This window comes from Hydra vulgaris, chromosome 03 (assembly GCF_038396675.1).
Source record: "Hydra vulgaris chromosome 03, alternate assembly HydraT2T_AEP".
Classification (NCBI taxonomy): domain Eukaryota; kingdom Metazoa; phylum Cnidaria; class Hydrozoa; order Anthoathecata; family Hydridae; genus Hydra; species Hydra vulgaris.
Genome location: NC_088922.1, coordinates 53959118 through 54103296, shown reverse-complemented (window position 1 = coordinate 54103296; position 144179 = coordinate 53959118). Strand labels below are relative to the sequence as shown.

General features: G+C 27.9%; 3 protein-coding genes and 3 long non-coding RNA genes across 13 annotated transcripts in view; 4 read left to right on the top strand and 2 right to left on the bottom strand.

Annotated features, from left to right (window-relative positions):
• The first annotated feature begins 2659 nt into the window (after positions 1-2659).
• LOC100200488 (probable small nuclear ribonucleoprotein G) lies at positions 2660-13336 on the top strand. Its single transcript, XM_065793693.1, has 4 exons — positions 2660-2799; positions 6208-6230; positions 12884-13008; positions 13170-13336. Exons 1-4 carry the CDS (start codon positions 2768-2770, stop codon positions 13218-13220), a joined length of 231 nt encoding a protein of 76 aa, XP_065649765.1. The 5' UTR covers positions 2660-2767; the 3' UTR covers positions 13221-13336.
• Positions 13337-14924: 1588 nt separating this feature from the next.
• On the top strand, positions 14925-16836 carry LOC136077777 (uncharacterized). Its single transcript, XR_010637270.1, has 3 exons — positions 14925-15081; positions 15165-15248; positions 15354-16836. It is a non-coding gene; the product is annotated as an uncharacterized LOC136077777 (long non-coding RNA).
• A 17172-nt stretch (positions 16837-34008) lies between these two features.
• Positions 34009-88999, bottom strand: LOC100208869 (DNA-directed RNA polymerase II subunit RPB2). Its single transcript, XM_065793692.1, has 21 exons — positions 88847-88999; positions 85185-85417; positions 77533-77645; positions 72741-73287; positions 72440-72636; positions 72058-72177; positions 71654-71984; positions 71393-71532; positions 71193-71304; positions 69704-69858; positions 64367-64565; positions 64121-64289; positions 53333-53429; positions 52231-52325; positions 50914-51164; positions 49799-49888; positions 49611-49718; positions 43631-43744; positions 43399-43559; positions 39179-39374; positions 34009-34292 (listed from the first exon to the last, which is right to left on the bottom strand). Exons 1-21 carry the CDS (start codon positions 88866-88868, stop codon positions 34188-34190), a joined length of 3555 nt encoding a protein of 1184 aa, XP_065649764.1. The 5' UTR covers positions 88869-88999; the 3' UTR covers positions 34009-34187.
• A 24997-nt stretch (positions 89000-113996) lies between these two features.
• On the bottom strand, positions 113997-119724 carry LOC136078267 (uncharacterized). Its single transcript, XR_010637666.1, has 3 exons — positions 119389-119724; positions 114494-114561; positions 113997-114176 (listed from the first exon to the last, which is right to left on the bottom strand). It is a non-coding gene; the product is annotated as an uncharacterized LOC136078267 (long non-coding RNA).
• Positions 119725-130637: 10913 nt separating this feature from the next.
• Positions 130638-133415, top strand: LOC136078266 (uncharacterized). Its single transcript, XR_010637665.1, has 5 exons — positions 130638-130850; positions 131766-131789; positions 131929-131952; positions 132042-132176; positions 132262-133415. It is a non-coding gene; the product is annotated as an uncharacterized LOC136078266 (long non-coding RNA).
• Positions 133416-142409: 8994 nt separating this feature from the next.
• Positions 142410-144179, top strand: part of LOC100197594 (uncharacterized) — a 137502-nt gene continuing 135732 nt past the window's right edge. For all 8 annotated transcript variants that reach the window (XR_010637664.1, XR_010637663.1, XM_065793685.1 and 5 more), the window contains exon 1: positions 142410-143438. Coding sequence is in view for 6 of the 8 variants with exons in the window: in XM_065793685.1 (XP_065649757.1) it covers positions 143221-143438 (218 nt within the window). In the remaining 2 variants the exon portion in view is untranslated. The remainder of the gene's footprint in view (positions 143439-144179) is intronic.

Genomic DNA, 144179 nt, shown 5'->3' with positions numbered 1-144179 from the left:
GTAAATGCTATCAAGTCAGGAGAACTTTTGGTTGAACTTAAAATTCTTACGACACTCCCAGTCAAAGTGGTGAATATTAACACACCATATATACAAACGGGGCTTGGTACATTCATAGTGAATGTGTTCACTATGGATGTACCAATAAATTCATTTGTTCAGATTTGGGTGATGGGGTTAGGGAGGGGGAGGGTGTTCCTAGGCTCTAATCATTAAGAAAGTTTAATCAGATTTTGACATAACAACTTTATTTGACATAAGTATGAATATAAAATGATTTAAAGTTTACATTTTTCTAAAAAAATTTAAAATGTTATAATTAATGATATTCTGCATATCTAAAAGTGTCAATTGTGCTACCAAAACGTTTTCGAATTAAAAAACACTAAAGAAAACTCAAATTAAAATTTAATTTTACTTAAGAATATGAGTACGCGCTTTGAAAAATAGTGGTTTTTATAAATTATGGTTTCAAGCGATGCACCCTAATCTATATATCTCGCTTCCTGCTACGAGTTTTGCTACCTTGTTGGTCTTGCTTTTCAAGACAATAGCAATGAAAGTTTAACTTAGACTTAATCAAGTTCTACACTCTACTTTAAAGCGCTTGTTTGAGTAAAGGATATAGTCGGTATAATAATAAAGATACTTACCTTGGACAGATATATATCCGCAGCGATGAATTAAGGTAAGGACTAGGGGTGGGCCACACAGTTTTGAGGGCCTCGATTCAAAAAAAAGGTAGAAGAAGGCGTAAACTTCCAAGTTCAATGCTCGGCGGTGCAATGTGATAAGGCCACGACAACTGTGTTATATACTTTAAAATTAGTTTGTACGTTAGTATGAGGTTTGCATTAATATGAGGTTCTTATGAGAGGGATATTTATAAATAGGTTGCTATGGTTACCTAGTTTTATGAATACCTAATTTACATAGCAGCAACCTATTTTGATCATTGCTGAGCCCTATATTTACTTACTTTGGCATGAGTACCAATACGAGGTCATACTTTATATAGAAGTCATAATTTTTTTAATTTAATTGCTATGGATATTTATATTGGTTAACAACCAAATACTTTCCTTAGTTACACACAGATAAATGGATTTTTAAATAAATTTTTATCGTACTATTAACCGTTCTATTTTAAATAACTATTAAATATTTAGGCAATTAATTTTAGGTAAAGTTTAGGTCATTAATAATAAAAACAAAAAATATTGCAGTAATACATTGACAATTTGAAACACATTAACAATTTATAAAACATACATACATTCATAAATTAAGAGATCATGCCAATAGACAAGACCATTCGCCTCACAACCTCATGTTCGTTTAATAATATCTTGTGCAAACTTTATGGCATGTGGTACCATGGGTAGCTCTGTACAAACAAATAAGCCATCTAAAAGAGGCAATCAATCATGTACTTACAAAAGCGAAGTTAGTCACAGCTCAGTATAGAAATAACATTAACAAATAAACTTACCTTAAGTCAGTACTTATGAAATGCATTTGCATTAATTGGCAGAACTGATGACAATGTGGCCAAGGTGACATGCAACTTTTTCAGTAGTAGTACATCCAACTTTAAAATTTCAGCCACAATACTTTTAATTTGGCACATTTAAATAATGAAATAAAACTTTTATGTTATGCCAATTCTAATATTCATTTATTACAGCATAAAATGACCTTAGCATCCAAAACTGTGACTAAGTATTCCCTGCTAAATGTCAAAATGTAATGAAATAGCAATCAATACTGTTGTTATGCAAAAATAATTAAAATAGTTAGGCATCCATAGTAACCAATAAAAATTATGACTTCCATAAGAATATAGTCTACATAGCACGAATAAATAACTGTTAAAATAACGTTAATGCAAAAATAAGTTGTTGCTATGTAAAATTTGGTACCATAACAACCGAATTGTACTCAATTTGTAGCTCGAATACGTCTGTCGACGTCCATAAAACTAAGTGTGTTGGCTTCCTTATATGTTAAAGAACATTTTATGACCATTCATTTGCTGCCCTAATTCGTCCCAAAAAAGATGCATTTAATTTGGCACATTTAAGTAATAAAATTAAACTTTTGTATTTTACCTATTTTAATATTCATTTATTACACCTTATAATGACATTAACATCCATAACTGTGGCTAAGTATTACCTTTCGAATGTTAAATTGTGATAAAACAGCAATCAATACTGCTGTTATGCAAAAATGATAAAATAAAACTGTGATACAACGTAAATAAAATTATAAAAAAATTGTCAGCTTTTCACCAAATTATAATAAAGCTGTTCCGGAAAAAGATTAAGAATTATTTAACAACAAATGTAATAAAATAACTCCAGAACTTTAATTAGATATATATAGAGCACTGCATATGATTTTCAGACAGATTGGATCATGTCAAAATTTTGACTTTAGTCCGTAGCTGACCCACTGTTGCACGCCGAAGTATGCCTTACGTTTATCAACATTTGACCTATCTTTTTTAATATTTTATCTTGTTTTTCGTTGATGTTTACCAATTTTAAAAAAACATATTTTCAAAAATGGAAAAAACCTGCGTTTTTTAATAAAAAAAAGACTTCTTTCGGTATACTCAAATAAAAATTTTTAGTAACATGATAAAAGCACCGATGAAATTGAATAATCGGACCAAATGAAAGCTTAATATATTCAAGCACGTTCTCTGCCGTTTCATTGTAGTAAAAGAGGACGTTTCTTGTTATTTTGGAATCTACTTAAAATGTCAAAAACCAACCCACCAGAGTTAAAAAAGTGAGTAATTTTTATTGGAGTTATATAGGAGATATATTAATTGTTAGTTTATATACTTTCGTATTAAGTTGCGTATTTAAATTTTAATATCTCATCTCAAAAAATCAATAAAACTCAAATAAAATGACTACGCAATATGATATAAAACCTATGAATATATTATTCTTTTATTATTGTTGTATGTGTAGCTTACTTCTCAGATATAAGTTTATTAATTGTACCTAACTGCTCCTTTTAAAAGCTGTACAATATCTCCAATCAATTGATATCTCCAAATGCTTTTAAATCTGCATTCTTTTAAAAGGGTAATGAAAGTCAGGCGAGGTAGACTTTCCTGGGCATACAGAACTCAAAGCTACTAAGTTCCATTAAATACATTATTTATTTTACTAATTTTATTTTTACTAAAAATTACTTCTAATTCAACAGGCCAATTACATCTAATCCAACAGGCCGATTCTCAAATTAGTAAAACCAGAAAGCTAATTTTTCAAACACATTTTTTTTATATTCTTTTTGCATAATTTTACAATAAGCTAACTAAATTTACATTTTAAAATACATTTAGAAGTTTTTGTATAGTGTGTGGAAAAACATTGATATTATTTCTTCTGTTAATAAAATTTGAAATTTTTTACTTTTAAATGCCAGTATATTATTTTCCATTTATTATAATAAATAAATATTTAATATTGTTATAATTACATAAAAACATTTTCATAACTATTTTTAATATAATTTAAACAAAAAAAAATCTAGCTTTTTAAAAAGTATATATATATATATATACATATATGTAAATTATGTTAGTGAATTATACAAATAGAGTGCTCAATGTTCTTAAAGAACAGAGCAATAATTAATTAGCAAAAAACACTTATCTAACTTTTATCTTCGACTTGAAGTTTCACCAATGCTGGATCATCAGGAAGAGTTCATATATATATATATATATATATATATATATATATATATATATATATATATATATATATATATATATATATATATATATATATATATATATATATATTGCAGTTCAGTAAATATTCTTTTTGTGATATCACAAAAAAAAAAGTTTTATTTGTGAGCAAACTAAAATGCTTTTTTTGAAAATATCTTTAGTTATTAGCAAAAATTTTTGGAGAAACAAAATAAAAAAGATTCTTTAATGACAGTAAAATACCTTGAAGAAAAGTTTTTAAAACTTTGTCACACGTTTTATATTTAATGATATATGTGTGACATTACACAGATAAGATCATTAAATTTTAAAATCAGAAAATTAATAATTGGTGTGTATTGGAATTAAATTATAAATACTATATATAAAAAATATTTTTGAATATAAATGCCTTTAACATGAATATAGTATTGATATAATTTACTTTTTTAAAATTAATCTCAATTTCTTTAATAAATTCAACAAGAAAACAACCACATAGTGGTATTTTGAAAGTTATTTCAGTTTGAATTTGCTTGAAAAGATGAATTAAATAATTCTATAAGTTATTGATTTTAAGGTCTTGGTAAATTTCAATAGTCTCCTGTTTTAAGTTTAAGTTAATATATGATAAAAATAAAAATGTCTTGAGCTGAGAGATTGAAAAACTTTAGAGGAAAATGAAAAGCTCAATAAAATTTATAAGGATTATTAAGATTAAGATAAGGATTAATAGTCTGTAAAAAATGAAAATTGCAAAATGAAAAGCACAGAAAAGGATTCATATTAACAAAAAAAACGAAAACAAATTTGCAGACAAAATTAAACAACAATTAAACGAATCAATAGAATGGAAAGAAAAAAAGCTCAGAAAATGTTTTTTGACTATGTCTTTGAGAGAGGCTTACTCTATTTTTCAATCAACCTATAGATAAATAATATCTTTACATTTTGTAAGCTAAGGCCAAAAAATATACTCTTTTTTAGAAGAAACACCCACAGACCAGTGTAAGTGAAAACTGCATGAGAACTTTTGCTTATTACTTAAAGCAATAGACATTAGCTATAATAGTTCATATTGAGTGTCTTCAATTACAATCCAAAAATAGGTGCATAGGAGAAGTAATAGAGGAATTACTATCTACCTTATCTAAATTTCAGGAACACAATTGTATAAAAAGAGTTCAAGCAGCTGAATTTGAAAAAAGGTGAATGCAGAAGAAAGAGTTCTTCAGGTAGGTTTTGCAATGGCATATATTTACAAATATCCAAATGAAGTACAAAGTGCACTGTGAAGTAGAAACACTGTTCAATTGTTTTCTGGTAATGTTTTCAACAACAATAGTTGCATAGCATATCTTATCTGTTTAGAGACAAGGGCAAAGATAGTGTTTACTGCTTTATTGGGTAATCATATGAGATACTTATGTCTGAAAACTGTAATAATACTGAAACTCTTTTCATCGATGGCCCATCATCAGGCATCTTCTACTATAATATTTGCAATATATATCTTGCATATCTGTTGTAAATTATTTTTTATGACTCCTTTTATTTGAAAATATTTGTTCCAGAGTCACACATGTGACATAAGAATTGCCCAACATCTTTAACAAAAAAATTGCACACTTTAGAAACTTAATGATAAATTTGCAGCTGTTGATAAACTGACAACTAGTGAAGTTTTACAATTTCATATTGGGAGTTTCTGATTCTATTTGATGGGTAATTTTTTGGAGGTCAGCATTTTGAAATCTTTTTTTTTTTTTTTCTTTGTTTAATTTTTCTTGTTTTTGCTTGTTTTAGAAAATTCTTTGATCTAACAATCATATGTCATTCTAAAAAATTTAGTTACACTGAAAAAAGATAAATATTTGAAATATATACAGTTTCAAAATATAGATAAATTAGATAAAGATTTTTTTTTTACCCCTCTATCCAGCCCAGATTAAAAAGAGTCAAACTTTTTATTTCACTTTTTCAGTTTTTTAAACATTTAAAAAAAAAATTTTTAATTCTTTGTCCGATAGTTTTTGTTTTTAAAATTTTTTGATTGCTTTGACAAAAACTAAAAAAAATTTTTTTTGATGAAACTTCACTTACATTTAAAAAAATGAATAAAAAATGATATACTTTTGACAAGTTTGTTTCAAAAGTATTTCATGTTGGGTCTCAGAAGAAGCAAAGTTTTGTTTTAAAAAATTTAAAAATAAATTAATAAAAACACAAATTAAATAAAATCTTTTAAAAAAACTATTAAAAAAACTTTTATTTTTTGTTAAAAACGGTAGTTTTTAAGCCATAGAATTTAACCAATAATACATATGTATGTATATTATATATATAATTATTATTTTTTCATTTTTTACAAAATTTTTACTTTTCTTGGGACTTAACATAATATATTTTTGAAAAAAATTGTTAATAATAAAAATTGTTTTATAACTGTTTGTTTCACTTTTTAGATATATGGATAAGCGTCTTCATTGTAAGTACTTTTTAATATTTAATATGAGTTATTGTTTGTTTTTATAAAAATATGTGGTTATTAAATGGTGTATATATAAAAATTGAGCTTTTATGTGATTTAATCGTTCTTGGCTATTAATCAAAGAAGACAGCTTAATTAAATAGATTTAGAAAGTTTAGACTACAGCACCATATTTATTTAAGTATCTAACTAACTCTGTTTTTTTTTTGTAAGATGTAATATGAAAATAAAACCAAATTAAAAATACTTAACTGTGTCACAAAATTATATAGATTTTAAATAGCTATCTGAGCTGGCTTAAATGTGAAGAAAATCAGTTTATTCAACATTGTTTTTTTTTTATATTTACTTTTATTTTACTTTTATTTTATTTTTCACTTGAATCATAAAATATCAATAGTTTTAAATTTTTAAAAAAATAATTTAAAAAAAGTATTTGAAAAGAAGTTTTTTAAAAGCAAACTCATGAAAATCTGAAAAACTAAAACTCATGAAAATCATAATATTTTCTTTTAAACCATTGTTTTATAAGCATTAAAATATAGTTTAATAATATCAAGTTTAATTGCTTATTGACTTCATACATGGTAGCTACTACTCCTGGAAACTCCTTAAACCTCTTAAAATTCATTATATTTTTAATTTTTTTTTGTACCTTTATATTTAGGTCCCCCTTGAAGTCTATACAGTCTTATTACAGGGCAACGTGGAATAGCATTTGAAAGGAAGTTTATGCCTCCCTTCATTTCCGATGTTATAAAACTTGCCCAGGGGTGGCATCAAACCTCAAATCTCTAGCTTCTAAGGCAAGTGCGCTAACCATTATGCTATGGCTACTCAAAATTAAACTAAAAACAGATACTTGAAGTTCAACTAAAAACAGATTATAGAAAAAAGCAACCATCTGAAATAAAGACTTTTTTCTTAAATAAATGTAAATCTAAAGATAATAGCCAACAGCTAAATCTGAAGAAGTAACAGCTGAAATCTTCAGCTGTTACTTCTTCAGATTTAGTGACACCTTGTGAGGTGCTGAAGAATTAACACCTTGTGAGGTGTTAATTCTTCAGCTAAATCTGAAGAAGTTACACCTTACAAAGAGCAAGTAAGTCTACTGAATTTTTGCCAGATTTAAGATTTAACTGATGAAAAGGCCACAAATAATTGTGAAAAATATGTTGAAACACTTAGGTAGTAGTAATGGTTTAACATTTTTGGGTTCTGTAGTCTTGTTTCAAGTAAAAAGAACTTCAGTCAATCATAGAACATTCCAAGCAATAAACTGTGCAGTTATCTCAATTCTGATAATTACCTCCCCCTCCAGAGTCATAAATTTGGACTCCTTTGCGGCCTGAACAATGCACACTTGATGCACTAACAGGGACTATCTATTTGCAACATGGCTTTTTTAATACTCTGATATTTTACAAATGTTAATGCAATCAGCCTCCCTGAGAGCTACCAAAAAGTTTTGGAAACCTGACTACAACCAGCAGGCCTGGTTATTAGATTTTATTGCGTAACAAAAATGCATAACACTAATAAATGTAACTTTAACTCAGTTTGATATTTACATTGTTAAAAGTTATTTTAATGCCGTGTTGTAATTAAATTTAATTTTAAATAGTATTAAAAATTATTATGACAAAAGTTACTGATGAAATCTTAATTCAGTATTTGAAAAAGATTTCCTTATAATTTATTTCTTAAAACAATCTTATACTTATTGTAATTTTTTATTTGTTTATCACAATTTATTTGTTTATTTAATTTTTTACATATATAATGTAATTTTTAAAACAAAAATTATAAACAATTTATAAATAGATAAATCAGTTACCAATAAGATATTCGTAAATGTAATTCTCATCTTGTGATCTTAATGTTGATGGTTATCTTCCTCTAATTCGTAAAGACTCCAATAGTCACATGCTTGGCCTGGGCATTTACATTCGTAAGAGTTCACCCATTTGTCAGGAAACAAGGTTTGAATCCCCATAATATTCTTTTATGTGCTTTCGTTTAGCACCACTTCACTCAATTGCCTTTCTCTTTTTTCTATATTGGTCTCTTTAATCTTAAGACTGCACTCTTTTCGATGTTATTTCTGATCAAATTGTTTTTTGATCAGAAATATCATCAAGATTTCATCACAAAAATTAGACTTTCGTGACTTCTGGAGAATCTTTAATAGTATCAATAATAAGGCCAAATCTGTAATTACACCTCTCTTGTATGGTTCAGACTTTGTCACCTCCCCTAAAGACAAAGCTGAATTGTTTGCTGAGAACTTTTCATCATTGTCATCTCTTGATTCCACTAGTTGCATTCTACCTGATATAGCCAACAAACAGGTTGATCCATTGCTTGACATTCATATCACTCCAGCTTCTGTATCTAAAGTGATTTCCTGCTTAGACTCTTCTACAGCTTGTGAACCACACAACATACCTGTTATTGTCTTGCAAAAGTGTTCTTCAGAGTTGTTGTCTATACTCTCAAAAACTATTTAACAAGTGCTTATCAGAGTCTTGTTTTCCAGACTGCTGGAAAGCAGCGTCCGTTATCCCTATTTTCAAAAATTCTGGAGAGCAATTCGATTCGTCTAACTACCGTCCCATTAGTCTTCTTCCTATCATAAGCAAGGTTTTTGAATCTTTAATTAACAAACACTTAATTTCTCATCTTGAATCTAATAACTTACTTTCTGACCATCGATATGGATTTCGATCTTTTCGTTCTGCAGCTGATTTGCTAACAGTAATAACTGATAGGTTTTATCATGCATTAGACAAAGGTGGAAATGTTAAGGTCATCGCTCTTGACATTTCTAAAGCTTTTGATAAAGTTTGGCATGCTGGTCTTCTCCATAAGCTTTCTTCTTATAGTGTATCTGGTAACATCTTTAAGATAATTGAATCCTTCCTTTTCAATCGTAGTATAAAAGTTGTCCTCGATGGACAGCACTCGTCTTCTTATTCTGTAACTTCAGGGGTTCCTCAAGGTTCAATTCTTGGCATTATACTCTTTTTAATTTACATTAACGATCTTCCAGATAATCTCACATCTGAGGTGACATCGTTATCGCAATAATTTAGATCTTCCTATATTTATGATTGGTAATGTACTCAATGAGTCATCTACCCTTCATCTTTTAGGATTAACTCTTACTTCTGATCATTCTTGGAAACCATATATGAAATCTGTTGCAAAGTTAGCATCTGCTAAAGTTGTGTCTCTTTATCGAGCTCAGCACTTTCTTACTCCGGATTCTATTCTCTATCTATAAATCTCAAATCCGGCCTTGTATAGAATACTGTTGCCATATCTGGGGCGGATCTTTTAATGATGCCCTTTCTCTTTTAGACAAGGTGCAAAAGCGCATTGTAAACATAGTTGGACCTGCTTTTGCAGCCAACCTTCAACCATTATCACATCGTCATAATGTTGCTTCTCTTTCTCTTTTCTACAAATACTATAATGGGCACTGCTCTAAAGAGCTACCATCTCTTGTGCCATCTACTAAAATTCATTATCGTGTTACTCGTCATTCAATTATTTCTCATCCTTTTTCTGGTACTGTTCCTAAGTGCTGCAAAATCTCTTATTCGTCTAATTTTTTTCCTCAAACATCAGTTCTTTGGAATTCGCTTCCTACATCTTGCTTTCCAGATTCATATAATTTGCAATCCTTTAAGTCGTCTTTAAATCGTTATTTTGCTCTACAATCTTCATTTTTTCTTTTCCAGTAACTTCCAACTCTAATTAGTGGTTGCTTGCAGCCTTGTTGCAAGCAAAGATGTTTAAATTTAAAAAAAATCCAAAAAAAATAATTTAAATTTAGTTTCCTTCGAAACTAAATTTAAATTTTTATAATGATATTCAATTATATATTTTATTTATATTTGAAAATAAAATTATATTTGAAAATAATATTTTATATTTTAAATAAAATAATATTTTATATAGTCTTATATTTGAAAATAAAATTTTATAAAATAATCTGTTTCATTTACAAAAACCACAGTTGTGGTTTAAAGCTTTTTTTATATCCTAATATATTTTTAATAAACACCACATAAACGCTATTGAAAGATAATTTAAATATTCCGTGATAAAAACGTTTTTGCCTAATGTAAAACTGCTGAACGCGTACACAAATCACGATTTCATGCATAAAATGCAAGCTTCGTAACAAGGCCTGAGCCAGCCTCGGAACCATTAAATTAAGTTTAAGTACCCTCACTAGATGATAACAGTAAGAGTTTCCTAGCCGCCATCAAGGAGGTATAAGCAAAAACCCATGAATAGAGTCAAGAAGATCCAATATTCATTATCCTAGGAACGAAAGAATTGTAAAACAGATTTATATCTATGCCAGCCTAATAGATGAAGAAAAGGGGGTGGGAGGCTGCCCAACAGATTTATTCTGCTTACCCCTAAACTTTGACTAGGAGGTCTTCTACAAGACATTAGCTAGGTGCAGTTAATATCTGTCTAAGATCGATATTTTATGGAAACATTTATGGAATCTTTGCCTAGGAAAGCAAATCCTATAGGCAGCAGGACATAGAGTACTGGAATACATGTTATCAGTAGCAAGGTGATCATGATGAGCAAGGGTATAAGCCAGCCCAATAGCACTGCATATAACGCCAAATTCCCAATGAGTTTCAAATTCCGTTGCCTTTTTTTTTTTTTAAAGTAAAAAGACAATATCAATACAACTTCCCGATATTTAGTATAACAATAAATATTCCCAATATCGCAAACACCCTGTGAACCTGTCTTGACATGGAGTAGTTAAAAGAAGTTCTGTGGACTTTTAAACAGAAGATTTAAGAAATGCATTTGGAAAACATTACACCTAAAGGAATAATGGAAATTATAGTGAATGTATGTTTTATATTCACTGGCCAAAGTTTTTGCGGGCGAGCGTGAAAAGGCTTGAGCGCAAAGGTGCTGGCTAAACAAAGAAGGCTGCTACAATATAACACATAAAATTAGATATCACTATAGACAGATATCAGATTATTATATAAGTATTGATAACAGAATGTTTGCTTCTTCTAGCCTTTGTTTAGAAAGCAAGTTGTACAAGGCAGCAGGAAATAAAACAGGTTGCACTGGATTACGTATTACCAGTAGCAGTATCGTATTGGTCATAGGCCTGATCTGAAATGGTGTTTCTAATTTAACCTATCTTGATACTTTAAAAATATTTATTTCATTATTTTTTATAATATTCTAATAACTAGGGCTCAAACCCTTCGACAAAGTTTAAAAGTTACAAAGCTTCTTCCCACAATATGTAATATGGTTTTTAATCTTCGAAGATAGTTATTGTTTATTAGACAAATGTGTAAACTAACAAATAGTTCTAAATAAGTAATGAGTGTTTGAAAACAATTAAATAAAATTTAAATTATAGCTTTTAGTTTTAAAATACAAGTACCGGTAAATATAAAATACAATACCGGTTCCAGTAAAATACAAGTACCGATTACAAGAAAAGATAATTTTAATTTTTTATTTTTGTAAAATATTTGGATTTTTTTAGTTTTTATGTACATAGGTTTAAGGTAATAATCTATTAATAATTTAAACATGCAAAAAATTATGGTTTTTTATTTTAATTTTGTCAGATCAAAAGCTTTGTCCACTTTCAATTTTGAAAATTTTTAGTTTGTATCAGGGCAAATTTAGACCATCTAGTAAGGGGAAGGGGCTATTTTTAGACTTTTTCAACAACCCCACAAATGATTAGACTTTTTAAATTTGTTTTGTTTGAATATCAATCTTATACTGTCTTAACTAGTGTAACTATAAAGTGGCATCATTTGTTGGTGTCCCAGTAGTCCAATTTAAAACTCTTGCCACTTAATTTTATTGAATTTGAACATTGAAAGTTTAAAAGCAAAAAGACGTTAAAGCAATTTTTTTTATGTTTCTTTTTTTATCATGCAACTATGGTTTTATCTTTGCTATTAAAACATTACAATACATTTTCTTTTTGTTATTTATTTAGTTTATTTATATTTTATATTTTATTTAGTTTTTTATTTGTAATGTAAGTTAATATTTTATTGTTAATTTGTTATTGTTAATTTCTGCTTCAAATATATTTAAAATGACATATATTAACTGACTTATAGGGATAGACGAAATGTAGAAATTTTGCCTAAATATGTTGTTAGTCAAAAAATAAAATTCTCTAGTCGTTTTCAAATAATTGTATTTCAGTGATTTTTAATTACTTCAATATTTAATTTACAACATATTTCTACATAAAAAAAAAATTTTATTGACATTACATGCTCTTTTATAAAAGGCTGCAAACACCAAGTATCAATTGAAAAAGAAAAATTTCAAATCATGTTCAGATTTTGCCTTCATTGCCCCTTTATGAATCTGTTCATATTATTTCTAATGTTTTATTCTAATATTTTTTACATTATAGTAAAAACACCTTTCTTTCACATTTTTTAAATATACGATGTCTAATTATTGCAAAGGTATTTTTTAATTTTTTTTTGAAAAAAGTCAAGCTTATTCGTCTCCTTTTTTAAAAAAGACTATTGTTCGACTTTTATAAGTTAACAAATACTTATTACAATTAAGAATTTTGAAAAGTTTTGCTTTGTTTTTAGTAAAGTTGAATTGTAACCGAAGCGTCACTGGTATTTTGCGTGGTTTTGACCCTTTTATGAATCTTGTAATTGATGATACTGTTGAAAATACAAGTACACAAGAAAGAAATAACATTGGAATGGTGGTATGTATATAATAGTAAAAATCGTTAACTTTAAAACAGTGTTTTTTGTTGTTGTTGTTGTTATTTTTTACTATTTAAATTGCTAAGTGTGGTTTAAACAATTATATCAGAAAAATCTTTTTTTATTGTCTTGAAAAAATTTAGTCTAAATTTTTTTAAAGGTTATTCGAGGAAATAGTGTTGTTCTAATGGAAGCCTTGGACAGAATATAAGGAAGACATGTAGCATCATATTTTCTTTCAATCGAAGTAAAAATAAAGTTTAAAAACTTTTCATGTATATTGTTATCGGATTTTGTATAGATGTAAGCAAGATAATATTTGGTAAACTTGAGGTTTTATGAAAGATGCTTTAAATATCCATAATTATGTAAGTGGCGCAGTTGTCATATAGTTTTTATTATTATTTAATAAAATTAAAAAAATTAAGCTAATAAAAATGACATTTTTTAAATTTGATTGAAGGTATTTGATTTTGAAACTGCTGTGTTAATTTCAGGTAGATCCACCTCTAAATCCAGACTCTTTGTGATCTACCTAGGCTGATTTAGATTTAAAATAAAAAGTATTGGAGTGAAAATTTTCTGTATTTAAATCTTTAAGATTTAAATTAAAATCTTGAAGATAATAAGAAAAGTAAATCGAAAGTTATTATATATATATTATTATTATTTTATGGCCTTAAGTAATTTTTTGAGCTTTTCGAAAATTTTGTTTTTTAAATTAAACTTATTAATCATTAAGTTAAATTATTTATAAGTATCATGTTTGATACACGGTGACCTATACTTACAGGCCTTGCCAACGCGCAAACGGCGTATCTTACTTGGGGCCTATTTTAAATTTCGCTTAAAAGGTCGTCCATAAAGTACGTATGTTCGTAGGAGGGAGGGGTTTTCAAAAAGTGTATGGGTCATTTTTTTTTTTAATTAGTGCGTAAAATATGTACGCACTAATTAAAAAAAATTCCTTAGTAATGTTCGTTTTTCTAATTTATCACAATTGAAGACATAAGTGGATGAAAGTGTCATGTCGCAAAAATACGAAATTCCACTTTTTTACACAAATAAAGGTGATAAGTAACGCTCTTTCACATGCACTTAATGACACCGCACAAAAATGTGCTAAAATACGATTTCCACAGTGGATGAAGGAGTTATGTTACATATTAATTCACCCATAACACGATTTAACGTGGATGTAAGTGTTAAGGGACTTAAATACATTCATCCATTAAAAACGCTATTTTTCAATATTTTGCGTTTTAAAACTAATTTTGAGTGTGTTAAAGTGACTTTTTCTTGTGAGAATTGAATATGAACAATCGAAGAGGTAAACGTTTGTAGAAATGGTGCTCAATCAAAAATCTGTGGATGGTAATCAAAAAGAGCATGTGACGAACACAGGTAAGATGATTTTAAACTGAAAAATTCGATTCAACACTAGAGCTGGCTGTTCCGATTTGTTATTTTGCCATCGCCTTTAATTTTATTAAAAAATTGTTTTTTACAGACAATCAATCTGCAAAATTTTGTCTGCCAGAATCTGATATGACTTCCATAACTATTTACGAATCGCCTATTGGTAATATATTTTTTTTATACTCAGCTGAATTATTTTAACCTTTCTACCATTATTTCTCAAAACATCTTGTTGCGGGAAAGATAATATAAATATTTGCTAACACAAAAATACCGCCAAATCTACAAATAAATGAATTCTATTGGTTCACAAAACACGCTGGCTATGAATTAAAGTTCCAGAATATTCCGAAGAAACTTTTTATAAAACTTCAATTACTTGCGTTCAGGTTATTGTTGTAATTTCTATAAAACTTTTATAATAGTACTTTGGCGATTGATTGATAAAACTACTAATAAAATAATTATATATATATCATATATATATATCCATTCGTAAGTGATTTTTGTGTTTTCCTATAATTGCAAATAATGTAAAACTTGATATATACCTACATAATATAATCATCTTTTCTTTGCAGTTAATCAATCTGAAAACCTGTATTTACCTGAAGCTGTAGCTGAGACTATTACCGTTGAAAATCTGCCTATTGGTGAGATATTTTATCATATTCCGTTAATCCAGATATATGTTATGATTATTACGGTAAAGCTCAATATTCATTTTACATTACAGCTGGCATGAATACACATCTTCAATCATCTGGTAATGATGTAGAGATACATTCATCAGCAATTGCTTCCAATGACTTGGTTACAGGTAATATATTTCAAAATGTATTGTTCATAAAAATATCACTATAATACAATGTAAATTTGATAGTAAAATAATGTTTTGTATAATAATATATTATATTATTTATAGGAAAGAGGAAGAAGAAGTCTTTTACCCCGAAAGGGAAAACTTCAAAAAAGCGAAAATGTGAACCTGAGTCATGGAAAAAAAAGGCAGCGGCATTAGCGAGAGAGAGGGCAGTCTTGTAAAAGTCAGGGTACGAACAAAGAAATGCCTTCTAAAATGGTTAATGAGGGCATTCTGTGCAAAGAAAATTGTCGTTGGAAATGCAGCTCAAAGATCAGTGAAGAAGATAGAGCAAGTTTTTTAGAGGCATTTCACAAATTGGATGTAAACGCAAAGAACGTCCTATTGTTTAAATGCATTACTAAAACAGCCATTAATAGAATGCGACAATTTGCAAAATCCCATAAAAGTGCTTCTTATTTCTATAAAGTATCTAAAAGTGGTGTGGAAATCCAGATATGTAAGAAAGCTCTCTGCAGCCTCTACCAAATTGGAATGAAGAAAGTGGATATTATAAAAAGTAGGATTGATGATGGCGTTTCTGCTCCACCAAAGGACTTAAGAGGGAGGCATTCAAATAGACCCCACAAAATGCAAGATGAGGTTCTTCAAAGAATCATTGCCCACATTAAAAAATTCCCAGGAGTCACACTACTCTAGAAATAAAAAATTTCATAAAAAGTATTTATCGCCTGTGCTCAATATTACTTTGTTGTACCAATCGTACATAGAAGAGTGTGAGAAAGTGGAATTAAGCAAAATGTATAAAATTAAAAAATGTACCTTCACAAATGTGTTTGTTACACAATTTAATTACTCGTTCGGTTATCCAAAAAGCGACACCTGTAGCACATGCGATAAAAACGGAGATAATGTGCCTCACAAAGATAATGTGTCTGCAGCAATAGCTGCTATGAAGACTGATCGAGAAAGGGCAAAAATCAGTACATCGACTGCATTTGCTACGATTGACTTGCAGCAAACGATGCCACTCCCTAAAATAACAACAAATAAAGTGTTCTACCTGCGCCACATGTGGTTTTACAGCTTTGGGATTCATGTAGTGTCTATGAAAGGAGAGAGGGCAGTGTTCTGCAATTGGACGGAGGACATGGCTAATAGGGGAAGCTCTGAAATAGCTAGCTGCGTATTACGGTTTGCAGAGACATGCGAGGAGAAATATGATCACCTTGTTATTTGGTCAGACTCTAGTGCTGGCCAAAATAAAAATTTCAATATAATCAGCAAGTCAAATTTAGGGATGGAGTAAAATGGATAAAGGGTGGAGGAATATGGCTCCTATCTTTATAAAGAGTCTTATGACGAGAGTGTCCCTTTCAAAAAAGTGGACATATAAAACATATAAAAAACAAAAGAGGGGGTGTACCCAATATTTCTCATATTGAAAGGCATAATGGAAAGTATGGAACAATATCTAAGGAGAAATTAAATGATTTATCCAAATTGGTAGAATTTATTAAACCGGAGTATAGATATTTTAATGAACAGTTGTTTTGACCATTATCTTTTATAATGATAAGCGATAATCCCACCACTAGACATCGATTTATACTTTTTATTTATATTATATTTTGTTTATCGATTGTAATATTATTGTTTTGATGTTCATAAAGAGAATAAATAAATAAAGAATGTGTCTTTTTGCTGAAATAAATACCTCCCAGTACATCATTGGCCTTAATAAAAAATGCTTACAACTTACATGCTTACTTTATGTTTACAACACAGATATAGGTAAGTTATAACAATATAATCATGTATTAGGTTATATGACTGATATTAGTAGAATGTCCTGAAAAAATGTAGACTGAGAACAAGCAATACACAGGTATTAACATTTTCATTAGAAAATAAAGTGGTTGGTAGTCCAGCGGTTACAGTCGGTGACTTCCAATCCGAAGGTCGTGGGTTCGAATCCCGTTGCCGACCATTTTCTTCTTTCACAACACAAGCATTTGCTTTCTGTGAAAGATGTCAAGAATGTATTTGTGTTAAATTCGGATGAGCACAGATTCATTTTTTTAAAAATAAAATAAGGGGTCTAATATAGTGAAATTATTGTGGTTATGTACGGTGTACATCAAAGTTTCACAGTAAAACAGAAAATTTATTTATTTAATATTACAACATACATATAGTCATGTGTATTTTGTATTATCTTATGTGAATATTGTAATATTATTAGTGAAAAATGAACATAACACCTTCATCCACTTAGTTGTATTGCAGTCAATGTGTTTTCTTATAGTGGATGAAGGCGTTATGTACAAATTTTCATGAAAAAAACATGTACAACACATTTTTTTCATGAAATTAAATATTACATACACAATCTTAAGTGTTTGGTTACTATATCCCTCCATAAATATTAACATATCTTTGCTTTATAAAAATATCTAGAACAGTATGTGTTCAAAACTTTAACTTCTGATATCTCAGTTCCATATTGGTGTAACATAACACCTTTATCCACTTATGTCTTCAATTAACAAATACTCGTTTATAACTAAATGTTTTAAAATAACTAACAACTTTAAAAAAAACCATACCGCATCATCTTTGTCCACAATTCACCAGCTAAACATACGCTGGCCCTGAGTAAGGCCGGCTTGTTTTTTAGGCAAACCCTTTCTTAAGCCTGCAAAAAACAGGATTTAGCATTGCCGTGGCTAATGTGTCAGAGTCTCCCTCCAAAAAAAAAACCTGTGATTGGTATTGCTATTAAAAATAAAAAAAGCTTTAATTTATTGCCCCCTTCTTCCTAATTGGGGATAAGGGGTAGCCCCGGCTCTGGGTTTCAGGCTTTGTTTTCAATATTACTCATCTTGCGTAAGACTCGTTTTTCACGAACTTACTAAATAGAGGGGCCTGAAAAAATCGTCCAGTTTATTTTTATTTGATTTGTCATTAAAACAAATTTTCAAAAATAAAAAGTAATTTATGACTTATAAAAATTAAAAAAAAAATTACGACTTGTCTGAGATGCGATCTCAGGCATTAACCTCTCGGTCATACACACATACAATTCATTTAGTAAATTAATTTTATTAAAATAAATATTTATGTGTCTTCAAAGTTGGGATCCGGTGCCGAAACCAAAGGCTTTGAGGTCAAGTTTCTGAATTTTTTGCATTCGTACTTTATGAACGACCCCTAACTATAATCGCATTGTTAGTGATATTAAAATATTCGTAAAAAATGTTGCATTTATTGCTGCACTACAAACTTTTTACCTGCAAAAAAGAAATCTGATAAATTAAAGCTTTCAGTATATCGGTTTCCTAAAAATGAAGAAGAAAAACAAATGTGGATTAAAGTAATTCCAAATGCAAATCTTAAAGTAACTAATAACACTGTAGTTAGTGAGTTGCATTGACCGATAAATTTTGAAAAATAATTAAAGAAAAGTATTGTCCTAAATTTCCACCATCTGTTTGGTCAGGCATACCTTACCTTGTTTTGTCAAATTCCCATCCATCTTCCTCCATTACGCTCAACAGCTCGTGCTTCTTCGTTTTTTCGAAATTTCGCTTTTAACTTTTTAAAAAAAAAAAGATTAATTTTTGCTGACGAAAACATTCTTTTAAATAATGAAAGAGATTTAGGTGTTCCATTAGTATGCTTTATGATTAATAACACTATCATAATCACAAGTTGATCAAATGGAGTTCCGTGTTTTTTAATCAAGATTAGTTAGGATTCGCATTTTGAAACTTATCATTATGTTGCCTAAATAAAAGTTCCTACAATTTCTAAAAACAGGATTTCAAAAATCAGCACATGCTTTATATTAGGAGAAATTTTACGTTATTTGAAGAATTTGATTCCTGGAAGAAAAGAAGTTGTAATTCAGGAACATTTAGCTACTATGGGTACACAGAGTGTTGGCTGTAAGATTTATTCTAAGGAGATTATTATTTGATCTTTTCAGTACTTTGCTACATCCAGAAGTTTGTAAAATCAATTGCGAACAGATCACCGATTTTTGACTAATATTTTTCAAATCTGTTGAAGATAAACAGAAACTTTCTTTTTTATTGCATGATGAAGTTTATGTTAAAAAAATGCTTTTATACCATGGTGGTACGTTATTCAGAAAAGCATTCGACGACACAACTTTCTTTTGCAAAAACTGGGTCTAATGGTCAGTTGCTTATTTGATGGACCATCGTTCATTTCCTAAATGACACCTATAAGTAAATTAAACTCTCAATTTCTTTTTTGAACAAATAGGCTCAAATAAAGAACCAGCTCAAAAATAATCGAAATTGTCATGAATTTATATATATATATATATATATATATATATATATATATATATATATATATATATATATATATATATATATATATATATATATATATATATATATATATATCAGGGCCGCAGGGGCCGACGACACAGGTTTCGAAGTTTAGGGGTAAAAATCTCAATATTTAAAAAAGTCTTCTGTATAAAGAAATTTCTGAAAATAAAAACAAGTCCTTAATAAAAAGGTAGGGCCCCCGGCTTCCCGGCCCCCTCCCCCGTGTTGTTGGCGCTGTATATATATATATATATATATATATATATATATATATATATATATATATATATATATATATATATATATATATATATATATATATATATATATATATATATATATATATATATATATATATAGTTATAAATTAAGAAGTAAATCTTTATGATAGAAAAAAGTTTGAGTTAATATAAAATTACTTAACAGATTTTTTTAGCTTTTTCTGTTTTTAAAATAGTCTCCCAGTCAAATGCGTCGTTTTCGCGTTGGCAAGGCCTACAGTATAGATCGCCGTAATTTGATAGTATTGAGCCCAGTTCAATCTAAGAGTGATGTGGTTTTTGGGGTGCAAATAGCTTAAAAGTCAATACCAAAACTTTAATAATGTTTACTTTAACTTAAAATTTTAAATTAAACATTTCATTTAAAATGAATGTTTTAAGCGAAAGTTTTTTATCGACCTCTTATTACTATCTGGATTGAATAACCTTCCATTAGCTTGTATAAACCTTTTGATAAAAATACTCATCTTTATGGATGTTACTGAACTTTTCGTAGTTGCAACACAAAAAAAGAGTAGGTTTTTTGCCTTTATCATAGAATGCTAACTTGTTGCATAGGAATTTCAAAATATCGTGGCATGTTGAACATTTTCCCAATTTTGTTACTCTGCAAGTATTTTCAGTACAGCAGTGTTTACCGCTCAGTTTTGCTGATTCTGAAAATTTTAAGCGATTTACAATTAAAATATTACCAAATACCACAATTTCCAAAAAAATAAACTCTCTTAAATAACCACTGACCACTGAACATTCGGGGCAAATGAGTCATACATGTACTTGATTACATTACATTATATCTCACCAGACTTAGCCTTAAAGAATTTCACATTGGAAGCAGGCCCGTAACTAGGGAAGAAGGTGGATGGTAGGGTGCTAGGGTGGCTGTCACCCTCCTTTTGAAAAAATGGGGCGGGTGCAAAAGTTTACTAACTTTATGATTTTGCTTTTCTTTTTTTTTTATTAAGAGTAGTGCTGCCTCAAGCTTTTTTAAAGTTCTTATTTCCATCAACTATAAAAATACAACAATTTGCAAAAAACGACAATTAAATTTTATTCAAAGCCTTCTTTATAGAAGACCTCGACACCATGAGCGAATTTTTTGACTGAAGGCCGATCTAAAAAAATTGGCGGAGTAGTAAAAGTAAAAGCTAATATACAAATAGTTAACAGTCTGTTTGAAAAAATATACAAATAGTTAACAGTCTGTTTGAAAAAATATACAAATAGTTAACAGTCTGTTTGAAAAAATTCTTGATATAATATTTCAAAATTGTTGAGGTACATTAACAACTTTTTAATATTTTTTATAATATTAAAAAGTTTTTAAAAAGTGCTTGCAAAGTTAAATAAAAACATTTCAACTGAGATTTTTCAATTTAAAAGAAATAATAAGGTGAAAAAAAAATTTAATTTCATTGAGTTTTGAAGTTATTCTGTTATTCGATAGAGGTTTAACAGTACATTTTAAACTATAATGAAATGCTTCAACATTAAGCTTTGATTAAAATAGTTGAAGAACGCTTGAAAATGATGTCAGGTTTTGAGATCGCTCTATTTTTTGACATTGGAAATGTCATTACGTCTAAGGGCTATTGCGCAAAATGTAGCATAGATGTCTCCTGAAATCAAAATTCAATACATCGCAAAACATATTATACCAACAGACTTTCTAAAAAAATTTCGATCTAATGAATGGGCAAATGTTGATTAAGCATGCTATTCTGATGTACAACAAGGTTTGTTTTGTGGCCATGTGCTTTGTTTTAAAAGAGATGATAAGGGATCTTTTGTTAATAAACCCTTCAATAATTGGAATAAGCTTAAAGAAATATTAGATTATCACAAAAATAGGGTTTATCATAAACGTTTTTTGGACGAATATTGTACTATTCAATCAACACTTGAAAATGTTTCTTTTAGAGTTGACAGTCAACTAAGTAAAGAACTTGCTGAACGAATCAAATACAATACACGAATTTTGAAACCTATAATAAAAGTTTTTATTGTGAAAAACAATGTATACCTCTGAAAATATAGATAAACTTTGAAATGTTGGTAACTTTCTTTCCTGCTTTATTTAATGGGAGATTCTGAATTGCAGCACCAATTATTAAGTCCAAAAATGAAAAATACTCGTTATATTTCAGCAAAGATTCAAAATGAAATTATCTCGGTTTAAGGAAAAGGTATGATACAAGCTTCTATAATAAAAGAAATAAAAGAAGTCAAGTATTTTTCTGATGCTGCAGATGCAATTAATTCTCACCTCACAGAGCAACTATCCCTTGTACTAAGATTTGTTGATAAGAAACATAAGATACGCGAGGAATTTGTGGCATTTATAAAGCTGGAGCGTGTAAGAGCCAAATATATTTTTATTAAAATTAAACAAACTTTATATGACCTTAATTTGAATATTGAAAATATGAGAGGCTTCGGGTACGATGGTGCAGCATTAATGGCTTCATTATCAAGTGTACAATCTCAATTTTTGAGTATTCGACCGTAAGCAATAACACACTCATTGTGTGTGTTATAGACTGATTTTGGTTATTAGTCATTCTTGCAAAATACCTGGAATAAGAAATGTGTTAGATATAATGAATGAGTTAACAAAATGGATGAAAAAATAGCGCAAAGTTACATTACAGCGAATTATGTGGTTTCTTCGTGAGCCAATGGTTAAGTTGCAGGAAAAATCTAGTGGCAATATAAATGCATTTAAGTGTGTTATGTGTGTTAAAACTGTCATCTCAGTAATAGAAATGATGAGAATAGACGTAAATATGTTTATCGAATGAATATATAAGCATGCATCAATTCTTGCCGAAAAATCAAATGTTTTGTACTATTCTTAACTGACTTCATCGATAAAATTTAAGTTTCATAGTATTATCTCTCAACGTTCAAAAATTTTGACCATATAAAATTTGTAAACCTTTTAGGAAGGTTGAAGCTTTATATAGTCATAACTTTTGAATGCTGAGAGATAATATTATGAAACTTAAAATTTATCGATGAATATAAGTCAGTTAAGAATAATGCAAAAAATATTTTATCAACTTGTTGCAATCAAGTTTTAGGAGAAGGAGGGGCTGGGGATTTGAAGGTTTTTTTGTTCTCAGCCTTCAATCATTGCAATTTTTAGCAAAATTATTATAAGTATAAACATACAAATATTTGGAGTTTGTAAACACCAAAAAATGCTGAATCTGTCACTGACAAGGGCAGATTTGAGATTTATTGAGATAAAAAATAGAATCTTGAGTAAGAAAGTGGCGAGCATGATAAAAAGATGCAACCTTAGCAGATGCTAATTTTGCGATGGATTTGATATATGGTTTCCAAGAAAGATCGAAATTAATAGTAAATGAAGGGTAGGTAACTCATCGAGTACCGTTCATAAATATACTAAGATCTAGATTATTACGATAACGATTAGCGGAAAAAAATTGAGTTATATCTGAGTTCAAGTTCATCAGCCACTAAGAACCAAATGCTGTAACAGAAGTGAGATCCTTTTCAACCTCAAATGCCCCCTCTAAGCGATCAGAGAGTGTTGGCTTCTTATCAAGACAAGAATAATTGGCAGTATCATCAGCAAACTATGCCACCTTAGATGTGAGATTTTCTGGGAGATCTTTAATATAAATTAAAAAAAGGTATAAGGCCAAGGGTAGAAACTTGAGGAACCTTTGAAGTTACAAGATATGAAGAAAAGTGCTATCCATTGAGGACAACATTTATACCACAATTTGAAATGAAGGATTCAATAATCTTAAAGTTGTTACCAGACATACCGTAGGAAGAAAGCTTATGAAGAAGATCAGCATGTCAAACCTTATCAAAAGCTTTAAAAATATTGAGAGCAATAGCCTTAGCCTCTCCACATCAACGCACATTAAAACTTATCAGTTATTACCGATCAGTAGAACGAGAAGGTAGATGGAAAACAAGACTCTGATAAGCACTTGTTAAATAATTTTGAAAGTATAAATGACAACTCCTGAGAACACTTCTGCAAGACTATAAAAGGTAAGTTGTCCGGACCACAAACTGTAAAAGAGTCTAAGCAAAAAATTACTTTAGATACAGAAGCTGGAGTGGTACAAAAGTCAGACAATGGACCAACCTGTCTGTCGGCTTTATCAGGTAAGAATGTGGCTAGTTGAATCAATAGCTGATATTGATAAAAAGTTCTTAACAAACAATTCAGCTTTGTTCTTTGGAGAGGTAACAAAATCTGAAGCATACAAAAGAGGTGGAATAACAGATTTATCCTTGTTATAGATACTGTTAAAGATTCTCCAGAATTCACGAGAGCGTAATTTTTGAGATAAAAGACAAAATTTTGTGACCTGATAATAGCGGGCTTTGGGGTTAGACAAAACCTTTTTACAATTGTCTCTAGCAATAGTAAACAGACGTCTGTTTTGTGGAGAATTGTTTTGATAATAGGTATAGGAGTAATGGTTTCGATTGGAAATTGTATCAGCACGATGCGAGGAAAACCATGGAGAAGAGTGAGGCTTGACTTGGAATTGTCAAGAGCAAATAAAAGATTCCATGCCAACCTGAATCCATGAAGTTACATTAAAAGCACATTTATCAGCAGTAAGACAAAAAATTTCTTCTTAAGGACCATCACAAAGAAAATCACGGAAAGAGTCCCAGTCAGCTTTAAGGAAGTTGTAAGAGGTACAATGATATCGGGATTCTAATGGTGATGAAGAATGAAATAATAGTTTTAGAGACATCAAATCTTGATCAAAAGCAAAGGTGAATGTGGAGAAACTGAGCACTGACTAGGATCAAAAACAAGATATAAGTTGAGTGGAGAAGTTAAATCGTTTGGATTGTTTTGGAAATGATTAAGAAAAACAAAAGTTGCCTTTACGCCTGCAGATCACTAACACTAGAGCCAAGCCATTTAGTGTGATGAGCATTAAAGTCACTAACAACAACGATATTGGCTAAAGGTTAAAGAAAAAAGGCTTGGTCAATTTGATCAGAAACAACACCGTAAAAAGTGCAGTCTTGAGATTAAAGGAAGCAATATAGAACAAAGAGAAAGGCAATAGAATAAAGTGGTGCTAAACAAAAGTACATAAAAGAATAGCCTGCAGATTCAAGTCTAGTTTCCCGACAAATGGGTGAATTCTTACGAATGTAGGTTCCAAGGCCAAGAATGTGACTATTGGAATCTTTACGAATTAAAAGAAAATAACCATCAACACTACGATCACAAGATAAGACAGCCGAACTCAAATTAGCCTCACAAAGAGCAAGTAGGTCTGGTGGTCTTTGCAGGAGATAAGATTCAACAGAAGAAAAGTTACTTTGAAAACCACGAATATTAGTTAATGATAAAGAACTTGGTGATGATGATGGTTTTTTGTGTTTTATAGTTTTTGGTACTTTATTCATTTTTAAATTTTTTAAAGAACTTGATTCAAAGCACATATAGTACTCAGTACACTATTTAATAGTCTAAGCAATTGCCTCATTACTATTGATAAACCCTAAGCCGTAAAAATAATGCACACCAAAAGCACAAACAGGGATGCCATCCATGCGCAACATGACATTGTTAGTACTCTGATAATTTACGTCTGTTGATGGAATCAGCCTTTCTGAAAGCTACCACAGAGTTCAGGAATCCTGACTGCCAATCCGCCTCAGAACCATAAAACTGACTTTTAGAGGTGTACCCTCATTAGGAGATAATAGAATGAGTTGCCTAGTCTAAAAACAGAGACACAAGCAAAACCTATACATTGAGTCAAGAAGATCCAGCATTCAACATCCTAAACTGGAAACAATTTATTATAAACACATCTACGCAAGCTTAATAGATGAAGAAGGGGTGCGAACAGTGTGTAACAGAAAGGGGTGTTACAGAAAGTAGTACCTCTTGTTTCTCTTATTTGTTTCTCACAAATTGTACTTTTAACATGAGTTTTTAATTAACTGCGCCATAAGTTACATATTTGCTTTCACGAAAAATGCAATAACCTAATTAACTGCTTGTATGCATAAAGAAACATAGCATAAGACTTAACCTTGTTACAAAGCTCCTTGAGAAAGAGGGTAGTTGCGGCGATTAACGGTTTGTTACTAATTATTAAAGGTGTACCGGAATAGAAATTTTAAATTCCGGCCGGAACAAGAATAATGTTATTTTTAACTTTAGGATTAAAGTGATAGCCTGCACATCAGCATCGTGACTAAATAATGTGTGTGTGTCTATATATATATATATATATATATATATATATATATATATATATATATATATATATATATATATATATATATATATATATATATATATATATATATATATATATATATATATATATATATATATATATATATACATAATCATTAATTTGATTCTTGTTTCATTTAAACAATTGTTGTTTTTGTTTTTATAATTTTATGTATTAAAAGTTTTAACCTGTATAATATTTATATTTAAAATTATTACTTTTTATTTTTCCACTTAGGTTAAATATTGATAATTTTACTGTAATAAGCATCCTATATTTTTAACTATTTAAAATTTAAGTAACATTTAAAATGAGACTATCCTTATAGGCAGGTAACATTTTTGATGAAAAAAGAGCTAGTTTGTTGCATAAAACTGAAGAGCAACTCTTTTTGTATCACAATATTCCTAAACTTCCTTAAATTCTTACATAATTGATTATTGAAAATAAAATTATGTAAGAATTTAAGGAAGTTTAAGGGGAGAACAGGGTGAGATCAGACAAAAAAATTTGCTTGCGTGCTGCGCTTTAAATTTTCCACAAAAACCATACAAATCGGTTTAAAACTATAGTCCAATGAATTGTCATGTTAAATTATTGCAAAACCCATTATTTAACCATCAAATTAAGTTCAAGGGCTTGGTTTTTTAAAGTGACACTGTTTGTCCCATGTCACCCCATGTTGGGGTGAAATGGGACAATGGTTGGGGTGAAATGGGACAAAAATAGAAACAAATAATTTTAAGCATTATTTTATTGTTTATTCTACTCCTTATAAAACATAACAATACACAAAATTTATTTATATTTAACAAAGATAAAATACCATTCTAAATGCATTTGTAACTTTGTTCAACAGGTTGCTTGATGTTTAAATTGAGTCAAAATTACGTTGATGTCTGAGGGGGTAACTTTTTTTCTTTTTCTTATCTTTGTCTTTTTTTTTCTTTTACATTCTGATAAACTTTCAACTAGCTTATTTCTTGTTGGTGTGTCAGTCAATACCAGAGACCTAGAACATTTTCTTTTTGCACTTTTTCTCTTTGCCACCCTTTCACCCGCTTTTGGAAATGGCCTTATATCTTCTGCTGTCCAATGGTAGGCAGAAGTGCTGATTTGCTGTTTCTTTTCATTAATTTCATTAATAACTTCAGATACAATACACAGTGATGTGGGGATCGTTTGTTTGTCGGAATTGTCATTTGCTGGAATTGGTCGATCAGATACATAAGAACATAAAGAGTCGACATCACTGAAAACATATGGATCGTACGGGAAAATGCCAGCTGCTTTAAAACCATTTTGAATGTTTTGGGAAGTAAAGGCTCTTGTATAAGCTATTCCTAAATTTTCAGAAATGTTATATATCGTCATAGGAGTATTTGGATGTGCCTTTAACCATTTCTGTATTTATCCATCCACTAGGATTAACATCACCTTTTGTACATGTTGGTGCACCTTTAAGCATATAGCTACGAAAGTGGACATGAGGAAATATCAAAAACGGTGGAATAAAATTTCCAAGGGCATTAATGCAACCTACCATTGTAACTAGGGTTCCCCTTTCAGCAGAAGTTACCTGTCCTACTTACTTTACTCCTTTACCAGCAACCACTTTCACTGGCTTATGAACAGTTGTCAGACCTGTTTCATCAATATTGTAAATGCAATCAGCAGAAAAGTTATAGCGCTTCTGCACACTGTCAAAGTTTTTGAAGAAAGTATCTACATTTGTGCGATTGAAACTAGTTGTTTAACTGAGGCTGGTAGCTTCTGGCGTACGAATAGATAATTTTGTATGATTTAAGAATAAATAAAACCATTCAGTTCCAGCTGTTTCACTCTTTTTCCAGTTTTCTGGTATTTTAATGTCATTTTTAATTGCATATTGATATGCAAGTTGCTTTGTTTCTCTAACATCAAGTCCATAATGCATATTAGATGCTTGACGAAAATATATTGAAAGTTCATCTTCTTGTGTCGTATTAAAAATATATTTATGTTGTTCATCAAAGTATATGTTACTGTAAGAAGTTTCTTTATTAACCTTTATTTTCCGCTGTAAACTTGATTTTGAAATTGTATACTCTTGTGCAGCTGCTCGTAGTGATAAACTGCCAGATTTGACAGCCATCACAGCAGCTTTTATTGTATGAGCATCAGGCTTTAACCAACTTGTCACTCGTTTGTACTTTCTTGGCATCTGAAAAATTATTACTCATATTACTCACTCCATTATTAAAAAAAACTATGCTCTTTTTAATTGCATTAACTAAAATCCATATTAGGCTATACATTTTAAATTTATTTTAATGAAATTAAAACAGTATCACAACCCTGAAAAACTTATAATGCGATTAAATTTAATAAGGCTAATAGTGAAGAACTTTATTCAAACTGAATTTAAAATACTAAAATGATTAGCATTAAAACAATACTTACTGTCTTCAAAATACAGGAAAATTGTTAGATTTTTACATATTCGCAAATAATTCAAAAAAAAATACTTCTGAAACTTAAAAAACACAATAATATGAAGAAGCTATTGCAAAGCTATTGCTTTATTAAATTTTTCACTGAGATATTGCCAAGTCCCATCTCACCCCATGTCCCATCTCACCCCGTTCTCCCCTACAATGTATTTGTTTAGAAACTTGTATTTTTTACCTATAGTTTTTCTTTGCCCTGTAGGACAATGATTTTTTGATTTAATTTACACAGCCTGTGTCACATGTCTTAAGAAAAAAGTTAAAAATAAATTACGCCAATTCGGCATGAAATATTGTAATTCCGGCCGGAATCGGAATGAACAAACTTTGTCCGGAACGAATTCCGGTATTTCCCAACTAATAATTAATCCCATCGAATTGTGTTGACATATTTCGTAAGGATTATGAAAATACAAGACCGTAAAGATCAATTTTTGATAAACATTTTCCACTCATTAGGCACTTGGTTGTTCGTTTACAACCACATTTTTCTGTTATTTTATCGGTAAGAGTTTCTTTTTTATATAACACATAACTATTGCTACCCATTAAAAAAATATATATATCTTGTTTTTTAAACATCATCGCTCCCAACAAGGCTGCAAGCAACCACTAATTAGAGTTGAAAGTTACTGGAAGAGAAAAGATGAATATTGTAGAGCAAGATAACGATTGACGGACGAATTAAAGGATTGCAAATTATATGAATCAGGAAAGCAACATGAAGGAAGCGAATTCCAAAGAACTGATGTTTGAGGAAAAAAACTAGACGAATAAGAGTTTTTGCAGCACTTAGGAACAGTCACGGAAAACGGATGAGACTTAATTGAATGACGAGTAACACGAGAATAAATTTTAGTAGGTGGCACAAGAGATGGTAGCTCTTTAGAGCAGTGCCCATTATAGTATTTGTAAAAAAGAGAAAGAGAAGCAACATTATGACGATATGATAATGGTTGGAGGTTGGCTGCAAGAGCAGTTCCAACTATGTTTACAATTCGTTTTTTCATCTTATCTAAAAGAGAAAGGGTATCATTAGAAGATCCGCCCCAGATAGAGCAACAGTTTTTCATACAAGGCTGGATTTGAGATTTACAGAGATAGAGAATAGAATCCGGAGTAATTAAATGCCGAGCTCGATAAAGAGATGCAACCTTAGCAGATGCTAATTTTGCAACAGATTTCAATATATGGTTTCCAAGAATGATTGAAAGTAAAAGTTAATCCTAGAAGATGAAGAGTGGATGACTCATTGAGTACATTACCGATCATAAATATAGGAAGATCTAAATTATTGCGATAACGATTGGCTGAAAAAAATTGGGTTTTATCTAAATTAAAAGTTCAACAGCCACTGTGAGCCCCATGCTGTAGCATAAGTGAAATCCCTTTCAAGCTAAAATGCCCCCTCCAAGCAATCAGAGAGTGTTGCCTTCTTAAAACGACAAGAATAAATGGTTGTAACACCAGCAAAAAATGTCATCTTAGACATGAGAATATCTGGAAGAGTCCTAATGTAAATTAAAAAGAGTATAGGGCCAAGGATAGAACCTTGAGGAACCCCGAAGTTACAGAAGAAGACGAAGAGTGCTGTCCGTCGAGGACAACTTTTATACTACGATTGAAAAGGAAATATTCAATTATCTTAAAAATGCTACCAGATACACCATAAGAAAAAAGCTTATGGAGAAGACCAGCATGCCAAACTTTATCAAAAGCTTTTGAAATGTCAAGAGCGATGGCTTTAACCTTTCGACCTTTATCTAATGCATGATAAAACCTATCGGTTATTACTGTCAGCAAATCAGCTGTAGAACGAGAGGATTGATATTGATGGTCAGAAAGTAAGTTATTAGATTCAAGATGAGAAATTAAGTGTTTGTTAATTAAAGATTCAAAAACCTTACTTATGATAGGAAGAACACTAATGGGACGGTAGTTAGATGAATTAGATCGATCTCCAGAATTTTTGAAGATAGGGATAACGGATACCGCTTTCTAGCAGGCTGGAAAACAAGACTCTGCTAAGCACTTGTTGAATAGTTTTGAGAGAATAGACGACAGCTCCGGAGTACATTTCGGCAAGACAATAACAGGTATGTTGTCCGGGTCACAAGCTGTGGAAGAGTCTAAGCAGAAAATTGCTTTAGATACAGAAGCTGGAGTGATACGAATGTCAAGCAATCGATCTACCTATTTGTTGGCAATATCAGGGAGAACGGAAGTAACGGTTTTGATTGGCAATCGCAGCAGCACAATGTGAAGAAAACCATGAAGGAGAGTGAGGCATGGCCTGGAATCGTCGAGAAGGAACAAAAGATTCCATGCCAGCCTGAATCCACGAACTTATGTAAGAAGCACATTTGTTGACAGGAAGACGAATAATGTCTACCCAAGGGCCATCGCAAAGAAAATCACGGAAAGAGTCCCAGTCAGCTTTAAGGAAGTTGTAATAGGGGGATTCAGGTGATGGAGAAGTTTGAGATATTAGTTTTAGAGAGATCAAATTGTGATCAGAAGCACCTAAGGGTGAATGTGGAGAAACTGAGCACTGACTATGATCAGAAACAAGATATAAGTCGAGCAGAGAAGGTAAATGATTCGGATTGTCTGGAAAGCGAGTTGGAAAGTTGACTATTTGAGTTAGGGATTGAGAAAGGCAAAAGTTGTGGGCTTTGATGCCTACAGAATCACTGACACTAGAGCCAAGCCATTTAGTGTGATGAGCATTAAAGTCACCGACAACAACAATATAGGCTGATAGATAAAGAGAGAGAGGTTGGTTAATATGATCAGAAATAACATCAAAAAGAGTGCAGTCTTGAAATGAAGGAGAACGATATAGAACAAAGAGAAAAGCGATAGAGTGAGGTGGTGCTAAACGAAAGCACATGAAAGAATAGTATGATGATTCAAACCTAGTTTCACGACAAATGGGTGAACTCTTACCAATGTAAATACCCAGGCCAAGCATGTGACTATTGGAGTCTTTACGAATTAAAGGAATATAACCATTAACACTACGATCACAATATGAGACAGCCGAACTCAAATTAGCCTCACAAAGAGCATATATATCTGACTTTACTCTGTTCAACAAAAAACAGAGTTCTAAAGTTCAACATTACGTTAACTTTGAAACATTATTATCAATTTTTGGCTTACATTTACGATATGCATGTCAAGTTTGGGGATAATCTAAAATTGCTTATCTCTTTAGAGTTGTTTCACTTCAAAATAGAGCGATACGGATTATTAATTTCTGTCCGAGAAATTTTCCTACTGACATCCTTTACCTTACATCCAAAATTTTTCGCTTCTATGATTTAATTCAGTTTCTTAGTTGTTCAACAACAACATGGTGTCCTTCCTACTATATTACTTATTATATTCCAAATAGAGGACGTATATTCTAGATGAGGGTGTACTAGCAAAATATATAACATTTTAAGCACATCAGCATTTAAAAATGAAAATGTGTGTCGGATAAGACCTAAAATTCTATTTGCTTCAGAAACACACCTAGATATATGATTACCATATTTCAGATCGCTATTAAACATGACACCAAGATCATTTACACAATCTACCGTACTCAATTGATAATTAGAAACGCAATATTTATTGATATCTTTATTTAATTTATTACTTTTATTGACATGCATTATTTTACATTTTTCTTTATTTAGTTCTATATTCTAATTTATATATTTCACAACTACTTTATAGTAGAACAACATGTGGGCATAACCTAAGATCAGTCCCTTACAACAACTTAACTATCCCACTAAAACAGACAAGTAAACATGTAGTTAATTCTATTATATACCAGTGTATCCTATCTTGGAACACCCTTCCGAACACCCTAAAATCAGATCCCATCCTAAGGTTCAAGAATCTATTCTTTAAGTCTTTCTACCTAAAATGTTACGCTTAACTAAACTCTTTACATTTTTATCACTTTAACTATTTCTTCATCTTTACATTTTATATGTTTTCAATTAAGTCTGTTTTATTGGTGTTACTAAATAAATATTTATGAAATTCTACTTAATTGTGGTTAACTTTTCAATTCTAACTTACTTTTATTACGTGGTTAACTTATTTCATATTTTTATTATTTTTTATTTACTTATTTTTTTCTTTTAGGGTTAAGTCGGACACTTAAGAAAAAAGCACACTTAAGGAAAAAGCCCTGGACACTTAAAGAAAAAATAGATTGTGCATATGTACCAAAAAAAACAAAGTGTCAAAAGGCTTTTTTAAAAGTACAAACATTTATATATTGAATTAGAAACAAAAAAAAAATAATTATCGTGTATCTTAATAAGATACAAAACATAAAAGAAAAAATGTTAGAAAAAAAAGCATGTTTCAAAATTGGAGGGTAGCCCCGGACACATAGGTTAACCATGATTTTACCCGTGTGACACAAATACGATATATAATTAATAAGATATAAACTACTCTCAATGCATTTAAAAATAAATTGCTATTAAAAATTGGCTTTGATATATAAGGAATGGGAATAAAAAAAAATCATCATTTAGAAATATAAACATTAGCATTTTACTGATGGAAATAAATACTTTAAAAACACTTTTTTTAAATCTGAGGTCTTTGTATTGGGAATAAATGAATTACTATTATGGTTTTGTGTATTATATAAAATGTATTATTATCTATATAAAAAAATTTACTCAATTTTAATATGTAAACGAATCAAGTTGCCCGGAACCACCCTCCAAACATGTGTCCGATTCCACCCGATTATACCTCATTCACAAATACTAGTTTTAAAACTAGTGAATTAAAGTATAAAACGATTTTTTTTTTTTAATATTGTAAATACAAATGCATCTTTAATCAATAAAAAGTTTTTAGTTTACATAAAAATTAGATATATTAATATGCAAATCAAATATTATACGTAGCACTTCCGGTGGTGTAAACAATATCTTGCACTTTCAGACAATCGCTTTTGCATATTATGATAGATATTTTGCATATGCTATATTTTCACTCAGATAATGTTTTTACAGTATTTAAAATCACATAGCTTCTTTAGTTTAAGCTGTACATGGGATGTGTCTGGGGCTACCGGACTTTCCCCTATCTTATTTAGGTATTTGCGTTTTATTAGTGAATCACTATTTGCAATGACCTGTGTTTTATTGTAACATCTTGTTAACACGAAATATTGTTATTTGTTATCTTATCTTATACTTTTATTGTATATTTGTTTACTACAAGTATCCAATAAAATTATAAAAATACAAAATTTATCTAAAAAGCCTATGTAAATAATCGAACAAATGAGAGCAGTAATAGTATAGTAATTGAATAAATTTTAAAAATTATTTGACTTTCTCTTATAATAAATATTTAAGACATTTTACACAAACATTCGTATTATACTCGTCTAACCATTCTGAGATTAAAGTTGTTAAAAAACAACTGAAATGACTTGCTTGACTGAAATGTCTTTGGTTAATGTGGTTACTTCAAAGTAATAGCCATATATAGTCTATATAGATTTGTTTCCATCTACCATCATTCTGGGAGCAATGCTCATAGACATAAGTTCTTGAAATAGAAGCTTGCACGCATAAGGTATACGTATCTGAGAAACCTAAGATTTATTTAAAAAAGCATAAATGAGTGTGTCCATTTATATATACTTATATATACTCACACACATATACTCCATACAAGTAAATAAAGAAGAGAAAACAGTAATAAAGAATACATTAATAATTAATTTGGACTTAACTGGTCCGAAACCTAACTATCTATGTATGTACATTTCGCTGCGACTATCCTAACTAGTCTTAGTATATAAATAATGCTATTAAAATTATTATTTTTTAAACAATTATTTATTTAAATAATATTAATATTTACAACATTTAAGTCCTATTTATGGTTAAAAAACGTTAATGAACAGTGTTTATAGGCATATGCATCTAAAATGTATACTGTATATAATACGGTCTACTACATAATTTTATGCAGTATTTTATTTCACAAACAAGGGTTTTATTAAACTTATCTAAAGTTAAAAGATTGAAAGTATCCATAGTATAAATATTTTCTAAAAATAATGTCAAAAAAGTTATTATCCATTAAACAGTTTAGATTAGCTCTTTTTTTTAAACAATATTGTAAAGTTCACACAACGCATATTCTGTTTATAGGGCTCAGACTTTAAAACTTTAAAACTTAGAAAACCTTATTTTTCCATTCGATGTTGTTAAATATGACACTTTGATAAAAATATTTTAAATTTACTAATTTTCCTGGGGATTATTTAACATCAAACACAGCTTCACAAAAATTTTAAAAAGTTATGCAAAGCTGAGAGCGCTTTTTTTATAGAGAGAAAAATTTTAATATAGTTGCGTTGCGTTGGTACATTTTTTAATCTTTAAAAATTCAACGCGTTCAATTATTGTCAGGCCAAATGTGATGTTTCTGCTGATAAAAAAAACCGAATTTTATGGGTGGTATTCAAGATATTAGTTGCAAAAGTATTAGGTAACTATTGATTTACATAGCTAATGTCTAATATATCACATAATTATTTAAATATATCACATAATTATTTAAAGTTATGTAGTAACTTTAAGAAAAAAATTTCTAAACTTCACGACCAAAGACTCATATCATATCGTTCAAAAAATAGATAAAGAACTTTTTGACATAATCACCCAAGTTTCTATTTTACTATTGATATATATACAGTGATATTATTGAGATTAAAAACCTTTTTATAAATTAACCTTGTTACAAAGTTCACTGTTTGAAAGTTTCTTGTATAAAGACACTTTCAAAATAAAAACTAAAAACTTTTAACGTATATTAGTTTGGAATATAAAAGGGCAAAGTTGCAGTTTTTTCAAACTCTAATAACGGAACTAATGTACATACAATGAACGCTCTATATAAGCAAATCATTTGAACCAATTTCAATAAAAAAAAAGTTTCTTATAGGGAAAAAAAGGGTATAAAAATATTTACTGTTATTTCTTTTACTAAACTTACAGTTTAGTTAGAAAAGAAATAAAATATTTCTACTTATTTCTTTTACTAACTAAACTGTGCAGAATAAATAAATTTAGTTTTATTTTGCAAAAGAAAATATTTTATTATAATTATTATTATTATCATATAAGCGTAGTTAATAATTTTATCAAAAAAAGGCTGTATATATTAATGTATATAAGTTTAAATTAAGTATTATTAATGATTATTCAAGAATTATTAATATAGTGAAAATTAAAAGCTATATGTATATTAACTTAAATTAGTTTAAATTAAGTTTTTTAATTTCTTTTCATCTTTATAGAAAGACTTTTATAATTTTTTGACCCTCAAAAAACTAATAATGAGATTTTTTTATAAAAATTTTGATTGATTATTTAATTAACGAACTGACTATTACACAGACAAATAATCAGTAAAATGAAAGAACTGTTACAAGCTGTGTAAACTGTTACATGTAATAAATATTAGTTACATACAACACTTCTGCTCAGACAAAAAAATCTCTAATGAGAATTATAAATAAAAAACATAAAAATTAACGGAACTATAAAAGTTCTGTTTATATATATATATATATATATATATATATATATATATATATATATATATATATATATATATATATATATATATATATATATATATATATATATACATACATTTAAACAACTTTAAAATGTATTCTACACAGTAGAGTGCTCAATGTTCTTAAAAGAACAGAGCAATTATATTTTAGTAGAAAATCACTTAACTAATTTTTTTTTTATTTTACACTGTTTCATCAACAAAGATTCATCAGAAACCTGATGAATCTTTTGATGAAACACAATGTAAAATGAAAAAAAATTTTGTAAAGTGATTTTCTACTTTTATATATATATATATATATATATATATATATATATATATATATATATATATATATATATATATATATATATATATATATATATATATATATATATATATATATATATATATATACATATTTATATATAAATTATAAATAATTATATATATTATAAATTACTAATTTATATTATTATTGAATGTACAAGCAAGGTTGTATATATGATTAAGTCGCAAAGTACAGTGAACGCTCTCTATAAGCAACATTCTTTATAAGCAACCTCTATACAAGCAACTGTTTTTAGTTCAACTGTTCTGTATAACTTATTTTTTAAAGCTAAATATTCGAGTTAAGTTTAGGCTAATTCAGAAGTAAAATCAGCTATTCACAACAACATCAAGTTATAAAAAATTTTGTTATTGGAATATGTTTGTGTTTTTTGCTGCCAGTATTGAAGTGAATTTCTGTTAAATAGAATAGTTACTTGAATTTTGTTTGTTTTTGTTGATTAATATATTAATCAACTCAACCTCAAAGTTGTAAAAATTAAAATTATGTTTGTGTTTTGTGCTGTCAGTATTGAAGTGAATTTCTCTTAAATAGAATAGTTACTTGAATTCTGTTAGTTTATGTTAGATAATAAATAAATTAATATTTTCGTGCTTTAAATTCAACCATAAAATTTGAATCAGAAGAAAAAAAGATGTTTAATATTGTTAAAAGACTATCCATTTTAAAGGACATTGAAAAAACTATCCATTTTAGAAAAAACTATCCATTTAAGAGGACATTGAAAATGGTGAGAAAACAAAGGGCATTGGTAACGAAGTTGCTAAATTTACAATAAGTAGAGTAAAAGAAAATAAAGAAAATTTAGAAGAATATAAAACCGAAGCGTATGTAAATCAGAGTAAGATGAAGACAATAAAATATAGTGAAATTGACAATTTAGTGTTTTCTTGGTTCTTGGAGCAGAGACAATTAAACAATTTAGTTCCAAATGAAATGATAAAATTAAAAGCACTCAAAGTAAATAGATAAAATGTAGACCTGAAACATTTTTTGCAAGTGATGGATGGTTAACAAAATTTTAAAAATGCCACGGTTTATAGATTTTGTCTGTTTGTGGATGAGTATCTCTTACAATGTGGAGCTAGCTTATTCATTTAAAAATAAATTTTAAAATTATATTGCTGAAATGACTTTTTGCCTAAACAAATATATAATTGCGACAAAACTGGTCTCGTCTATAAAGCTTGCCCAATAAATCTAATGTTACAAATTTTGAAAAATCCCCTGCTGGAAGAAACACAATGAAGGAAAGAGTAACAATTATGCCACACATAAACGCTACAGGTATGCATAAATTAGATTTGATGATGAGAGGGAAATCAAAATCTCCATATTGCTTCAAAAATATGAATTTGCCAGTATATTACAAATCATCCAAAAATGCTTGGCAAACAAACACTTTTTAACAATTGGTATAATAATATATTCATACCTTTAGTAACTCGACATTTGGAAACTAAAAACCTTCTCGTAAAAGCCCTTCTCTTAGTAGATAGTGCAACTTGCCATGGGTCTGAGAATAATTTTACAGATAACCCGAATTTTAAAGTAATGTTTTTTCCCCCTAATAACACATAATAATAACACACCATTGTTGCAACCACTAGATCAAAATGTGATAAAATCACTAAAACAACGCTATTGCAAACATCTACTCATATGTCTTGCAGATGTTATTTATTTAGTGGTGCAGGCATGATATGAAATTTCCATGCCGGTTATATCTTTATTCGTCAAGTGATTAATTCCGTTAATTTTTATGTTTTTTATTTATAATTCTCATTAGAGATTTTTTTGTCTGAGCAGAAATGTTGTATGTGACTAATATTTATTACATGTAACAGTTTACACAGCTTGTAACAGCTTGTAACAGTTCTTTCATTTTACTAATTATTTGTCTGTGTGATAGTCAGTTCGTTAATTAAATAATTAATCAAAATTTTTATAAAAAATCTCATTATTAGTTTTTTGAGGGTCAAAAAATTATAAAAGTCTTTAAGTTAATATACATATAGCTTTTAATTTTCACTATATTAATAATTCTTACTATATTAATCATTAATAATACTTAATTTAAACTTATATACATTAATATATACAGCCTTTAATTTTTACTATATTTATAATATAACAATTATTAAAAATATTAGGAACAACAAAATATAAACAATTTTTTTTTTGTTTTCCCTAATTATTTATATATAGATGTACTAAAGCATCATCAATAGCATCAATGACATGACATATTATATACATATTTTGTTGTTACTTTAGTCTTTAAAAAGTACACACTGCTTTTCGAAAAACAAACCCTCTGTTATTATATAATCACTGTTCTCTAACATTTAAAGAATCTAAGCATAAGTAACAAATAATTTCCAAAAGTAAATTTTTCTAAAATTTTTAATTGCGCCATGTTTTAAAATTGCTTTGCGTTCCTTTGTTTAAAAAAAAAACTGATCTAAAAGTCTGAATTTAATTTATATAAATTATTTTAGCTTTTTTTAAAATTTTTAAAAGAAAAAAGGAAAAAAAAAACTTAAGCTTGCCTGAGTTTTGTTTTTGCAACTGCGACATTCAAAAGTGTTATTCCTGAGGTTGGCAATAGCAATAAGCCCACAAAGATTGCATACATGAACACGATATGCGTCAGATGCTTCAAACAAACGCTCATTTAAAAATTGAGCAGCACCATGAGCTATTTGACAATCACGCTCCATTTCACCAAAACGAAGTCCACCATCCCTATATATTTAAAAGATAAATCATCATGACCATTATCTTATTTATTAGAAAAGAAATAAATTATCTGGTCAAATAAAATAAAAAAAACAACAAAAAGGTATTTTTGCTACAGTTAGGGATTGCAACCCTAGAGGTTTTTCTCAATCCCGGGATTGAAAAACATCAATTCTGGGATTGATCCCGAGATTGAAAAACAGTATAACATGTACATAGTACTAAATGGAATAAAAACAGTACATTTTTAACCGAAAATATATTTATTAAATGAAGGCAGTTAAGAAAAAAATATTTTAATTTAAAATTATTGCAAGAGAGAAAAACATTAATTTAACATGTGAATTAATGTTAAAAAATGATGCTAGAAATAAGGAAATATATTATGTTTTATGCGCTTCGAAATGTAAATTAAGGAAGTACAAAGTGTCCAAAGTTACATTGTCTAAACAGTTAAGATTTTTTGTATTAAATATCCCAGTGGAAGAAAATGCCCGGTCAGCCTCGACACTTGTCGGTTTCAATGCCATTAGATATGAATAAGCTCTTTCTAAATAATTGCCATGTGTACCACCATTTTCAAGTAGTATTTCTTTTTAAATTTTTGATAACAATTTCTCATGTCTAACTGGTTGCATTGGTGATTGTCCATCTATAACACAATCAGGATTAATTACAACAGGATTATTTACAGACTCAGGTACCATTTCAGGTTCCTTAATCAAATTCAGCATATCTGAATCAACAGACGCTCTTACTAGAGCCGGAATGGAAGCATTTAATCTTTCTAGAATTTTTACCAAAAGTTTCTGACATTTAAATGAAGAAGGCACTGTAACTATTTCATCATCGACTTCAACAGAGATTTGATCGTTACACAGGTATTGCAGAAGTCTACTCATGAGTTTGGCGTTCATGCATACGAACCATTAAAGCTGCACACATTTCTTTGCTTATTTTATTGCCAGCATCTTTTAATTTTGTAAGCATAAAGTTAATTGCTATGGCTGTAAATAGGTTAGCATCTCGGTGACAAAGTGTTTCAACCAATGCTTTAATGAGAACTTAAGCTGTAATAATCTCTGATAATATCATCACTTCATCATGTGACAGAGCTATAGAATTATCTAAGACTAAGTAAATATCAATTAATGATTTTTGTACCAGTTTTTTACTTTCTAAAATAGTTTAAGCATTAACAGAAGGCTGCTCCACCGTGTCTTGCAGTTATTTATTAAAGACAGTTATTTTTAAAACTCAGCCTTAATATATTTTAGTCATTTTTGGTAGGTGATTGGCTAAATATAAGTATCAATTTGCATATTTTTTTATGACTGTTCCATAATGAAATTCATTTAGTTTAATTTTAGGTACTATATTTTCATGATTCTAGACTAGTAAATCTCCCTCAATTTTGTTATTCTTGGATAAATCACTTTCAGAAATTTCATTTTCAAATTCTGGCTGATTTGCAAAGTCTTTCTTTTTATTAAGAACATCATTTACAGTTAATTTACATAATTTGTCAAAAGACAAAGAAACCTCTCTCCTACCCTGAATTCCTTTTTCTTGCGGATTTTAATTTGATGAACTAAATCTAATCTTATTTTTTTACTTCTAAATGCCATAGAAGTTAGAGTGGCACGTAAATCTGTTGAAGAACAAATCATATTAAATGAAAGTCTGTCAGATGTCGTTACGCAATCAAGTGTACCATGAAGTGTTTTATCTTCCTTTTCGTAAATAGAAAAGTACCTTCACATTATGCACAGACAACATATTTACTTTGTTGAACCACCTCTGATTTTTAAAATCTCCTTGCGATTTGCAAATTTAAACATCGCTATCTGGCTTTTCTCATCTTGTAGAAAATATTTCCAAACAGCTGAACTTTTAATTGTAAAATCCACAAATGTCATGCTTATTTAATTTTGAGTTTAACTTCAGTTAAACTTAGGAAACAGAAAAAAGTTTATTTTACAGAATTACAGAATAGAACAGAATAACTAACGAACATGATATATGCAAAGATTTTCACTTTTTTTTATATATGCGAAGATTTTCACTTTTTTTTTCTCTAAATCAAACCTTTTCGATAACTATTTTATTCTACAACTAAAAACATAAATACTACAACTATATACTATTTATAAATTATTTTTTTGAGACACATAAATTGTTGCTATTTTATACATATTTTTATTACGTTTTTGTATTGTTCAATCTTAGGGAATCCCGGGATTGATATTAGACAATCCTGGGATTTTAATTACTAGTTACAGTGTTTAAATAAAAAGCTTCATATAAACATAAAAATCTAAATGCTTGTAATATCGTGTTGATAATATCACTCAAAAAACTTTCATAAAAAACTTTAGCAAAAATAACTAGTTAAATAAATTTTTTTTAAATCAATCAATACAACAAAAGCCCCCATAAATACTTTTTATTGATGTTTTTCAGAAAGCTCCATATTAAATCATCTAGTCGGTTGAATCAAGTGTCATCTGTTTGGTTTCATATTTTAAAACTTGATTCCTTTTTTTGAGAAAAATCTTTATTCAAAATTTCAGGCAAAAAAAAGTTGACATAAATATTGACCTCTAAAAATCTGTAAATGACCTGGATTTCATAAAATTTGTAAGACATTCATACGATTTCACAATATTTTTAAAACTTTTTTACCTAATAGAGAAACATCAGTAAAAAAAATATTACACTATGTATCCAGAATTGAAAAAAATATTAAAGATATTCTCGAAATGCTGAAATGTTTAATTTTAGGGATTATTGTTTTCTGGATATATTCAGATTTCTGGATATTTCTTTCTACTTATAGTTTTTCCGGATTTCCAAAAAGTTTTCTGTAAATACAAATTTAAAAATATTTTTGCAATATATTTGTTTTTTAATTTTTTCAGTCATAACCCATACAAAAAATAAGAAAAGTTTCAAAAAAATTGATGAAGCCATTAGCTTAAATTTAAGACATAAGTGACATTGAACAAAAAATGTTGAGAAGAAAAAATTTATTTTTAAACGAAGTTGCATTAAGAACATCAAATATTTTACTATTTGACCTTCACTTTCTGAAAAACTTAAATATTAGTTATTCAAGTTATTTTAAAGTCGTAACAACACTAATTCATCTGCAATACTTTTACATATATATATATAAAATTTATAAATTACATATAGTTAGATTTTATACAAAGCAACATAGCAGGAAATCAACGATCTTTAAATTGTAATAGTTCTCCTCTAAAATTTTTTCTATTTGTTTTTAAAACAAATGGTTAAAAGAAAAGTGTTGCACACATTAATGAAATGGTAAAAGGAAAGTGTTGAAAACATTAATGAAAAGGTTAAAACAAAAGTGTTGCACACATTAATGAAATGGTAAAAGGAAAGTGTTGAAAACATTAATGAAAAGGTCAAAACAAAAGTGTTGCACACATTAATGAAATGGTAAAAGGAAAGTGTTGAAAACATTAATGAAAAGGTCAAAACAAAAGTGTTGCACACATTGAAATAGTAAAGAACAACTATAATAATTGAAAGTCATGTTGTTGTTTATTTTTGTCCTAGCGGTACATATTCTATTTGTTTGTTACTATGACTAAAATAGAAAACTGTTAGTGGATGCTTCAAGTATTAGCGAAACATATGGAATTATTTTCAAAAATTGTGTTAAATGTTTAGTTAAAAGAAAAGAATCCATTCTTGTACAGTGTCATAATGGTCTCATTAAAGAAATGCCTACCACAAGAAAGATATCATAATGTTACAAAATATTTAAATGAGATTATCAAAGAATATAAAAATGTTGATAAATTACAAACAATGACAAACTAAAGATTGTATCAAATACATCAGAAGATTTTAATTTGGTATTGAGGTAATTAAAGATATACAATTCATAAACAAAAGAAGTAATAAGATGTATTTAATCCTAATGCTAATCACTAAAAAGTTATTTAGGGGTAGTCTATGTCAGTAAATGTATAATAATAAAAAAAAAACTATTCACCTTGATCGACCTTCCATAGGCTGTCTTGTAAGAATTTGAACTGGTCCTCTGGCACGTGAGTGAATTTTATCGTCAACCATGTGTTTTAAGCGCTGATAGTAAGTTGGACCAAGAAAAACTTGAGCATTCAACTTGCGTCCTGTGAAGCCATTATATAAAACCTAATAAAAAAAATGTTCTAATTCCTTTTTTTTTTAAATTCTTTATATAGAATTAAAAAAAATAATAAAACCTCATTTCCACGCAAGTGATAACCATATTCTTGTAATAAGCTGGAAACAAGTTGTACATTGACAGCATCATTAAATGGTGTTGCATCACCTATTTCACCTTTGTTTGCAGAAACCTAGAAAAAATTGATTTTTTATACAATTAAAAAAAAAAAGTTTATATATATACAAAAAAAACAACTGACAATTGAATTATTGATTTTAATACCATGTTATAGCTACAGTATTTGATTGATTATTTTAGTATGGTTACTTAAATTTACTTTAGCATGTTAAAAAATTATTTTAATAAAACTAGTTATTTTAGTTTAGTGGCTAATTATTTGAGTTTTTTTATAAAGAATATTAGTATATTAACTGGTTTATATATATATATATATATATATATATATATATATATATATATATATATATATATATATATATATATATATATATATATATATATATATATATATTAGGGATGTGACTTTTTGGTACCTCCAGTTTCCAATATAAAAAAACAGATGAACTTTGGTTTGAAAGTAATTGAAAAGTCATTGGTTTTATTTAAATTTTGAAAAAGGTCATCCACCATGACTCTTGATTACAGACTGGCTCCCATATATCAGTGAATTTTTTTTTTTTCAAAAGTATATCAACCTGGATCTCAAAAGAACCAGAATTTCATAGAGATTTCAGAAATAATAATGGTTTCAAATAAATTACTTAGATTTTATATACAAAAAACAACAATTTTTAACTAAAAATTGAAAAGGTCGTTTTTTATGACATTTTGTTCGTGGTATTTTTAAAAAAAATGCTTCAGTAGAAAAGATTATGAATTTTGAAATCACTATAAAATTTTGGTTCTTTTGATTGATATATTTCAAAACCCAGATTGATATATTTCAAAAAATTTACTGATATATGGGAGCCAGTGTGTAATCAAGGGTCATGGTGGGTGATCTTTTTCAAAAATTAAATAAGACCAATGGCTTTTAAGTTACTTTCAAACCAAAGTTCATCTGTTTTTTATATTGGAAACTGGAGAAACCAAAAATTTACCAAAAAGTTGCATCCCTAATATATATATATATATATATATATATATATATATATATATATATATATATATATATATATATATATATATATATATATTATTATTATTATTTTCTAAACATCAATAAATAAGAATTTCTCTCGATACTAAATTTATTTTTAAAAATAAATTTTTGCTGGATTGTTGTGACCAGGGTCTTCAGCTTAAAAGTTTTTTATGAACTTGAAAATTCAGGTCCAATAGGTCTTTCGTTTATGGTAGTTTTTACTGAATCTTTTCTTCAACATCTTGACAAAAAAACACTTAATACAGGGCTGAAAAACAACTAACTTATTGATTTAAAGTCATTTTATAGATATGTAGATGACAGTCATGTTTGAGTCCCTAATATTGCCCAGGCTGATCAATTTAGGACAATACTTAATTAACAGCATCCAAAAATACAATATACTATCAAATTTGAAAATAACAAAAAAACACTAAATTTTCTAGACATACATAATAAATAATAAAAATGGTAAATATGAATTTAAAATACACAGAAAAAATGCATTCTAACATTCTAGTTAAGGCAACATCAAACCATGACCCACAAATTTTAAATGGAATATTCAAGGGTTTCGTACATAGAGCATTTAATGTATGCAGTCAGAAACATATAAAAAATGAACTGAAATTTCATATTCAAGTATTTGTTGAAAATGGCTACAAACAGTCCAATCTCATAAAAATCATAAAAGAAATAAAACGAAAGAACAAAAAATCACTACTAAAAACATTGAAAATATCACCAGTACGTATCAAACGATTTCATTACCTTGGGTACCATTATTGTCTCCCAAATTATGTAAGGTATTTAACTTTATTAAATGCCATTGTAGCAAAAATTATATAGGTGAAACCAAAAATGCAAATAAAAACAGGCATGCAACAACACAAAAACAGTACAATAGGAAATAAAACAGAACAATCTTCATTAGCCACACACATGAGACATTGTACACAACAAATTAACTTGGACAGTTGCAGAACTCTAAAAGTTGATGCAAAAAAGTTTGATAGGAATGTTTGTGAGGCACTTGAAATACAGTACCACCATAACAAAACGGTATCAATTTAGATGAGGATTCGAAATACATGTACCCCTCAACAAAACGGTATCAATTTAGATGAGGAACAATATGTGCCAACAAAATTTTGGACACCATTTATGGCACACTTACTTCAGAAAAAAATGAAACCATCCAATTAACATAAAATAGAACTGCCGTTTTAAAAATAAGATATAAACAAAAAAAAAAAAACTTTTAAGCTGAAGACGCATGTCACAACAATCCAGCGAAAATTTCTTTTAAAAAATAAATTTAGTATCAAGAAAAATTCGTATTTATTCATGTTTATAAAATAATAATTTACATACTCTCATACATGATGTCTACATTCAAAAATAAAAAAATAAAAAATAAAAATATATATATATATATATATATATATATATATATGCAGTACTGTGAATAAGTTTTAGACCACTTGTATAATTTGACAAATTTGTATTTACAACTTTTTTCCTATGTAATTTTTTCAAAGCGTACTTAAGTTTAATAATATATAAGAAAAGTTGAAAGAATTATTATTTTGAATAAATAAACAAAATTTATGAGGAAACATGAGGGATTTGTTTGGCAAAAGATGGCAAAAGATATTAACACAGCAACTGGGGAAAATGTCAGCTCTTCTTTTATTCATCGCCACTTACTTAAATCAGGATTAAGAGGGTGTGTTGCAATCCATTGTAACGGTGTGGCAATAAAGAAAAACGACTTAAATATGCAAAACAACACAAAGATTGGGCCCAGGAAATGTTTAATCGGGTTCTCTACATCAATGATTCCAAATTCGAAATTTTTGGAACAAAAGGACGCCAATATGTTTGAAAAAGAGTTGAAGAAGGCTATCAGCCAGAGTGTTTAAACCCTACTATTAAACACAGAGGAGGCTCTTTACAAGTTTGGGGCTGTTTATCTTTATCTGGAGTTGATGATTTGATCAAAATAGGGGGGCGACTCACCGGGGAACGTTATATCCTTAACGTTAATATAAGAACATCATGCCGTTATATAACTTGAACGTTATATAAGGCATCATGCTGTATCATCCGGAATGAGACTAATAGGTCAAAATTTTATTCTGCAGCAGGACAATGACCCAAAACATTGTTCCTGAGTGGTAAAAAATTATTTAAATGAAATGGCAGAGGAAGGAGTACTGGAATTGATAACCTGGCCTCCCCAGAGTCCAGTTTTGAATACAATTGAGCATATTTGGAATTACCTGGACAGAAAGAAGGTCGAACATGCTCCCTGAAATGCTGAAGAATGTTTTGAAGTACTTCAAAGAGAATGGCACAACATACCCCAGGATTTTATAACTAACTTGTATGAATCTATTCCCTGGCGAATATTGGCTGGGATTGAGGCAAAAGGAGGACGTAGTAAATATTAAGATTTTTTTATGAAGTTTGACATTAAAAAGTTTGTAATTGCTCCATACTTTGTGTGAGATACATGTGTTTTAATAAGTTTATAATTTAGAACTACAAACTTAAATATTAGAGAAGAATTCTCCGGGATTCTTTGAAAAAATGTAAGTGGTCTAAAACTTATTCACAGTACTGTGTATATATATATATATATATATATATATATATATATATATATATATATATATATATATATATATATATATATATATATATATATATATATATATATATATATATATATATATATATTTATACATATATATATATATATATATATATATATATATATATATATATATATATATATATATATATATAAACTAGTAGTAGATAGTTTAAAAATAGTGATTTTAAATTGAGTTAAAACCGTTATGCATAAAAAATTTTTAAGAAAAAATTTAAGAACTTCCTATTTAAAATAGAAAAATTTGAAAGTTCTACGAATGTTTTGAATAAACATTTCAAAATATATATAGACATAAGAATGCCATATATATACTTTTTACTAGTGTGGGTAACACCAATATGCAATGCTAAAGATTGCTCTTGATAACTTTATGACAAGTAATGCATGGCCATGTTCGATGACAATATATTTCAGTTTATTGGGTGCAAAAACATAGCAGATTTTCTTTATTAAAAAGACTGAAACAGGGTAATTACTAACTATTTTGTATGCTAATAAATATCTAGTTGTGATTTTTTTTCTCACATAAGTTATTTAGATCTGACAGTTCCCAAAATGATTTTGAGTCAGAACTTGTATTTCCAAAGATAATTATGAATTTAAGTGTCCCATAACGGGTGATGCGGAAGTTATCGGACAAAATAAAAAGTCAATAACTTATTTATAAATAAAAAAACAAACTACTATTATATTTTTTTAAAATAAAACATTTATCTTTTAATAAAAATATATTATTTTTTATATGAAAAAACACCACCATCTGCAATTGATCTCAATTTTGCTCTGACGCCTTTTATATGCGACTGTAAAAAGTTTAAATCAATTTCTTGTAGTTTTAGTTTAATGCGATCAATCAAAACTTGCTCTGTTAAGCTTGCTAATCTTCCTCGCAAACCTTCTGTGCCAAATGTCCCCAAAAATTTTCAATTGGTCGTGCTTGAGGCACATTTGGGGGATCGGATTCTTTATCAATGTAATAGACATATTGGTCCATCCAATTTAGAGAATCTTTAGAATAATGAAAACTTGCTAAATCTGGCCAAAATAAATAGTTAAAGTCTCCATGATACTTGTGAATAAATGAAAGAAGTCATTTTTCTAAACATTCATTAATATAGATTGATGAATTGATCGCTACATTGTTTCGCTTAAGTGCGAAACAATGGCTCGGACATACCACGGTCAGATATGGCTATCCACATTAATAATTTTTTTGGAAATTTCTCTTTTCCTATAAAACAAACACTTTCTGGGCATGTCTTTTTGTTGTTTGTGTAGCATCCAGAATTTCCAGGCATGTTGTCCCCTGCAAAACAAAATTATTTTTCGTCATCGATGACTAGAAGCGATTTTGTGTTATAGAGTTGGTTAACTAGTTTCCTGCTTCTTTTCTTTGCCTTTATTTGTTGTTCTATAGTGTATTTTGGAGTCTTTTCACGTTTTCTATATTTAATAATCATTTTTTTTAACTGATGACCAATTGTCGATTGATTTACACCGAATTTAATACCTATATTTCTCTGATTGACCCCTTTTGGATTGTTGACAAGTCTCGTTAATTCGGCTTTCTTTTCTCTAGTCCAGGATGTTGGACGACCAGGGTGCTTTCTATCAGAAAACGATTGAACAGTTTCAAGTCTTTTTAGGTTATCATATATTGTACTTCGAGCAAATCCTTCCTTTTCAAAATGATTTACGATTTTTTTTTTTTTTATATTAGGTTTATTTACAAAAAACATTTTTAGTCGCTTTCGAAAAGATTCTCGTTCAGCTGCATTTAACATCATTTTAAATAATTGTGTTTCAAATAATAAAGTTTATATTTTATAGAACGTTTATGCCTACGTATAAAACCACTAAAACTAATCATTATGCTCAAATAATGAAATTAGGATTTGTCCGATAACTTCCGCATCACCCGTTAATTCCCCGGGGTAAACACAGGACATTTTTACCCTAGAAGATTTTACTTTAAAAAAGTACTATTTAAATGTATCTGGGATACTTATTTATGGATACCTTCTCAAGATGCACCTTATTGCGTAGTTATTATTGCATTTATGGTTGTAAATTGAGAAAATGGTTATAAAAGTCAAATTAAGACTGTATATTTAAAATAAAGAATATAAAATAAACTTATATAGTTATAAGTAACAAGACAATTTATACAGTTATAAATAATAAAGAAAGAAACTTATTACAAAATACCTTTCCTTGTAAGCATTCTATCAAATGTCCGATGGTCATACGAGAAGGGATAGCATGTGGATTTATGATAATATCTGGGGAAATTCCTTCACATGTAAATGGCATATCCTAAGGATAAATCACTGCAGCTTTACATAAATAATTTCGAAATAATAAAAAATACTAATAAAATCAAAATCTCTATTTACCTCTTGTCTATATGTTATGCCACAGGTTCCTTTTTGTCCATGACGACTTGCAAATTTATCACCAATTTGAGGAATGCGTACTGACCGAACCTATACCAAGAATAATCATCTCATAAAAAAACATTAAATAAATGAAAAAAAAAAAAAAAAAACGTTCTACAACAAAATGATGATAAATAAAAATAAATCATAACCATTGTAAAACATGATCAGTCTTCTCCATTTAGTCAGCACTTTTGCGCTGTCTTTTTGCCTTTGCCCACATGTCCGCACTTGCCAAAAAACACTTGCCAAAAAAAATAAAAGTGTTTTATTTTAAATTGCAATAAAACTTTTTTATTCATTTGTTCAACTTTTATGAAAAAATTTTTTAATCAGTTTATTTTTTTAATTACTTTATCTAGTAATTATTCAAAGCTATTTTTATTTTTGCTATTTTTATTTTAATTTAAATAGCAGAAGAAAAAAGAATTTTTTAAATTGCACAGGCTAACTTAAAAATGACCATCCTGCCAGTGCTTTTTTGTGTGCTGGCATTTAATTTCAAACGGAGAAGACTGCATGATGTAAGCATTTTCTGACAAAAAAAAAAATCTATTTAAAAACTTTTTCTTTTTTATTTAAAGTTCAATGTTCATGGTTACAAACTTGATTATGGTGTATGTGTATGCGTACAAATGTGGTTATGATGTAGATTATACCTTTAAATATGAAGACTGGTTTGGGTTCCAAACTTATGAGGTTAAGATTAGATTACACTTTTAAATGTTTTAGATGATACCTTTGGATGGTTTGGGTGATACCTTTGCATAGGCTCAACAAATTCTACTTTCTTTCTTTAACAAAATATACTTTCTTATTTAAAATATAGTATTATGAAAGGGTTGAACCGGTTTTTTAAAAATAAATACGTTTCTTAGTGTTCATCTATTTTTCAGATTAGAACTAAGTATTTTTGTTGATACTACCACTAGGAAAACTATTATTGATAGTCTAAGAGGTTATCTTACCCTTATCCACAATTACATTGGAGGTTTTCTCCTAGATAAAATGATGATATAATACCTCCAATTTAATTGAAGATAAGGGATAAAAAGATAAATAAATAAACTCACTTTTATTTTGCAAAATTTATAACCTTCTTCATTTATAGTAAGCATGACTTGATCGACAATTCCAGTTTCACTGGCCCTTAAGAAAGTACTTGCATCTCTCTTTTTAAAATGTTTAGCTTGGCTATCAGTTTCATCTTCATCATCTGGCAATGTGACAGTCTTGCCAATAATAACATCATCTCCACTAACCCTTGAGCCTGGAGGTATTAGACCATCATCATCAAGTTTATCATATATTGCCGCCCTCATACCTAAATGTAAGAAAGATTTAAAGATGATTTGAAAAAAAAATTAATATCTTATATATAAATTTTAAATAAATATTCAAGATAATAATCTAAAAAAATTAACTTACAGAATGATTAAAGATTAAAAAAAAAAATATTATTTATTAAAAAATTAACACAATAAAGTCATGTCACTGCAAATTAAAAAAAAAAATTATTTTAATTTTTGAGTTTATTTTGCTTTTTCTTGTTTTATAAAATCCTACAAAATATTATGATGGTAAATTATTATTTAATCTAAAGCCATTGGAGCCATTTAAAATAAAACCCTTGCATCCACTTATTTTTAACCTATTCTATTATAACTTGTTTTATTTAATGTAAGTTAGCAAAAATGCTTGAATATAAAGTTGAATAACATTTAATTGAACATTCAATAATTGGTCTAACAGATTATTGTTTTAATATTCAAATCAAAATATTTAAATCAGACAACATTCACAGTATTTTTATTTTATAGCTGGGTTTTTTTAAATTTTAAGTTATAAAGATTAAAAAATTCTTTAAAAGCTTAAATAAACCTTTTAAAGAATTTAAGCAAAATTGATGATGATGTCAATCAAGATCTAAGAAACCAAAAAGTACATCTGCATTTAAAAGCTTCCAATATTATTGTAAATATAATTATATAAATATATATTCAATAATATAATAAATATATACAGTATATAACATGTATTAATAATAACTGATTATTTGAGAAATAAAGGTAAAAAATCATAACTAATGAATAAAAAACAGTTAACTTTCAGCATCAAAGTAAACAGTTATAAATTCAAATAAAAAAAACTAATAGAATCAACTAAATCCTTTAATTCTAAAATCTATTCTATTATTTTATAACAGAGTATATTATTTTTATTATCTTTAAAAATGAAAATGAAAAATTTAATCATATATGAATAAAAAGTGTCATTAATAAATATCTTACATGCAAAAACAAAAAAACAACTTTAGTATATTTATAAAATAAATCTTTTTAGATACAAAAGGTAGGAAATTACTTATAGAAAAACAAAATTTATGTTACCGGTTGTTTCATCTCGGTTCGGTTTTTCAAATTTTTCTTCTTGATCTAATCCTTTCCTTGATTCTTCATCTCGATATGATCGATAAAATACTGATCTGTATATTCAAATAATATTTTTAATGATAAACGGGTTTTATAATTTTAATAAATCTTGTTTTGTTTAAAAACAATAAAAAACTGTTCAATAAGTAAAACATTTTTAAATTAATAAACTAAAATTGGGCTTTAATGTTTAAGAAATACCTACATAAAAAAAAATAATAACATAAGTGTCATTCAATGCTAAATAGAGCAATAGGTTCTTGTGGTCCACCTCAGAATCTGCTAAAACTTATTAACTAGGCACATATAAGAAAAACAAGTTCTGAAAATTTCAGAATAATATCTTATGCAGTTTTTGAAAAAACACTATTAAATATATTTATTTTTTCATAAAATTTCAACACAAAAAAAATTTTTTTTTCGCTCAAGTTATTATTTTTGTTATTGAAAACTGGCATATCAGTATTTTATGAAATAGAATTTTCAATATAACTTCTGTATAACATTTCTAAATTAGTTTATGATTATATGATTTGTTCATTTAAGTAAATAAATTATTCTTTTGGAACTAATTAATAGTTGGTATGTATGTATTTTGCATTATGTATTTTGCATTATGCATTATGTTTTCTTTTTTCATATTTTTTTAAACATACATAAAAATATTTAATTTTGTAATTACATTTTTATAATTGCATTATTACCTGGACACATTTTTAATATAATATAAATGGATGCAATCGGTTTATAATAACATATACAAAAATATATGAAAAAAGAAAACATAATGTATAATGCAAAAGACATACATACTCATTATTAAGATTGGCTTTTAGAAAATTTTATTAGTTCAAGTAAAAAGAGGAAAATTTTATGCAAAACTATTTAATTAAGGTTTTCTCAAGAATGACATTTTAGATATCGATTTGAAATTTTCAGGACTTACTTTCCTCATATATATGTACAATATCAAAAAGTGTCAGTAAAATCTAAAATTATCCATAAGGAGTCTAGAAAAATTTTTTTAACATTTAGAATAGAATAACCAATAAATAAATACCTGTATAAACCTCTATTGATTGCAGAAGCATTTAATAACACTGAATCTTCTTGATTGTATCCAGTGTAAGAAGCAATGGCAACAATCGAATTAATCCCTAAACATTTGATAAATTTAGTATTTATATATACGATATAATCTAATATCGATACTGCAGACTGCAGTTAATGTTTAATATTTACAATTGTCTCATCATTTTTAAGTAGTGACTATACTTTTCTGAACTGAATGGTTATTTTACTTAGTCTGTTCTTAAGAAGTTAAAAATGATTGGTAATGACTGTTTTTTTAGCAAAGTACAACTTCTTTTTGTTAACAAATTAATTTTTTTATAGAGCAATTGGAAAGAGCTAAAGCATTTTTTACAGATAGCAAAATTCACTTCTTTTTTTTTTTATTGTTATTAGCTTAAAATTAGAAGGATTAATGAGAATGAAATTTTTCAGGCTAACTGGTTCTGATTTAAGTATGTCTATAATTATTTTTATTATAAGTTAAAATTCTATTAATGTTGAAAAATTAAAATAGTTTTTGTGAATAAAACTAATAAAATATTTTCTCATAATTTTGCGACTAACTTGGTCCTAGTTCAAAGCATTATTTTGGTAAATTTAATATTTAAAAAATGATTTTTAATAAGGTAACAAGAGTAATATGATAGTATATACCATACCATAGTATATAAGAGTAATATGAAGTACAATGATTTTAATAAGATAACAAGAGTAATTTAATAAGAGTTACTTTGACATGTGGTTAATATTGACATGTGTTAGATTAAATCTTTTTATCCATCACCCATTGACTATTGTTTTAAGATGCTGTAGTCAGATGTTGAATGAACAAATATAACTATTTTTATCCACATAATAGTGAGTATAAATAATAGCACAATAAGACGGGCATAAATTAAACTAATTTTTAGTCCTTTTATTGCTGTAAAGGGCAATTCCATGTGAAAACATCCAGGGCATGCAACCTTAAGTCTCAGATTTTGCTGATTTTTTGAATAGTTAAGTTATAGTTATTACAAAGAATGGGAAAGTGGTCTTTTCTAAAACAGAATTAAAAACATGGTCAAATCTACCTAAATTTAGTGCTGAAAACCAGGTATTTTGATAAATTAAACGAGAAAAAAAAAGGTGTAATTTGACAGTTTTGTAACTGAAACTGATATGACAACATCAAACTGTTCTTTTAGTTGTTGTTGACTAGCTGTTTCTGTTTTCTTTGTAATTTTATAGAATCTGATCCTAAAAAATTATAGTTTCAAAGGTAATAGAAAAAATAAAAACATCTTCAAATATACTTAAATTTATTACTTATAAAATATTATTTTCATATTTATCAAACTAAGACAAATAAACTTAAAAAAAAAAAAGGCTATAAAATACAAATAGAGCACTTGTTCAAGAAACAAAAGTTATATACAAAATTTAAAAATTCAAAAACTCAAAAAAAATTTAAATTTATTAGTTATAGTGTTATAATCATTAACATCAATGTTATATGTTCGCCCTGATTTTGTTGTTGGGACTTAGATTACTGCAATTAAACTCAACAATGGTACCCAACAGATATCATCTCTCTGTGGCCAAATGAAGTTTTGAGAAGGACCATGAGGGCGCATAAACTTAATTTGAATATTATTTGTTGTAATATCTATCTCTGTAACCATGCCTACCAAAAGGAATCGTACTTGCATGCAACAAAATCATTTAAGTTTGGTACAATTAAAACATCAGACGTTACTGCTTTTGACAGTATAAATCTGTCAACACATTGATGTTCGCTTGTTCTTTTAAAACTAATTTCAAATTTTGAAATGGGTATGTAATGACGATAACTTCTGGTACCTGGAACAGTTTTTCTTGTTTCAAATCGCTCCTTTAGTTGCTGTCGCCTTGAATTAACTGTTTCTTTGGTAATTTTATAAAATATTATTGTGTTTATATTGGTGATGCGAAACTCAAGCATATCACCAACTGTCAATATTTGGTTTTCTAATGATCTTTGCAAACTTGGTCTTGCTGTTATTCTTTTAACCGCACCACCAATGCCATCACAAGTGGATTTTCCATGGCTGGTTGCAAAAAATATTCAGCTGTAATCTTGAAATCTTCCTTATGGTGACATAGATTTATAAAGTTTTTATAGTGTTTATAATGAGCAGAACATCCATCAGAAAAATAATAAATTTTATCGATACCAACTAAATATTCTTTAATGTACTCTACAATTTTCTTTTGAAATTCATACACAAAGAATATATCATGATCATTGTCATCACTTAAAAACAGAATGACTTATGCTGAATATTTGTTTTAGAAATTTCCTTAAAATATATAACAACAGGATGTAGTGCACATTGTTGTTTATTCCAATGATAACTTTGTATTTCATCCTGAATAACAAATTGATAGTTCTCTGCAAAATCTGCCTGTATAATACATTCATTGTAACCTAAATTACTTTTTAGCTCTTTCAAATAGTGAGTTTGGCATTTAGCAATATATGAATGTGAAGTTAGTTGATTAATGTGAGAAACAACTACTTCTTTATATTCAAATAAGTTTCCCGTCTGAGTAATTATTTGTGATCTATCAGTAATTTGCCATTGATTAAATTGAACTTCTTCTTCTTTGTCAATCTCAATTAACTCCTCATCTAAAAATGCCTTTAAGTTATCATAACCTGGATATTTGACACATCTATGAACCATGCATTCATTATTGCTTGTATCACAAACTAATTTTGACATTAAATCTTTGTATGTAACATTCCATTAGATAGCATTTACAAGCAATATTGAGTTTTGATGGTAAATACAAACATACACAGTGTGTACCATTTGGTCCCACACTATTACACCATTTTGGACGCAAACTACAAAACTTTGAAAATCCTATTTTAAAATTAGGATATTTACTTTTAAAATCAATATATAGCTCATAAAGGTTGCTTAACAATAATCTTTTTTGTTGCGGAGGACCACTTTTAACCTTATCACAATCTTTTTTACCAGGCATAATTCTAGAATGTTCATCTTGTTGAAAAAAATCTTGAACCAAAGCTGTAAGAAAGTCAGGTATTTTTTTGCCTATTTTCTTATCAGGTATAGCAAGAATTCCATTTTGACTTTTAAGTTTCCTAGCACGTCGTATAAGATGTTCAGAAACTTCAAAATATTCTGAAGTGTATTTTCTAGACCAAGATTCAGGTGTAAGTGTTAACATTTGACCTTTTTTTTTAAATGGTTCAACTTTAAGTTTTTTTTTCATTAAAATTGTCAAGTGATCAAGATCATTTGCTTTTTTTTATCTGTAGGATGACTGGGAAAAGTTGAGGCTACACTTAAGTTATCTATATTTACTCCATAAGCACTTGCTACTCCTTCTTCCATTTTTGAGTAGGCTTTGACTAATTTTCTTTTTGCTGTTACAACTTGTTGATGTTTTGTGACACCATGAACTGTAATTGGTGAGACTCCAATTGATATTAAAGAGTTGTCTGACAGTTGTTTATTACAAGATTTACCTTCAACAAATGATACACCATCATCAATTTCACACTCCATGTCATTATCAGAAACTTCATCACAATTTGACAAAAACTAAATACATGAGCGACAAAACTTCCATCCTGGTTTACAGTCTAGACTTTTAGATTTAAGGTTACGAGCCATTTCAAGAGATGTGATTGTTTGACCTAAAATAAAATCATTAACTTTTAATAAACATTATACTCTGCTTCTAAATTCATATGTATATATATATATATATATATATATATATATATATATATATATATATATATATATATATATATACATACATACATATATATATATATATATATATATATATATATATATACATACATACATATATATATATATATATATATATATATATATATATATATATACATATTTTTTGTTTTGTTTTGTTATTTCACCTCCCCAAGGTCCAGAAGGCCACTACAGATGAGGAGGCTACTTAATTGTGGTTATAACCCTCTCTCAACTCTATAACTCCGAAACACGAACCTTAACGAACAAGGTCGCTGCGCGGAGAAACAAGTTGTATATATATATGTATATATATGTATATTAGGGCTGTCCAAAAAAAATTTTTTTTTCAGATTTGATTGCATAGTTGTTTATTTTGTGCCATTTGACATAGTAATTAACTGTGCAAAAAATCTTTCCAATCAGATAATGTTTAGGGGGTGCTCAATGACCATAAAGTTTTACGAAAAATGTGAAAAACATGGAAAAAGTAACAAAGTTCCACAAATTTCTAAAACCCGGTTAATTAGATTTTTCAGATTTGATCAGTTTTAATTATCTCTAAATATTAAATTTTGAATACAAATTACAATCCACATCCACTTTAGACTGGTTTATTAGCAGAGAAATTAATGAAATAAAATACTGCAATACGACTAAAGTTCTGCGGTTTTTGTTATATCAGAATTTTTCCAAAATAAAACACTAGGATTTTTGACTCTTTGTCATTGATTAAAATACAAATTATAAACAAAAAAACATATGAGCAATTAACATTTAATTATCGTAATGTTATAGTTCGTGCAATGTTAATGCTAGCGAGGACTATAACTCTTCAGAGTACACTTTCTGGCATCTGGCACTCGCTTTCTGTGATCCTCAACCACCTGAATTAACCTCTGCATTTCAGATTCATTCCTTGTAATCGATTCATTAAACATCGACTTTAAAGCCACAGATCGTTCGGCAGCATCATTTACTACTTTCAATGAATATACTAAATTTTTTCCTTCTTGGTATTCTGGGGAATCATTCCAGGTAGCTGGATCGTTGTTGAACAGAAAATCAATATCAACCTTCATTGACCGCAACGCACTTGCTGAAACTGATGTCACCAGCATGTCCAGAGATTTCTTCTCTAGACTTTCAATGTTCTTTAATTTGATCAACCTTTCAGACCAGTTCTCACCGTGAAATTTCATGTTGGAAATCATTTTTCGCTTCTCTTCCGTTTGAAGTTTGTTTGAAAACAAAGCTAGTGGGACCAATTCTGGTGAAAGGTACCACAAATGGTTTTGAAAGTTCTTGACTGCTGCTTCGGAAATCGTTTTATTCACAACTGCAAACTGCTTAAGTTGCTGAAACAGAAACAAGTCATTAACTGGAGCATCGCTGGCATTTGTGCATGATATCCAAGATTTTACATAAACCAGACTAGCAAATAAGCAAAGTTCACAGAGATTTTTTTCCTCTTTTGTGGTCAACTTGAACTCTTCACGAAATAAATAAATCTTAAAACAATAAATAACCTTGGCCATCCAGCGAGCCATGTGATAAGCACCAGGGATCTTGAAATGATAATTTTTCTCTTCTTGATCAGGCAGTTTTCCAAGTATTAACAGACAGAGATCCATGATTTCTTTCTAGTCATCCCTTGGCATTTTAACATGCAGGTTTTCTTTGAGGAATGCAATCACTTCATTTTGTAGTTCTTGCACCAGGGGTATTTTCATTCGAATGTCATCCAGAGGTTTAAAATTTCCTTGATTAACTTTGGGCCAATATTGCTGAAATCTCTGGAAAAGAGGTATGTTGGGACCAGATGATGGTCCAAATAGTGATCCAAACACTCCTGCTACTATGATCTCATGAACATGGTGTCTGCAAGCGAAATATAACAAATTTCTACCTATATGTTTCTCTAGAACTACACATGCACCATTTTTGGAGCCAGTGTTAGAGGCTGTAGTATCAAAACTCATTCCAATAACATCACCAATTATGTCCTAGAAATTAAGCAGATGAATAACTGCTTTTGCTTGGGCTTCTCCAGTTCCAGCTGATAGTTTTGCTATTCCAAGTATTTTGTCAACATTGTGACCTGTCACACCTACAGATAGCCGGTCAACATTTGCTTTAGGGGCTGCAGAATTTGTACGATCTATCATCAGTTTGCCATCCCAGTGGACGATTAATGGTGATTTGTCCAAATCGCAGAATTCAGTTCGAACAGTGGCTTCAATATTTGATCGATGATAGGTTCGTTTTCTACGGACTGTAGAACGTGACAATGATCCATCATCGAGGTTCTGTCCACCAGCCCTTGCAATTGCTGCTGCTAGTATAGTAAATTTTGTGTCAGATAGATTAATTCTGTCTAATGTTGATGAAACATCAGGCGAGTCAAGAATTGTATCTAAGATACATTGTCGTTTTGGAGTACTTGCTAAACTTGATTCAGCTGACCCTGAAGAACTTGCTTTACTGACTTGTTGTCTGTAATAAACAGGGATTTCTATCTCAAAATCTCTATCAACCATTTTGTCATTATCAACAGCATCGTTATCGTTGTCATCACTATAACTTTCGTCATGTAAAGGTTCAATAACAGGAACTATTGCACTCGCACCAGATTGTCTTTGCTCTTCTTTTAGCTTTCGTTCTCTCTCTGCTTGTTTCCTTGCTTCATTTCTTTCTTCTAATTTTGAAAGTTCTTTGTCCTCTCCAAACATCACCATTTTTCTCTGACATCTCTGATCCAATAAAAATTCTTTATCTTCTTCAATTCTGATCATGGTTTCAGCATCCTTGTGGGCAATGTCAAAAAGTAGGCCAATGGTGTCTGTAAATGATTTCTCTCTCGATTTCTGAGAATCTGGATTTTTTTTTTTTTATTAATTTAAATTCCTGGACTAAAGTTTTCAACTTTAAGACTACATTCGGATGAAATGCTGTCGGAATACGGGCTTTATTCCAAATAATAATCAGTTCATCAACAGTTGTTTTAAGACTTTCAGGCACTGACTTTTTGGTTGAATTAAGATGATAAAAAAATGTTTTTAAAACATCAGATGTTAAGGGAAGAACTTTATCTGGAAGATTTGGCTCTGGTTGTCCAATTAAAAAGATTTTGGTTTGAAGTCGTGTAGAGATAGCAACACGAGATGATGCTGCCATTTCAATGATAACTGAAATATTATGAGAAAATCAAAACTCAATACCATATTATACAAACTTATCATTCAGTTGTTGATTTATGCAGCTGCAGCAATATATTATAATAATTATTACTAAAGAAATTAAATAAATATTTTCAAATTAGAAATTATTATTATCTGCACTTAATAACAAACAATACACTACCAGACTACCATGCTAGTTTTCTGTAATAGGTTACTAAGGTTAGGTACTATCAAAATATTAATACATTTGTTGTCAAACTGAAATTCCAAATAAAAATAATATTTATACTTGTAAACCTTTTTATTCTGTTTGAACAAATTCTAAATTGAGTTAAATAATAGTATTAAAATTATGAATACAAATTTTAACAAAATGATATAAACACAGTTGTTTTAAACACTAGCAGACATTTTTTAGTCTGGTGCCCTGATGACAGTTAATCTGCTGCACTTTAATTAATCTATATAGCACGCAATCAGACAATATTTCAGTGGAAAAAATCTAACTAAGCAGGTTCTAGAAATTTTTGGAACTTTGGAACTTTTTACACGTTTTTGACGTTTTTCGTAAAACTTTATGGTCATTGAGCACCCCCTAAACATTATCTGATTGGAAAGATTTTTTCCACAGCCAATTACTATGTCAAATGGCACAAAATAAACAACTATGCATTCAAATCCGAGAAAATTTTTTTTTTCCTGTGTTCACATTAACAGCCCTAATGTATATATATATATACATATATATATATATATGTATATATATTTATATACATATATATATATATATATATATATATATATATATATATATATATATATATATATATATATATATATATATATATATACATACATACATACATATATATATATATAATGAAATTGTAAAGGTAAAATGAGAAAAAAATTTTGTTAAATGATTTTCTACTAATTTATAATCGTTCTGTTTTTTTAAGAACATTGAGCACTCTACTTAGTAGAATATATTTTAAAATTGTTCAAATATATATATATATATATATATATATATATATATATATATATATATATATATATATATATATATATTACCTTTAACCTTCTTTTTGTGTATTTTAAAACAACACAACACTTATCATTCTTTAGTAGAAATATTGGTCCAAAAACCTGCTCATGATGATAACAAATAGTCTTTATTTCTTCGTATGATGTAGTCTCAAGCAAGCCAGACCTCCAAATATAAGTATCTTGAAAATCCTTTTCTAGATTACAAAAATTTTTTAATCCTTGTTTATGAACGAAACATATTTTGTGACATTCATCATTTAAAATGTTTCCAAATCAACAAGATTCCATTTTATCAATATACTATTACTTATTATTCCTGAAAAAGATGTATAAAGAATGTATAATTCATTCAATGTGTTCATGGGGTCAAGGATGTTCAGGATTAGAAAATTTTACATCATTAATGAGCATTCTAACTTTAATTTTACAACATTATCAACATTTCTAAATAATAAAACTACTAAAAAGCAGAAACAGCAAGTCTAAACAACACCTAAAAGAACATTTCAATATAGCCGAAACTGCTTCAGTTAAAAAACTGTCAAATTACACCTTTTTTTCTCTCTTTTAATTTATCAAAATACCTGTTTTTAAGCATTAAATTTCAGTAGATTTGACCATGTTTTTATTTCTGTTTTAGAAAAGACCACTCTCCCATTCTTTGTAATAACTATAACTTAACTATTCAGGATAAATTCTAAAGAAAAAAAAATCGAGCTACATCGTCATTTTTGTGTTTGGACTCGCCCCAGTAAAATTGTGGTAAACATTTAAATTTTGAGTGTTATGTTCGTTTTTAAATATTTTAAGTTGTTTCATTGGATTCATTGGCCCAAAATATGTAAAGGTACAAATTTTCAGCTTTCCAATACACATATAACAGAAACTAGGACCAAAAACATTTTTAAAAATGGCAGATTTTTGTTGGTTGGAGGCAAACTTGAAATAGTTATATCTTTGGAACCGATTGAAATTAGATGATAAAATTTTCAGGATGTTCATAATTTACTAAAATCTTTTTAAGTGGTTTAAAAATCAGCAAAATCTGAGACTTAAGGTTGCATTTTCAAAAAAAATAGGATGTTTTCACATGGAATCACCCTAAAACTTTAGTTAAAAGATAAGTAAAACCATAATACTATTTTATATGTGTTTTTACGAAGTTAAACTAGCCAAGCAATGACTTGAGGTGGGTGTAGAGCTAGGCTGTTATACTAGTTTTCTATTTTTTATTACTGAAAATATTGACAGTAAATATTTTTAATTACTGCTTTTGGTTTTCTTTATATTAGACTGTGCTTGGTTCTCCTGTCCAGTAGATGTTGGCTGTTATAACTGATTTTGAAAAGTACCCTCATAATAGAAGTTGTGATGTATTCAACGCAATTAAAGATTATGAATAAAGCTAAGAATATTTTAAACCAGGTTGTTGGCCAGCCTGATGACACCGCGTATAACACAGAATTTCCAAATGGTTTAAAATTCCCAAATGTTTAAAGATCATAGTAAAAAAACAACAACAACTATATCAGGCTATAATTCAAGGTGTTAGACATGTAGAACCTTATGGACAATTGGTTCGTATTTGCACCATTGGTCCCCTGTATACCGATGGTGCAAAGTATGTTTACCTGGCAACTCAGCTTCTAAAGGATCTTTCCAGTGATATTGTCCCTATTGTGAAGCCATACATTAGTCAAAGTGTATACTTTGGTCATTGTGAAAACCAAATGACTGGGTAGAACTTATTGATTGGGTTAATGCATTTGAGTCACCAGTCACTATGAGCCTATCAAATGAAGAAATTGGCCAGAGAAATTCCACTTTCTGTTAAATATCCTAATTACACACAATGTGTTGAACACTGTGTGAAACTTGTTACAAAAGAAGGCGAAATACAAACAATACAGCAACTTTTGGTATTAATGATTTAGAATGATAATGGCAAAACCTCAAGGTAAAAAATAGGGCGATTCTTCATGTCTCATATTGTTACTTATATTATTTTTATTCATTTACAGGAAGACGCAACAGAATATTCAGTATTAGACTAAACTTTTATTTTTAATTCATTCTTATGGGTATGTTTAAAATGAAATAGAAAGTTTAGTTGAAAATAATGTAAAAACTAAAGGTGCAATAAACCAGCCATTTAAGATAGGGCTAGTTAACTAAGTAATTTTTTAAGTTTATAATCAATTTGTCTTTTTTTACTCAATATAGAATATTCGAATTATATTAGAATATCCGTCCATAAAATTTAGCAAAAGCATTATCTGTTCATCCTTATGAGTGCAAAGTTTATTTAAAAAAATGCAAAGCATAAGTTTACAGATAAAGTGTTTTTAAAAAATATGAGGTTTATCAATCTTAAAATGAAAGTTTTATCAATCTTAAAACTAAGAAAACTTTTATTTATTAAAAATCTAAACTTAATTCTTAAAATAAAACTTAGTATTACACAACATTTTGTGTGAAAGATAATAAAAATTTATATCATTGCAGAGAACTTGTTTTTTTTTTATAGAAGATCTACTCAATATATCCAGAAATAAAATAAACATATCAATTGATTTTTGTGTCTAGAATATAAGATGATATAATCAATAATTTCACTCATTCCTTTCTGTATTGCTTAAATATAAAATTTGACAAACATTCTTCATAACATTTTTAAAAACTGATTATGTTGAAAATTCAATTGAATATTAAAACTTAAATAATATTTAAATTTAAAAAAACTATTTAAATAATTTAAAGAGTTACCAGCAGGAAGTTCTCTAAACTTTAAAAAGTCCATAGATCTGGTAGTAACTAGAGGCTTTTGTGGATAGTATAGAACATGAGCAAGTGTGTCCATACGTACATGAAAGTTTGTTATATAAACACCCATGGCTTGTTTACCCATAGCAGATTGATAAGTGTTACGAGGTGACTAAACATATGCTTTATGCTTAAAATCAAACAAACAGTAAAAACTTAAAAAATATATCTTAAAAATGGATTACATACCTGATTATGATCAGGAAACGGAATAATGGAAGCACATACACCAAGTATCATTGATGGGTGAATCTCTGAATGAGTATATGTTGAAGAGTATTTATGTTCACGCTCTTCTAAATCTTCTAAACTCATTGCTATCATAGCAGTTTCTTCTTCATTAACATCAATGTACTCAACAACACCTTTACTGACCAAATCTTGCCAGCTAAGGTATTTTTAAAATAATTATTGAAGTAAAATAGTAACATTAAATGAATGATAGTATAATGAATAATAATATAATGCATGATAAAATTAAATGATGAATAAAACAAGAACCATCATTATATCGAAATAAGTAACTTGATGGTTTTCTTACGACATAACAAAACATGATCTAAAGCGTGTACACGAAATAAATGTGAAAGAATAAGCACGTCATTTTTTTTTCAGTGGTTGTAATTAAATCTTTTTAATTGTTTTGTATTTTGTTTACAACGTGTTGTGGTTTCAAAAAAATATGTTAGTTTTTGGATCTAACTTGAAATTAGTTTTAAAAATGACAAAAGAAGAAGACAAGAAAAAAATTATGCACAAATATTTACAAAATCCTAATAGTAGCTACAATTTGATACCATAATTGTTGCAAATACATCCATACACCGTTAGTCGTGTTATTCATTGTTTTTCTCAAACAAAATCAATCAAACGCAAATCTGGTGGTGGAAGAAAGGTAGGTTTTAAAGATATAAAACTAGTTAGAAAACTGGTTAACAGTTTTAAGAATAACCCAAGCCTTTCACTAAGGGAACGCACAAAAATATATGGATTTTCTCATAGTTTTGTTGCAAAAGTTAGAAACAAACATGGTTTTCATTCTTTCAAAGCACAAAAAGCCCAACCGTTCTGAAACTCAACAAAAAAGTGCAAGAACCCGCAGCAGAAAGTTGTACGGCAATTTTATTTCTAAAAATCTCTGTATTATTGAAGACGATGAAACTTATATCAAGTACGATCACCAACAAATTCCTGGTGCTGTTTATCATATTGCCAAATATAGAGGAAAAGCAGATAAGAAATTTAAATACACAAAACATGACAAATTCGCTAAAAAAGCTTTGATTTGGCAGGCTATTTGCAGTAGTGGCAAAAAATCAGCACCTTATATTTCTCAGTCCACACTTTCTGGTCAAATATGTTAAAGCATGTTTACAAAAATGCCTTTTACCTCTCATTAAATCACACAATAACAGACCTGTGTTCTGGCCTGATTTAGCTTTAATTCATTATTGTAAACCAGCTATAAAATGGTAGGGTTTTTCATTACTGTTTAACAGTAACAGTAAAACAGCTCTTTTTTGGTCAAAAATGAAAAACAGTAAACAGCTGTTTTTTCAGAACTGTTTTTACTGTTTTTAACGACTTTTTCATGTTTAAAAAATATTATGTATTGGTGATAAGTTAGTGTTTTTCCTTGTGTTTTTCAAAGAGAAGAAAGTAAAATCTTGGGTGTTTTTGAAAAGTAACACATTTAACAGTACGTATTAAATCATTTTAATTTGATTTAAGAATACAATAACAATGCCTATATATTTCAGCAATGTCGTCAGTATGGGATTTTGCTACAAAACGAAAAAATCCAAAAACAAAATCTCTTGAAGGACAATGCTTGCGATGCAACAAAATCATTGTCTGTTCTGGAAATTCTACAACTACATTGAAAGCACATCTTAAGACACATGGAATTGATTTTGAAAGGTCAGCAACTGGCACATCCAACGAAGAACCAACAGCAGAGAAAAGAACAAAATCAATTTTTGAATTTTTCAATCGAGAATCCCTCAAAGAAATAGTTACAGATATGGCAACTGATGGTATTTCAATTAGAGCAATAACTAGAAACAATTATATTCGTCAATCTATATTACGAGATGGTTACAAACTTCCAGCTAATGAACGTGATGTCATGAAATTAATTATTGAAGATTTTAACAAGAAGGAAGCAAAAGTTGTTGAAATAATTAAGGAAAAACTTGCTAATGGAGCAAAATTCAGTATGTGCGTAGACGAATATGCAACAATAAGAGGAAGACGATTCTTTGGAATTAATATACACAGCAGCGATGATAAAGTCACTATTAAAACTGGTCTTGTTCGCATTGTTGGATCTTGTTCTGCTGAAGACATGGTTGTCGCTATGAAACAACATTTAACTGAATTTGGAATTGACATGAATAAAGATATTGTTGGCTCAACTCAGGATGGAGCAGCAGTGAATAAAAATTCATTAGACTTGTGGATATAATTGGACAGTTTTGCCTAAACCATGCTCTACATTTGGGTGTCTGCGATATATAAGAAAGAGAATGAAATTGAGGAACACTATTTTGATAGCGATGAATCTGATGAAAGTGATTGCTTTGATGATTGCCTTGATTTGCTAAATGATGACGACATTGAACAATCTGAAATTAGTTATCACGATTTGCTTAAAAATTCTCGAAAGCTTGTCAAATTCATAAAAAATTCAATAGTTCGCAACAACATTTTTTTTGAGTAAAGTGAAAGCTTTAACAGGACAAGAAATTGAACTACATCTTGATGTAAAAACTCGCTGGAATTCAATTCCAACCATGTTGGACTCGATTATTAAGACTGAAATGGCAATTCGAGAGACTTTATTTGAGTTCAATGCGACACACATTTTGGATTCAATTGATTTTATTGCTCTTCGTAATCTTTATGATGCTATGGAACCGATAAAACTTGCAGTTCAACGTTTAAGTCAGGAAGATGCAACATTAGCAAGTGCTGAAACGATTTTGGAGTTTATGTTTAAAAAATTGTCAATGATCAACAGCAAAATCAGTGAAGAATTGTACAATAACTTGAAAATCCGCACTGATGAAAGATTGAACAAGGATGTTATGAATCTTTTTAAGAGTTTAAGATCCTTCAAACACTCCAACAAAAGCAACATTGTTATTTGCCGGTCGTCTTGCTTCTCGATTGTTTGGATTTGATGAAGAAACTGAAATAGATACAATCCGAATCTGAAAATGTTAGTCTATCACTAAACGACGAATTAAACTTGCTTCTTCGTAAAGAACATACAACAACAACAACTGGATCAGATTTCAAATGGTTAAAATCGGAATTCACTCTTTATAAGAACACTGGACAACGTACAGAAAACCTTCAAAAATTATTCAATGCACTTTTAAGTATTAAACCAACATCAACTGACGTTGAGCGTGTTTTTTCAGTTTGCACAAATTTTTGCACAAAAATTAGATCGCATTTGTCCGACGAGTCACTTAAAGCTCTTGTCTTTTTAAAATTTTATTATAAAAAATGAAGAAAAAATTGTAGTTTGTATTCGAATAGCTGAATAAATAGTTAAAGTTTTTCATCCTTTAATAAAATTCAAAAATTGTGTTTTTTAATAGCTTTATTTATTTAGTCTTTTTCAAGTAAAGCTTCTAAATTTATTTTTGTAAACAACATTGACAAATATAAGGACATTGACGCTTTTTGCTCCTTAACTTGTGTCATTATTTTAATTTCTTATAAAATTTTAAAAAACAGTAAAAACAGCTGTTAACAGCTGTTTTTTTTGAAATTGAAAAACAGTAACAGCTGTTTTTTCAAATCCACTAATTTTGAAAAACCCTAATAAAATGGTATAAAAAAAAAGAATATGAAATTTGTGCCTAAAACAGAAAATCCTCCTAACTGCCCAGAATTGAGAGTTATTGAAAAGTACTGGGCTATTATTAATTGAAAAATGAGAAAAACAAAAAAGCTTTGCAGAAACATTGAAGATATTAAAATATCATTTAAAAAAGCATCAAATAGTTTTGATTCTTATTCTGTGCGCAAGCTTATGGGTACCACTAAAGCAAAAGCTCGAAATTTTATTAGATTCCCACAGGAATAATTACTTCTTTTTTTTAATGTTTGATCTTCTTATATTATTGTATTAAAATTATTACTTGGTTCGAAATAAAAATTGAGGAGTACTTTTTTTTGGTTGTTTTTATACTTTTACATGAGGAGTACTTTTTTTTTAGCTGTTTTTATACATTTATTTTGTGTAAACGCTTTAAGTGATAAAAATATTGAAACATACTATAAAGTATTTGCTCTCTAAAATGTTAGTTGGTTTTGATTATTTTCATAAATAAATATTTTCTATAAGCTTAGTTGAGGGTTTATTTGATTTCCATAGCTTTGTTTATTATATTTTGTGATTCAAATTGCTGCACAATATTAGATACTTGAAAAATATATATTTATAAATTGTATTCAATCAATGTGTGCTTTTAATATTTTAAAATGTACATCTTCACACCTGCATGCTAATTGGATCAGCATGTAGAGACAAACAGTAAACTGACCAAGTATTGGAAAAGTGGCATAATGGGAAGCTGCCCTGTGAACTTAGCAATTTAAGTTAAAAAAGATGAAGATGGAAAGATAATAAACTTTAAATTTAAAAAAGATTTTTAATTCACAATTGTATAAATGTATTTTAAACAACTTAATTACAAATTTAACTGCACAAGCACAAGTTTAATTTTAAGTTATTTTAAAAGTAGCCCTAGATATAGTTTATAAACTATCATAGTTTGTATACTATTGAAATCAAGAAGGGTGCAGTGATTGAATACGAGATCAATCCCCCTGGTTAATGAAAAATAGAGTATCCCCTTTTAATGTAATGGAGATAAATACAGTACAAACAAAAGAATGCCTTATATGAATTTATAATGAACTTATTTTGATTATCTTCAAAATAAAAAATTTTTCAGACTAGATGAAAAATAACTACCTGTTACTGCCAAATTAAGTCTTCACAAAAATGGGAAACTGAATTAGGTATAGACAAGCGCTCATTAACTAACAGGTTAATGCATAACTTTAAGTCAACTTTTTATTTTGTTTATAATTTTATTTTTGCATTGAAACTTATAAAAAAAAAGAAAAAAGAAGCTATGCATTGAGCATTTTAATTTCTTTCATTAGCATGCATAACCATTTTCCATTAAAATAATTTTATTTAAAAGCGAGGTTTAAACCACTTATGATAGTCACTAGGTAACAGTAGCATTTAAGATCCTTTTTAACCATTTAAAGTAAGCAATGTTTTACAAAAGATCAATATATAATAGTTGAATAATAAAAAAGGTTTCATTTTAATTTATTTTACTTTTCTCATTATTATGCTTTTCATATTTATCTTTTTATTCGTGTAATTAAAAAACATTTAAAATAAAACTGTATTTAAGAGTAATGACAAATACTTAGAAACTTGGATTTAAAATTAAATAGATTAAAATTTGACATTTAATAAATTCTCACCCAAAATTGTTCATTTCTCTTTCTTTTAATTGATCCACGTGACTTTTCTTTAAAAGCAATTTTTGATTTTCTACAATAAGAAGTGGACGACAAACTCGCCCGGCATCTGTGTAAATTCGTATTTCTTTATCACGTATATCTCGAACCATAGAAACCTTGGAAGAAATATTTTATACAAATCTCAAAGCATCATAGAAATGACAGCAAAAAATTAAACACCCATGTAATATCAATATTCCTTTTTTTTTTCATTCGTAATAGAAGATATTTTTTATTCAATGCATCGAAATTCAAGGATATATATTTAGTTAAAGCTCCATTTTTCAGACTTCAAGATTTCAGATTTCAGAAGCTTTTTTAGTCATTTGATTCACATTAGGAAATATCTTTATTTATTTAAAAAGTTAAGAAAATGAGATTTCTTAATAGTCAACCTTAAAAAGAAAATTTTAATATAGTAAGTGTGATTCAATAGAAATTCAAAAATGTTTTGTGACAGCTATCATAGCTGTGTATGGTGCCACAACAGTAATTAAAGCATAAGACAGAGTAACACTTTTGATAAGGTTATTATGCAGAAATTAGTCTTCTGCCATTCATAATTGTCTTGGAAAATCTAAAACAATTTGTGTTAGCTAACAATAAGAGCTGCTATGCAAATAATTTGACAAATATGGAATCAAAAGAAAGAGTTAACTTTTGAAACAATGAACTAGAATCAGAAGAGTTTTGGCCCTTACAAGATAAAAATCATTTTACAAGTAAAATGACTTTTAGTTAAGCAAATGAGTTGACATTATATAAAAAGAAAAATACAGTACAAAAAAAAAGATACAGTTGAATTATGGTAATATGATAAAATGTGTTGGTAAGTTTAGTTGTTCACAAGATACAAGTGGATCAGAAGATACAACTGATTGGGTGGTTAGATCTGGGAAAAAAATTAACAACAAAAGTAAGATCTGAGCAAGATTTAAAGAACTTCCCTCAAGATTATTATTTTAAAGATTTTCTGTCAAGATTATTATTTTAATTTTAACTTTTAATTTGAAAAAAAAAAATCTTTTTTTTTTAATTTAACCAAGCGTTTTTATTTTTAAAAATGTGGTTAAAGTTATAAAAAAATTTTTTGAAACACTTACAAAAATATTATTAAACTTAAACTATTGTATAAGTAAATAAACCTTCATAGTAAAAGTTTACTTTCAAATAAAATAATTACCACTGTTATATAGTAATAAAAAAGCATAAATTAAAACTCAATGGTTTTAGATAAAAAAATTTTAAATAAACTTTTACTTTGGTAATTTTCGGATAACAAAAGGTTTTGAGAAAAGCTTTGTTTTGTCCTTCAAAAATAAAGTAAAAAATTTTTAAATATTTTAAAATATTTTTTATAGTTAATTAATGATTATTATAAATCATAAAGATCATTATAATGCCCTAAAGATCATTATAAACACTGTTACTGATCATTTACAATCCTTACCTCAGACACAATGATATCCATCTGTCTCCTTAATCTTCTTAGCGTCAAAATAAGCTGTTCAGGATCACGATGTATTCCAACCCAGCACCCATTCACAAATATTTTTGTAGCACTAAAAATGTTAAGATGTTAGCTAAGTGAATATAAGTATTCTGAAAATATGTATTTTTTAAAAATAAATTATACAAAAAAAATCAAACTCTTTTATTGCAGAAGGACTTATTTCTTCAAGATTTTCCATTGCCCATTCTTCTAAAAATTCCAATATAGGACTTGGTTGAGAACCAACTGATATATATGCCATAAGAGCAAGGTTTTTTACTAATCCAACAGCTTGACCCTATTAAAGATAAGGAAAATATCTATTTAACAATCATTTAGAGTTATTAATACTTTAATTTTACTAAAAAAACAACAGTTTGTTCTAACTATTTAAAATTAGACAAAAAATTATCACCTACTTCTGGAGTCTCTGCTGGACAGATCATTCCCCAATGAGTATTATGCAATTGACGAGGTCTTGCTAATTTACCATCTCTACCAATCGGAGAGTTTAACCTCCTAAGATGCGATAATGTTGAAGCAAACGTCAATCTATTTAATACCTGGGACACACCAGCACGAGCTTGGTGAGCTTTTTTTTGATCACCCCAATTTCCAGTAGCCAGAGAATACCTTAATCCATCTGTTATTGTTTTGGTTTTTATAGCCAACTCTATCTTGAAATCTTTACCTTTATCAATAAACTTTTGAGCATACAGACGAACTTCTTTCATTAAATTTTTAAACAACCTGTTTGTTTGAAATGAAATAATTAAGTCATGTGCAAAAATTAAAATAAATATTATCGCATAAAATATTTTACCCTCTGAATAAAAAAGCAAGCAAAGGACCAGCCAAATCTAAACGCTTGTTTCCATAGTGATCACGATCATCAAGTTCTCTTCTTCCAAGAGCTGCTAATAATATTCTGTGAACCATATATCTAAGTTAATATATAATAAAAAATATTACAAACAAAACTTCAATAACATGTATTGCATAAAAGATTCATATTGAAAATGAAAAAGTGAACTTTTTCGTTTTCAATATAAATTCTAAATGAAAATTCTTAAACCACATTGATAAATTTTTCAGTCAAATAAGTTGTTCTTTAAGTTTTCTTATAAACATAAATATAAAATCTGAAATACAAATTCTCTAGAACAACCACTGATCTAGAAAGCAAGTTGTGTAAATTGTCTTACCCTAAAAAATAAGCTTTTTTTGTTTCACAGAAATCACTTGTACCCACATGTGGCAACATTTCTTTCTGTAGAATTTCTCTTGCATATTTAATGCGTTTTTCCTTTGTGACACCTGGTCTTGCACCGCGTGTTCCAATAAAATTCAATGCAACATTCTGTTCTTGGACAACAAAGGCTTCATCAAGTGATGGTTTTACCTTATTTGGGTCAAATGATTTAAAGATAATTTAGTCATAACTTAAAATAATTTTTTAAACTTGATTGTATAAAATTGAAAAAAATTGAATAAAAAAAATTAAACCATTTCCATCATTTCTTGATCAGTAAAATCATAGATTATATGCTCTAAGATGTCTCGGTCAGAAACAAATCCAAGTGCACGAAAAACAATCATAATAGGAATCTCTTGACGTATATATGGAATTGTTGCAATAATACGCTGTCCTATTGCGCTTTTTTTAGCTCCTCCTCCACCACCTTTTGCTAACATAGATATAAACATTGTACTTGTAGGCCTTGATGATTGCTCTAAACATGATCTTATCTCACACGAATATGCATACTTTGAGTCTTTTTTATGAAAAACATAAACAGTGTTGGTAGCCATTTTTTCTTGAGCAATCAATACTTTTTCTGAACCATTTATAATAAAATATCCACCAGGGTCTAATGGACATTCATTTAATTCAGTTAAGTCACGGTCTACAAGACCACTGAGAACACAATATGTCGAACGTAACATAATAGGTATTTTTCCAATGTATATTTTGCTGTGTTCTTCAGTTTCTGGTTCCTGACCACTTCTGGTAATTGTTTTAGAAATATCTACATACAAAGGTGCAGAGTAGCTAAAAAAAAAATTGTAAAAAATTATAAGTACTTTATTTATAAAATATTTCTAATAAATATATTTAATAGTTCTACAAAAATAATGCTTAAAATTAGTATAAGCATGTTATTTTCACAATTGTTGGAGAATAGTTGTATTTCAGAAAAAGTATTTCTATAACATAAATTCTTCAGAAACTATTTATATGGACACCAACTATAAGCAAATTAATACTTCTTTACATTAATTAACTAATGGGTCAGAACTATCAGTTAAAATTGAGAGCCTTAAAATTAAACTGTTATGACAACTATTTTTTATTTATTTGCACATATTTGCAAACAAATACCTATATTTTAAATTTTATGCTTAAAGTTTCTGAACTTGCATTGTAAGTCAACTTTTTATGACCTGCACATATGAACACAACAAATTTAACTGGAAGACGAATTTAGGACATATATGGGGTACACAATTTAACTGAAAAACAAAATTTAGACTTTTAAACCGAATTTAACTAAAAGCCGAATTCTAATTTTTAAAACACATTTAATTGAAAGAGAAATTTTATAAAAACAATGAAAGTACATTTTTGAATAATCATTTTTTATAAACCATAATTATTATTTTTTAGCTCGTAATCAACCATATTTCAAAACATGATGAAACACGAGTAAAACAAAGTAATTTTTATTTATTAAAACAAAAATAATACCCTTACAAAAAACAACAACAATTTCAGTTAAAAAAAGAAAATCTGAAAATTATTTAAGTTATGGAAGTCTTGACAACTATTAATGCTTTTAAAAGAACAATAAAAACATTCATTGAAAAATTTCCTATGTCAATTTTATAAAAAAGAAAAAAGAAAAAATATTATGTTAAATATTCACCTGTTTTTTACCGTTAGGATTTTTTGAAAGCAAGAAATAAGATTTTATAAGTGATGAATAAACTTTGTGATTTGATAAGTGATGAATAGACTTTGTGCTTAAAGAAGACTTTTCAGTTATTGATTCTGTAAGACAAATCTATTTATGTGTTTGCTTTTTTTTTCTTTTTTTTTTTTTGAATGTTCCCATAGCCGAGTAGGCCACTTTTGTAGAGGACGCTACTGATTTTTTTATTATTATTTTTTTAAATAATGATTACAACCCCATCTCAGCTCTTTAAGTCCAAAACAGGACCTTTGACAAACAAGGCTGCTGCATGGAGAAACAAGTTAATATATATATTAACTTGTTTTGAATTTAATAACTTTCGAATTTGACATTTTTTTTTTAATTCTGATTCACTTCCAACAAGGCTGCAAGCATTCACTATTAAGTTGGGAGTTACTAGAAAAAAAGAATAGAGTTATAGAGCAAGGAAACGGTTGACAGAAGAAAAGTTGAAGGTTGTATAAGTCTGGAAAACATGAATATGGAAGAGAGTTTCGAAGGGTTGAATGCGGGGAAAAAAACTAGACAAATAAAAATTTTTAGAGCATGCAGTAACAGATACAATAAAAGAATGAGACCTTGCTGAATGACGCGTCAAGTGAGAATGAGTTTTAGTTAATGGAACTAGAGATGATAACTCTTTTGAGTAGCGACCATGATATTATTTGTAGGAAAAAGGAGATGCAACTTTATGGTGATGGGAGAGAGGCTCAATCTTTGCAACTAGAGTGAGTCCAACTACATTTACAACACATTTTTGGACTTCTGCTTGAAGAGAAAAAGTATAAAAAACTTTTTTATACTTTTAAAAGACTCAAAGATCTTGCTGATAACAGAAAGAAGACTGGAGGGTTCTGAATGTTCTTTGGAGTTTTTAAAAATTGGAATCATAGATGCCATTTTCCATCAGGCAGGAAAACAAGACTCAGTCAAGCATTTATTAAATAGTTTAGAAAAAATTCAAGACAGTTATGGATAACAATTGGAAAAATTGCAATTGCATATGACTATTTATCAGTGTTCTATTTTCATGCATGAAGGCTGAAGAGCAAAGGTTGTTCAGAACTTCTAGGCAAAAATCTAAGTTTCAATCCTAGATTGGTCTTGGAACAGCCTGGACCTCAACCCTATCAAAAATCTCTAGTAGATTATTAAGTATGAGGTTGCAGAAAAACACCCATCAAACATCAAATCATTTAAAAAAGCAATAAAAGGAGTTTGGATAAAAGAAATATCTGAAAAGTACTACAACAACCTGATTTTACCAAATCAAACCTAAGATGATATTTCTTATCTTTTTATAACAATTATATTCAAAGTAATCTTATGCTAAACTTTTAATCTAAATATTTAGCAACATGAAAAAAGTTTGTTAATCCTTAACTACAAATTTTGTGCAGATGTTTTTAATAAAAATTTAGTAAAAAACTCTATGAAAGTCTATATTACAAAAAACATTTATATTCTGTAATTTCTGATAACAAAAATATCAAGACATTTTTTCGAGATATTAAAAAAAATGTGCCAATATATGAACAATTTATTTTTATTGTAGTAAAAATTACTTTATTATTACTCTTTGCTTATCTTATTATCCCTTGCTCGAAAATGGATTTTATTTTAAAGGACAAAAGCGTTACTTTGAAATCTTTTAAATCCTGGGACTTTGCCAATGCTTTTCAAATTGAAAAAGAGAAAACTTATGTTATTAAAATCATGTGTAATTTGTGTAATCTTTATCAAAATAAAATTTTATCCAAAACCAATGGTGCCGTAAGGGCAGCTGCTCTATGGTTTATAAATGGCACAAGTCATGTTAAAATATTTTAACATGTACTAACATGTTAAAATATTTTAACATGAATTGTGCCATTTATAAACTGTAGGGCAGCTGCCCTTTTATTTAAGTTGGTATATAAATAAAAATAAATATTGTTCAATAAATAAATCAAATTTTTTCTTAACAAAGATTACCTCATATTTATTCTCCTTTTTTTTATTTTATTACTCTAAATTAAATTGCTTGCAAACGAAAAAAAAGAGTTTCGTAATTATACGTAGAATGAAAATACTTTTGAGTTTGTTTATAAGCTAAGAAACTTAATTTTTAATGAACAAATTTTAACGAATGTTTATTATAAACAGATACAATTCAAATTATTAAATATACTTATATTATTTTAGTTGAGTATTTTCTAAAGTTTGCACGATTAAAATATTGCGTAGAAGTATCTAAAAGGCTTTTTGTTTTAAGAATAATTAACAAAAGAGTTTGCATAATTCTATATTTAATTTAATTTTTGTTTAAATTTAATAAAGTTCGAAAAAAAATAAAATAAAAAATTTAATTGTTAAAAACGATTCTTATCTATAGCTCTGTGTTTCTTTGTGATTTGTTTAAATGTAAAACATTTTTACGATAATGTAAAACATTTATCATTAAATTTCTGGCGAACGCGTTCTAACTATGTATCAAAAATATGCTCAAAACAGACATTAAACTTTTATATATTTTTATATCAATGCAAGTGAAAACACTAAGCAACATAAACTTAAAAAAGACTTAAAAACCCAAATTATTCTTTGCTAGTCAAAACAAAATTGCTGTTTAAATTATTTAACAAGAGTTTTTGTTTATCAATATGTTAATATTTTTTTGTTTACTACCGAAATTTTTAAAAATATTTTAATATTTTAAAAATCATTACTTTTTTTATTCAATAATGTTTCAATAACAATAATTATTCAAAAACTAATTTTAGAAATAATGAAAACATATATATATATATATATATATATATATATATATATATATATATTTTACTAAAAATATCAAACTAAAATTAATATTAGAATAAGAATTGAAAACATAACAAACTTTTCATAATATATCTACATTTACAACATTTATACATTGTTTTAGTTATTTGAGTAATTGTGAAATTGAACCAGTTTGTGGTTATTTATTTATTGTGGCAGTTAAAACACTTAACATCAATAAAAAAAATTAAGGTAATTTTATGACATCAAATATCGCGTTATCCTAATGCATTAAGCATTTTTTATTCAAAACAAGGTCTTCATTTATCATAATGGATCAATTAAACTTAATTAATAATGAACTATTATTGAAATGTGCGCACAACATAGTTGTATCCTATCAATCCAAATTTATTCATTCATTTAAAATTGCATTTTTGTATGCTTTGACATAATAAATAATCCATATAATCATACCGAATGACAGAATAAGTAGCTCATATAATGATACATTTTGACTAAATAAATTTGAACTCTATAAAATACTCATAAAAAAAACTTACGTAAGATTTCTTAATCTAGCTTCATTTGGCATCATAGGCTTTGGAGCACCATCTTTTTCCCAATGAGTCGGTTTTGATAAATAAATCTGTTCAAACTTCAACTGATAACGTGTCTGGAAAATATTGCATATATTTGATTATAAATAATTGATAAATTTTATTTAAAAATTTAATATGGATTTAATATTTTGTAAACTTATCAAATTTTTTTGTCAATATTACTCCTTTTCTAAAAAAAATTGCATAAATATCTTTTCTTTTTTTTTCTTTTTTTGTAAAAAAAGAAAAAAAAAGAAAAGATAGTTATGTAATTTTTTTTAGACATGAATCAAAATTTTCAAGTATACAAGTCATAAAATACCATCGATACATATCTACATAAAACAAAACAATATCCCAATAAAAAGTTTTAAATTCTGATAAGTCAATATCAAAACCACATGAAAGTAACTACATGTCCATTCATTATTCATGTAACCATAACCAAAAAATAACGAAATCTCAGATTTTAATAATTTGTATACAGTAGAACTTGATAAAAGAAGAATTCCTTAAATATTTCAGCCTTTAACATTAATTAGATCCTGAAATATAATTACTTAAATTTAACAAAATCAGCCAGACCCCCTCAGATTATTTAAAGATTTTGTTTAAATTCTGAAACAAACTTGTTTAAAAACACAACAGCAAAATAAACATTTTATTTAAATTCTAAATAAATAAAAAAGTAGAAAAACAAACTTTTTTTTTATATTCTTATTAAAATAATTAAAATAAAATGGCAAAATGAAGATTTAAATTCTAAATATAAACCTTTTATTTAAATTCTAAATACAAACCTCTTTATTTAAATTCTAAATAAAGTAATTAAAATAAAATCGAGACAAAATTCTCTATTGCTTTTCTATCAACTTTATGCTAAACGTCTGCATGTTAGTCAATTTGTTGAACCCTCTTTTAAGATTTTGTTGCAACCTAAAACAGTTTTAGGTCAGCAGTATTTTGCTAGTTTTATTTTTCCTAATTGTGAGGGCTGTATCGAAGATGTCAGAAATAAATAACTTAGAGATGTATTAGCAGATAGGTAGAAGAATACTTAGCTCAAAAGATTCAAGGTTCAAATCCACCCTACGCCTATGAAAGTATCACACTCAACCTGTTTCTTAGTGCAAGGTTCTTGTTTTGGACTTTTAGGTTGAGAGTTTTATAATAAAATTTTAAAAAAGGAGTAGCCTCCTTGGCTGCACCTTCTGGAGCCTTGAGATAGTTGAAATTAATTTTTTTTAAATAATCTAAAATAGCAGATAATGAAATTGTGTTAATCTACTGCATTATAGAAAAGACTTTAGTGGCACCAAAATCTTTTTAGTGTGTTTATCTAATTAGTGTTCTTATCCATTAAATTGAAAAAAAATTAGTGTTTTATATCAAGGACATGTTGTAACTTGATGGATAAGCATAAATCAAAAAGAAAAGCAAGCAAAAATTATTATTTTCATTACAAAATTATAAAATATAAAAATTTATAAGCTTATAAATATTACAAAAAAAGCTCAGTTATGCATTGGGATATTTATAACTGAAAAAAGAACATAGGTTATCTTTTTAGGTAGTTACTAAAAACACTATGTACTTTTCATTTCATGGGATTATTAATAACACTAGTTATTAGGGTAAAATAATTGAGAAACCAGTTTCTAAATTTTTTGCCTAGATATCATTTATGTCAAAAGTAAAAAGTTATGGCGCTCCCTTTGATGCTACAATTAGTAAATTCAGTGAACTTACTAATTGAAATGGTAGATTCAGATCCTTGTCAATTTGAGGATGCTAGAGAAATAAATCAGACACTTAAAGGCATTAACTACTTTTCTTGAAATAATAACAACACCCCCCATAAAACTTTAAAGAATCCCTCTTAAAACTTAAAGACATTAACTATTATTCTTGAAATTATAGGTGCATTCCCTATAAAAAATTATCATTGGAGTAAAAAAACAAAAATGACCAGCTTAAAGTAAAATCTGTTTGCTTCAATTCACAAGACAAAATAACACTTTGTTTATGAAGTTTAGACACAAATAGTAAACTATTTCAAACATCATACTAAAACTTTCTCTTTATACAGTGGCTTTTAAAAATATAAGGTCACTTAGACTTTTAACAGCTACTTAAATAATTTTCTAGCTTTTTAAAAAAAGAAGAGAAATTTTTTTTTATTTTTTTTTGGAATACATGGTATAACAAAAATAAATGAAAAATTTAAGAACAACTCAAAAAACTATAATAAAGAATAGTCTCAAAAATATAAAGCCACACTTTAATTTAGTACATTGCATGACCACCACACGATTTTAAGAAGGCTCGAATACATTTAAAAAATAAAAAATTATAGATTATAATTGAATTTATAATCTATAACTTTTTACTTTTTCAATGTTGTTTGGACACAGCTAGTAAGCTACCAGGTTGAAATTTGACCGGGGTTGGGGCCGGATTTAATAAAATATAGCCAGAGCCAAGGCCGGGTTTGTGACTAGGGCTGCATAAATATTTATACATCCTTAAATATAATTATTTTATTCAAAATTCAAGCTATATTTTGTATATATGAACATATACATCATTATGATCAACATGATCATCATAATCGTCATCATCGTCTGATCATCTTCCATTTCGGCACCATATAAACACTAAAGTTTATACAAATATATAAGGATATCAGGCCTTCCCAGGAGAGGCGTGCGGTCGGTCGCTTTGAGTGACCACGCATATATATATATATTTTTTGAGAGTTTGGCAACGGTTTTTTAGCATATATTAATGACGCATTTTTAAAAAGGCGCTGAATAAATCTAACTAAATTGTCTTATTATTTTATTATTTTTATTCATAATTTATTCTTATTATTAATATAAAAGTATGAACATAAAAATGAAATATATATATATATTTATACTTATTTAAAAAAAATTTTTTTTTCTTATTACAATTTTTTTTTTTATGTCTAGTACACATAAAAAAAAAATTATTTATTTATATTGATTTTTTATTTATTTATATTATAATTATTTATAATATATTTTTAGGTGTTGATTTTTTCAGCAACGATATTTGAGACAAGTCGAAAAACTAAACAGAAAATGTGACCGAAAACTTTTGTAATCTATTTTGAAAAATATGTTCTGCCGACGCGGGATGCGAACCCAGGTCTCCGCGGCCCTATGTAATGTCTTAACCGAATGAGCTAAACGTTCATATCGTTAGTAAGAACCTTGTAGATGATAATTCTTCTAGAACTTAGAAGTTATTTTTTGTAGAAAGACATACTTATGCGAAAAAATTTAAAATTAGAAAAAAAAAAATGTAAAATTAAAAAAAAAATTTTGTTATAAGAAAAAAAAATTCTAAAAAAATAAATATATATATATTATTTTTATGTTATTATTTCCTTATTAATGAAAAGAATAAATTATTAAAAAAATTACAAATTAATACAACGAATTTAGTTTGATTTTTTCAGCGCCTTTTTAAAAATGCGTTATTTTTAATATATTCTAAAAAAGCGTGGCCGAGTTATCCAAAAAAAATAAATATCCGTGTTCACTCAAGGCGTGCAGTCGCACGCCTCTCCTGGGAAGGCCTGGGATATTGTATGCCAGCATCTAAATAAGTAGCAAACATATATTTATATTAATATATATGCATAAAGTGCATCTCGGAAGCTTTTATTCTTTCTGAAATAAAAGTTTAAAAGCTTTTATTCCTTTTCTTAAATTTTAAGTCAAGTCTCTTTCCACTCCACATGTTTTACCATTTTTGAGCAGTTGCTTTATTAAACATTATTCTTTTTTTTTTACAAGAACATCCTTCTTAAGAACAAATTTCTTTTTATTATTCCAAGAAGCCAATGTAAAAAGGTCTGATGTTAACCTCTGTTATTCTCAGTTTACTAATTCTTGTTTCTTATCTCAGATGTTAGGTTCTAGAGAATTTTGGTAAGTCTTCAACAATGTCATTAACTAAAGTAAGTCTAACATTTAATCTTTAACTCATGGGTCTGATCTTTTTACTTCTCCCCAGAGTTATTTGCAAAGAAATTTTACTCCAATTTGACTCTTGAATCTAATGGCCATACTCTTCCTGCCAGCTAAACAAATTAACCTATTGTTAAACATCTAAATCACTCTGGTCTCCAATGCTAAAGTTAATTATCAATTAAACACTTCTACAATTTGTGTTCTAGACAAGATTTCCATTGGTCTTAAAAAAGTGTTCTTCAAATCTCTTCAATTTTTGTTAAATTTTTAAATTTTTCAATTCTAGAAATTTTTCAACTCTAGAAAACACTTTGACTTCTCCAACCATCCTCCAACCGGTCTCTGACTGCCTTCACTCTATTAGTTTCTTTATATAAATGTTTTGAAGTTATTAAATTATTTCTTTCTAACTGCAGTAGTAAAGTTATTTTTGAAGGCCTAAACTCTTCTTTATTTCAAGTAGTTTTAAGGGGATCACAAGGTTCTACCTTTGCTTCTGTATTGTTTCTTATCTACAATAGCGATCTTCATGAAATCTAAAATGGCTCTAATTGCTGACAACTCAACTTTATACTCTGTCTTGGCAAAAAATTTTCACTTTTTGATTGCTTAGAACAAGCAGCAGATTTTTAACCTGATCTCTCTTCTGTAACAGCCAAAAGCTTGCTTATGAATTTAAATTCTGGACTTAAATAACACAATTTTTGTTAGTCAACAAAACTCATTTATTTACTGCAAAAAAATATTGCAATAATGTTGGCATTCCTATATTGATGAATAACAACCCTCTTACTTTCAGACAAAGTCTAAAAGCAAATTGTAAATGTAGTTAAACCTACTTTATCTACCAAGCTTGAGCCACTCTCCCATTGTTGTAAGGTTGTATTTCTTTTTTTATTTCTACAAATACTATCATAGTCAATGCTCAAACGAGGTATCATCTCTATTACAATAAACCAAAACTCATTCTTGTTTGACTTCTTATTCAACAAGTTTTAAGTCTTCAGTTAACCGTTTCCTAGTATTTTAACTAATTTTCTATTTTAGAAGTAACTTATAAAATAATAGTGGTTGCTTGCAATCTTGTTGGAAGTAAATTAGAATTTAAAAATATATAAATATATGCCAGTATTTAATAAATAGTAAATGTAAGCATAAAATTATAACATATAAAGTATTATAAATTTTTTTCTAGCCCCGGCTATTAATTTTGCCGGGGTCAGGTTTGCAAAAAGTCTCATTTTTAGCCAGGGAAGGGGTCGGGGCCCTGGTCACTTACTAGACACAGCATAATAAAATATCACATAATAAGAGGCATGCAGTCGCACATATTATATGACCACCCATATAACATTTTGTTTTTGACAACTTGGCCACAACTTTTTGCAAATTTTGGTAACAAATGTGTTCAAAAAATGCGCTGAAAGAACCTTAATAAACTAAAATTAAAAATAAATCATTAACTGAAAAGAGAAACCTTAATTTAAAAAAATTTAAAAATACACTAAAAAAGTAAAAATCTTAACGAATGATAAAATAAATAAAAGATAAACCAGAAAAAATAAAAGCATAAAATTAATAAATGTCACTTTTCTATTTGAAGGTGTTTCACTTCTTAGTATCTAGAAAAGATTGAAGTTTTAAAATTATTTAACCTAAGTTATTTACTTTGAAACTTAATTATTGAAGAATTTGAAACTTTGATATTTTTTAATGTCTAATAAAAACATTAAAAAAAAAGATCAGTTAAAAGGATTTGAACCCCATATAGATAAATAAGCGAAATACCAAGCTAATAGTTACTCCTTATATAGATAAATAAGCGCTACATTAACGTTGTGATATGCGAAACATTATTAGCTTTAAAGCATTAAGATGCTTTTAAATTATTAAAAATCATTAGGTTTGAACTATTGAGTCGCTTCTAAATTAAAAAATATATTAATTTTATGTTATTTTATTTTTTTTCTAGTTTGTCATATATTTGTTTTATTATTCATTAAGATTTTGTTTCTCTTTTCAGTTAATGGTTTGTTTATTTTTAATTTTCTCTTCAGTTTAGTTTGGTTTTTTTGCCGCATTATAACACGCAAATTATCAAAAGATGCTAAGTGCCGTCGCCATCTTGTCAAAACAAAATATGCATGGTCATATAAAGCATTCTACTGTACGCCTCCTATGTGAAGACCTGAAGTAACATTGATATATTGAAAGTCAGTGAAATTATTGTGTAAATATTATATATTTTATTAGATTGGGATAATACATAAAAATGATAATATTCAGTAATATGTTATGGTAAAGTTTAGATACCCGCATAGTCCTTTTTATAATTACATAAAATTATTCAAATTGATAATCAGGGATATCTTATGATAACTCAGGTAATTTCTGATCATTTCATTGGATTTCTCACCACATAAAATAGCCAGGAACAAATTTTCAAGTAGAAAGAATAATTTTTTTTTTCAAGCAGTCTGACTTAAAATTTCTAAATAAATGTTGTAATTCTGAGAAAAAAAGAGGGTCCAGGCCAATATCAGCTAAAAATAAAATAGCCATACTTCAGGAACTTCTTGGAGTTAGAGGCTGAAACTTTCATTAAATTTTTATTTTAATATCTCCTCTCAATTGTGTAAACAAAAAAAATCAAAAGTCATATGATAGCATTTTTTAAAAATTTTCTGGATCCTTGTTCATTATATTGGTTAAGACATTGTATTGGTGAAAAAAAATGTACCGCTACACCACTACCGAATTTATGTTGATGATGGTTTTAAATTTCTCTACACAACCTGTTTTTTACCTTTGAAACAATACAGTTAAAGAGAAACTAAATAAACTATTAAAAACAATTTATAAGTATTAATTTAACTTTGATCATCTATTTTTTATTTTTTTAAAAAGCTTGTCTTGTGTCAAAATTGAAACCATATTTGCATATGAGAACTAGTCTGGTGCAATCTTTTAAAACAGACAAATTTAAAACAACACTAAAAGCTGAACATATACTTAATTTTTCAACATTTTTTGTTTTGGCTTAGTAAATGAATTTTGAAATAATTGACAAATTATACAATCGAATGTTTATTGAGCGAAAACTCTGAAGTAACTAGAAAGTTATTTTATTAAAAAACATTTAGCTTTTAAGACTCGAGTTTATAAAAATTTATTATACAGTTACAGACAAGCAATTTTTTATCCATTAGATCAATACCATACTGATGTTTAAGGATCTATAATTTTAAGCGGTTAATATAGGTTGATAAATTAGTTTTAAACGATGTGTTTGCAAAATATTATATTTTAAAAATTACTGCTCTTTTTGTTAAAAACATTTATTCAAAATGCACATAAAACAAAATTTATTTTACTTAAATATTAGCATCATAATAATTAAGTTATTAAAGTAGCAAAAAATAAACTTTTCTTTAAATAAGGAATCAAAGTTTTGAAAATATATAAAAAAGAAAAAAGAAAAAAAGAAAACCGTAGTGCAATTTTTGTCAGCTATAAGCAACCATTATTAGATTAAAGCATTAATTTTATTATTATGTTATACTGTCATTTTAATAATTACTATAACTGGTTCATTTAAAATTTACTTACAGGTTCTTCTATTTCATTTTCAGTATATTGAGTTTCAGCTTGTAATTCAATAGGAGGAGATTCTTCAACAATTCTTTGAACTGACATCTGAATAAATTCATCAAAAGAATCAAGTTGCTGACGAACAAGACCTTTTTCTTCAAAATATGAGCTGATAACTGTCCAACAGGCTTCTTGCCACAATTCTTTTGAAATCTCATCATCTTCCTCTGTATTGTCATAGTGATCATCATCTAAAAAAGATTTTTTAATTATTAAATAAGAACATGAAAAAAATTATTTTTCTTTGATGACATTTTTGTGAGGGTAAAAGGATTTTTACTTTATGTAGCAAAATAAGGAAATTATTTGAATAAAACTAGAAATCTTTAATACTACTTCCTCTTTAAATTTCCTTTTATTTCTATAAAAAGAAAGCCATTTCTCTTACTAAATATGCTAATACTAATCTTATCTCCTGCAAACTGATATAAACAATAATACAATTAAAGTTATATATATATATATATATATATATATATATATATATATATATATATATATATATATATATATATATATATATATATATATATATATATATATATATATATAACTTTAATTGTATTTCGATTAAAAATTTTATGTAGTTTATTAGATCGCGGGAAATGCTTATCAACCAATTTTAAAAAAACTTTTCCTATGTTAGTAGAAACATTTTTGCTATATCGGGGGTTGAACCAAATTACATTTCTAGTTCTATTTCGTTTTTTTGTATTCTTTTTTTCAGGGTCAAATTTTAGTTCAAAATTTTCAAAACCACTTTTTTTTAGGGCATCTTCAAATATTCGTTTAGAGGAATTGAATACATTTTCATTTGAGGAGTTTTGGTTTAGTCTGTTATTAATTGAAATCGGGATTTGTTTTAGAACTTGGGGTGGATGTTGGATTTTAGAACTGGTTTTAGAACTTGGGGTGGATGGTGGATTTTAGAACTTGGGGTGAAAGTTAGCTACAGTTGCACAAAAAATATTGAAAGAATTATAAAAGGTCACAATAAGGCTTTGTTAAACAAAAAAGAAATCCTAAATGAAAAAACTACAGAAAATTGTAATTGTAAACAAAAAATCAATTGTCCAATGAGTGGAAGTTGTTTATCAAAAAATGTGGTATATAAATGTGTTGTTTCCTCTAAGAATGTACCTGATAAACAATATATTGGCATAACAGAGGGTGAATGGAAAAAACGTTTTGCCAATCATAAGCAATCTTTCAAGAATAAAAAGTATTCAAAAGACACCATGCTGTCAAAATATATATGGGAATTAAAAGAAAAAAATATTGATGATTTTATACTGAATTGGTCTACCCTTAAAACAGCGCCTGCATATAACAATATTTCCAAAAAATGCAAACTATGCCTACAAGAAAAATTTGAAATAATTACACATGCAAATCAAGAATGCTTATTAAACAAAAGATCGGAATTAATTTCTAAATGTAGGCACGAAAATAAGTTTCTCCTAAAAAACTACAAAAATAAATGAGTTCAAATAATATTTACATTAACTACCCTTTTTAAAAAAACATTTTAAAAAAATATCATAAGTAATCATTTCTAAAGAATTCTTTTTATAATAGTGTCAGCAAATTCCACAAATGTGTGAAAATTTACAGTAGTTAAGACATTTGCAACTTCCTGTAATTTAATTTTGGTATAAATTGAAGTTTTATTAATTTGATCATCCATTTCTGATGAATCTTTGTTGATGAAACACAGTGTTAAATGGAAAAAAAATTTTAAGTGATTTTCTACTACTAATATATATATATATATATATATATATATATATATATATATATATATATATATATATATATAGAAATATTTAGCAAATTTTTTTAACAAATATGAGTAAATGTTCCAGGTAACAAAAGAAAAACTATTCAAACTAAGATGAGTAAAATATATTTATTATTTAAATTTTGACAAATATTTAAAAAAAATTTTCTCTAACACAGAAGGCCTTTCATATAAAATCTTCAGCTGTGTATGAGATATACAAAACTAAAAAAACTCTTTATATTGAACTTCCTATAAAAAATTTTTTAAAAAAGGAAGTAATTAAGGTTTATATAAAGAACTATAATAAACAAAATTATAGCATAACTTGATACTAGTTGGTAAGGAAAATTTTAAAAGTAATGTGAAAATAATTACTTCCTGTTTATATGTTCCTTGTATCATGTCCCTGTTTATGTAGGTGAGCTTCATAAATAAGAAGTAAATTCTCATTTGAGAGTTTTAACATCGGAAATAATTTAAAAAAGGGTTCATTTTTATGGCAATTGAAAACATGCTGATCAAATTTATCTGAACCAATACCTGTTTTGCATGTGTAGATGTGTAGATTAGTTCTTAACCTTAGGTTATTAGTTTTACCAATGTATGTAGTTTTTCCATCGCATCCATTACATGATAATATTTTTTGAATTACATGATATTGAAGTTTTAATGTACCATACTTTACCAGATGATGTAGTAAAATGGTTAACAAACTGAAGATACATTGAACATAACTTACAACGTTTTGATATGCATTTTAAAACCTGGTTTCTTATTAAAACTTGATGTACTAATGTGTCTTAAAATATTTTTTGGTTGGCGTTGTGATAGTACAATAGAAGTGTTTTCAAAAACTGATTTTAAATTATTGTCTAAAACAGATAGTTTCAAAATACCATGTAGAGTAGTTAACAAATTTTCAAAATTAATATTTGCAAAATTTGTAGTTATAAAAGGTATAATTTTGTTCTTTTCTCTTTTTTGAGGTGCTGGTCCCTGTAGTCGAGCTTTAAAGATTCCATTATTAATGATTTTTACTGGGTAATTGCATCGAACTAAAAATTGTTTTAGTTGTTGAAGTCCGATTTCCATAGAAATCAGAAAATTTGTTAACTACTCTACCTTCTGTGTTAGAGAAAAAAAATGTTTAAATATTTGTCAAAATTTAAATAATAAATATATTTTACTCATCTTAGTTTGAATAGTTTTTCTTTTGTTACCTGGAACATTTACTCATATTTGTTAAAAAAATTTGCTAAATATTTCTATATATATATATATATATATATATATATATATATATATATATATATATATATATATATATATATATATATATATATATATATATATATATATATATATATATATATATAACATAATATATATATAATATAAACATAATAAACATAATAACATATATTTTAAACTTTTATACTGTTATATATATATATATATATATATATATATATATATATATATATATATATATATATATATATATATATATATATATATATATTTAACATAATAACATATATTTTAAACTTTTATTATTACAAAGAATCATTATTTGTATAATCATTTAAGAACAGGTAAATACGAAATACGACTGCAATTTTCCAAGGTAGACTATGAGATATGATTGAATTGTTTGAATATATTTTGGAGATTATGAATACAAAACATTACCCAAAAATTATTTAAATTTAACAATTTTGTTGATTTGTTTAAACTTTAGTAAACAAATTTGTTTTCATATGCAAAAATGTTTCGCATAATAAGATTACAAAAATTGCTAAATTTAACGTTTTTGTTGAGAGTTTTAAAATTTTACCTTCGTCTATTGGATCGTACATTTTTTAGGCTCAATTAAGACAATTTAATTAAACTTTATTTTAGTTGATGTTTGATTTTGGTTCTTTGCCGTTTTATAATTACCCTACATGTGAGCATGAAAGCGGTTTTTATATACAGACAAGCACGGTATGGAAATTTTTGAAATAACTTGACGAGTCGGTACAAACGGCGAGGCGCAGCGGATCAGCGGGGCGGATCATTTAAAGGGTACAAACGGCGGGGCGGATCATTTAAACGTTACTAAAGCAAGTTATATTTCATTAAATGAACAAAAAAAAAAAAAAACGATTCAGATATAGTTTAATTTCATTAAATAATACAATATTTAGAAGGTATTTGCATGTTAAAAATTTATTGAACAACAAAAATAATTATATAATTGTATAATATTTTATAAATTTTAAGAACTCAAAAAACAAAGTGATCCGCCAATTTATATCAAGTAATCCGCACATTTATATAAAATGATCTACCTAATATTTTAATTATTTGGATCAAACTCTATAAATTTTAATGGTTGTTCTACCAAAAATAACGCGATCCGCCAATTTATATCAAGTGATCCGCCAAATTTTATGAAGTGAGCCGCCTAATATTTTGATTGCTTAAATCAAACTCTATAAGTTTTAATGATTTTCCTACCAAAAAACATGATCTGCCAACTATATCAAGCGATCCGCACATTTATATAAAATAATCTGCCTAATATGTTGATTATTTGGATCAAACTCTATAAATTTTAATGATTGTTCTACCAAAAACAACGCGATCCGCCAATTTATATCAAGTGATCCGCCAAAATTTATGAAGTGATCCGCCTAATATTTTGATTGTTTGAATCTAACTCTAAATAATTTAATGATTGTTCTACCAAAAAACAACGTGATCCGCCAATTATATTAAGTGATCCAGCAACCTTTATGTTGTAATTTAAGTAATAATTTGATTGTTTGAATCTGACTCTATGAATTTTAATTATAGTTCTACCAAAAAACAACGTGATCCGCATTTTTATATCAAGTGATCCGCCAAATTTTATGGAATGATCCGCGTAATATTTTGGGTGTTTGAATCAAACTCCTTTAATTTTAATGATTATTCTACAAAAAAACAACGTGAGCCGCCAGTTTGAATAAAGTGATCCGCGAAATTTTATGAAGTGATCTGCCTAATATTTTGATTGTTTGAAGCAAACTCTATAAATTTTAATGATTGTAGTACCGAAAAACAACGTGACCCGCCAATTTATATTAAGTGATCCTCCTAATATTTTGATTGTTTGAATCAAACTCTATAAGTGGTAATGGTTGTTCTACAAAAAAACATGATCCCCCAATTTATATCAAGTGATCCGCCAAATTTTATGAAGTTATCAGCCTAATATTATGATTTTTCGAATCAAACTCTTTTAATTTTAATGATAGTTCTACCAAAAAACAACGTGATCCGCCAAATTATATGAAGGGATCCGCTAAATTTTATGAAGTGATCCGCCTAACATTTTGATTGTTTGAATCAAATTCTATAAACTTTAATGGTTGTTCTACAAAAAAACAACGCGATTCGCCAATTTGTGTTAAGTGATCCGCCAATTTATATCAAGTGATCCGCCAAACATTTTGATTGTTTGAATCAAACTCTTCAAAGTTGAATGATTATTTTACATAAAAAAAAAAAAAAAACGCGATCCGCCGATCTCCCCTCGCCAATTTTCAATATTGAACAACGAGGTGGCATACCTGAAGGAGTTAAGCTGTTCAAAAACTCAACAGGAAAGTTATTTCTTTCATTAAGGTCATCAGTATCAATTTGATCAGCACTTTAATAAACTTTGACCTTACCCGGCAAACATTTAAGCACTTCTTCATTGATTGAAAATGCAGATTTAATGTTTATTGCTTAAAAACAAAATGTTACTTGACAATACAAAAAAACAAACGCTATGTATTAAAACCATATAGAAATAACATTATAGTTTACCTTTTATAAATATTACACGTAAACAAAACTATTCTTATCTTAATTGTTTTGAATTGGATTTCATGTCACAAACTGTTAGAATATGATCAATAAAGTAAATTTCAAATCTTGATAATTTACTAAATTTAAACCATATTTCCTCAGTAGGCAAACTAAACCAAAGTAATGATGCAAGGTAAAAGAACGCGGTAGAACTAAAGAAATAAAAAAATAATATTATAAAAAGTAGATATCGTCGGGGATAGTGCAAATCCGCGTAACTAGCATTGGCTACTATATTAGGATATTAAAAATTTTAACAACAAATATCTATTGTTGACATTACAAAAAACATGAATAATACTCTTTATACTAAAATGAAACCAAAATCTGTTGAAATAAAAAAAAATTTAAAATTTAAACTTTTCCAGTAAAAAAAATGTACTGTAGATACGGGGTATTATCCAATGCTAGTTACGCGGATTTGCACTATCCCCGACGATATGTAAAATAGATACATGACATGATAAAATATATAACCAGTAAAATATATTTCTACCAGCTTCGGATGACTAAAGCAAAACTAAATAACTGTTATATATATAATAACTGTGTATAAATATAATAACTGTGTATGTATATATATATATATATATATATATATATATATATATATATATATAAATATATATTTTTTGATACAACTTCACAACATGCACATTTTCGTCAGGTGCAGAGACTGTAAAAACTTTAAGGCTTGGAATATGTACAACATTAAATATGTCAGAAAGCACACATATTAATGGAGGTATGAGTTGCTGCATTGGTATATTGGTAGCTGCTTGCAGTTCTGCAATAACAAGCTCTGGACTCTCTACTTTTGGTATGTCATCTGTGTTATCTAAAACATTTAAATTTTCAATTTAAAACATCGTTAACTTGTGAGTATATTGCATATTTGTAAATATTTACTAAACAATTATAAAATCAAAGGAAAAAACAATTACAAATAAGGTTTTAAACAAACAAGTTGTTATATATTATATGCAACATACTGATTAGGAGACTGCTGTCAATGAGAGTGTAGGGTCCAAAAACACTACAACTCTGCTTAATTTGTGTCAAATAGAAGGTCTGAAGACAATGCATTGCAACAACCATTGAATCAACAGGTGCTTCTTTCCAATCCTGAAACTTTTTAATGACAGCATTTAGTGATTCCGATACATTATTTGTAATTATATTATCTGTTAGACCAACAAATCTGAGGTGACCAATACAAGATATTAAAATACGTGTGTAAGTGGTCAGAAAAATAAATTGAGAATGCTTCGCTCCAAGAAGGTCTCAATGTATCAATTTTAACTTTTAAACAGATCTCACTTTCACATCTGAGAAGTACCTGCATTTGAGATTTGAAAACAACTATTTCTGCATGACAAGCAAGTGTTTTTTTAACCAAACCTCAATATCAGACAAAATGTGATTGGAGCAAGATACCAGATTCCATTTTGGTAATTTTTTTATTGCTTTGCTAATCCCACTCTCATCGTCTGTTACAATCAAAACCTGATTAAGAACTGGTAATTTTTTTTTTAAAGATTTGAAGAAACTTTTATGCACAGTATCAAACTTCCTGTTATGTAAAACAAATGCTACAGGCATGCAAGGCTTCTCAACAAAACAACTTATTTTAGCCACTAGAATGGATAAATAAAAATCTCCTAAATTAAATGTTTTATCATACTAAAAATTTTTTTGAGAGCACATGACAATTTGACTGATTAAATTTTGCATTCCAAACAAAACCGACAAGTCAGGATAAGTGGACATGAACCACAGAGCCTGGAATCATATATGGCAGTTCATGTAAAGTTAAAAAAAATGCCTAGTTTCACACTAGCGGCTTTTATACTACGCATGTACTTAAACTGTCTTGAATTTCTTGGTTGAAATTGGACCTGGCTATTCTTGCAATCGAGAAGAAGGTTGTTGTAACTGTGGGAATCAGTAATAGCATCTCGCACAGAAGAAACTTGATTGGTTTTCTGGAATTACCTGAAATATATATACATGTACACACACACATATATATGTGTGTGTGTACATGTATATATATTTCACACACATATATACATATATAAATGTATATGTATATATGTGTGTGTATACACTGGCATATGAAGCATAAAATAGGGAAAGGATGGGGGGGCTGAACTAGGCAAAGTTTAGAATGAAAAAGAGAGGGCTACACAAAATGAATTTTAATTAAAAATATTATTATTTAAAATTTTTATTTAAAGTAAGTTTTATTTAGTAGTAAACTTACGTAATTTTATTTAGTAGTAAACTTACGTAATTTTTAAAATAAAAACAAAAACCATTATCAAAATGCAAGATATATTTACTATGAGGAACTAAAACTGCAAGGTCATGGTTACCGATGTAATGGATAACAACAAGATCTGTCCGACTCAGATCACAGTACACAAACTTCTTTCCTTTGAAATTCCTGTTGGTGTAACTGTGGAAAAATAGATCTTTGTGTAAAGTGGCAAACCCCGAGAAATTTTACTGGACCCATTTTGCTTCCACCTATATCCATCTGCCCGCCAATCGTCTAAAAATGATATATATATATATATATATATATATATATATATATATATATATATATATATATATATATATACATTGCATATACAATAAACAACCACAATATTTACATGCAACATCACTTGGCAACAAATAAGGAGAATTTAAACTTTTGTGTGAATTAAAAAGAGCAAGTATAGCCAGAATCACCAAAACATGGGGTTTAACAACTTATCAATTGTACAGTTAGAGGGTTCCACAGTAAAAAATAAAAATAGATATGGCAGGCAAAAAGATGGAAATTGCTGCAATTATTAGAATTCATCATATAAATTAAGTGACAGTAATCAGGACAACCAAAATTGTTGAGTTAAAAGAGGAAAAATATGTGCAAACAAACAAAGTCTAAAACATGCAAGCGTAGCATGAGGGCAAAAACTGCACTCATGTTAAGTTACATAGTACCATGAGGGCATTTGTCATAAAACATATTTATTTTAAGATAAACGATTAAGCGAGCTAATTGATCAATTTTAAAATGACAAAGTTTGATGTATTAGTGGAACGATTAAGATTGATATAGTAATAAATTTAGATTGATAATAAAGTTAGAATGATAACATATTAATAAATAATATTTATGTTGAACATATATGCAATAATATTTAAAATAAATTGAATAATGATATTGACAATATATTATTTAAGATTGATAACAAACTAATACCTTAATATAACTTTATTATCAACAATAAATACAAACTTATGGCTACCTAAGTAGTAATTACTCTGTGTTTATTGTTAAATCAACAATGTTATTGTTATGTTATAAACTTTTTGTTGGGTAATTATACTAATTAATAATACATTTGAGGTCCTCATTGATGTAAGTTCTATATTTTTTGGTACTAATAGAGATTTATAGAGATAAAGAATAAAATCAGGAATAATAAAGTAGCAAGTATGATAAAGAGATACAACCTTAGCAGATAATCAAGATCAAAAGTAAGATTTGATCCTAGAAGACGAAGGGTAGATGACTCATTGACTACATTATTGTTCATAAATATAGGAAGATTTAGATTTTTGTGATAAGGATTCGCTGAAAAAATTTAGTCTTATCTGAGTTAGAGATGATTCTATTTCAAAAAAAAAAAAGAAAAAATTATTATAATTTTGTTTTCATAGCAAAATCATAAGTTTAATTTTATAAAAAAGTTTTAAAAAGTTATAGCTTTGAAAATATGTCTCACCCATTTTAGCGCTAGATGTTTGGGTTACATGAGGACTCCAAACTGGGATTATAGATATATTCATGTTTATTATAAAATATATTCCTGGCTAACACCCCAACATTGCCACAAGTCAACAAATGTAAACAGTTTCAAGAACAAATTAGACAAATATTTAGTATTCAAAAAATCAACTTAATAAGTTTTAATAGTAATAAAAATTTTTAATACTAACAAAAAGCATAAAAAATTTAAACAAAAATTACTTTTGGTTTTAAGTCTTCTAAGTAGTTTTTGTTTAAATTTTTTATTCCTTTTTATTAGTATATACCTACATTATCAAAGTGAGTTGTCAAAGTGAGTTGTCAAAAAAGTGAGTTGTCAAAGTGAGTTTCTAATTCATTCGCTGTTAACACATAGCTCAATTTTATATACTACTACTAATAACTGATTTTAAACAAGTACAATGAAAGCACATTGGCGCTCAATTTAAAAATCATAACAAAGATACTTTTAAATTAGCATGTATAAAGTTCATTTAAAAATCTGCAGATTTTTTTTATATTATGTCTTACATTGGCAAAAAAGACATAAGCATGTAAGTTTGCTATGGAGCCATTTTACAATAATAAATAAATCTTCAAATAAATTATAATAGGAAAGACAATTTTTAGCTTCAAAAAAATATTGCATATTAAATGACATTTTGAAAATATTAAATATAATATTAAATGACATTTAGATGTCCTTTCATATTTATCAATAAGATATCTTGCTATACTGTAGCATAGCCTTAAGTAAAGGATAAACTATGTAGGTACGTGGACTGAAATTTTTAAATTAAGCATATACTAGAATGTTATATATCATTAGAAAGCCCTTCAATACAGTATTTTACAGATGAAAAAATTATCAAAAACGAACAATTCAAAAAAAAGTTATGACGTTTTTAGTAGCAAATTTTAGATAAATGGATTTATTGAATAAACTGGTTCCAAAATTATTATTTTTTTCACTGAAATTGTTATAACTTTGTCAAATCTTATCCAAATGCCTATAAGTTGGTATCAAAAGATAGATGTAAGAGTAGGCTACAAGTTTATATTAGTCTACAGATATAGGGGGTGTCTAGAGGGCCAGAGGGGGTACGGCACACTATTGTAAGCCTTAAAAAATACAAGTTTTTCATCTGAAAGATTGTTTTTTCTGATAATTTTTTTTATCTTTATACACAAAAAGTTGTTCTAATTTGCTTCCATTCCATTTTCAAATATTAGTGGTCTATCTTATATTAAAGGGTGGATGTTTTCGCTACGTTTTAACACCCTCATAGTGAAATGTTACATTCTTATAAATACTTTAATCTTAAAAACACTGATTATATTTTGTGTTCAAAAGTTTAAATTATACTTTCTTACTCTACAGCGTTTACAAGTGGTGTATAAATTGGCATTAGGGGTGGGATATGTGCCACGCCTAAAATATTACACATAAATTTAACACTGTATTTGAGCTATGAAATCCTCAAAAAGTCCTGATCGTATCTAAAAGTTTATAACTATTTATAGGTACAACTTGACTACTTTTTATACTACAATTTTTAATCACATTGAAAACATACAAAATATTTCATTAAAACTATTACACTTGTCAATGCTTCATTTTTAAATTATTTTGGGTAAAAAAACTTTAAATAAATAATTCAAATGTTTGAAAAAAATTGAGACAAAATGGAAAACAAACTTGATGATATTACATATAAGTTTTTAATAAAAAAACAAGAATGGTGGTGCCTAATGATTGTGTATGCCACCATTAACCACAAAGCTGCTACCATGCTGTCTTTGCCTGCAAACTTCTCCACAACAGCTTTCTTCTGCTGTAGCTCCTAGCACCCCTGTAGGGGATGATAGGTCCAGCTAAATGATTCCCCGTCATTCCCTCCTAACTGGACCCATCACAAAAATGAGCGACTGCTAGTCGGTCCAGGGTGCTGATACATGTATCTCTGATAGACACCATATGTAAGATCTAATGACATTGAATTGTAAATAGATTAGTACTGAATGGTATTATGTAACATTTAATATAAACCAACTATTTGTGAAAGTCATTGGCTGAACAAATAAAATGAAAGACTAATAAATCAACTATATATTTTAAAAATGTTAATCAAAGTAAAAATTTAAATACTACTCTTGATTTTACTTTTACTGCACTTTGATGGATAACATAATAAAAATGTATTAAATAGTATATGTAAATAGAAATATTATGAATTCAATAATCATTCAGAAAAATAATTGAATCATAATTTTTGCTGATTATAGAGAAGGTTGTGAAATTAAATGAAAAAATAAGTGGTAATAAAATAAAATTTTATTTGCTATTGATAAGAAAGGCATACACATATTAGAAATAATTGTTTTACGCATACATCATGCATAAACAGATTAGAAAATAATAGCTTTTTTAAACTTACCAATTGTAGCAGCTGAAGATGTATCTCAAGGTTAACAAAGTTGTAATAAAAAACAAATTTGCAAATGTCAAGAAATCCATACATATTAAAAAGTAACAATTGTTAAACTTACCACTCGTTGCTAATTGTATTTGTAATTTTATAATCAATACTAAAAATTATCCTATACAAATTTACTAATGGTAGACTGTGTAGATTGGACTAAAGATAACAAAAAAATTGTAAAATTACACAAAACACTATGTAATTGTCAAAAGTAAGTTACAAAAGTAACAATCGCCAAATCAGTTCTGTGTAAGATACAACCTTATTAACAAAATTAAAATAAACAATCAAAATATAACAGTAAAAATATAAAAATATATATTTATTAAACAATACGCTAACATTAGGAATGTATATACTTTGGTTTATAATGGTATAATGGTATTTATTATGCATACTTTGTTTATATATAAATTATGTTAATTTGGTTGTAGTTATATATAAACGATGTTATTTATACTTATGAAACCTTAAAAATAAGCATAATATTTAGTAGAGTCTAAACAATAAGTAAACATAAGGCATGCTAGTATAATGATTTAAATAATAGTCCAGTTATAGAAGTATACAATCGAAGTAAAAAAAGATAATAACAATAATATCTTTTATTATAGTTGAAAAACACTAACAAATTTTTTGTTAGGAATAAACTAATGAAGAATCTGATTTGTATACTTATTTATATATGGTGTGTTAATAAAATTGTCAACTGATACTATCACTTAACAATCCATTCAAAAGCAAGAGTCTTTATCTGAAACATTATTCTTTTTATATGTAACATAAGAAAACAATAAGTTTTTACATTTATTATTTTTTTTTGTTTCAAACATAAGTTAACTATAATATTATTATGAAATAAAAGAAATTATCTGTAAAAAACTTTATTCTGTTAGAGAATTAAAAACACTTTTATTTATATTTTGCACTTTAATTTTAATCTAATAATAAAAATCAACATAATACAAAATTGCAAAAATTTTTTTTCAAAAAAAATAACAACAACAAAAAAACAAAAATAGGATCCAAAAGTTCTACACTAATTAAACTATTTGCTGGTATTTATTTTTCGTTGAAAATTGGCATGTGAATAGGAAATGCATGTAGAAAATTATTTTAATAATAAAAAAAGGGGGATCGACATTTCTACGACTGCAATTTCATGTGTGAACATCAACCAAATTTTCATGCAAAATTTTCGAAAAAATAATCTATAAAAAAGTATGCTAATCATACATTATGGTCATAAAAAAATCAAGATTAACCTTTCGTTTTTTAAAAATAGTCTAGGTTCATATATGTTTCTAATAAGAATCACCACAAAATAACGTTTGCCTAGAACTACCTAAAAAAAAAGGTAAACTTAATCTAACACAAATTAAACTATTTGCTGGTATTTTTTTTTCGTTGAAATTTGGCAAGTGAATAACAAATGCATGTAGAAAACTATTTTAATAATAAAAAAAAGGGGATCGACATTTCTTCGACTGCAATTTCATGTCTGAACATCAACCAAATATTCAGGAGCAAAATAATCAATAAAAAAGTTCAGTAAACATACATAAAAGTCTTGAAAAATCAAGATTAGCTCTTCTTCTTTCAAAAAAGTATCTATGTGTATATATGTTTCTAAAAAAAAATTCTACAAAAACACTTCTGTACCACGCTGCCTAAAAAAGTGTTAAAAAAATGAGAACCAAAATTTTAGCATAAAAGTCGGTTCCGTAAATCGCGATTTCCGCGTACCTAAACTATGCCTAAGTAAAGTTAGATTTTACTTTAAACATATTAAAAGAAATAAAAATATATACAGTCTTGTAGAATACATGTTGGTCTACATTGAAGATTACAAGTATATTTTTTTTAAATATGTTTAAAGTAAAGTCTAACTTTACTTAAGGCATAGTAATTGATTTTTACTTGTATAACCCAATAACTATGCTATATACTACATTATGCTATTTTAGTATACAAATACTTTTACAAAATACAAATACTATAAAAGTATACTGAAATATTGCTACCTAACCTTTTCCATGATTCACTTGTATGACATAAACTTCGCCTGCCTTAGGATTATTGAGAGTAGTTGGTCTATCTTCATTATTGCTCATGGCGATAAGATTTGCAATAAAATCTATCTTAAGGTGATTTAAGCAACAGGTCAAACTGGAACAGTCATTTCTTCTAAAAAAAAATTTAACAATATGTTTGCTAAAGTTGTATTTTATTGTTTGCTAAAGGTCGTTTGCAGAATTTAACTATTAATAGTGCCGTGTTACTTGAATGATCCGCCCCGCTGATCCGCCCCGCCGATTGTACCTACTCTAACTTGACTTCAAGAAAGACTCAATTCGGAAAATTTCACGGATTGATCGTCAATTTTGAATACATTTTTTTTTAAATATAATTCTGACTCACTCCCAACAAGATTGTAAGCAACTACTATTAACTTGGGAGTTACTAGAAAATAAAGAATAGAGTAAAAGAGCAAGGAAAAGGTTGACAGAAGACTTTAAAAGTTGTAGGTTGTATGAGTCAGAAAAAAAATGAAGATGGGAGCATGGGCGCCCACAGGATTTTTTGATGTTTCAGGTAGGACACTTTCACACATTGTGCAAACTCCAAACTTAAGTTTGTTTGTACCTATGCCAAATGAGGAGGCCTAGCAAAAATTTAGAATGGCAGATGCCTGGAAACAAAAAGCCCTTAAAATGCTTGCCCCCACTGCCCAAGTGGGGCAAGCATTTTAAACTGAATTTAAATTTATCTACTGATTTTAAATTTTGTAGAAAAATATTGCAAATTACAAAAGTTATGACCTTGCAAAATTTACACACACACACACACACACCCTAATTTTGGGGGTCTGAAAATTTACATGCTCATAACTTTTGCAATTTGCAATATTTGTCTACAAAAAATGTATATTTTTGTACGAAATTTAAAATCTATTGATAAATTTAAATTTAGTTTAAGATAGAAAAGTTTAAAATTGAAATACATCAGTGTCCTAACATTTGGGCAGGGGGGAGCAAGCGTTTTAAGGGGTTTTTTGTTCCCAGGCCTCCCCCATTCCAAAAATTTGCAAAGCCTTCTCATTTGGCATAGATATGAACATACTTAAGTTTGGAGTTTACACAATGTGTGAAAGCGTTCTATCTAAAACATCAAAAAATCCTGCGGGCGCCCATAGATGGGAGATTTTAAAAAACTTTAAAAAACTTTAATTCGGCTAGCTTTTCCAAAGGGTAAAAACTAGACGAATTAAAATTTTTTAAAACGTATAGTAAAAGAATGAAACTTTGCTGAGTGACGAGTCAAGCGAGAATGAATTTTAGTTGATGGAGCAAGAGATGATAGCTCCTTTGGATTATGGCTCCTTTGGATGAATGGATGATGGAGTTAAATGTTCCAAAATGTAAAGTTATGGAAATAGTATTCATGAATATGTAATGAATGATGGAAATACATCCCTTACTCTTGAGGCAACGGATATTGAGAGGGACCTGGGTATTTTCATATCTAATGATCTAAAATGGAATCAACACATACAGGTTGCAACACGTAAAGCGAATATGATACTTGGCCTAATAAAAAAACATTTAGATCAAGAGATATGAAAGTTTGGAGTAAATTATACACTACGTATGTTAGGTCGCACCTGGAATTCGCTATTCCGGTATGGTGTCCTTACTTAAAAGGTGACATCAAAGAAATCGAAAAAATTCAGCTCAAAGCAACAAAAGTACCTCATGATTTAATAGGATTACCTTACGCTGAAAGGTGTCGTCGGCTCAATTTTATTACTTTGGAAACTCGCAGGAGACGTGGTGACTTAATCCAACAGTTTAAGCTAGAAAACGGTTTTGAGAGTATCAATTGGCATAATTCACCAATTCGCAGATCATCTTCCAACGTCCTAATGCGTGAATTCACATATAATAATGCTCATCACAATTTTTTTACAAATCGTATTGTCAATGATTGGAATAACTTGCCGTCAGCATGCAAAAAGGTTCCGTCAGTTAACGCATTTAAGAATAGAATTGACAAGTATTTTTTTTCTCCAGCTGCAAACAGTATATCTTTTACTGAAGATGAGCTGCACGTTTATTAATTAATTCGTGCTTTAGCAGCTACAAATATTGGCTTTTTAGATACTATTTGTCATAGATGTAAAATTTATTTAAATAAAAGCAATCTTTTTTCCCTTTTTCCCAATTTTGATATCAACTTATTTGCTATGAATAACAATTACTTTTTTTTTTTTTACTTAAAGTTTATATTTCACAAACCATAAATTTTTGTATAATTTGTTGGTTTTTGTTTTGTTTTTTTTTAATTATTTGTCATTTTATCTACGAGGACTTATTTAAATATATTACTATTATTATTACTTTGAGCAGCGACCGTAATAATATTTGTAGATATGAGAAAATGGTGCAACTTTACGACGATGGGAAAGAGGCTCAAGCTTAACAGATAGAGCGGGCCCAACTACGTTTACAATGCGATTTTAGACATTAAATAGAAAAGAAGTATCATTAGAAGAACCAGCCCAAACATGACAACAGCATTCTACACAAGGACTAATAAAAAATTTTTAGAGGTAGAGAATGGAATCAGGAGTAAGAAAAAAGCAAGCACAATAAAGAGAAGCAACTTTTGCAGATGCTTATTAGCAATCGATTATATATATGGTTTCCACGAAAGTCAGTAGTAAACGATGATCCAATAAGAGGTAAAAAAAAGGACTCTTTTTTACGTCTTATTAAGAGGGTCTTAGTGAGAGGGTTGCCATTCATAAATATAGTAAATAAATGTTGCAGTAAATAACAGAATTTCGTTGGAGTTAAAATTTACAAGCCACTGTGAGGGCCGATCTGTTACAGAATTGAGATCAGATTCAAGATTGGCTATCTATTTTAAACGATAGAGCGGAGAAGACTTTTTATATAAATATATATAAGTTAAGATATATATCAATTAATACTACCGTAGAATGCACTTTAACAATTGTTTACTAGTGTTTTTATAACAATTTCAGCCGTTCGAAAGTAAATGATTTCATTAAAAAACTCTTAGAAAATAGTCTAATAGTAGTCTCTAGCGGTCTTCTAGATAACCATTATGGGAATAGAACTTAATGATATGTTTTTCCATTCCAATCCTTATAGATAATCTTTTTGTGACTATAGTGGAATTTAGATTTGTAGCTTTAATCTTAAAAACAGCAATTTAACTCAAATTAAATTAAATATATGTGTATATACATATAATTAATTTTATAGTTAAATTAAATGTATGTATATATAAATATATTCAATTTTATAGTTAAATTAAATGTATGTATATATAATGTACATATAATTAATTTAATTTTAGTAGTAGTAGTAGTAGTAGTAGTAATAGTAGTAGTTTCATTTATTTCGCCGTTAAGAATATATACAACGTACAAATATAACAAAAATAAATGGCTGGAGCAAGAAGAAGCCATCAATTAGCCTTATCACCGAGCCCCATTACAATCGTATTTTACATAAAATAACTACAAAGTACGTAAAATATTAAAAAATCTTTACAAACGTCAAGTATAAGAAGTTAAGAAACAAAAAAGTGCTAAAAAATTAAAAGTAAACCAATGTTAAGAAAGATATAAAATCTATAAATATATATGTGTATATACATACACACATACGCACATGACACATACACACATACATATATATACAGTTATGGCCATTGAAATCCGACCACCAGTATCATTTTACTTAAAACTAGTTTAATGTAGTAATAAACAATTGTATTATAGCAATAAAAGAATAACAGTAACAATTAATGATTATAATGTAACATATCATACACATTCAATGTTTTTAATATTTAGTGGCACCACCATGTGCTTTTAAGACTGCATTAATGCGATCTGGCATTGAATCCACGAGAGCCTGACAATATTCTGGCGTTATTTCATTAATTCAAGCTTGACGAATTTTGTGCGCTAGATCGTCCAGTGATGTAGGGTTAGTTCTGGATACTGCTGACTTTAACTTGACCCAGCAATTTTCGACTGGGTTCAAGTCTGGGGATGATCCCGGCCAAGGACCCAGAACCTGAACGTTGTGATCCTCTAACCAAGATTTTACAAGACGAGATTGGTGACACGGTGCACCATCATGCTGGAATATTTTGCAACGACGAATTTCCATCAAATTTGGAACCTTTTCTTGAAGGATTTTTAGATATTGTTGGGAGTTAACAGTCTGTCCCTTCTGCATTAAATAAATACCACATCGACCAGATGAAGCTATTGCGCCCCACACCACAATTGAAGGACATTGCTTGACAGCTGGTAGGTATACCTTGCATTATAACGCTGATTAGGTGGGCGACGAACTAATGACTTATGCGGAGCGAATTGCTTTATTTGTGTCTCGTCGCTAAACATTACCTGGCGCCATTTGGTTATTGACCAGTGTCTGTGAGCTCTACAAAATGCGATCCTATCACGGATGTTCTTTAAAGACAGTCGCGGTTTGAGGGCTGGACGACGAGAACGTAGACCTGCATCTTTCAATAAACGTCTTCTAATTGTTCGAGTGCTGACTGTAACGTCATTAGGTAGATCTGCCCTGATTTGTGTGCTGGATATTGTTGGATCTCTCATAGCAGCCCTGCGTATCATATTGTCTGTTTGTTTGCTATTAATTCTAGCTTTACCAAAACGTTTTCTGGGCGCAGTGGATCCCGTGTCTTTGATTAGTTGTATAATATCATGAACAGTAGATTTTGGCATTCGCACTTTTGCTGATATCTGACGCTCACTTGCACCATCCTCCCATAAAAGTTTAATATTAGCACGAAGACCTTCCTTCGTAGTCATAATTAAATTGTGACAGTTAAATGATAATCCATACCCTACAATGAGATATATAGCTTAATAAATTTTACAGTGCAATAAAATAAACGCTAATGTGATTGGCTAAAAGCTAATTAACTAATCATTGATGTCAGGGAAGAAAATAAATTGATTATTCGCATGCATGGACTGTTTTTCTTTATATTCAGCAGTGGTCGGATTTCAATGGCCATAACTGTATATACACGTTGCCTCGTATTGTCGTTTTTATAATAAAATGAGTAAAATTCCAACCACAACAACATAAAATATATAAAATTGTCAAAAGTAAAATAAATATAAGAAAATTTACAAAAAGATACTGCATGTTTAGATTAAATGAAACAAGAAATAAAACTTTTTAAACTTCAAGACTAAATATTCAAAAGTAAACATTTTTAAAGAAGTGTGATAAAGAAATTGATATTCTTAATAATAATAGTTGATCTTCTTATTATTTTTAGTTTTTTGGTAGTTAACTTGTTAAACTTCTTTAAGTTAATGTATCATTATAAATTTATTTTGATAACTTCTAAAAAAGACTGGCAATATTTAGAATATTAAAATCCATATTTACTAAATGATATTTTAAATTAGCTTTGAATTGCGGAAGTGTTTGTTTTTTATTATGAACAAACTGTTGAAAACTTTTCCATAAAAAAGGTCCCCGATAGAATAGAATAAGAACATAACTTTAGATTAAATTTTGGAGTTACAAAATTGTTTCCGGAAAATCTTGTGGGGTATTTATGGCTTATTTTACTAAAATATTGATTAAATATTGTTGGAGATTCGTGTTTTATTTTATACATGAATTTTAAGACTAAAAATATATTAATTTTGTACACGTTTAATGATCCAAGCTTACTTAAAAGTGGCTCGCAAGGCACATTTCTTGTTGCTCCAAATATAATTCGACAAGCACGTTTTTGCTTTGAATAAATTTTTTTCAACTATGTGTAATTTGTGCTTGCCCATACAATATTTCCGTAAGTTACATAATGTATTAAAGAAAAATATAATTTTTTTAATGACCTAATGTTTAAGAATGGTTTTGCTTTATACAATATTGCAATATTTCTTGAAAGTTTTCTTTCTAGAGAGCTTATATGAGTCTTCCATGTTTGTCTAGTAATAGTTTAATTTCTTCTGTCATAACAAACTTTATTAATTAAATATTATATTTTACAATTAAATAACAAAGTAGATTTATTTTGTTTATGGAATAGTATATACTTAGTTTGTGTTACGTTAATCGATAGTTTATTACATGTGAACCATTCGTTTACTTTGTTTAACTCTTCATTAACCACTGTAAAAAGCGTTTTAATATCCCTTGTGAATAAAACAGGTTGGAGTCATCCGCAAATAAAATAAAATTTAATAAGTTTGATGTAAAAGATAAATCATTTATATAAAGTGAAAATAATAGCAGTCCTAAAATCGAGCCTTGAGGAACTCCGCAAGTCAATATATTTTCGGACGTTTTACCTGTTTCATATTGTATAAACTGTTTTCTGCTTGATAAATATTCTTTAAACCAAAGTAAGTTATTGTTTTTTATTCCATAATGTTCAAGTTTTTTAAGAACAATGACATGATTGATGGTGTCAAAGGCTTTAGACAGATCAATAAAAACTCCTAATGTCAAACAATCATCATTGAAGGCATTTGTTACATGGGTTACTAGCTCGGTCAAAGCGTGATCGGTTGAGTGATTTTTTTAAAAACCAAATTGCTTGTTGAACAACATGTTGTTTAACGTTAAGTAGCTGTTAAGCCTATTATACATTATGCGTTCGAGTAACTTAGAAAAGCATGGCAGAACTGATGTTGGTCTGTAATTTGAAGTATTTGTGTCATCGCCAGATTTAAAAATAGGTGAGACTCGTGCAATTTTTAGTTTTTCTGGAACTGTACCTGATTTAATAGAAAGATCAAAAATTTGATATGGAGAGGATTCTATAATATTAAAAACTGATTTTACAACATGCACGCTAATTTGATCAAAACCTGCACTAGTGTTGTTTTTAAGACTATCTAGAGCAGATCGCAATTCATAAATATCTAGTTTAGATTCATCCATTACTTTATCATAGGTTTTTAAATATAAATCATATGAAGAAAAACTTGACGGAATTTTTTCAGCTAAGTTAGGCCCAATATTAAGAAAGAAGCTGTTCAAATTTTCAGCAATTATTGCTTTATCGTATATAAATTTACCATCTACTAAAATTTTTTTTGGCAGATTATTTTTTTCATAATTTTTTTAATTGACAATAATTTCTTTAATTACCGTCCACATCTTTTTAGTGTTTCCGTTAGTTTTTTCTTACAACTTTGAGTAATAAAGTTTTTTAGGAATTTTTTTTAGTTTTTTTAAATATATTTTTATAATGTTTATAGTTTGTTTCATTTTTATATGTTTTATTTCTTAAGAACTTTTCATACAACTTTTTTTTTTCTTCGAGGATTTTAGTAGGCCCTTAGACATCCAAGGACATAGGAGCGACTTGGTATTTATAACAATTTTTTTTCCCAGTAAACGCATTTTCATACTGATTACAAAAATGATGAAGAAATAGTTCGTAGGCATTGTTTGCCTCACTTGATTTTAGTATAAGGTCCCAATCAATTTTATATTTAAAAAAGTCTTGGAATTGTTGTATGGAGTTTTCATTGATCTGCCTCTTGTATATAATAGTTTATGAAGGCTTATTGTTAATTGTAATATTTTTAGTAATTAGAAATGTAGCAAAATGATCTGATAAGTCTGTCTTAATTATACCAGTATAAATAGGGTTTTTATAAAAGTTGTTGGTGATTATATTGTCTAGTAGTGTAGAAGAGTTTTTAGTAATTCTGGTTGGCTTATTTATTGTTGGAATAACATTATGTTGAAGAAGAGTATCTATAAAATATTTAATTTTATTTGAAGCATGTCTCATCAAGTCCAAATTGATGTCTCCGACTATGTATACATGCTTTCGTTCTTTATTGACTTTAGTTAAAAATGTATTTAAAAGAGTTTAAAACACTTTTATATTGCCAGCTGGTTTCCTAAAAGTAGTATTAATTATAATGTTTTTTTGTGGTTTTATTAACAGTTTCAATGCATAATGACTCACAATCTGTTTCATTTACACATAGGTCATAACGTGGGACAAAGTTAATTGAATTGCGAACAAAAATACTTACGCCTCCGCCACAATATTTTTTTCGCTGTTGATGAATTGACGTGTAATTAATTAATTCAAAATGTAAATTTTGTTCATCGTATTTGCACCACGTTTCTGTTATACAAATAATGCTAAACTTGTGTTTTATTTCATCCAAGAAAAGTTTTAAGTTTTCGAAATTTTTATTTAGACTTCGGATGTTAAGCATCTTTGCGTGTTTCAAAATGTTCTCTTTGTCTTTTTAATTCAGCAATTTAACTAATTTTAGTTCCACTGTAGTCACAAAAAAATTATCTATAAGCATTGGAATGGAAAAATATATCATTAAGTACTATTCCCATGATGGTTATCTAGCAGATAACCATCATGGGAATAGAACAAAATCTTTTACCGGCGATCGGGTCAAGTTATTATAAAAACACTATAAAGCTATAATTAAAGTGCATTCTAATTGACCGACGTCTGTTGTAGAAAAAGCTTTCAAAAAAAAGACGTTCGTTATACACATTTAGTAACACAATTTCGAGAAAGTTTTTTTGAAGATCTAAACAAACTAATCATAAAAAAAAAAGTTCCCAGATTTTTATGGTCCTAATAACCGGATAATTGAGGTAAAAGTTTTGTTGTATATAGAAACCACCCTATAGTTTTAACCAAAACGGTTTTTATATATATATATATATACATATATATATATATAAAAACCGTTAATTTTATATATATATATATATATATATATATATATACATATATATATATATAAAAACCGGTATGTATATATATATATATATATATATATATATATATATATATATATATATATATATATATATATATATATATATATATACACTGGCGAGCAAAAAAAAGTGAACAGCTACTGCTTACGCATAAAATGAAAGAGCTCTGGACAGAAACTCATACAAGCTTGTTTATTTTTGTTCGTACTATCAAAGAATTTACGTTTATCTTTCAAAGAAAACATGAATAAAATAGATATAACAATTTTTTAATAGTTACATAATTTGAAGTTTATGTAAACTAGGTATAACTTATGATCAAATTGATAATTAAATACCAATAAAAAAATATAAAAATGCATAATATAAGTCCCCAGAAAAAGAAAAACAAACTTGATTACTATTATATTTTCCTTATAGTAATTCTTATTAATGCTGAAAATTAGGCAATATAAAAGAAACAATTTCAGACAGGCATCAAATGTAGTTAATACATTTATAAAAGAAACCATGCAATTTTTTTATTTAATTTCTTCTGTCATAACAAACTTTATTAATTAAATATTATATTTTACAATTAAATAACAATTTATTTTATAATTTTCCTATTATATAAGTCCTTTAAAAGTAAAAACCTTTGAATAATAACTTCTAAAAAAGTAATATTAGCATACTGAAAATAAATTAAAGCTACTTTTAAAATTATATATACATATTTAAAATAGATATAACTTCAGCTGTTATTCATTCAATGATGGAATGTCTGGTTTTTCAAAAGTTTTTGAGATTCTAAATCTGAAATTTGGATATCTCGGTAATTATGGTTCTTGTGAATAGACAGCCACCGTCAGCGCCATTTAAAAAGAAAATTTTCTGAAGCTTTTAAAAAAGACAGAAAAATGCTGAGAGGTGTCAAAAAGGGATTTATTAATAAAGAAAAGGATATTGAAGGTGGAAAATTTTACTCTCCAGGAAAATATCAGAAAATATTATATGTTTTTTAAATGTGTTTTTTACAAAATAGTTTTTTTCTGTATTGCACAAAACTTAAAATAGGTTTCTTTAAAAAGTATAAAAGCAATCAACTTGAAATTTTCAGGTTGTGCTCAATAACAACTACTTGAGGGACTGTAGCAGAATTTAACACAATAAATGATATTATTTTAAGTTTGGAATAAATATCTTAAATAAAAAAATTGATTTTTATTTTGCTTCAATTGCTTTTATCCGCCATTTTTGATTTACAAATTTTTATTTAAAAATTTTGCTACAGTCCCTTTGTGTTTGAATCATAAAGATATTCTGAAATTTTTAGGCTCATTGGATGTATATTTTAGGAGCTATAAAGTTTTAAAAGTGTGTTTATATTTTACTTATTTTTTGCTGGCTCAGCAAAACAAAAAGTTTTTAATAGTTTTTTGGAGTGTATTTGTTGATGAAAATGATTATTCTTTTCATTTAAAGTTATTTGGAAACATTTATATTTAAAATGCAGAAGTTATTTTTTAACCATAGAGCCACCTTAAGAGACTTGTCATTTGCCATTTTTATGCAATGTTTTAAAAAGGACTCTAATTAAAACAGAAATATTATTATTAGCCAAATTTTATATATATATATACTAATGTCACTGATGTTTATCTTGCATTTCAAAATCAAAAAAAATGAAATAACAAATGATTTTTATTAGAATTTATTAATCTAATCTAAGTTGCTATCATTATCAGACTCAAACTCCTATGATTTATCTGATTGGTTGTCATCATCGACTTCTTGATGGTTATCACCATGATTGCTGTAACTTTTACATTTGCAAAGGTCTGTGCAAACTACACAAACTTTATTACAAGAGCATTTTCTAGTGGAAAAATCACGGCAACAACAGTGAACAAAATCAAGCGCCGAATCTGGTGCAGCAGGCAAATTTTTTGTTTGTTTTTTTGTTTTTCTTTATGTTCGTATTACATAATAAAAATTTTTTACAACATGTAAATTCGTAGACTAATAAATTAAAAGCCTAAATAAAATAAATACAAACAAAGGAATCTGATAGAAGATCATAATGATCTTATCGCCAGAACCTCCAGTTAGTTACAATCAAAAGTATTCGAAAATATTTTCAATCGAGAGAATGAAGTTTTTTAATTTGTTCTTGACAACAGGAAAAGTAATAGATAAATCAAAATAAAGTAAAAAAATTTGATTTTAGAGATATGGTGCACGATATGAAATACAAAATTGATTAAATCTTGTTTTACAAAACGGTTCATTTACGAAATTATTATTTCTTAAGTTGTATTTGTTTATGGATTCAAAGTAAATAGATTTTTAAAAACTAATTGACATAAATCGTTTTTTCACATATAAATAAAACGTAAGACGTTAAATACATTTAGTTCGTGTACATTGAGTACTCTCATTTCTATAAAATATATTCTAGAATATGAAAACCGATCTGCAAAATTGATTACCGGATAGCGTATTTCTGACGGCGGTAAAGACGTTGTAACTTACTTTTGCTTGTGCTCCCCCATACAGTAATTGCATAATTTATGTAACTGTTAACAAATGAGTAATAATGTGCTTGAACTTGGTGGGTTATTCACTTCTACATGTGATTGTTTTCTGATGAAAGCTTCATAATCAACTCTTTTAATGTGTAGAACAAGCAAATCTTTTTTTGGTGGTAACGCTTCCTCGCTAAATTTACCAGACTTAAATACGCAACAAGCGGAATTAACTGATTCTTCTTGTTCAGCCTCGAATAAGTCACAGACATGTTTCCAGTATATTTACTAGTTCATCAGATGGTGGTATTGAATCATCTAAAGTTTTAAAAGCATCTAAGTAATTTACTTTCTTCCGTAGGCACACTGAAGCGGAAATAATTTATTTAATCAATGTTCACCAGAAGCTGTTTGCATTTTTGAAACCACGATACTTTGAACAACTATAGTCTAAATTTTAAAAATTCTGTCAACGTCTTTCAAAAAATAAGGGGATTAAACGGGCAAGTCATGGATATTTTGTGTTCAAGATAGGTAACTTCTAGAGATGGTGCAAATTTTAAATTTTGTAATATTGATACTGGTATCAAATAAGTGATAGAAGCCTGGGAACAATATACACCTGAAAAATCAGAACCCAATGTCCCAAATGTAGAAGGAAGAAAAAATAACTTTTTTTTTGTAGTATATTAAAATTGATTGAAATTCATCGGAAAAATTAAGTCATATAAAAAATTTTTTTTATCGTTTTAAAATGGCGACCAAGGATAGTTAGAAAGCCCCTCAAATAATTGAGGGGGTTGTCAACTTTACAAAGTCATAACTTTTGAACGTTAAAATATTTTTTTACTAAATGAGAATTTTACAAATGAATTTTAGTTGAGCTCATAATGATAGAATTTTTTTTCAAATGCTATTATTGCCCCCTTTCCTAACAAATATTTGGACCTTAATTTAAGGGTAGTAAGGTTTCCAAACTCCCAAACTCTGGTCACCGTGGTTTTTTTTAAATATCATTTGGATTAGTATGAAAGCTCTTATGTGGAAGTTACTTATCTTGAAAAATAAAAATCTTGAAATTAATTGTTTGGTGTATATTCAATTATTTTTCAATTAGAGAATGGAAAATATATTTTATACATTAAATTTTTTTTTAAATTTTCATATCTAACAATTTCGTTAGGTTTTTTTTTATACATTATATATATATATATATATATATATATATATATATATATATATATATATATATATATATATATATATATATATATATATATATATATATATATATATATATCATATATATATATGTATATATATATATATATATATATATATATATATATATATATATATATATAATAAAAAATTTTAAAATCTATTATACACTATAGAGTGCTCAGTGTTCTTAAAAGAACAGAGCAATTATAAATTAGTAGAAAATCACAAAATTTTTCTCATTTAACACTCTGTTTCATCAATAAAGACTTATCAGAAATGCAACTCATCAGAAAGCATTTCCGATGAGTCATTATTAATGAAACACAGTGTTAAATGAGAAAAACTTTTGTTAAGTGATTATATATATATATATATATATATATATATATATATATATATATATATATATATATATATATATATATATATATATATATATATATATATATATATATATATATATATATATATATATATATATATATATATATATATATATATATATATATATATATATATATATATATATATATATATATTTATATTTAGGTGCGTGGAAATCGCGATTTATCATCTTCATAACTATCATCTTTATAAACTTTAGCAACTATCATCTTTATCAACCAACTTGGCAACTTTAAAATTAGCTATGGCAATAACTACACAAGAAATAAAGAAATTGTTTAAAGAAATGTTTAATGAATTTAAAAAAGAAATGTTTAGCGAGTTCAAAAGAGAAACAGAAGCAATGTTCAAAAAACACTTTTTTTCCTTGGATGAAAACTTAGACTCCGAGAGTAATTTTTATTCTGAGAATTTTTCAGATTGTTCGTATATTTTTCCAAGCGAATTAGTAAGTTTTCTTTTTAAGAATGTTATTGACAAAAATTCTAATCAAATTAGAATTCTCCACCTCAACATAAGAAGCTTAAATCGTAACTTTGAAAAACTTTTAAATCTATTAGAAGAAACAAAAAATCTTTTTAATATAATATGCGTAACAGAAACTTGGACAACTTTAAAAGATCTAAATAGCGCTTTTCAAATCCCGCACTTCAACATAATTTCATTAGAGAGACAAACGAACAAACGAGGTGGTGGAATTTTAATTTGCGCACATGAAACACTAACTAAAGGTTGTGGCTCAAAAACAACAGACTACAGATAAAACTAAACAATCAAAATTTGGATTTAAAGAAAAACTTTCAAATATTGATAATAATTCAAATAGTTTTATTTTAGTAGGCAAAAATAATAAACCTGCCCGCCAAACAATTATTCTACCTTTCGAAAAAAAAAAAAGTTATTGGAGCCTATATTTGGAACAAAAACTCCGGGGAATGAAACTGTTGCTGGTAATCAAATAATTCGTAATTTTGAAGTTTTTATAGGCGGTGTAAGCAACTAAATCAACGAAGAACAGCTTCAACGGTATATGGAAACTGAATTAGGTATCACACCTATATCAATTACATTAAACAGAGAAAATGAATTTAATAGATCATATAGAGTTTCTATAAGTATTTCAGAAAAATATAAAATTTTCAACCCTTCATTATGGGATAATATCATTATTAAACTGTTTTGAAAAAGGCGCATATTTTCTAATGTGGATCAACATTTTGTATCTAACTTGAACCAGAAAAAAGATTCCTTATTAAAATGGCTTTAAATAACATATTCCCAGTGAAAAAGCGCACATGGGATACGCGTGGATTTTTTCCACATGTAACCCATGTGGGGATTATTATTTTGTCCCATGTGGGTTTCATATGGTAAATCCCACATGGATTCCATATGGTAAATCCCATATGGGATACGCGTGGGTTTTTACCACATGTAACCCATATGGGGATTATTATTTTGTCCCATGTGGGTTTCATATGGTAAATCCCACATGGGTTTTATGTGGTAAATCCTACATGGGATATAGGTGGAAAATACGACATGCTATAGATCTTAAATGCCACATATTTTAATCCAAATGGTATAAAAGTAGTCAATACTAGACAAATGAAAGTCCGAATGCTTCTATGATAATTTTAAAAATTCTTTTAATTTAAAAATTACTTAAATAGTAATTTAAAATTAATCATCGAAGCTTTCAGAGAGGCTTAACTTAATCTGGTATTTGCTACTATATCCCATTCGGTATTCAAAACGTGTAGCATTTTTGATCTTTTACATGTGATGTTTTCCACCTATAACCTATGTGGGATTTACCTTAAACTATTATGACGAAATTTTATAAAATTAAAAAACGTGTTGCAAAATGAATTTATTTAAAAATAAATGCTATTAATCAATACATCCAAAACGAATATTAAAAATATTATTTTTTCTTTTGCGATTTACACGCCGTTTTTTGTCAATTGAATTAATTAAATCGCTTCGGCTTATATATATCGGTTTTTAGTATCTTCTAACTTTCTTCAAACATTTTCTAAAAAAAAAAAAAAATATAAATACAAATATATATAAATATAAATATAAAAATAAATATAAATATATATATATATATATATATATATATATATATATATATATATATATATATATATATATATATATGAGAGAGAGAGAGAGAGAGAGAGAGAGAGAGAGAGAGAGAGAGAGAGAGAGAGAGAGAGAGAGAGAAAGAGAGAGAGAGCAATTTTAATAAGGAACCTTATTATTCGAGCAATTTTAATTATTAGCCACTTTGAAGTCATTAATGACTACAATATTTCACAAATAATTATTTCCTAATTTATTACTTACAATGACTAACGTTTATGCGTAATTGAACACATATTATGCGTAATGATCTTGAACCCATGAGGAGAATCCTGAAAAAAAGTGATCAATAAGGAAAAGTAGTTAAACAAAAAAACGAAAACAAAAATGTAAAAACCTACTTTTTCAATGATGTAGACTTCTATAATAACAGGCCTTGACATCGCGCAAAATGCCGTAAAAACTGAAGGCCGATTAAACTTTCACTTTTACTTATATTGATATATTTTTATATTAGGTAGGGTGTAATGGCAGCCTATGTTTTCTAATAATAATCTCTAGTAAAAACGGAAATATAAAAAGAAAACCAAAAAATTGTTAAAAGATAATCATATTTTTCGTATTTCAAATTTCATTAAGAATATTTATGTAATATTAAATAGTATCAATAACAAGCAGAACCATAACAAAGTATATATCTATATATTAGAAAGATAACTGTATTTTTAATTTTTTTTGCTAAAAATGGTAACAATAAAAATCACCAACAATAAAAAACACCAATAAAAGTTGATTCAAGCAAAAAAAAAGTTTTATCAATATATCTCAACAGGGTTAAAGTCCTTATACTTGGCAACTTGTAGTCAATACACATACAATCATATAAACTTCGTCGCATAGCAAAATACTCACATATGCTCTACATATAATATCTGAAGTATATAAAACTTCACCAACATTAACTTTTCTCATAGCATTAAGGTGTTCGAATAGAATATTTGATTGAAGCGAACTTTCTTTATTTTTTAAAAATCTAACTGCTTCAAATAAAGCTGATTTTGTTTTTATTAACTTTAATTTGTTTACAGCTAAATATGAAATATTACAAATTGTGCCATTATGGTTAGCTACAAATGAATAATCATTGAAAATTACTAAAATAAATAATGAAACACCAAGTTTGTACATTTTTGATTGTATGTGTAAACTTTTTTTATTAAGCTGGAAAACAATAACATCGTTATTATCACTTATTATCACAAAGATTGAATATCGTCAAATATAATTTCATCCTCTTTTAGAAAATCATTTAACTCATCTGGTAAGATGCTTCGAAAACCGCTTGAAGTTACATTTTTTCTAACTTTACTTGCTGGTGTGGCTAAACAACTAGGCGGAATATTTTAAAAACAGATGGTGGGTTTAAAGGTCGTTGCTTCCCATATTTGCTTTCAAAAGGTGCTTCATTTGGCCAATGCAGTTGACATAATGCTGTATAGTCTGTAACAATAAAACCAGTTCTTGGGATAGCTTCACTACATCTTTTTCTCTCCTCTAGATTCTTCGGGAATTTATAAATTAATATTTTTGTCGTAGTTGAGTATTGATATTTTTGTTGTAGTTGTAATTGATATTGTAGTTGTATAAATTGATATTTTTGTTGTAGTTGAGATAGTTCGACTTGCAAAGAGATACACAGCATTTTAAAGGCATTTTTAAGGCATTTTAATTATTAAAAAAACTTATCGTTAGTTAGACAATATTATTACCTTACAAAGTTAACGCCTTGAACCTTACATCAACATCAAGACAATAACAACGTTATTGTCTTGATGTTGGGCTATCTAATTTATAAACCAATCACATTTTAAAGATTTATTAAAAAAGCGCGAACACAAACTTTCATCTAATGTTAAAAGATGAAAATGTTAACACAGTATTAGGAATTGGCCTTCAGTTTAACAACTTTGTTGCGCGATGTCAAGGCCTGTTATTATAGAAGGCCGCGGTCACACATAATATAATATTCTGAAACTAATAAACAAACATCTAAATTTCTATAAGTAAATTTATTCTTTGATCATTGCCTTCATATCCTATCTTATTTTCATATCATAATCTATTATGGAATTATTTATATAACATATCACAACAATATTATTAAATTTGTGATGTTCAAATATCATATGAACATTCTCTAACATGTTCATATGATATTTGAATATAGTTCTTGAGTATATTATCTGCAAACAATTGACTGATGCAAGTTCTAATGTTGTCAAAAACCAAGCATGCATGCATGGGACACTGCAGTGTCCCACAAAGAAATGCAGGTTTGAAAGTCAAATTTTCTTTATTAAAAAAAAAAAAAAAAAATAGGGAGGAGATAAGGAGGTTTCTGTAACTTTTTTTAGGCTCCAAAACTTTTAACTTTATATATAATAAGGTTCATAAAACTTAAGGGACTAACGAAGTACATTGAGGAACAAAAACAGGATATTTACTGAAACTTTTAAATTTTTAATCTGGAGTACCACAGTGTAATTGGGAATAAAGTCTTGGGGTCCAGTATTCAAAGTAATATGATCTAAAGTAATATATAAATTAAATAAAATGCTTTAAAATGCATGCAGTTATACATATAACTCCTGATAGTTAACTATATGTATAACTAGTTATACATAAAATTTATTATATAAACTTATTTTTTAAGGTTATGCTTGAACAAATTAGAACCAATTAATTCAAATTCAAGATTTAGTTCAAGTTCAAGTTATTTGTTCATTGTTTTTTCACTATTTTATATTTATTTGTTCAAATTTTTTAACTAGTACTAATTCTTACTACAGTAAGAATATTTATCATTGTTGAACGTGATTTTATTAGTAACTTAATTTTACTATCAACATATTTTGACAACACCCTTTACATTTTAAATGATGACAGCTTTACTTTTCTATTGATGTTAAATTTATTACGTTTCAATAACTCAGATTGAATTTTAACTGAATTATTGTAAGCTTTGTAAGGGTTTGTTGTATTTCAAATGGTGTTGTAAATAAAGTAAAAATAATATATATATATATATATATATATATATATATATATATATATATATATATATATATATATATATATATATATATATAGTATTTAGGCTATGGGATCATCCATAAATGATGCCAGTAGATAGAGGGGCAGTGTGAGTTTAACAATAATTGACAATGGGGAGGAGATGTTGAGACCAAAATAATGTCAATTAAAAAATTGAATTAAAAAAAAAAGTAAAATATTTTATTTAAAAAAAAAGTAAAACAATTTATGCTAGCTATGAGCAGGTTTTAGAGGTATTTACACCAACAATGTGGTCTAAAAACTTCTTGCTTTTGTTGCTTAAAACTGTAGAGGATCATAGGAAAAACAATTTAAATTCAGAAATTAGCTTGCTTATCTGAAAGAACAATTTACGCATTTTTTTTTTTACTTTTAGTACTGTTGAGAATAAATGTATAACTGAACCAGAAAAAAATTGATGGTATATGCATTTTTTATATTATATTAAAAATTCAGATATACCATCATAATACGATAACAAAAACTGACATCATTTTCAATGGGAAATGGCAAAAAATTGACTGAGTTTGATAAAGGGTGAAGTTGTTCAACAAACCGGGTCATCATCTGACATCATTATGCATAGATGACCCTACAATTTAAGTAAAATAAGTAATCAATTTGCCATATTTCTCTTTAGAAAGTGTAAGAAAAAAGCATTGTTATGCTGAGAACCTACCTATTGAGCAAGCTTTGACCACCTATTTTACAAATTTGAGAGACAGAAGTGGAAGTGCGAATCGCAAAAGAACTAATAACAATGCTCTAAATTGATTTTAACTTTGTAGACTAGCATTAATATAGTATTTAGTAATAATACATGATTTTTATAATTTGTATTTATTTCCATTAATTATCAGTTGTCAGTCTCCATTTTATAAAATGAATTAAAAAACTATTTATTTATAGTATAATAATAATACATAAATACTAGTTTCCTAATGCTATTATCATCACAATGTTAATGGTATTCGTTTTAAAGTGAAATTTTGTATCAATTTTATTGTTTTAATGTTATATTTATATATATATATATATATATATATATATATATATATATATATATATATATATATATATATATATATATATATATATATATATATATATATATATATATATATATATATATATATATATATATATATATATATATATATATATTACTTTTACTTTATTTACAACACCATTTGATATACAACAAACCCCTACAAAGCTTTCAATAATTCAGTTAAGATTCAATCTGAGTTATTGAAACGTAATAAATTTAACATCAATAACAACATAAAATCACGTTCAACAATGATAAACATTCTTACTGTAGTAAAATATAGTACTAACTGATAAATTTGAACAAATAAATATAAAATTAACAAAAACAATGAATAAATAAAAACATTAACTTGAACTTTAACTAAATCTTGAATTTGAATTAATTGGTACTAATTTATTCAAGCATAACCTTAAAAAATAAGTTTTTATAACAAATTATATGTATAAATAGTTATACATATAATTAACTATCAGGAGTTATATGTATAACTATATGCATTTTAAAGCATATTATTTTATTTAAACATTACTTAGATCATATTACTTTGAAAACTGGATCCAGAAGCTTTATTATCAATAACACTGTGGTACTCCAGATTAAAAATTTAAAAGTTTCTGTAAACATCCTGTTTTTGTTTCTCAATGTAGTTCGTAAGTCTCTTAAGTCTTAAGGACCTTATTATATCTAAAGTTAAAAGTTTTGGAGCATAAAAAAAGTTACAGAAACCCATCCTATTTTTTTCTTTTTTAATAGAGAAAATTAGGAATTCTTTGACTTTCAAACCTGCATTTCTTTGTGGGACACTGCAGTGTCCCATGCATGCAAGATTGGTTTTTGACAACATTTCAACTTGCATCAGTTAATTGTTTGCAAATAATTTACTCAAGATCTATATTCAAATAACTATAATATTATCCTAATAATACGTCTATTTGCACAAATCTTAATCTTATTTCTATAAGGAAAGATAAAAATTATTCGCGGTACTTACATACTTGCTTGCCATTCTCTTTATTAATATAAAATAATTTCTCACAAAATAAACGTAACGCAATGCAATGTCGATTTAAAAAATTTTTTTTTAGTTTTTTTTTAGTTTCCAGCTTTTAAATTAATTCCCATGCAAATCCCACAGGAAACCCACGTGGGATTTCCCATGTGTGTAAATACCATATGGTTCCCACATGTAACCCATGTGGGATTACCCACATGGGTTTAAGGTGACAAATTTCCATACGGATACCACATGGGAAAATCCGTCCCACATAAATCCCATAAATCCCACACGGAACCCACGCGGAACCCATGTGGGACGCGGTTTTATTTTTCACTGGGTTAAAGGAAGAAAATCTTCTAAAAACGTTTAGCTTGTGTACCTTTAATTGTCAGGGACTTAAAACAAATATTAAATATACTGAGACCCTAATAATTTCTCATGACATAACATTTCTGTGCGAACACTGGGTATCAAAACTCGAATATTCTATAATCAAAAACATCTGTAAAAACTCCCACTCATTATATTTCAGCCAGGCAAATAAACATGAACAGGGTCGACCTTTTGGTGGAAATGCCTTTTTCATACGAAAACATCAATTTCAAAATATTATATCTATTTACAAAGATGATAATATATTTGCAATAAAATTACAACAAGGTTATATTGACATTATTGTGGTTGGCATTTATCTAACCTCTTCACGAAACAATCAAACATCATTGGAAAAATACAAAAGTCAATTAAAGGAATTATAAATAGTCATGAGAGTAATGGCGAAGTAATTATACTTGGAGATTTCCAGTCATTTCCGCACGGAATATATACGATCTATTAGAAAGAACTAGCTCTAAGAGAAATAATTATTCTTTGATTTTATCTGAATTTATTGAATCAAACGAATTAGAATTAGTCGATGTAACTAAATGGTCGGGTCCTGCAATTACTTATCGACATCTTACATTACCAAACTCATCATATTGATCATATAGCTATTTCAAAGCATACATCTCTTCCAGTATATAAATGTATCGTTATTCCTCCTTCTTTTCAAAATGTAAGTGATCACTTGCCGCTATCGATTTCAATTGGACTTAAAGGTCAATATTATCAAGAAAATATAAATAAAATAACAGAGGATTTTAGCATTCCAAGATATCTCTGGAATAATCTAGACTTTATAAACTTATATAAGGATCACTTAAATACAAGTTTTAATAATCTTAACCGTATTGGTAATTTCGAAAGTGAACTTGACCAAATCTATACTACTATTACTAACAGTGGAGCATGAGCTCTTAGAGAACACTTAAAGTCAAAAAACGATCTGATTATTCAAAATCTTGGTGGGCTCCCGAGTTAACTCGAAGTAAAAAAATTCTTTCACATTATTTCAAAAAATGGAGGGAAACGGGGTTCGTAAAAAACTCCACCTCTTCTATCTTTAATCAATACCTCTTTGCTCGAAAGAATTTTCGCAAAGCCGTCAAAGCAGCCCAAAACAATAAACTATATCAACATTACATAAAAATTGAAAAACTAAAAAACTTTAACCCAAAAAACTTTTGGAATGTTTTTAAGTGTATAAAAAAGAATTCAAATCCAAAACTTTTTGCTATAAACAATAAAAAGGATAAAGAATCGATTACCGCAGAATTTGCCACTATATTTGAAAAACGATTAAACACTGAAAGGTTAAATCATAGTTCTATTTATCGTCAAATTCCACCTTGTGAAAATCCTGATGAAATAGCTATTACTGATGAAAGTATAAAAGTCGCTATTTCTTGCCTAAAATTAAATAAATGCCAAGATCATTTCAATATATCTGCAGAACATTTAAAATATGCCCAGTGTGATGCACTAACGCAATGGATAAGAAAATTTTTTCACTTTTCAATTTATCATGGATGGACCCCTACATCTGTGTCAACTATTATACCGCTAGTCAAATCGTATAAAAAATCACTTACCGACCCAAATAACTACAGAGGTATCAGTATTATTCCAATATTTACGAAACTTTTAGAATACCTAATTTTACTCATCAGTCCTGAGATAAAAGAAACACATCCCCTTCAATTTGGTTTCAACAGTAAGAGTTCGACCTTGCATGCTGAATTTGTTATAAGCGAAACAATTAAGCATTACAACAACAATAATTCGCCTATTTATTTATGTTCTTTAGATGCTGAAAAAGTTTTTTACAGCTGCAACTGGGACATTCTCTTTGATAAACTTTACTTTGATAAAAATTCACCTCTCCAAATAGTTAACACTATATCTTCTTTATACCACAAAAGTAGTGCAACTGTCTCTTACCTAGGTTCCAAATCAGTTTCATTTGCTCTTAAGCAAGGAGTGAGACAAGGATCCATTCTGTCCCCCTACCTATATAACATATACACCGAAAAGTTACTCGAAACTTTAAAAAATGATAACGTTGTGGGTACTTCTACACATGGAAACTTCACAGGTGTTGTTGCTTATGCTGACGACATCATCCTCCCTAGCCCCACCCCACCCGGCATTGAAAGGCTGATTGCAACGCGTAACATTCACAATAACCTAAACGACATAAAGCCCAATGCTGTCAAAACGGAACTGTTGCTTTCGGGAAAAAGACAATTAACTAATTGCAAGATAACTCTAGACGACCATCAAATAATACCAAATGAAAAACTTAATCATCTAGGCTTTATTTGGGATACACAAAAATCTATTTTTGTCTCACTCAATAGAACAAATATTAACAATAGGGTATCAAATTTCCAAACAATAGTGCAAACTCTGATTCAATCTGGTATCCGGTTTGTACATCCATCTTCAATTATTCAGTTATATACATCTTTAGCAGTTTCGACGCTAACGCATGGTCTGGAACTCTGTGAAAATAGAGAGTCAACAATGCAAAGACTTAATAAACTTGGAAGAAATGCAGTTAAGTCATTTTTAAATATCTTTAAGTATAGCAAAAACTATATAAACTCTCTATTTAAAGTTCGGGAGATATCGACTTACAAACAACAAAATAAAATAAACCTATTTATCCGTCTATTAAATAATAAAGTAACTTTTGAAATCATCAATTCTCAGCTTAACTATTGTTCATTCAAATATTCATTTTTAGATGATATAAAGGAATTATGTAAGATTCATAAAATAAATATGAAAAACTTAATTCAGGATAAGAAGAAAGTGAAAATTAATATTTCAGAAAATATAATTCCTGAAGATACTATCAAATTTTAGTACACGCAATTCAATGTTGGAATGCAAAGCAACAGCGAACAATTTTCAAAAATACTCTTGAAGAAAACATCATCAAGTGATATACTTTATTCTCTCTTTATATATCTTAAACTGTTTTTATGTATTTTTACCTTGTAAGCACATTTACAAAGGGTGTTTAATAAAATAATAATAATAATAATAATAATATATATATATATATATATATATATATATATATATATATATATATATATATATATATATATATATATATATATGTATATATATATATATGTATATATATATATATGTATATATATATATATATATATATATATATATATATATATATATATATATATATATATATATATATATATATATATATATATATATATATATATATATATATATATATATATATATATATATATATATATATATATATATATACTAACGCTTATACTTAGAAGCGAGTTGAGCGTTTCTGACTGCGATAAAGAAGTTTTAACAATTGAAATTGAAAACAAAAAAACAAAAAACCTATTGATTAGCTGTTGTTACCGGCCACGTAGTGGCGTGAGCGAAAACCTAAGCATGTTTTTACACTAAATTATTAAAAAAGGCGACACGGAAAAGAAAAAAAATATTTTACATGGGGACTTTAATATGAATTGTTTTCTTTATAATAATGACTACAAAGTAAAATGTTTTTATGACGCAATTTTTCAAACAGGATCAATCCCCCTCATCAATCGACCTACTAGAGTAACAAAAAACTCAGCGACTCTAATTGATAACATTATTTCAACAGATATTTTTAATAATGATTTGCAAAAAGGTATTTTAAAAACTGATATAACAGACCATTTCCCCATTTTCGTTACAATTAACACCTATAAAGAAAAAAAATTGACAAAAAAAAAAGTATTAAAGAAACGAATTTTTAATCAGAATAACTTTAACTCATTCAAAGACCAGCTATCTTTACTAAATTGGAGTAATATAAACATTAATGATAATGCAAATGACATATATGAAACTTTTTTCAAAACTTTTTATTCGGTATATGACGCTAACTTTCCCTTGTCGAAATAATTGAAAAACCTAAGAGTTTGAACTCTCCTTGGATTACCAAGGGATTAAAAAAATCATCGAAAATCAAACAAAAGTTGTATATAACTTTTCTTAAAACAAAAACAACTGCAAACGAAAAAATTTAAAAAAATTATAAATATTTGTTTGAGAAAATTCGTATAAACTTAAAAAAGAATTATTATTCAGAATTAATTAACAAATTTAAAAATAACACAAAGCGCATTTGGGAAATAAGGAAGGAAATTACTGGAAAAAAAAAATCATGCTTAGGTTTTCTACCACAAATGATTAAAATTAATAACACTGTTATATTTGAACCAAATGCAATATCACATGGATTTAATAAATTTTTTACTGAAATAGGTCCTAAACTATCAATTAAGATCCCTAATACCAAAGCCTTATTTAGTGACTTCTTATTACCATTGGATAAGTGCGTATACTCTGATGAGTTGTCCTCTGATTTATCAATTTAAGAACTTGAAAGGGCATTCAAATTTATTAAAAAGAATAAATCATGTGGATCAGATGAAATAAACGGAAACGTGATTATAGATTGTTTCGAACAATTAAAAGATGTTCTCTTTAAAGTTTTTAGCGCATCAATTAAACAAGGAATTTTTCCAGAGCAATTAAAAATTGCTAAAGTGACTCCTATTTATAAAGAGGGCGATCAATCTAAAATAACAAACTATCGCCCCATCTCTGTGCTTTCTGTATTTTCGAAAGTTTTACAAAGAATTATGCGTAACAGAGTATACAAACATCTTGACAAAAATAACTTACTATACACTAATCAGTTTGGTTTTAAAAAGGATAACTCAACGGTGCATGCCATCATCCAATTTGTAAATGAAATCTCAAAATCTTTTGAACAATCAAAGTATACTTTAGGTATTTTTATTGACCTATCGAAAGCCTTTGATATGGTCAACCATCACATTTTACTTGAAAAGCTGAAATACTATGGAATAAATAAACAAGTGTTAAGGTGGTTCAGAAGTTACTTATCGAATAGAAAACAATTTGTTATTGGTAATGACAGCTATCAAAACAATTGTCTAAATATAACATGCGGGGTTCCACAAGGTTAAATCCTTGGACCACTTCTTTTTTTAATCTATATAAACGATCTAAATAAAGCAACTAATCTGATGAGCATCATGTTCGCAGATGATACTAATTTATTTGTCTCTAGGAGGGATATTAACGAACTTTTTGTTACAGCAAATAAAGAACTTGAACATTTATCCCACTGGTTCAAATCTAATAAACTAACACTAAACACCGAAAAAACTAAATGGACACTTTTTCATTCGCTTAAGAAAAAAAATTCCTTACCCTCAAACTTGCCTCAAATCTTTATTGACAATATTGAAATTAAAAGAGATCGCGTCACCAAATTTCTAGGTGTTTATCTCGATGAGAACATTACTTGGAATCAACACATTAATTATATATGCTCTAAAGTCTCTAAAAACATTGAAGTTTTATACAAAGCTCGAAATTATCTCAATAAGATAAATTTAAGACAACTCTATTTCTCATTTATTCATTGTTACTTAAACTATGCAAATATTCCCTGGGGAAGTACTGAAAAAAGTAAACTACAACGTCTTTATCGCTGTCAGAAACGGGCAGTTCGCATAATTAACTTTGCTGATCGTTTTTCTCATTGTAAACCTTACTTTATTGAAATGAGAATTTTAAATATATATGAACTCAACGTCTTAAAAATTTTATGTTTTGTTTATATGTGGAAAAACAATCTATCTCCTCCAGTCTTTAAAGATCTCTTCAATTTAAAACCAACCAACAAATACGAACTTAGAAATATAAATTTTTAAAAAAAACCTTTTTGTCACACAAATTTTAATCAATTCTGTCTTGCCTATCAAGCGCCACACCTGTGAAATAAACTTGTTCTGCCAAATTTTTATTTTGATCTAACTAATTCTCTTCATCTTTTTAAAAACAAAGCAAAAAATTTTATTCTTTCTCAAGATAACATTTTACAATATTACTAATCACTTGAAAAAATTTAATTTCTTTTTATTTTAACTTAACTTGTGAACTTTTTTTTTATTTTTTCTCACGTTTTATATTGTTTACAATATTTTGCTAGTTTATATTATTTACAGTTTAACTCGTGTAAAAGATTAGTATATATGTATTCTTCATAATACCTTGCACTTCACAATTATTGTAAATAAAAAAGTATTAAAAAAGATGTAAAAAACTATATATTTGATTATATTTTATAAGGTCCCGATGACAAGATCCTTGTAATCTTCTTGCGGAAACCTAGTTTATATTGTTAGTCTGCTATATTTATATATTTGTAAAAGTATTTTAATAGTTTATTTTATTGTATAACGACTGACTTTGTAAACTGAAATAATAAAAAAATTAAAAAAAAAAAAAATTTACGGAACCGATTTTTATTCTAAAATTTTGGTTCTCGTTTTTTTAACTCTTTTTTAGGCAGCGTGAGACAGACGTAGTTTTGTGGAGTTTCTTTATAGAAACATATATACACATTGATACTTTTTGGAAAGAAGAAAAGCTAATCTTGATTTTTTAAAGACTTTTATGCATGGTTACTAAACATTTTATGGGGTATTTTGCTCCTGAACATTAGGTTGATGTTCTCTCATGAATTTGGTCGAAGAAATGTAGAGTCTGCTTTTTTTATTATTAAAATAGTTTATTTCAGGCATTTCCTATGCACATGCCAAATTTCAACGAAAAATAATTATAAACAATTAGTTTAGTTAGTGCTATACCAAGTATACCACTTTTTTCAGGTAGCCTTAGGCAAACGGTTTTTTGAGGTGGTTCTTTTTAGAAATATATATAAACCTTGACAACTTTTGAAAAGAAGAAAGGTTTGGCTTGATTTTTATATAGCTATTGTGTATCGCTACCATACTTTTTTTTATGGAGTATTTTGCTGAGAATTTTGCATGAAAATTTGGTTGATGTTGTCATTTGGATTTGTAGTCGAAGAAATATAGAGCCCGCTTTTTTTATTATTAAAATAGTTTGCTTCATGCATTTTCTATGAATATGCCAAATTTCAACGAAAAATAATTATAAGCAATTAGTCTAATTGGTGTTGAACTTTAAGTAGGGGAGAGTCGCCGATTATGGACCACTTTTGTTGCAGAGTGTATAACTCACTCACTTTTGTTTAAATAGTTAACTTTTATATTGTAAACCACTTCTTACCTTCAGCTGAACATATTATATGAAGCTTGTAGTGGTTGATTTATTAATAATAATAAAATGTGTCAAAAACGTAAGTGGTCCATATTGGGGGTACTTTAAGCTTGTGCTCCAAATATGGACCATTGAGGTTCCTATTATGGACTAGTTATAAACGGTTTGACTTGGTCATTTAAACAAATTATATACACACTAAAGATAAAATTATTAGAATATAAATACTCAAGAGTATGTAAGCTTCTAATTTTTAACAGGTTTTTAGATGTCCTTTTTGTAAAAAAAAAAAAAGTTATTAAGTTTAAGCCAGCCACCATTTATTTGATTCTAATTCTACCAGTCTCATGCACATGTATGCATACACTCAGTTTTATTTATAAAGTGTTTTACTATTTTAACATTTAGCACACACAAAAACATGAATACTGATGTGTAATAATATTTCAAAATTTATTTACAAAGTTCACAAATAAAGTCACAATCTGAAGTTCCTGCCCATTCTTCATGTGCCCATCTTTTGCAGGATCGACAGCATATCATATTTTCTATGTTACATTCTCCACACATAAAACAAAGCCATGAACTTTCAATTAAAATACTGGTACTAGTTGTTGAATTCATTTTGGGTTTCTTACATTTCTTTACTACTTTTCTTTAATTATTTTTGTGTTTTTTGACTTTTTAACTTTTGTGTTTGTTTTTGGACTTTCCTGTAGGAACAGCTTTTTATATGGACTTGAAGTAAGAATTTCTGACTGTTCTTTGCGACACTTCCTTTTGCCTGCACCCTTTGGGGGAAGAACAGGGACCAGTCTCTGAATTGGAGACAAAGCCCGGATGTAAAAAATTAGTGCCTTATAGAGTTAATGCCCAGAGTTATTTTCAAACATGGTGTACTTCACTGTGATGGGGTTACCACTATGTTCTTCACCATACATCAGCACATTCCTGTTTGCATTGTGAATTACAATTTTTGTTTTCAGAAGACAGGAGATCTGATTTATCTCCCATTCTCCCACAAACGAGTCTGGTTTGGCAATGTGAGCAATACGCTCTTCTAACAAGTTAAAGTGAAGATGGGGTTGGTCAGCATTTAAGGTATCCCCGCGCATGTCAACAGACAATATTTCCAAATTAGATATCAAATGGCTAACAAGCTGATTACGAAGTGAGTCAGCCATAGCAGTTTCCTTCAGATGAAGCAGTGGACTGACCAGCTTGCCGTTTAATCGCTGAGCTGACTGAAGATCTGGTGTTGTGCACACAACAACTGACCTAAAAAAACATTTCCCATCAGAGTAAATTGGGATGAGCAAAAAATTTTCCAGCACCTGTGGCAGAACTGTTTTGGAATGGGACGTTTCAACAGCCAGTGACACTGGGTGGGTCACATAAGTTGTTGGTTTTGGAACCATCTCATCCTTTATGCCTGGAAGTGGTGGCACACCCTCCTGGTCTTGTGCTGGTCTAGTTACACATACCAATGCTGGTATCGAAGCTTCCTGGGCTTGTGCTGGTAATGTCCCTGATGTAAGTGGTGAAGACAGCATGGTCTCGTGGTCTCCTGCTTGAGAAGCGAATGATGGCGCATAATCCTGAGGTTTAAAAACATCTCGTGAGCATGGCCAAATTCCACACGATGCAAAACCATTAATTGCTGTTGACATGGTAGCAGCCTTTGCATATGCCAGATGAAAAAGATTGGCCACCTGATATGAACTCACTGAACGTCCTGGATTTAGTCTCAGCCATTTTTCCACCTCCGGGTCGTAGTAGACTTAAAGGGGCTTAAAAAAAGCTTTATCCAGAGGCTGCAGTTTGTGTGTTGTGTGAGGTGGAAGTAACAACATTATGACATTGTTGTCAATGGCAAGCTGAATGGCCTCAAGATTTTTAGTATAAGATTTGTGGCCATCTAAAATAAGTAAAACCTTATCATCTTTTGTTGGCTTCACATGACTGATGAACATTCTCATTCACTGTACAAAAAGTTCAGAATTTATCCATCCTGAATCAGAACATGTTACAATGCTGCCTTCTGGTGCACCATCTCCCAGTTCATCAGGAACCTGTTTTCTTTTGAATATAATCATTGGTGGAACATAATGTGTTCCACCAGCATTTACGCAACAGACAACTATTGTGTTAACACCCCTTTCTGCACTGGCTATGCTACCTATCTGATTTTTGCCTTTTAGGCCATGCACGCGCTGGCATTTCTTTTGCACGGTTGAAATACCAGGTTCATCAATATTGTAAATGTTATTGGCCTTGAGGCAATGATCTTTTATTAAATTTTCTAGTAAATTAAAAAACCTGTCAATATCCCCCAGGTTGAAGCCGCTGGCTCGCGACATGGAAGTAGCTTTTGGTTGGCGGAGGCAGAGGTCAGGGAACCTGGTTAAAAATTTGTAATACCACTTTTTCCCAGCTTGACCTTTATCCTTATTGAATGGGTGATTTAAACCCTTGTGTTCTGCAACTTCAAATGCCAGAGTCATTAAATCCTTCTTCGACATTCCGAAAAACATGGCCTCCAATTTCAAAACTAGGTTGTGTATTTCTAGCTCAACATCCGCAGGAAGGATAGTACTTCTGCCTAGCTTTTTAAAGCCGTTAGCAAACTTGTTAGTATTATCAAATGCCTCTTTAGAGTTGCTTTGGGGATGCCGTATGTGGCTGCACATTTGTTCAAGCCAGTATCACCATTTCTGTACGCCTCAATAGCACGTTGAAGATCATCATTAGTCCAGCAGCCCCTGATTAAAAAAATAAGATTGAAATAAATTGTAGGACAGGGCAAAATTTTAAAAATAAATTTGTCTAAATTTACCCACTACAGTCTACCACTACAAATATAATACTTAATAAATATTTATCATTATTTATTATTATTAATAGGCTATTATTATTATTATTAATTTAATTTTAATCATTAGGCCTATAGCCTATAACTATAATAATACTATAATATTAATAATGATTCTTAATTATTTTTAGACCCTTAGCCTTATAATTATATCTTAACTTATATTATTACATAATTATCTAATTTAAATTTAACAGGTCAATTATAGTAATAGTAAATACTTAGTAGATCTATAACTACTATAATTAAATAATTATAATCTATTATAGATTCTATAGTCTGGCTATAGTCTAGTCAAATTTCAAATACTAATAATAATCAAAGATTAAAATAAAACATTAGATTAAGATAATTTAATTTATTAATAGCCTATGATAAAATAATAACATGCAAGAGAATAAGAACTTATGTTCCCCAATATGGACTACAGTTTCCCATCTTGAACCACTGGTCTATTTTAGGTACAGCAGTTGGTCCATATTGGGAGAACCACATGGGCATCTAATTTTACTAAATAAAACCAAAACGATGTCATTTGGAGCAACACGCTTGTATTTAGTAAGAAATGAAATGAAAAAGCTTTCCATTTAGCATAGAAGCATTGTCATGGTTCATTTATTTGTAGAATGACACACAAAAAAAAGCGAGTGTACTTATAGAAAAAAATAACCTAATAAAATACTAACTTACCTTTTTGAAGTAATCTTGCTGACCGCCATCATTGAAATGCGATTTAACTGAACGGAAGTCACTCTCGTTTCCAAAATTTAAAAATAAAATCGCATTTATTTGTTTCATCGGTGGTCCATAAAAGGGGACGGTCCATAATGGGCGACTCTCCCCTACCTAATTTCGGTTTTTCTGTGTGTGTTTTTTTTTTTTTGGTAAGCGAAATCGGGGTAAGGCCGAAATCCGGATAAGGGGGCGATTCAAATGAAAAATCTTATTTTGAATTATTTTGATTTATAATATTAGATTTAATTCAATAAGGACAAGCTTAATAAAACTGTTTTAGATGCACTAACAGATAGTAAGTTCAATTTTTTTATTTATGATAATAGTATTAATAACTATTTTCAAATCCAAAAAAAAATGATTAATGTAAAAAGTTTTTTTATGTAACATATAAAAAAATAATAATATTTCAGATTAAAACTGTTGGTATTCAATAGCAACAGTTTTAATATTTTAAAAACACTAAAAAGTTTTTTGTTATCATTAAAAAAATGAAGTATGTAATATACTTATTTATATGTGGTTTATAATAGCCTATTAAACTATTGAATTGATTGTTAACTGTTAGTATCAGTAGACAATTTTATTAAGATATCACATATAAATAAAATAATTCATTCTTCATTAGTTTAATCTTAACAAAAAACTTCTTAGTGTTTTTAAAATATAACAAAAGATATCATTATTATTGTCTTTTATCATGTTTGGATTATATACTTCTTTATCTGTGGTTTAGTGTTTAAATCATTATACAAGCATGTTTAATATTTATTTCTTGTTTAGACCCTACTCGGCTTTTTGTAGATTTTTTAAGATTTTATAAGTATAAATCACATAAATTTTGGGTTTATTCATTAAAAAAGCATTTACATAATCACAAAGAGAAAATAGTATACAATAAGTAAATGTTAATAAACATTTATAATATCTTCCTAATATAGAAACACTTAAAAAACTTAAGGTAATATTTTTTACTTATTGTATACTATATTTATCTGTGCTTATTGTTTACATAAGTTTATAACTATTCCTAATGTTATCTTGTTGCTTATAAATATATTACCTTTATATTTTAATAGTTATACCTTATTTTCATTTTGTTAGTATAGTTGTTGCACCTTAAGCAGAACAGCTTAGAAGATTGTTACATTTGTAACTTACTGTTGATAATTTCAAATTATTTTGTGTACAATTTTTTTGTCATTTTTAGTCGAATCTACACAGCCTATCACTGGTAAGTTTGTATCAGTTCGTATATGTTAATAATTAAAAAATTTGCTAAAACTTTTTAATCTGTGAATAGATTTTAAAATTTCTAATTTCAAAGTCATTATTTGCAATATTTATTTTTTATTACAAATTTTGAATTTTAGTTGCATCTTTGTCTTCAACGAACTGTAAGTTTACTAATTATTACTTTTTAATATGTGTATATATTTTCGACGACTGAAATATAAATTTTGTATTAGATATTTTTTAAACTTAGTTCTTTCTTCATCTGCTATAAGTGGTATGTTTACAAATTTTTACTTTTCAATATGTTTATGCATATCTTGGCAATTAGAGTATTTACTTTTAATCACAACTTTGAAATCATTATCTTCAGCAACTACTATGACTAGTGAGTTTAAAAACTATTATTTGCAAACATGTACACTCCTTTCTTATCAGTTGCAAATTTTTATAAAAACTTTTTTTATCTTTAGTTCCATGTGCACAACCTTCTACTGGTAAATTTATGATTTAGAAATGTTTCTGAATGATTATTGAATTTATGTTTCTATTTATATACACTATTTAATGCATTAGTTTTGTGTTATCCCTTAAAGTGCAGTAGAACAAAATTTTTACTCTCGTTAACATTTTTTAAGCTATCATTGATTAATACGTTGTTCATATTAATTATTAATATTGTTAAATATTAATATTATTCAGTCTATCACTTTCATAATTAATTGTTTTATATTAAATTTTATATTAAATTGTTTTATATAAAGTTGTTTTATATTTAATTGTGTTATATTATATTTTAAAGCAGAACAGCTTTGACGATTGTTAAATTTGTAACTTACTGTTGACAATTTCAAATTGTTTGTATATGTTAATGGTTATAGAATATAGAATATTTCAAATGTTGATAAATGTGAAGAGTATTTTGCATACTTATTTACTATTCTTGTTTTAGTTTATTTAAACTGTTTATTTGACTTTGTTAATAGTTATTTGATTTTAAATTAGTTTACCTTATGTTTAAAGTTCCTAAAAATTATATTTGTATTATTGATGTTGAAATACTAGTTTCTTGTAACCGTTACTTGTTTATAGAAGGTATAAGATTTTGAAATTATTTGAAATTTTTTTGGTTTATATAATTTAGTACATTTTTTAACATTATTTATAATGTTATTAATTTCTAATAAATTATTATATATTTTTTCTTTGTTTAGGCAAACTGAATTAAAACTATAATATATTAGGTCATTATATATACTTTTTAAAGGCATTTTAAGGTGGATACTCCAACTTGCATCTTGAAATGTGGTAAGATTTGTGAAGTTATTCTCCCTTTTCAAATAAACACAATTTAAAAATTTTTTTTAAATTTTTATTGACATTTTTTTCAAGCAAATTAGATTAACTTTTTATGTATAAAGATAACATATTTATCAGAAAAACACTCTTTCGTATGAAAAACTTGTATTTTTTTAAGGTTACGATGGTGTTCCGTACCCCCTCTGGCCCTCTAAACACCCCATTTATCTATAGAGTTATGTGAACTTGTAACCCACTCTTACATCTATCTTTTGATACCAAGGTATAGGCATTTGGATAAGATTTGACGAAGTTATAACAATTTCAGTGAGAAAAAAAATTTTGGAACCAGTTCCTTCAATAAATCCATATATTGAAAATTTGCTACTAAAAACGTCATAACTTTTTTTTAAATTGTTCTTTTTTAATAATTTTTTCACCATTAAAATACTGTATTAAAGGGCTTTCGAATGATATATAAAATTCTAGTATATGCTCAATTTAAAAAAATCAGTCCACGTACCTATATATATATATATATATATATATATATATATATATATATATATATATATATATATATATATATATATATATATATATATATATATATATATATATATATATAATTTAATACATAAAGTAAATTTTTGTAAGAATTATTCTAAATAAATTTATATTTATTACACTTTAAATTTATATTTATTATAACATAAATAAAAGTTTACAAAGATCGATTATAAATTAGAATGTTGTTTAAGTAAATGTTATTTTGGATAAACTATAATACAGAATGGGTTTAGACGGCAAATTTAAAGTAAAACATGGTTCAGCAAAGTATAGACACGACAATGGGTTACACGATAGACACGACAATGGGTTACTTTGGGTGTCTATATAGCCGCTTGGGACACTTTTAGAATGGCAACTTTTTATGTTAGATTCTAGGATACTTAAAACGCATGTTAGTAAACTTAAAACTTAGTTACTCAATGTGTATAACAAAAGTGTTGGAATTTGAAGCCACAGACTCTGGCCTATAAGGTAGTATTTATTGATTTAAATATAGTAATTCAATAATAATGTTGAAAAACTAGTTAAAAAAATTAACTTGGTATCGAATTAACTTAAAACGTCGCAATTAGCTTGTTATCAAGAAAACCACAAGCAACAAACAAACAAAAAATAAACAAATCGATTATTTTATCATTTATAAAACTTTATAAGGACATTTAAAACATATCACGCATCATTTACATATCAAAACTTTATAAGGACATTTTAAAATATATATTACACACCTTTATGTCATTTAAGACAAAACATTCTTTTGTTATTTTTAAAATGCATTCTTTTGTTATTTTCAAAAAAATCTGGGATTGAAAAAAACCCCGCTGTTTTTTTCTGAAAGTTCTGTTGAATAAAAGAAATTTTTTGAAAAAATAATTGGATTGAGGAAAGCTTCGCTTTGAAATTGATCATGCTTTTTGATGCATTTATTCGTGAAGAAATTTTTAAAATTAAAAAAAAGTAGCAACGTGCATTAATTCTAATTGGTGTTTTTTTTTAATACAAAAAATCTTCATTTAAATAACTTTTATTCAAGATGTCATGCTTTTTAGGTGATTGTAATAGTAGTAAACCATTGTCTGAATAAGTTATACTTTTCAAATTATTAATGTAGTCGCTATCAGAATTATCTTGATTTACACATTTATTTTTGACGTCACTTTCTTCTAATTTTAGATTATTTGGATAAAAGAATTTATCATTGTTTTGATAAATTTTGATTTCAGATAGCTTTGTAGAAAGCGTTGACAATTGTTTTTCGTTCTCTTCCTCAAATAGTTTCATAAAAGCATTGTTAAACGTTACGCTTTTTTGTTTCTTTATAGTTTTTTGAGGTAGCGAGTTGTATAAAGTACTAACTTCTTGATATGGTTGCTTTTCACTGTATGCCATAAAAACAGGAGGTTTGATATTTGTTGTAGAATAGGAGTTATTTATGCGATTTTTCAAAATAGAAGTAGGAGTTTTAGTTGTTTGAGTTTTATGACTTTGTTTGTCAACTGGTCTTTCTCGAACTGTTTTTGTTTTGACAACATCTGAAATACTGCTATTCTCAAAATGCCGATTAAGCAAATAGGGGCGTCTTTTTGTTTGGTCGAACATATATGGGTGTTCTTTAGCTTGAAAAATATGGTTACATCTTTGTAGTTGAACGGACGCGTTATCTTTATCGCTTATAAAGTATTTGCTTCGACTATTATAATATTTTTTGAATCGGGGGAACGATAAAGCTTTCGTTTGCTCTTTACTTGGACGCATAAATTGTACATTTTTGTAGTGATCATCTTGAATTATTCGTTGAACCAATTCTAAATAATCTTTTTGTTTCATTTTGGATTGTTTGTAATAACAAGATTTTTCCATTCAATTCCAGTATTCTGCACTAATAACTAATGATAAGGTTTTTTTATATTAGTGTTCATATATTTTTTTAAATAATCAAATAACGAATTCTCAAAATAACACAATAGTTGGTAACGTTTGTTTTACCGCTATCATTACTTTCCGCTTTTTGTTTATATAGTGTTGCACAAAATATTTTTAATTTATACTGAGAGATTTAATTGATGAACATGAATGATTTACATAAATTATTCAAACTACTTGAATGAAAAATGGTCGCGATCGTAGCCCTCCTATTAAATAAACTATTTTAAAAATAGATATCAGTCATATTGAAAGAAAATGTACAATATAATTCCAGAGGATTTAAACTATGATTTTTTTATGAAAGCGAATTTGATTCATTTGAAGCACAAAAATTTATTCAATTTGTTCCGCATTTCGATGTTATTTTATATTATTGCTCTTTTAAAAAATCAAAATTTGTCTATTTTTCATATATATTTATTATGTTATAGTTAATATTAATTGATATTATTTATAAACAATATTAAATTAATTATTGGTAATACTTTATTTGCTGCTTCCTAGTTGGTATGAGAAAGTCGAAGCGAACAAAACCCTAAGCTATTGCCGAACTATCAATCATAAAATAACAATACTTTTTAATATGTTCGTTTTATCATAATAATTGATTGCCTGCATGAATTTTCAGTTTGTAAGTAGAAGTAGTAATAGAAATGTAAATTTAATAAACTTGTCACTTAACCGGGGTAAAATGATTTATGCGTTGTCATCTAACTTTATAAAACCGGTTCAAAATGCGTTCTCATCTTCAACTTTTTAAAATTTTAAAAGCTACTAACTACTAAAGTAATACAAATTAAACACGCATTTAAAATGCAAATTAAACGTTGTGAAAAATATCTCTAAAAACGTTACATCCGAAGGACAAAATCTATTAGAAATAACAGAAACAGAGGTTGTTTTTTTTTTGAAGCGCAAAAAAAATATTTATGCGTATAAAAATACGTTACCAATATTTAAAAAAATTAATTGTTTTTTTGAAGTACAAGATATAAATACAAGTAATAATAATAATAATAATAATACGAAGAATAATAATACAGTTTACAGTTTTGGTTTATTGACAATATATAAAAAAGAAAAAGAAATATTACATAAAACATAATTATTACATAAAACATAATCTATTTTATTTCTATCTATGTATATGTAATAAATGTATTTTTACTAATGTATTATGTTGATTTTAGCTTATACTTTCATATTTACATGCTCATTTCAAATAAATGTCAATTTAAATGTCAAATTTCAAAAACAATGTAATATGTATTTTCAAAAAATACGTATTATATGTATTTATGTATATGTATTTTCAAAAAATACGTAAATTCAACTATATATTATGTCAATGTTAGTTTATATTTCTAAAAAAAAGTAGCTATTTTACAAATAGATTTAAATACATTATTTAATTTTAATTTTTAGATTTAAAAATAGATGACTCACGAAGCTTTGTAGCTTTGAAACTTATCCATTCATTCTTCGTTTATCATCCATTCTTCGTTTATCATCTATTCTTCGTTTATTATCCATTCTTTGTTTATCATCCATTCTTCGTTTATCTTCCATTCTTCGTTTAATTTTTAAATTGTTGTTACAATATTTGTGTTGTTGTAACTTTTGTTTTATGAATTGCGAAGAGCCCACAGCCGCGGGGCAGAGCAAAGGGGTTCAAGCCGTCCGAGAAAATTTTTTCAAAGTTGTCTCTATGAAAAATAAAATATTTACATGTGTCTTTTGCGTTTCAACCCATCGATATCAACTTTTAACAATTTGTACTATTATTATGTAGCTATGTATTTTGAGATTATTTTTTTAGCTTTAATAATAATATTGGATAATAATTTAAATAGTATTTTTGTTTACTTACATTAAAAGTATTAAAATAAACTACATTAATTTAAAAATAAAGGATTTTTTGCAGGATTTTTTGAACGGTGAACGAATTAAATGCAGAAATATGGTTAAGGACTTTGGGCTTTAGTACAAATATCAAATTTTTCAAGAAAAACACGCGAAGGAGTGATGCTGCATAGACTGGGGGTTTGGGTTAAGGCAATGATAGGGTTAAAAGAAATTTTTCTTACTTTATTCCCGCATTTTACACATTAAAAGTTTCCACATTCAGGCATTTTCCTGTGCCCACAATAACATATTGTGGTATAAGTTGATAATTTTTCATTATAATTGCAGCACTTATACTATATTTGAGATGACCCGTAAGCTTGGCAAACGGAAAAAAGATCGTTTAGCATATTAATCAAAACACATTTAAGAACAACGATGGCCGTTGTCTAAGCTAAGTCTATTAGCTATTAAAGCAAATGAAGGCAATTTAAATAAATTTAAAAGATGTTATAGACTAATTTGCAGCTATGAAGTCATGAAAAAAATACTTTCATTTATATTTTAAACATACTACACTTTCATACTACCGCATACTGGTTTCTTTGTTGTTAAATTAAAATTGCATTCTAAAATAAGATTTTTGCTTAGAAGAAACAACTTTTTTATCAAAGGTAGAGAGAAGTAATTTAGAAAGCCCAGATTAAATTTTTTGGAAAGCCCCATTTTTTGTTGCGCTTAGCGTACTGTATATATATATATATATATATATATATATATATATATATATATATATATATATATATATATATATATATATATATATATATATATATATATATATGCCTATAGTCTCATTTACGTGTACTATGGCCTACTGTTATTATAATAACAGTAGGCCATGCGTGTACATATTTACAAAAAAAGGTTTACTTACAGGGACATTTTTGTGTACCCGTATTTATCAGCGGTTTGAATATTAGTATCCATCTAAATAATATTTAGAATACCCGCTTGAAATGTATTGACTAATTTCAATTGGTATAAAAAGTTTAATAAACATCTATAAATAGACTTAAAAATGTAAGGAATAATGAATAAGGAATAATGGACTATAATCCGTATGATAGGACCATTTCTATACTTATACTTTATATAAGTCATTTTATTTCAATAATGTTTAGTGGTAGAAAAAAAATCTTTAAAGTCATTGTTTTAAATAAAGAAATAATTTCAATACTTTATAACTTTTTATTGTAAGATTGTAAACTTCTAAAATAAAAGCGGAGATAGCCTTATTGATTTATTTTTATATTGATATATTATGGTTCCTTTATAAGTTTCAGACCATACTTTCTTTTCAGACTATCCACAGCTTATTGGACCCTTGCCCCGTTAATTCTTTTTAAAGAATATAAAAGTTTGAATATAAAATCTTTTATCCTATAAGACATTTTAATGTGTGTTTATCGCGCAGACTTAACTAATTACCTAAGCACATTAGTAACATAAGTATTTCCTTTACGACATAAACGCAACAAATTTCTCCTGGTGCTTTGATGTTTTTAAAAATTTTTAACTTTTTTAAAAAGTCTCTCCCTTTCGTTTGTTATAGTATATAATATCTTTATATATGCTGTTATATCATATTTATAGAACATTAAAAATGTTTCATTTTGTTTTTTAGAAAATTGGAAAAGATTTTTACAATAAATTAAATGTGCACGCGAAAGGATTTGAAACCCACGCTTTCACTTCAGAAGCGCAGCGAGCTAACCACTCCGGTCACTAAGACATATTGTCTTAATAAATTTTAACACTATTTTATAAGCAAAAGATAATAAAATTTCTAAAAACATTAAAACACTGGGAAATTTGTTGCGAATATGTCATAATAGAATGCTGTAAATCAAAATTAAGAAGATATTGGCGCAATGCAATTTTCAAGTAAAAATAAAACTGTAAAACTTGATATAGTTTTTAACATTACTTAAGTCATGTTAGAAATATGGATAGACTTTCTTTAGATATATGCATAGACTTTCGTTAGATATATGCATACACTTTCGTTAGATATATGCATACACTTTCGTTAGATATATGCATACACTTTCGTTCACATTTTCTTATTAAAAAATAATGCGACTCTTTCTCGCAAGTTCTGAAAGAAAGTCTCATTTTTTTTGAAAGTTTAATGAATGCATTTTTTTTTTCTGTGTTGTTCAATACTTTTTTTTATACTGTTCAATATTTTTTTTCTATGTTGTACAATATTTTATATTGTAAAATTATGTCTCCGCGCGTTCGCTTTTGTTCTATGGTGGTAATTCCGATCCGTAGTAGTTTCTCCTCGTACAATAAATGTTTGATTGTCGCAATTGTTTTCGATTATTAAACAAAAATTACCAAGATTTTTGCCGTTTTTTAGCGAGTTGTTGGATTTATGGCAAATAGTTTCTTCTAAGGAATGTTGATATTTTAGCATGGTTAAAAAAACCAGTAACCTTTGCATCATCCGAAAGAATGTTTTCTTTGGTCACTGTTCAGCGGTACAACCTACATCCAGAGAAGCTAAGAACGATGGTATTTTTTAAAGAAAATTTGTCCGTTGGTTAAATCAAACATTAAGCAATGGGATGCATTTTATGAAGATGAGCCAGATGATCAACCATAACCGGAAGAACCTTAAAACCGTAACTTTCAAAGCCAAAAACACTGAAACTTTACATGACCCTTTAGTCTTTCTGCTTGGATCCGATTCTCAACCATCAACTTTAAAACAGTCTTAAAGAGCGGGTTTAAAAGGACAAGTCGTCAATTGAGTCAAAGTTTTTACAAGCATACAAAAAAACTTTTCGTGTTAATAGATGAATTCTGTTTTGAAACTGATACACCTACACCTATAAAGTAGATGGGAGTTAATTCTACATCTGTCAGGACTTCCGTATCTAGCAGAAAATCTAGATCAAAGAGATTTTCACAAAACGTTTTAAAATAAACTTTTTTTTTGTAATAATAAATGAAATAAACTCCTGTTCTTATAATTCATTAAATTAGTAACTTGGGTTTTTCGCTACTTTTCTATCAATCTCGAGAATAACGATAAGTATAAGACTTAATTGCTAACTTTGGTTTTAAGAATTTATAGAAATATCAAACGATAATAGCGATCTTTGCAACAAATAGCGACTTTTTGATTAAACTGCGGTATATCGCAAGAACAACGATAAAAACGCAACTTCATCTTATTTTCAAAAAATCGCTTCCTGATTACCTAAGTAAGTAGCGCCATCCTAACTAATCGCTTTCGAATCCGTATATAAAAAATGCAATCGAAACTTACTTCACAATCGCATTGCGGTAACGCTAGTGCTTAATTCACATAACACGAAATTTATATTTTTCACAATAAACATTTCACGACATTCTTGCTAATAGTTATTTTTATCGTTTATTGACCTTTTAGTGACGCGTCACAAATAATCGAAATGTGATCAAAGTTATAGAATTTTAAAATATTCCTGATTTTCAAGGAAAAGAGTACTTTATGTATAAATTTTTTTTTTTCAAATAAACCTTATTTAGTGACTATTAATAATAGTACTAGCACTAAATTTTGATCATTTTAATCAATAGTTATTTTAGATTTCAATTGTATGCAAAATTTTAGAAGACTTATTTTGCAAACAAATTATATCAACAAATAATCATTTTTTATGATTTTTATGCACAAAGTGTCAACAGTTATTGTTTGAGAAAAACGCATGGTTTTTTGTTATTTATTCTTAGTTCTAAGAAAAAATCCTTCTCGAAATAATCCTCTAAAAAAAAATTTAAAAGAAAATTCCCCCGGCGAAAAAAATAAAAAATTTTTTGCAGGGGGATTTTTTCGCCCTTTAACAAAAAATAATTTTTTTAAAAATACTTTTTTGAAACAAAGTATTTCATAAAAGTAGGGTTTCGGTATGATTAAAAAATAAAGGAGTTCAAAATAGTAGGGTTTTGGTTTGGGCAGACCCAAACCAAAATCCTTATTCATTGTTGCGACACTCCTTGCATGTTCTACCTATTTTCAGTCGATTTATAAAAAATGATGGATTAAGGAATCATAATATATATGTATAAATTATTCGTAGTATAATATACCACGATATACTGTATATCGTTTATTTTATGCGCTATAAAAAAAAAATCCATGGGAATTTTTTCTTGGGGGATTATTTTGGGGGAATTTTTACAGGGGGATTTTTTCCTGCTACCTTTTTTCTTAAATGACCGAGACTGAATTTAGGCGATTTTTCGGTATACAAAAACCTTTTAACCCCGTGACGTTTTCACTATAATTTTAATAATGATAACACAGGTCAACAAAAAATTTTTTTTTTCTGGTGCCGAGCAAACAATTTGTTTTTTGTATAGCATTTCTCATTAAGATTTCAAATATGCAACTCTTTTTTTACCATCACGTCAAGTTGTAAAGATATTTAGGTTCAAATCTTAAGTATTTAGGGTAAAGTCCCTAATATTGTCGAAAAAAAAATTATTCAAAAGTATGTCAACCTGGGTCTCAAAAGAAGCATACTTTCATAGAGATTTTAAAAATGTTATTCATTTGTAATAAAAATAAGTATTTTTTGTATTATTGCTAAATAACATTCTGTTGAAATATTTTTATGAGTCTTTAGCATTTTTTCACATAATTTATGTTTTCTAAAATCTCTATGAAAATACGCTTCTTTTGAGACCCAGGTTGATATACTTTTGAATAACTTTTTTTTCGACAATATTTGGGACTTTACCCTAAATACTTAAGATTTGAACCTAAATATCTTTACAACTTGACGTGATGGTAAAAAAAGAGTTGCATATTTGAAATCAAAATGAGAAATGCTATACAAAAAACAAATTGTTTGTTCGGCACCAGAAAAAATTTTTTTTTTGTTGGCCTGTGTAATTTATTAAAAACGCCTACGACATCGACAACTGTTAAAAACGAATATGACAACGAAACAAATCATAACTTTTACGTTTTCATTGCAGTTGGCCTTTTAGTTTAGTAAAGTTCGTATTTACTTGGTTGTAAAGGCAAAATATGAGTAAAATTAAAAAGAAAAGTTCCTGTTACCCTATGTTAAAACTAAAAACAAAATGTTACCGATTTCTTTCAAGACATTTTATTTACAATCGAATGTAATCGGCTTTTGGAGCTTTAGAAAACATTGGTGTTAAATTATGTGTTTAGTATTGTGTATTAAGTACATTAAAAAAATTTTGTGAATAAAAATTATGAATTTAATTGCTTTAGATTGCAAATGAAATAGCAATATTGGGGTTGACTGGTTTTAGCTACAAAACTTACAGTAACAAAACGATAAGTTCTTTTTTATTTGTATTTCAACTTTACTAAAAATAAAATTTTAGATAAACTTATTAGTTGTTTAATTTCAATTGGCTAATAGTTTGTTGATTTAAGATTTATAGAGTAAAACTGTCACTTGATAAAGTTATTACTTTTTAAACGATTTGAAGTTAACAGTGTTTTGATGACATTATCTAAATCGAATGAGTTATTACTGAGACTAAAAAAAGACTTTATTTTTTATAAAGATAACAAAAAATTAGAGGAAACGACACGTTTTTTTTCTTACTAAAGGTAATAAAACTTCAAAAGTTTTAGCGTCATTAAAAATGCATTTGACTGGCTTCAGAAATTTGCATGAACTCATGTCTTTCAGTTATACAAAGTTTTGTTTTTAATTTTGTTTTACGAGCAAGCATAGTACTAAAAGATGGGATGGTATTTTGGATCTTTACAAAATAATACTGACCATGAAAATATAAAGCCAAAATCTGTATCAAGAGAGTGTGCTGAACAAATAAATCATATAAGATCTAAAAAAATTTCAGAAGTAATCGTTCACGATCTCACCTTCGATACAAACTGTTTCTTGCCAATTGAATGTATTTCTGAAATCTTTTTCAAATACAACCAAAGCATTGTCAACAAGTAATATTAGTTTTTCTTATTTTTCTAAACTATTTTTTTTTTTGTTTACCAGCTAAATATGGTATTTAGAACCTATTTATATTGAAGTTAATATTTGTATTACTTAACTACAAATATTAAATTAGACAGAAATTTAGCAAGGTTAATGTATTGTTGTGAAAAAAGTTCATGGATATCACTGTTAAATAAGAATAGTTTTATAAATACTCGTCAAATATGAAGGTTTTTTTCTGTTAATAATATATCGTAATATTATTGTGTTGTCATATTATCATATTGTTATATCGTTAAATTGTTTCGTTCATTATATCGTTTTATCGTTAAACTTTAATAAGATACTTATTATCAATAATATTAGGATCATTAATATCAAATTTATAAACTTTACTACTGTGGTTTGGATTGAAACGAGAAAAACATTGGTATATAAAACGGCATTATTACATAATAATCCCATTACTAATAGCAAATAACAAAATAATTTGATGCTTGAAAGACAAACAATTTATGTTAGTTTCGATGGGATTAAAAAATATTTGAAATAAAAAAATTAAAACTTTCAAAAAGGTTGCAACGTTAAAAAGATATAAATAGTATTAATAAAAATAGTAATAACAATAATAATAAAACTGAAATCAACATAAAAACTTAATTTTTGAAATTTCTTTTAAAAAATGAATTTAGAAAAAATTGTCCATATGATGTTTTAACTAAATGTTAACTTCATTAAAGTTGATCTAT

Coding starts and splice junctions, on each gene's coding strand:
- LOC100200488 (XM_065793693.1), top strand. CDS start 2,768: ATGTCAAAAACCAACCCACCAGAGTTAAAAAA. Junction 2,800..6,207: donor AACCCACCAGAGTTAAAAAA/GTGAGTAATTTT, acceptor TTCACTTTTTAG/ATATATGGATAAGCGTCTTC. Junction 13,009..13,169: donor GAAATAACATTGGAATGGTG/GTATGTATATAA, acceptor ATTTTTTTAAAG/GTTATTCGAGGAAATAGTGT.
- LOC100208869 (XM_065793692.1), bottom strand. CDS start 88,868: ATGTACGATCCAATAGACGAAG. Junction 72,637..72,740: donor ATCAAGAAATGATGGAAATG/GTTTAATTTTTT, acceptor GACCCAAATAAG/GTAAAACCATCACTTGATGA. Junction 49,889..50,913: donor ATAAATTTTGCAAAATAAAA/GTGAGTTTATTT, acceptor TTCTTGGTATAG/GTTCGGTCAGTACGCATTCC.